The sequence below is a fragment of the Aquila chrysaetos genome, chromosome Z (assembly GCF_900496995.4).
Source record: "Aquila chrysaetos chrysaetos chromosome Z, bAquChr1.4, whole genome shotgun sequence".
Taxonomy (NCBI): Eukaryota; Metazoa; Chordata; class Aves; order Accipitriformes; family Accipitridae; genus Aquila; species Aquila chrysaetos.
The window spans coordinates 58,908,185-59,021,968 of NC_044030.1; the positions used below are offsets into that span (position 1 = coordinate 58,908,185).

A 113,784-nucleotide genomic window follows, 5' to 3' on the forward strand; every position below is an offset into this window, starting at 1 on the left:
ATCGAGTGAAGGACTTTGCTACATTGGTACTGGATAAGGCATCATACCATTGAAGAATCTGTGTTAATGGGCTGCTTTTGGGTGAAGGAAAGCAAAGTCCGTAAGGTGATGATTAAAGAAATAAGGAAAAGGCACAAATAATAAGGTCTCATCGCGGTTCAAAGTTATAATTAAAAATGAACAAATAGTAAGCCTTTACCACATCTGCAAGCTATTTGTTGTATGAATTGACAAGCACCACATACACGAATTCCAGTATACGTATGCAAGAAAGTGCTAAATGACATGCAAAAATGCAAGTAAAATGACAATGCAAAGGCCATGATTCTATCTTAACAGGAAAGAAAAAAAGGGACCTATAAAGGCAGGAGTATGGAAGTGTTCCTTTCCAGGACCTTAGATCATAAGCTTGTGACTGCAGGGTATAAAAATCAAAATTGCAAGGAGTGACGTGCCACAACCATATGAAATCCCATCATCAGCCTCATGGGATATCATTAAACTGATTGAGAACAAGATCAAAATGGTCTGGATAGTCATTTTCATATTTATACTGATAACATCCATCCAACAGCTCCACCATCACCCAGGTTGCAAACTAAAGGGGAACTGTCAAAAAACCATCTTACAAAGTCTTAGACTTCATTTTGTGTGAAAAGTCTATACTTATACAAAGTAAACTTTATGTCACTTTATTTTTTTCAAATTATGAATGCTGTTGTACACACATATCAAGTATGCTGACAGCCTTAAGACATATTTTAGCTCAGCTATCACCAGCATATCCCATTAGTTTTTGTTTCAGTGGAAGAGAGGGAATAATGAATATGATGGGTTTAAGTGAAGGCAACAAAAAGAGGGCTAAGGAGAATCTCCATCCTTTATTGGATGCAGGGGGAAACATAGTGACAAAGGATGATGAAAAGGCTGAGGTGCTTAATGCCTTCTTTGCCTCTGTCTTTAACAGTAAGACCAGTTGTTCTCTGGCTATCCTGACCCCTGATCTGGAAGACAGGGATGGGGAGTAGAATGAAGCCCCCATAATCCAAGGGGAAAGGGTTAGTGACCTGCTACACCACTTAGACACACACAGGTCTGTGGGGCTGGGTGGGATACACCCAAGGGTACTGAGGGAGCTGGCAGAAGTGCTCACCAAGCCACCTTCCATCATTTATGAGCAGTCCTCCCTAACTGGGGAGGTCCCAGTTGACTGGAGGTCAGCTAATGTGACACCCATCTAGAATAAGGGCCAGAAGGAGGATTTGGGGAACTAGAGGCCTGCCAGTCTGACCTTGGTGCTGGGGAAGGTTATGGAGCAGATCATCTTCAGTGCCATCACGTGGCACGTACAGGACAACCAGGCGATCAGGCTCAGTCAGCATGGGTTTCTGAAAGGCAGGTTCTGCTTGACCAAACTGATCTCCTTCTATGACAAGGTGACCAGCTTAGTGGATGAGGGAAAGGCTGTGGATGTTGTCTACCTAGACTATAGTAAAGCCTTTGACACAGTTTCCCACAGCATTCTCCTGGAGAAACTGGCTGCTCATGACTTGGATGGCCATACTCTGCATTGGGTAAAAAACTGGCTGGATGGCCGGGCCCAAACAGTGCTGGTGAATGGAGTTAAATCCAGCCAGCAGCCAGTCACAAATGGTGTTCCCCAGGGCTCAGTACTGGGGCCAGTTCTGTTTAATATCTTTATCAGTGATCTGGACGAGGGGATCAAGTGCACCCTCAGTAAGTTTGCAGACAACACCAAGCTGGGCAGGAGTGTTGATCTGCTTGAGGGTAGGAAGGCTCTACAGAGGGATCTGGACAGGTTGGATCGGTGGACCAAGGCCAACTGTATAAGGTTCAACAAGGCTAATTGCCAGGTCCTGCACTTGGGTCACAACAACCGCATGTAACGCTACAGGCTTGGGGAAGAGTGGCTGGAAAGCTGCCCAGTGGAAAAGGACCTGGGGGTGCTGGTCAACAGCCAGCTGAATAGGAGCCAGCAGTGTGCCCAGGTGGCCAAGAAGGTCAACAGCATCCTGGCCTGTATCAGAAATAGTGTGGCCAGCACGCAGGACTAGGTAAGGGATTGTCTCCCTGTACTCAGCACTGAGGCCGCACCTTGAATACTGTGTTCAGTTTTGGGCCCCTCACTACAAGAAAGACACTGAGGTGCTGGAGCGTGTCCAGAGAAGGGCAACCAAGCTGGTGAGGGGCCTGGAGCACAAGTCTTATGAGGAGCAGCTGAGGGAACCGTGGTTGTTTAGCCTGGAGAAAAGGAGGCTGAGGGGACACCTTATCGCTCTCTACAACTGCCTGAAAGGAGGCTGTAACAAGGTGGGTGTTGGTCTCTTCTCCCAAGTAACAAGTGATAGGACAAGAGGAAATGGCCTGAAGTTGCACCAGGGGAGGTTTAGACTGGATATTAGGAAAAATTTCTTCACCGAAAGGGTTGTCAAGCATTGGAACAGGCTGCCCAGGGAAGTGGTTGAGTTGCCATCCCCGGAGGACGTGTAGATGTGGTGCTTAGGGACATGGTTTAGTGGTGGACTTGGCAGTGCTAGGTTAACGGTTGGACTTGATGATCTTAAAGGTCTCTTCCAACCTAAACAATTCTATGATTCTATGTATTTTCCAGTTTCAGGTGCCAGCAGTGAGAGGTAGACTACTGAATCACTATTCTGGATAGCAGGTGTCCTGATTACCAAATACTGTGCTTGGGCAAGTGATTATAAAGGTATATATTAGCTATCATACAGGAAAATAGAAGTGAACAAACACGCATTTAAAACAATATAGAAACCATTCTGGTCATTTATCTCATAAAAAACCATTTCAGTTAATGTCCCTTTGCAATGTCACTGCCAAACCATTTTCATCTGAAGGAAAATAATTCTGTTGATCACCATGGCATTGGTCTTATTTTCACTAATGGACCTGGGAATAGCTCTGGTTCTCATCTATAGTTGTGCTTACCCAAGCCTGCAAAAACTGTTTCAGAAACTCAAAGTTGATATTCGACTAAAATTGATTCTTAGCCAAAAGTTGATTCATCAAAGTGGTTGATGTGCTTTGATTAGGAAAAAATAAGACCCTGTAACTGAAACAATCCAGGATGAGAGATCAGAGTTAAAGATATATTTCATTCTTTTGGGGGGATGAAAGTGTCCATGACAATACCAAAAAAGAGGCTGTATGGCTCTTACTTTATGTCTATTCTTATTCTCATGATCATTTCAGCAAAATTTGGCCCTTGGTTATCCATCAAATTCAAGAAGCTACAGGAGCATTACTAAAGAGAAATATTTGGCCCCAAACGGATAAGATATTCCTAAGTGATGGGGTTTGGGGTTTTATGTACTTATTTATTTTGGGGGTGCATAAATTTGAGACTTTTTAGCCTGTTGGGGGGTTGCATGTAATCCATGACTTCAGCTGGAATATTCTTTATTGCTGCTTAGTAGCATATGAACCCATGCAATGCCGAAGCTGTGCAGTGCCTCCTTTGGTACAGAGTGAAGTTCATGTCCCATCTTGGGGCTGTTCCATGTGAGGTAGTCCATGGGCAATGATAATGTGTGCATTGTACAGGCTGTGTGCTTCATCAAGGAGATATTATAATGATTCTTTCTGTGTTAGCTGCAATAAGCTAAATAAAGCCATTCAAACTAAAAGCATGTGTGAGCTGTGAAGGTGCATAATACCAGGTTTCATGGAATAACGAAACAGGGTTGGGCTGGAATTTCTAATGCAACTGGGGACTATTGAAAATTAGAGTAAACTGTTTTCAGTGAAGTAGTGCAATAAACAATGAGAATTGTTCTAGCTACAGAGCAAACAAGGAACAAACTTTACTATCAGGCTCTGAATGTTCTTTGTCAAAACCCACATAGTTTGAATTACCAGGCAAGCCTCTTTTTATGTTGACCCTGATGTCAGGATTTTTTTGATTTTTCTCATGTGTTGAAATAAACAGACAATATTGCTGTCTGCTAGTGACTACGACGGAGCTATAAGCTCCTTGAATAAGCCTTCTCAAAAAGCAGTTTGACCAAGGTCTGCTTTAGAAAACTAAATTGAATTAAAAAATTGGAAGGAAAAAAAAAAGAATTTTAAAGTTCATTTTAATTTGGTAATTTTTAGTCTTTCCTCAAAATTTCAGCTAATTAGTTGGCTTTTAAGATTTCTGCATTGTTCTGAATGGTATTTCTGTTCTCAGACTTACTGGTGACCTTACCCTCAAAGTTACCCTTACCTCTATTTTGTCAGCTTCACACTCTGCTATGTTCAGGAGTAACCTGGGGGCTACTTGTCCAATCTCAGATCCCTTCAACACTCTGGTGAAGGTGATAAAATTTACCACTGTGTAGCACTTCTCAGAGTCTTTTACCAATGGTGAATTAAACTAACAGCACTGAAAATGATGACATTTGAAAAATCCAAGAGAAAGGGCTGAAGAAATTGGCCCTTGCAGGAGAAAATCTGTAAGTCATGGCAAAGTCTTCTTTCATTCAAAGTATAGGATATTGGGAATTTAATTATCATTTAGGATTCACCTAAATGCATTTACCTTAACAGCTCATTTCACAGGGGTAAATATGTGATCTTTGTATGGAGATGGATTTTAGGTTGATTTTAGGCCTGCATAATAAATATAGTGCAGGAAAAGGGGCTGGGAGACAATGGTAATCTGTAGTTTATCAAATATTTATATTTTTCAAGACTACAAAAACAGTTATTCACTGTATTGTACCTCAGAAAAAGGCTAAAGCTTGACTGCTTGTTTCACCTTTCAGGCCATAAATGGATGCTGATGGTAATCAGCAGACGGGGGGTGGCATCTGAGCATGCTGAGTGGGGAGGCTTGTTTTTTCCAAAGCACAGTTTCTATCTTGAGGAGAGAAGGAGGGAGCTGAGTTGTGCTGCATCACTCTCCTTGCAATCTGTTCTGGCACAACTCCCTGTGCTGTGCGAGGGAGTTCAGCCATCCTCCATCACTGCCTTCAGATAGGAGTCAGGAATAATAAAGACTGAGGACTGAAAGCGCTACAGCAGAAAGAGGTGAAAAGACTGAAATGTTTTTAGGAGGTGAAAGATGGAAATATTGTAATATATAGTCCCTTGTTTTGTACAAGACTGATGCTGGAATACAATACTAACCTTTATTTGTAACAAGGTACATGTGAGAAGTGCCAAGGTCCCCCATTTTGCTGGTCCCAGTAAAATGGGAGAAAAGCAGACAATACAAAGGAAATCTTAAGTTTGAGACTGTTGAGGCTGTTGTTTGAGACAAGCAACCTTCCTTGCCTGAATCAAAGAGACTACTCTCTGTCTAGCTTAGCTGATTGTAAGCTTTGCTTTATCATCACTGCTGAGCCTTTATTTGGATGGGGTCCTAGAGCTGAAAGCCTGAAAATTCCAGAGAAGGAGCACATTTGGCAGCAGTTGCTGATAGTATAGCACCTTTCAGGGCAACCTACTTCTGAGCAATCAAACTGGAAATTTCTTCAGAGCCTGGTGGTACAGACTGCGCTTGTCTTCTGCAGCCACCCTGCAGAGCTCTGGTTTTAAACCAGCTTTTGAACCCATCATGCCACCAAGGAGAGTAGTACAGTGGGAAAATCTTCACTTGTCTTCTTTTTTTCCACTCCATTCCCCATTTATACTTTATGGAAAACTTCATGGATGGCACTTTCCCTTTGGCTTACAATAGCAAATTAAACCTTAAAGCAGGGAGTTTGCTGTGTTTGTCTGTTCTCTCCAGTGTTATACACTGTGCCAAATGTTTTGATAACAAGAAGGAGAAGCCACACTGGGCTGGCAGAAGTATAGTCACAGGCTATGTTTCTTCTAAGATGCCAAGGAAGCAAGAGGCAGTGTAGCTATCCGGGGCAGAGCCAAAGCTAGGAAAAGGAGAGCTGTGGTAGCTCCACTTACCTTGTGCAGCTCTGTGGAAACACAGTTCGCAAGCCTCTGGTGACGGTGTTACTATAGAGACGATGCCCTGTGCCACTTGCCCTTTCACTGCAGTCAGCAACTTGCATGAATGAAATCTGCCAAAAGCTTTCTGCTAAGTGTTTTCTCTAAGATGGAGGGTTTATACGACATCTAAATATACATTCAGACACTCTCCTTATTAATTGTTACACAGAAATTTTGTAGGTTCCTGATTTCCCAAAGCAGAACGTCAGCTCTACTTGAATTTTTGTCTTACACAAGATAGATTTAAATGACAGGTTAATACTGTACTCCCCCAACCTGTGTATGGGCTCACAACTCTCTGCTTGCAGCACTTATCTATTTTTACTGCAGCCTGATTATTGATCACAGTTATGCTGATTTTTTTTTTTTCCCCAGGTAAATATTTTACTTAGTACTATATTGAGTACAATACAAGCAAACCAACAGACCATATGGTCACAGATAAGAAATCAAATGGCATCTTCTGTTCCCAGCTGGTCCCTCTGCTGTAATCCACCTGACCAAGGCATGTGCAAGAGCAAGCCATTGTTAGATAGCCACATAAACCGGTCTGCCGCTCAGCCAGGCAACCAAAATTACCATTGCATGTTACAAATTCCCTTCTGTGTTACAGCGAATTGCAGAGACTTGTGGAATTTGAGCTGTGTTTCCAGCTGGGTGTTGAAGGGCGTGGGACTGGCGTGACCACACTGTCTGTCTGTTGGCTTCCCTCCTTCCTCCTCCCTGTGACTTCTGGACCTATGGACAGGTTTCAACCAAGTTTGAGAGAGTGGATGATGTTGCAAATACAATTAAGTTCTTGCACTTATTATGAGCATTAGTGGCAAGGTAGAGAGAGACAAATTAGCACCCCTGTTTCAGAGAAAGGCAGTAAAATGTGATTATTACACGCTGTTTGGCAGTAACCTGTGGCTAGCCCGTGGCTGTATCCTGCTCAGCTGTATGTGTAACACTTGGCTAGACGCAGTAGGTGTACTCAGGTGGCAGTACCGCAGAAAACATAGTGAGGGAAAGCCAGGGTCATTGTAGTGGGATTGAAATAAAGGAGGTACGGGGGCTGAAATCATCCTTCTTAGAATATTTAGCATCTTGTAAAGGAAAAGTGCTTGCTCCTGCAATACTGTCAATGCAAGACTCTGCTTTCATTTAACAACAGTCTCTAGCTTACATGTTTTTTGAGAAAAGCTTAGAAAGAAGACCTATGAGTTTCAAAAGGCAAATTAAAAAAAAACCCCAAACATAACAAACAAACCCAATGAACTTTAGAAGTTTCTCTTTAAAAATCTTGTAATATTTAAAAAAACCCCTCTTGATCTGGGGTGAGAGGACAGAACATATTCCTAATGCAGTAGATACACTTGTTTTAAGTTCATAAGAGAAGTTCTTTATCTAATGCTCTGCTGAGTATGGTAACATATCTGCAATCAAACTGTTTGCCCATTTACCTTCTTGAGGGGAAACCTGCTATCCTGTGTGCTGCTCTACAGGTAGAATGGTTGACATCCAAGGAGCTGATCGTATGAAAAGGTAAACTTAAAGCAGGTAGTGAGCTTGTTTTTCAGACAATATGTTTCTTTAAAAAAAAAAAAATAATCAGAATCAGTTTATTGAGTTGGTGGGAAAGCAAGTCAATAAACCTTATACATAAAATAAAGGTTCAATGCTTATGGTTACCAAATACTGTATATAGATGTAATAATGAACTAAAAGATTAGCAATTTTGGCTCTAAAGATAGAAACAATATTTTACTATATTTAAGCTTCATTTAACTTCGTGTTTGGAAACTATTTTTTTTTTTTATGTGGGCTGCTTTTAAGTTACAAATTTTAAAAACCTTTCCAGCTTTCATAGTTCGTTATCTGAAGACTGAAGGTGCTGAAAAGTGTATGTCTTTTTTATAGATTTTATGTATGCTTAGAAATAGAAAGCCATAAAAGCAAAGTACATAAAAGTTTAAAATCAGTGAAAAAAAGTTTACTTTTAGCATTCTTATTGAAGTGTGAAGTTCTTATTAATACCTTAAAGATGGTTGAGTCAGATTCCCAAAACACTGCAGCTGCACAAACCCCATAGACGCAAACCTGTTCCCTTGCTGTTCACTGATGTTCCCTTCACAGCCGTGGTCGTGCAGATGTTTGTCAGTGACTACCCATATTGCATGTTGGCTTTCCCCCTTGAGCCTCACTGACCATGCAGACAGTTAAGCATGCAGAGAATATGTTAGAAGACCATGGCTTCAGTCAGCAACTAATTACATTCATAATTTATTATATTATGGGTTAAACATCAGGGAGGGTGTATACCAAATGGAAGACAATTGCAAAGATGCTCCAAAGCTTGGGTTGAAAATGTGACCAAGAAATTGTTGGGATTCAGGAAGGTTCAAAAGTTGCTCTACACTTCATTTGCATTGAATTGTGCAATGAGTAGGAATTTATATTTATCTACATTTTATTTGGGAATTATCTTAGAATCATAGAATCATAGAATCATTTATATTGGAAATGACCTTTAACATCATGGAGTCCAATGGTAAACCTAACACTGCCCAGTCCACCACTAAACCATGTCCCTAAGCACCACATCTACACATCCTCCGGGGATGGCAACTCAACCACTTCCCTGGGCAGCCTGTTCCAATGCTTGACAACCCTTTCGGTGAAGAAATTTTTCCTAATATCCAGTCTAAACCTCCCCTGGTGCAACTTCAGGCCATTTCCTCTTGTCCTATCACTTGTTACTTGGGAGAAGAGACCAACACCCACCTTGTTACAGCCTCCTTTCAGGCAGTTGTAGAGAGCGATAAGGTGTCCCCTCAGCCTCCTTTTCTCCAGGCTAAACAACCACGGTTCCCTCAGCTGCTCCTCATAAGACTTGTGCTCCAGGCCCCTCACCAGCTTGGTTGCCCTTCTCTGGACACGCTCCAGCACCTCAGTGTCTTTCTTGTAGTGAGGGGCCCAAAACTGAACACAGTATTCAAGGTGCGGCCTCAGTGCTGAGTACAGGGAGACAATCCCTTACCTAGTCCTGCGTGCTGGCCACACTATTTCTGATACAGGCCAGGATGCTGTTGACCTTCTTGGCCACCTGGGCACACTGCTGGCTCCTATTCAGCTGGCTGTTGACCAGCACCCCCAGGTCCTTTTCCACTGGGCAGCTTTCCAGCCACTCTTCCCCAAGCCTGTAGCGTTACATGCGGTTGTTGTGACCCAAGTGCAGGACCTGGCAATTAGCCTTGTTGAACCTTATACAGTTGGCCTTGGTCCACCGATCCAACCTGTCCAGATCCCTCTGTAGAGCCTTCCTACCCTCAAGCAGATCAACACTCCTGCCCAGCTTGGTGTTGTCTGCAAACTTACTGAGGGTGCACTTGATCCCCTCGTCCAGATCACTGATAAAGATATTAAACAGAACTGGCCCCAGTACTGAGCCCTGGGGAACACCATTTGTGACTGGCTGCTGGCTGGATTTAACTCCATTCACCAGCACTGTTTGGGCCCGGCCATCCAGCCAGTTTTTTACCCAATGCAGAGTATGCCCGTCCTAGGCATGAGCAGCCAGTTTCTCCAGGAGAATGCTGTAGGAAATGCATTCAAGAAAAAGTCTTGATTTACTATACATTCCTCTGTGGATGTATGGCATACCTATTATTGATCAGCTACTTAGTCTGTGTTCATTTAAACCTGAAGAACAGATTTACAACACTCCAAGGAGAAAAAAGATTAGAGAATATAATGCAGGGAGACAGCAACATTGGCAGTGGGATATGTTAGATGCGTGGTCTCTTCTGCTTTCAGTGTCTGTAACTGAAATACATGTTAGCATATGTACAGCCAGGATTTTTTTCATTTTTTTATAGGTGTCTGCAGTAAGATTCCTTTACTTATAGGAATCCAGTGGGAAACTCCACTTAAAAATTAGAATACGCTTTTGATAAAGATAAGTGTCTCTAGCTTCAGGAGCACATCTTTAAACATCTCCACTTTCATGCTCCGAGTTTAACCCAGGCCTGACTTGCATAAGTTTATAGCAATACTTTCAGAAAACATTGTCCTTTTTATACTGACATGAAAGCACAGTAAGTCTTCTCGGTGCACGCATGTCTATGGGTGTCACACACATATTTGTGTTTGCAGATGCTCACCATTTACCTCATCCTGTGCACAAGCCTCAGAGCACAGGAGCACGTGTCAAGCTGCAGTTGCAGCCAAGCGCCATTTCTTCACAAAGCTGCTGGCTCCTGCCTTGTCAAGGAGTGCGTGCATAGACCCGTGGGACAACAGGCTGATCAGCGAGGTTGGCCCCATCTGGCACTGGGGTCCCAGGACTGGAGAGAGCTGGGGACACTGTGCCTGGAATCCAAAACCTTACATAAAACAGGAGAAATATTCCCAGGAAATACAACTGCACTGCTTGGGTGTTTGTGACTGTGTCTGAATACAGCCCTATTAGCCTGAGACTGCACATGAATTAAGCTTTGTACATACGGTCTGAAATTTATTAATGCTGTACTGTGACCTTGGAATGTGTAACTATATTAGGACTAGCCAGCAGGACTCTCAGGATAAAAATAATGAAGAAAAATGATGCAATGAGGATGAAAGACCTTCCCACAAACTTTGGGGAATTTGTTCAAGGATGACCCAAAAGGCTTGGCTTGACCTCCTGTGAAGTTGAGGAAATAGGTGGTGAACTGCAGGGTAAGGAGCAGAAAACTGCCAAGACAAAACTTTGCTATGTGAAAAGTGGCTGATTTGCAAGAGTTGTTTGGAAGCTGTTTCAGGAATTAGCTTGTCTAGGAGCTTTCCTCCTTTATATCCTGCTCTGTTCCTATCATCAGGTTGATCAATACATTGTTTTAAGGAATCTACCATATTCACCATCAGCCACAGACTCACAAAGCGAACAGCATCAGTACTGGACCCAGTAAGGCCTCGGGGGTAAGAATGATCACTGCTGTCATTTAGCACTTAGCATAAAAATGGGAAAAGAGCATGATGGGTTTTCTGAAGGGATAATATTGTAGAGAGGAGAAGAAGCTCAGCTGCAGCTATTTGCCTAACCATGAACACTATTAGTTTATAAAACATCTCCATTCCAATTTTAATTAGAAATATTTTTAAAGAAAATAAACCTTGTTTGTAACTGGTGCATAGAATTTTGTGTTAATGCATTTACTGAATTTGCATTCTGAAGTGTAGAAAAAGTAGTACAAAATGATGTTCCAGCGGCAACACTCCAGGCAAAATTGCTTATAGGCCCTTGACTTATTAAGAACAGAAAATCAAATTTTCTTAAAACACCTTATTGGACAGTACTTGTAGGCATCGGAATAATGGTATTATTAATGATATTGTACTGTAACTCACTGGTTCATTGCACAGATTTGGAGAGACCTGAAATCTTAGTAAAGTCCCATCAAACTTTTTTTATTGAGAAAATAAAAGTGCATGGCAAACTCTCCTTCTTTTCTAGAACTGGGCTAACTTTGCCTTTCATTCTCCAAGAGAAGGATTTTTGGAAATCCAGCATAATTCGCATACTGCTCAGTATATGTTCACTGTAGGCATTTATATCAGAGACCACAGTTAGGCATTTATATCAGAGACCACAGCTTGTCTTTCTCACCTTCCAGTATAGGCAATGCAGCGGAAGGCAGGGGAGCTCTTGAAGAGTTCAGTTCAACTCCCTGACCTCCCCAACTGCAAATAAGACTTAAGCAACCTTTCTTGCTACCCTTGTTGTCTTATGCACCATAATGATGACAGAGTGGTGGTGCAGATCGCACCCTGAAAACAGGAAGTACTAAACTGCAATGCTGGTATGTTTGAGGAAAAGAATTTTTACTGAAGACATATGAATGCAGTAATGAATTACTCAGTCACTGTTTGCACATTTGAGGTACTTTCCATTATTTCATTAAATTTCAGTCTCTATACCAGTGCAACTTGTATGATAGAAACCAAACCTTTCATAGAATGACCTGCATTACAATATGGCTGTGACCTGTGTGTGTTGCTAGAGAACCAGGTGCTATTCAGTGAGAACAAACCCAAATCAATATTATAGGATGAGGTTATGGGTCAGCATCTACCAATATGACATGGAAGCAGAAGAAAGAAGGCAAAGTAAATGAGCTTTCTTTCATCTGAAGTATACATCAATGTTTCTTCCCTCAGGGCATCCTGATGGTCAATGAATATTTCAAGAAGCAAAATCAAGAGGTTCATCTCCAGTCATTTCATTAGCTACCTTTTTATTTTGTCAGTTAACTTTAGATGAAACTCAGCAATGAGACCACTGAACAAGTGACAAAGCATTCATTCACTTCAGCTGGGCTTCCTTGATACACCAATGGTAGATATTCAGTATCTTCTAAGAACCAATGAGTCATCATCAGCTGAGCACCCAAAACTACTTTAGCCTTCATTCAAAATTAGTAATGGAGTCACTTTTCATAAAAAATACAATATTTTAACATTATAAGCTTAACTTACCACAGTTAATTTTTTAGGCATCTAATCTAGTGTCCTGAATGGAAAGGTTCAGCATCCTCAGTCCCCACTGCAATGAGCGGAGGAAAAGAGGCGCTCCTGCAGAGTGCTGCTTACAGCACCCCAGTTAGGGTCCTGCTCTGAACACCATCTCGTCTTCTCCTGACAATACAGGGGAAAGACAAAGATTTCCTTCCTAACCCAGAAACACAAGTTTGGTGTCTTTCTTAGCATGACTGTTCCAAATATTCACAGTGCAGTTTTCAAACTTAACTTGTACTGACTGTTGTTGGGAAATCCTGATATGATTGTCACCCAATGCACATGTATGCGGCATAAGTAGTAATGCACAAGGACAGACCATTATGTTATTAAGGCTGCAATGAAGACGAGATGCAGTTATTGTGGTCTGGACTATAGAAATGCTACAAATTTTAACCTGCTAGTATCCTGAAACTGTAAAACAACTGGGCCTCAGTTCTCAACCCGTTAAAACACTGCAGATATTTGCAGTGACTTCATTACATCTCAGATTAGACCCAGTGCAAGCTAAGGTTTGGAAAGGTGCACAAATGACTTTGAAAAACAAGGCAATAATTGATTAAACTGGACATCAGATGAGGTAGTGTCCATACTGAGGATATCCCATCTTCTGGGAATGTAACCTTTTAGGACAGGTTAAGTCAATTGAATGCAAAAAATACTAAGTATTTCAAAAAAAGAAGACTGAAAGCTATTTGGATCAATTTACACATTGTTACAGACCCTTTGAAATGTTGAGCACACATTTAAATCATGTGGCTTATGCACACCTTATTCCTTAGGTATACCCTACGTTTACCCAGGGATGCTGGCTTTTTCTGGCCCTTCCTCCAAACCTGAAACACCTGCAGACAGTCTGAGGTTATAATAACATCCACAGCTGCATTTTGGGGCTCTGCTTGGGGTCTAAGGACCTGTTGTTATGCCTTCAGCCATGTGTTTATCCCCATCAGCCATTAAAACAGCAGCAATGTTCACCCCTGATCATTATTACTTAAGTCAATATCAGTCTAGTTACTAACCAGATGAGCTCTTACCAAGGTGATTAGGATGTGGTAACTGCATAGCTGCAAGCAAATCAGATCATTCCCTACCATTGTCCACAATATGTGTAAAAGTAATTCTTCCAGGTGGTTCAAAGCAGTTGGCTATGTGCCTAACAACTCACCTAGGCATTCTGGGATTGCATAATAAAATACTACTTGTCATGCCTTATTGCTTAATTATTGTTATCAGCTTCCAGAATTTCAGTAAACTGGGCGTACTGCATAATGAGGTTATACTAAGCCTGAGGCATTGTATCACAAGTACAAAGAGAGCTATACTGCTATATTGTACTGGCTATACTATTACTGCAACACAGTAAACTTTTCAGTCTCACATTTTTTCCTAGGGAAAAAAAAACCAAAACAGTTTACAGTAGACTATTCTTCAGTGTGCCTGGATCTCAAATTCTCTGAGAACGACAAACTCTCTGATACGATAAACTCCCTTTGTTATTATTATCACAGCATGCTTAAAATGTATCTGGAGAATAGATGAGGACACGCCTCAGGCTATGAGACAGCAAAAGGGAAAGAAAAATGAGAATGATCATCCTCTCATGTTATGAAATCTCACCTTCACTCATTTGCATAGTGACAACATCTCTCTGCTTTTTGAATTGATGACATCAAGAGCATAAATGCTTAAGGTAAAAAAACCCCAAACAACTGAGTAACACTAGCAGAAAATTCCTTAAAAGTAAAATATACATGTAGGAAATTGAGCAGAAGAAAATGAATGTAAATAAAAATCCAGAGAAGAAATACCTCCAGGTTTGCTGTTCTCTAAGAACTTATATCTACCTTTTCTCCTATGTATATCAAACAGCTTTCCTAAACCAAGCAAATCTGCAGTTTATAAATGAGAAAAGAGGAGAATAATGAAGGTAAAATACACTATTTAATATAAATACATCTATGTGACAAATGTCAACTACATTATTTCCCTTGGCAGGTGGGCTTCTCCCATTCTTTCAGAATTACCTAAATTTACTATCCTTACTAAAATAAGACTTTATTAATTTTTAATGCCATTAGCAGTAGAGAACAAATTCAGCACTTGGAAGATGAGCTGGATTTTATTCTGGTTTATTTATCATCAAAAGAACTGTTAATTAAATTCTCAGTGCAAAATATCACTGTAGATGCATCAACCTAAAATAACTCAGCTTGGTTTTCAGTGTTTATTAGATTCTGATGTATGTTTTCCTGCTCATGCTCAGGAAAAAAATAGCAAAGCAAAACAAAACAAAACCCTAAAAAAAGCTTTTAAATGGAAATTTGTCTAGAAGTCCCTGGAAAACAATTCTCATGGAATGAACATTGCAGTGGCTACCCCTGGTCAGACAGCAAGGCAAGACCAAGTTGGGGATAGGTTAGATGTCCCTGATTAGTTCTTGTGCACTTGCTGCTGGTACAACAGTGGATGGACAGGCCAAGCCACCAGTGGCACAATGCAGAGATAGAGGGAGGCAGGGGTCTGCAAGCAATCTTCAGAAAATTCTCCCCAAAGGCATGGAGTTCAAAGAGATCACAGTGCACTCAGTCTGGAAAATGCTTACTCATGAGAGCATTCCATTAGCTTTTGGACTGGGAGCCAGAGCATGCTGGCACTGCTTGAAAAGAAGTTAAAGAGCAGCATGCTGTATAGCAATCCTGCGATGTGATGCTGTGCCCCTGCTTTGGACAAACAGTCCTGTTGATTACAGCAGGAGTTTTAGTTTTAGATTAAAATCATAAGGAGTTGTTTGCTCAGTTAAAAAATCCTGGAGGCAGTTGGTGAGTGCAGTCAGTATCGGTCACCCTTTGTAAGTGCCCAGAGGAGAAAATGAGAGCTGTTGCAGGGATCCTGAGAGTCAGGAGACACCAGAGGTGCTGACTGCATGGCTGGTGCTCTGCTCCATGGGGAACGCAGACAATTGTTGCTGCAAGAAATGATTCTGCTTGCCTGAAGGGATAAAGTGACTCTTTTGGCCAGTGCCCACCTTGACTTACCCTTTGTGCAATGCCTTGGATTTTGTAGGGTTCAGGCTGAAGTAGAATTGTGCCAGAATCCATGCTCTCCCCCTTTTTTCCTCAAATGATGAATTCCCATCCCACATCTGGGACACTGATTCTCCCAAGGAGAGTGCATGGGAAGAGAAGTGATCAGGTTTAATGTTTGTTTAGATTCCTACTACATCTGTCCAAATCTCTTCCTACAGCTGCCCATCCTTTATTTGTGTAAATACTTTCCAAATTCAATTGACAATGCCGTGGCCCTCTTGCTAGTTACCTCTTTGATCTTACTCTACTTTTCCCCCAGTGCCCACAGACTGAAAGCAGGTACGAACAGGTATTATCACAGAAAGTTGCACAGTATCTGGGGCATCTTTCTCAGCCAAATTAAACACGACTCTTTCTTGATTTCATGTTGTTCTTAGTCAGAAACTTTTCCTCTTATAAACGTTTCACAGTCCTTGGTATTTACCCCTTTTCTGTGCTGGATGCTAGCAGAACGTGGGCTTCAGAGCCAGACCAGCATGCCAGCCACCTAACTCAGCTTTCTGAAAAGACAATGGCAAGAAAGCTTATCATCAACCCTGATCATGCTTGGAGCATAAAACCAAAACCTAGACTTCAGAGAGTATTTCTGAGGGAGAAAATAGCTTTTTGTCCATTTTGTTATAACTTTCACCAATGTCCTTTGTACTTTGTCTCCCAATCTTTTCTTCTTCTATTCATGACTTCTCAGTACTTCGCACCATAAGGTGGTTTTAGCAGTTTTCTTCTAGATACAGTTTTATTGGTCCTTCTACCACCATCTTCATTTACTTTTCTATAAAAGTGGCCATGGACAGCTGGTTTATACTCCCCACTGAGTATGCTAATATCAAATGAGATTGAGACACTAACTGAATACAAGGAGAATGCTGTGGTCAAACTGGAAGCCTGAGCCTACACCTTTGAGATGTTCGAAAATGAAAAGGTAATCAGAGACTGCTCTGGAGATAAGCAAAACTTTTAACTGAATGAATCACCTACAATTATTTTAATGCTGTTGAAAATAGAAGGGTGAATGCAGGAATATGGCAACAAAATATTTTATGACCTGTGGGCCATAAGGAATTGTTTGGGTGCTTTTTCTCAATGATGACAAAAGCTACTGTGACTGAACTTACCCGTTGCAAATCCTCCAAAGAAAACATGTGGTGCTTGTGGTAAGGATGTCCAGATAAATAACACTGTTCCCTCAATTTATTAGTAAACCTATTTCCTATTACAGAGTTGACACATTATGGTTTGTGGAACCAGGATTTTTTCAATGAAATGTGAAAAAACAGCTCTGATCACGTGTTGCTAAAATCCAGAACCTTTGTATTACCTGAAAATGGAGATTACCTTCTGTCTGTGCAATGTAATTCCATGACTTTGCTTAGAAAGGATATATTCATTCACAACTTTTTGCAAAACTGAGTGCAACTGCAGCATACTGTGTGTTATCCCAGAAACAGCAGCATTTCAGTGCTGCAAAAAATTATTCCTGCATGTAAAAAGTTGTAGTTGCAGAATTACTGGGAGGAGAAAGAGGCTTTACATATATCATGTACATGATATATACAAATAGATGTTATTGTGCCACATAATGACAATGGCTGCTATCTCAAAAATGTGTACGCAGAGTGGCTGCAGTAAAATACATCAGAGCTGGCTAATACAAATCTTTCCTTCCTTGAGTTTTGAAGACTAAACCATGACCTTTTAAATTTGGAATTAAAAAAGTTGTTGGAACCAGCATAAAGACAAGTTGGAAAAAAATCACAACCAGAGAAGTTCAGGATATCTTGGGTAAAACTGAATGGAATATTTGGAAAAGAACATTAAAAATAACCCTCCTTTTCTGCATTTTGAAATTTGCTTGGTCATAGATCTATATTTTTGCATTGGAAATCATACTTTTCAGCAATGGTTCTAACATTTTTGCTCTACTGCCTTTGCAAGTAATGAAGAAGAACAAAACTTATCTGTATTTCAGAATACGATAACAGCACTCTAGTATTACCCAGAGAACTTATCATGCAACATCTGGCAAACAGGATACCTGAAAAAATCAGAACAATTTTTAGGGAGAAATTGTGGCAGACCCTTGTCTGTCCCATGGCATGGTTCTAGCTCCACAAGGACTCTTGAGGCACTGCCTTGGCAGGAGCAGTAGAGACTCCCATGGGCACAAGGCAAACACTGATGGTGCCCCCCTATATATCAGAATGCACAGTGGTGGTGGTCTCTGCCCACTCCCAAACCAGGGGCCCTTTAGCAAAATACTCAGCTTGCTGCCCTCTCTGGGCAGCCCTGCTGCACACTCTCCACTCAGGGCATTCACTAAATTCTGCAGTGTGACCCTTAGCTAGCACATCCCAACCTACTGCAAAATACTGATGACTAGCAATGCCTTATTAAATTTAAAAGCAGATAAAGTAGAAAGAAAGAAAAGATCAGGGGAAAAACATCCTTAAATTATCTTTACTTTGTATCAGCCTATTGGAGTGCATGGAGCAGACAGATGAGTAGTAGACAGAAACAAAAGGGAAGCCAAAAAAAAGCCAAAATGATGCTGCAAGAAGGTACCGATAGTAATGTTGCTATTAAGCCACAACAGAAAGTGCAAGAAGGTGGAAAGGAAGCAGATGGTCAGTCTTGTAGGTGGTCTGAATGAACAACTCTGGAAGTTGTTTTGAGAGATGTGTAAAATGAAGTTAATCATTCATACTGTTTATTCTGTAAGAGTATCAAGTTCTATGCAAAAAGTATGAGGTTTTGTTGTAGTTGAAACAGTTAAAGAACTGGATTATTGTGGCAGTAAGACTAAAGGGTATGTCAGTAGAATGACTAAAACCTGTTTAGGCAATATCAGAGTCACAAATTATTCTCAAAGGAATAGGCCACATTTCATTGTAACTTACTACAGATATTTAGGTGAAACCCAGTCTCTGAAAGAGAACTGGAATAAAAGGCCCCGTCAAGACCCTTGCATAAATGTAGTTTGCATACACAAAAAATCCTCTGCAAGGGTGCAAAATGATGCAGTGCCCTGGCTGCAGCTATGAAATATGTGAAATCACTGTGGCCTTGAAGAGCTGGGATGTTCCCAGTGCAGGACCATGGCCTGCTGGACCTCTGCAGCAGGTAGATCCAGCAGTTCCCCAGTTTCCATGTTCAGAAGCCTGTCAGTGCACTCTATGAAATAATGCTTGCCTGGATTTCTTGCTCTGTATTCTCTATGCAGCAGCAATATGCCGTTTCTGCCATAGTGTTCTCAAGACAACATGAGAATGGACCCTTGTAAAATAATAATAATCAGTTTTAAATCCTACAGAACTAGCAGAGCTAGGCAACCTCTGCAAAGTATTTTAAGGCATGTCTTAAAGCTAGATGAGAATATCATGTAAAATATCTACTTGCTGTTGGGTTCCCAGAGGAGGCTTTAGATGATTCAGTCTGTAGGGAAAACCAAAAAAGAATGCCCTTTGCTCTAGAGCACCTCCATGTTCTTTTGCTACCCAAGTAGCTAGGATGCAGCAGGGTGTGACCAACTGCCCATGGATATTTGCCTCCTCTGTGCTTGCAGTAAGTTACAAGACTAACACCTGGCATACAAGAGAGCTGATGCTCTTCCAGCAGGGCCGCGGAGAGGCTGTGCTGCCAGGGCAGACAGGTTTCAGGCAGCCTGCAGCCAGGCTGGACACAGGTGTTATGGCAGCCCACACCACCTTGCAGGAACTCTCAGCTTCCAGCTGCACCCCAAATTAAGCAGATGATAGTGTACAGACAGTCATTGAAACCCCTCGGCTTGATTCGCTCCCCTCTTAAGTCAAGAGGGAGCTCTAAAACCGGCTTGAGAGGAGGCGTACGTTGAGCCTCTGGACTGCAGGGCTCCTCAGGTTGGTGTGACAGGAGATAAATTGTATCTTGTCCCTAGAAGCCAAATGTAATTCCAGAACTTGGAGTCCTTCAACAAGAATTAAAAACCTGCAGAACCCACCTCTTGAAAACAAAACATCCTACATCAGCAGACCCTTTTCTCTCTTGTTCAGAAGGGTTTGAAACTGCTCAAAGGAAGCTCAAAACTACTGCCTGATGCAGATTCACATTGTCTTACCATTGCTTTTGCTGCTGCAGTTTTAATTACACATCCAGCTTTGTGGTACAATGGGTATCATTGCTTTCAATGTTTTTATTATCATTTATTGCCAAATTTTAAGTGCCATCCTAATTAGTACACAGGATCTAATTACTTAAAACTGCTCTACTTTCTCTCCAGCAGTGCAGAAGCAATCATTTTATTTTCATGCAAAACTATGTGTTTTTTCATAGCAAATTTCAGGATAAGTTTATTCAAAATCATTAATTTCTAATTTGTCTTTTTTTAATAGTCAAGAGGAAATTCCTTTTTTATTGTTCCATTTCATTCTCACTGAAGTGAATTAAAGTATTTTTCCTTTTTTTACTTCTAACTTCTTTTTCTACTGAACAAAAAGAGGGAAATTACTCTGATAGAAAATAATTAACTTTTTCCATTGGGAACCGAAGCAAAATGTTACTTGGTGTTATTTTTCTCTCACTTCAAGAAAGTTGGAAGTGAGAGAAAATGTTATTTTTAAAAGCAATAGTGTTGCTTTCCTCACTTTTTTTTTTTTTTAATATTTAACTCCCCCTTTTCTATGGAGAAAGTGGGATGAGTGGGAAACAGCTGAAGTACTGACTGAAATGGATATTTAACAACAAGCAAATAAAAACTTTCTTTTGCTGTTTAAGAAGTATCGTTAAAATTGAAGTAATATGATTTGAAATATTTGAAAGAAATGTCAGACAAGTAATTTTTCTTTTGCATGTAGTTAAACATAAAGCTTGCCATCTTAAAAAGTAAAGTAAGTATTTCCCCTCTTAAAGAGTGTCTCCCAGAGTCCAGGTCCCTGGCTGCTCACTCAGGTACAGTCCTCTCTGGTGCCCCTGGCCTTTGCCATATCACTGCTGCCTGAGAAGCTCCTCCAGCAGTGCCAGCTTGAGGAATGTTAGGCATGAGGATGCCTCCCTGCCTAAAAAAATGGGGGAATGCAAGCGGAGTTGTCCTTATGAACCACACAGCCAGGTTCTTGCAGGGACATGCAGGGCTCCTGACTATCACATCATGGCCAGTGGCTGCAGGATGACACTTCTGCTCTGCTGGGGTCAGGGCGGTGTGCTGACTGTCCCTCTGTGCCCGCGCTGCTGCTGCGTGCTCTGCTGAGTTGCCCTAAAGGAGCAACACATGGAGGAGATTCTGGGAGATAACGGCTGGACCATGTGGAAATGGTGGAGCTGCTGACTGCAGGAAATGGGAGTGTGGGGTCACACATGGGGGAGTGGGAGTACTGAGAGTGACAGTAGGTCACATTGGGAAGGCATCAGGTAAGGTACAAAATGTTATGGGTATTATTTGCTGTAATATTGGTGGCATATTCTTGACTTCATCATGCATCAGGAAACACTTTTTCACTGTGAGGGTGACAGAGCAGTGACACAGGTTGCCCAGAGAGGTGGTGTAGTCTCTGTCCATTGAGATAACTCAAACCCGAGCAACCTACCGTAGATGGCCCTGCTTGAGCAAGGAGGCTAGACAAGATGACCTCCAGAGGTCCCTTCCAACCTCAGCCATTCTGGGATTCTGTCACCTCTGGTGTAGGCTGGCAAAGCTTCATCTCTAAAGTACGTTATGCCTTACTGCCTCTCCGTATGAAAACCAACCCACTTCAGGAACCTGCTTCAAGACACATTATGCAGTCCTCAGACTGACACCTCTCTCAGTGAAGACAGCCTTCTGAACCACTTCACTTTCAGCGAAGTTCTTAAATTAGTCTGAAGTAATGCACATGGATATGTATTTCTTTTATGCTAGGGGTGACATTTGGCCTTGGACAAAAGGCCAGCCTAAGGGTTTGTGCATCACTGAAACCTCATTTAAAACTTGAAGATAGGACTTGAACGAAACCTGAATATTAGTGGGTAACAAATGGCACACACCACCAATAAGTATGTTGTAGTTTTAGACTTCAAGCGCTGTATTTAAAACTGCCTGTTTACTTTAAAAAATACCAGATCTGCAAGAAAAATACAGCTCTACATGTCATGTTTGACTCTATTCAGTCAGGGGACACCAATTTGGTATTGAACATACTAAAGGAACAAAACCAAACCAAAACAAAGCAAACAAAAGCCAGACAGCAGTGGGTATCAATCACTGTCTCTTTAAAACAGCAAGACATATTCTATAGTCCACATGAGTTTTGCTGTTTCTTCTACCAAAGTGGTGTACCTATGTGATTTAGCTGGAGCTAGGAAGCTGGTATCGCTTTCAGACAGTGAGGGTCACATGACACTGAGTCAGCTTTATACAGCACATCTCCTCCACATTTCACCCAGCAGTGGATCTGTTGATACACTCCATATTGCAGAATATAAATGGGTTTCCAGATAGGGAAAGATGATGACAAACAAAACTACCTGAGTGAGATAGCAACTGGGCAAGTCACAGCATGAACACTGACCACGGAGCTGGGAACCTGCAGCTTCCTCAGAGACACATCCAGGAGGTTAAAGCATCTTTTCTTGTCTAATTTCCATATCAGATGAAGTGGCATATGCTATCATCTTGGATAGATGAGGGCAGAGGTCTGCATCCCTTGAAGAGTTTAGTGCAAGACCATTTTCTTTCAAAGGCAGCCTCTTGTCCTTAGGGTTTTAATGTGTGACACTTCTCCCATCACAAGACAGTTTGACTGTAACAGTTAACCTTTTATCATACCATGTTCTAGCTGCATATTATTTTACAGCGCAGTATAAAACAGGACTACCTCAGCAGGGTATTTCAAACATATCTGTATTACCTACCTGTATGTAAGCATTTTCTTCTTTGATACAGTACATTCTTTTCACCTCTTTTCAAATTCATAGGCATTCTTCCAGTTATGTATGTCTTCATTTTTTCTTAAAATAGGAAAATGCTGAAAAGCACATATAATGCATTTTGTGTACTGGTGTGCATTTCTCAGAGTAATGCATTTAACCTGCTGTGCTTGCGAGGCAAGCAATGGTTTTACCTTTACATCTGGTAACCACTACCAGTCTATTCTGCAACCAGTCAGCAAGTCCCCTTGGCAAGCCCCGTCCATGCTCCAGAAACCAGCTGCTCTTACTGGTGATTGAAATAAAGGCATATCCCAAAGCTATGTATTGCAGTGGGAGAAGTCAGAAGCTGGCTTTCTCCAGTGGGCACCATGTGGCAAGTCTTAGGGGTATCTAAAATGAGAATAGATTATTAGGGTGGGGGTTATATAGGACATGGGGTGTGGACATTACTTCTAGGTAGGCCCCCATACTATCCCATGGAAACTGCCAGGATCAGCGAGGAAACACCAAAGTCACAGCTGGGCTCAGGTGAACAGGGCTACGCAAAAAGCAACACTCTGTGTCTATGCATACCTCACGAACTTTAAAAGAGCTGCTGCTAGATCTTCTGCATCTACACCATTGCATTTGTTCTATCAGCAGTGTCAGCTCTAGTGAAGAATGACCACCGTTGCTCTTTACCACTGTGTCACCTCAGCCACCTAACATGGCTGTAAAAATGCTTGTTCGCACTCTACAACCTTCAGACTAATGACAGTTCAGAAAAATAGTCTGCTTTGGATGCAACACCCGGACACATCATGCTGTATTAGCCAAGGCTCTCAGTGCTGTATTTATGCAGAGGAACTGTTCATGTTAAAAACACTAGGCACTATAGGCAGGTATAACATTATGGACCAGCACCTACAACAATGGTGTTTCAATCTTTGTGGGTGCCTCTGGGCAAGTAAGACAAACAACTTAGTAGTGACAACCTGAAATGCACGTTAATGAGTCCAGTGTGCCCTGGAACAAAGTACATACTCTAAGAAAACAGGACTGATGTATCGGTTCATCCAGGCAAGCACTCTGTGTTCCCAAGCAGCAGGTAGTGAATTCGGGCAGTCAGTACTGGAAGGAGCTGCACACAGAGGAAGCATCTTCTCAGTCAGGGACCAGAGGTTATCTTAAAAACCAGGCTATAAAAGTTTATACTCTTTCCTAGGTCACAGTGAGATTTTTCCCACGTCAGTTTAGTGATATAAACAGGAGGCTTAGTGTAAACCAGTGCCTTGCTTCTGTGAGTAAAGAGAGAGGAACATCTCAGAGAGGCTGATTTATCTGACAGCTCTATCCCATTTTAGGCGAGGATAAAACACTTTTAGGAGGTGATTGAGTTCCTCTCTTGAGTGGGTCTCAGTGCGTATTGGGGAGCAGATGTCTAACTTTTATGTGGAGAGGAATGAAACCTTCGTTTTTGTAATTGTAGACGTTTTCCGGTACCATTGCTCCCTGGAGTTACTTGAGCCTGGTCAAAATTAGTTACCCAGAGCCCCTTGAACTTCTGGAGCCTGAAGAGTATGGGTTTCAGCAGCTCATCCAATACCAGCGCTTTTTTGGTTTAAGTCATCTATCCGCGGGCCTTGAACACGTGCAGAAAGGCTACGTTTGAAGCATTTTATTAAGTGAACTGCCTTCACACGAAAAAAGGCAGCAAGAGTATGCAGACTGCCGTTTGCGTGTGTGCGGGAAGCAGGACTCAAATTCTGCTGCAGTGCTACAGCGAGATGGAGGAGACGGGACCCTTGGCCTCGGACAGTGGAACTGCTTGTTCATCCGTCGGCGTCAGGGCTGCGGCTGGAGCCCCGCTGCCGGCCTTCCCAGAGGAGCTCCCCAGCTCTGCCAGGGCGTCGTCTGTGGCTCCCCACCGCTCCGCCTCAAGGCTGGGACCCCGGCAGGGCCTCGGGGAGCCGGGGCAGCAGGGCCGGACCCCGCGCTGACCAGCCCGGCGGGGCGACGCCCCGGAAGGGCCCGGGGAGCGAGGGGCGCGGGATGACCGAGGGGCGCGGGATGACCGAGGGGCGCGGGACCTGCGCCGGCCGACGGCTCCCGCCGCCGCCGCGGCCGGCGAGGCCGAGGCCGAGGCCGGGGCCGGGCCCGGGCCCGGGGCGCACCCCTTGGCGTCCCCTCGGGGCGTTGTTCGCCCCCCGCGTCCTTCCTGCTTCCGGGGGCCGCCGCGGGGAGGATTTGCCGCAGATGACATCAGCCGCGGATGCTGGAAACGCGGCGGCGGCGCGGGGATGCGCCGGCTCCCCCCCTTCCTCCTCCTCCTCCTCCTCCTCCTCCTCACCAGGTCCCTGCCCTGCACCGTCTCCGTATAAAAGCGCGGCCGCCTCCCCTCCCGCCCTCACTCCCTCCCTGCCGCCTGCGGAGCCGCCGCCGAGCGGCCCTTCTCCCCTCAGCGCCCCCGAGCCGCGGGGCGGAGCGGGGCGGCGGCGATGGCCACCGTGGTGGTGGAAGTGGACTCGGAGCCCTCCTGCAGCATCCCCAACCCCACCTCCCCCTCGCCCAGCCTCTCCCACCGCTTCCTGGACAGCAAGTTTTACCTGCTGGTGGTCATCGGCGAGCTGGTGACCGAGGAGCACCTGCGGCGGGCCATCGCCAACATCGAGCGAGGTGAGGCGGCGGGGAGCGAGGACGCCGCAGGCAGCGCCGCGGCACACCCCCCCACCCCCAGCACCGGCGCCTTCCCCCTCCGCGGACGCGCCCGGGGCTCAGCAGCACCCCCCACCCCACGCCCACCCCACGCAGGGCTGGGGCACGCGAGCCGCCAGGTCGCGGTCTCCGGCTCTTTATTCCACGCGGGTGTCCCGCCGCAGCCCCTCCCCATCTTCCCCGGGCGGGGTGCGGGCGCTGCGGAGCAACGGCTGCGGGCCGGGCTCCGCTGCCGCCCCTGCGGAGAGCCGCAGCGGGCTGCTCGCCCGCCGCGCCAGCCCGGCAGCGAGCCCCCTGCCCGCCATTGTCGGGGCGGAGGGGGCCGGGGCGGGAGCCCAGCGCCGCTGCCGCCGCCGCCGAGCCCGTCTGCCCGGAGACACCGGCGGGTGGGCGTGGCGCAGTCCGCACTGCGGTCCCTATGGCAGCCCGGAGCGGACAAAGGGCGGCCGCGGCGCCGGCGGCAAACGCGGCTGGGGATGGGGACGGGATGGGATGGAATGGGATGGGATGGAGTCGGCACTGGCACTGGGGCTGGGGCTGCGGCTGCGGCTGCTGCCCGCAAACCCCCGTCCCCCCGCCGCCAGACCAAACCGGAGGGATGCGGGGCGTTTTCCTCCTCGGCGGCAAAGACTGCCCGAGCGGGAGCGCAGCCGTGCCTTTGTGTGCAAGTTTGGACGGTGAGACTTTTCTCTCGGCCGGAGAATTTTTCAGGACTCAAGCTCTATATGCGCATATGTATATTTCAATAAAGAAAAAACATGTGGGTAACAAGGCTAACACCTGCGGGCTCAGCCTCGTTATTGTCCGGCTACGGGCTGCTTTGACGCGCTGTTTGCTTGTCCTTTTCTTGACACGGCGATACAGGAAGGTATCGCAAGTGAAATGACAGTTTAATAACTTCTCAGTGTGGTTTCTGATACAATAGATTGCAGTGTACACGCAGAGGGGAAAAAAAGCCCCGTTGCGGTAATAGCGGTATGAAGCACAAAGAAAATTGTTGCCGGACCCTATAGTTTGTTAAACTCAATTGATACCTGATTTTGTAACATATATTTTTGTTCTGGGCTGGTGAAAGCATAGATTTCAGAAACCTGCCATTGTTAGAGGGGAGGAAGAGACCCTGGAACGGGGGGAATTGGTAGCAGCCTTGTCATGTAGGTGTGGTTCAGCAGTCCAGCTAGGACTTCATTTGTCTCTATTGTTGCTTTCTCAAGCATTGTTGCTTTAGCTGGCTATTTCTCTTGATTCTTTTTCACGACTGTTTGTGGTAAAGGACAGCCTCATCACAGCTAACCAGCTTCACCATGACCTGTTCATCTTTATTGCTACCATTGTCTCCTAGGGAGAACTACTGAGGCAGATGCTTTGTCATTCAGAGCCTCTTCAGCATTGCACTTCACTAATTCTATCTAATTTTCGGTTGTGTCAGAAGTGAATCGGCTGCATTTTAATTAAATTATTAAAAATTATAGAGCAAATGGATAAAACTTCTGCCCTCAAGACAGCTGATGTCATCCTTCCTCTGAAGAAATGCTCCTCCGTCTCTTGAAGCTTCTATTGTACAGTTGGTGCTGCATAGCTCTGTTGCTGCTACCTCCTGCCACTAAGCATAACACCCCCTTACAGTTTTAGATGTTCAGAGGGAATGCTTTGGCCTTTTTATTCATCGTTTTGGATTAGAAGTCACCTCACTGCTCCTGGTGTCAGACGATCTGACTGAGGTTTTGCCTGCTAGGAAAAAACCTTGATGAAATTTTGAGGTGCATTGTTCTGGATGAGTACACTGGGAGTCTGAAGCTCTATCTGCATGAGGCAAATATGGGCTCGACTCGTCTCTTTCTCTTTTGAAAGTGTGCTGTAGTCTGGAAAAAAACGCTTCGTTCAACCTTTATTCTCAACAGAGCCTTAAATGTATTTTGGGTTCTTGATAACTGCCTCGCTGTCTTCTCTGGTACATCTCCTGAGTACCATCACTGAAAACTGTGGATTCATGCGCCAAACTGCAGAGCAACGTGTCAAAGAAAACATCTGCTGATAACACATCAGTGGCGTGATGCTACGCAACCTGGTGGAATGCAGAGTCATTTCTTAATATATCATGAAGAGGGAATGGCGTGGCAAGATGCATTTTCAGTAGTTACGTTTGGGATGTGACTTTGCTAAGGGGGCAATCCTCCAACCCACTGTCCACCAAAAAAGAAGAGAGGAATGAGGAGAAAGCTTCAAGACTTCCACTGATTTGGCAGATGCTACTGGGTGTGCCCTGCCTGCTGTCTGATTTGTTAGTCCTGTGTCTAGTGGCATTACATTCCTAAGACTGTAGAAAGAAATAGCTCTAGTTCAGCCATGCTTCCACTAGTTACATCCATGCTGTTAATGATCTACATAATTGGATTGACCTTGGATTTTAGTTCCAGATTTCCCTCCGTTCTACCCAAACCTGATTTGGTTATATAATGTATAAAATACATTATGCTACTTTATAATGCACATACATAATTTTTGCAACCAGGCTGCTGAATCATCCAGCTGCAGATTTGGGATATTTTATCCAAATCCCAGGTTCAGCTTCTAGGACTACTGTGAGCATTGGATGTCTAGGCTTTCCCCCCCCCCCCCAATTTATTTTGTGTTGAGTCCTGTATTTTGGACATTGCCTGGCTCAGCAGTCTTGACTACACCTAATCAGAATCTTATCCCTACAGCAAATTTGGATCCATGACAAAAGCAGCTAGGGATGGTGGACAGGCCGTATCATTAGCAGCATTGCTGAATCATAGTCCATATTGCTTAACTGACCTCTAGAAAGCTTTGTAGTCTCCCCACACAAGCTTTCTGTCAGAGGCCAGTGAGCTGTTTATCTTCTAGCTTCTTGAAGTTCAGTGCTCATTCATTGAACATACCTCAGCTTCATGATCGATGTCGTTTTTCTAGTCATAGTTTTCATATGCACTGTATATGCGTGGTATTACATCATCTTTACTTTCTTGCTCTCAAATATTCCAACACCTGGAAAACATTAAAGCCTGCTGAGCTGTATTTGTCTGCCAAAACTATGCCCCAAAAATGTACCATATGGCCAAGAGATTTTTTGAGAAATGAAAATAAGGAGACTTGCAAAAGCGACTCACTGCTTATGCCTCTGAACAATGATGCATCAGTCAGGAAGTGGAGGTGGCTGGTTATATAGCTCAGTTATTTTTCTCTTGAGTGGTTATAAAACACACAGGCAATACTGTATTTCCAAATTTATTTAGAATTTCAAATGGCAGCTACTTAATAGCTGGTAGCATATCCCAGTAGTAAGTTTGCTTCTACCTGGACTGGGATGCTGACAAGGAAAAGCTCTGGATGAATTCTCCCTGAAGAGGCTTCTGGCTCTTGAAATGCAGATGTTCATATTTGCATGGAGACTCTACCCAGAGCTGCAATGGGAGACAGGCACTGCAGATCTGGTTGCTCTGCTCTTCCCCCTCTTTCTCCTCCTCACCCTTCAGCCCTACCACATGGCTTCTGCCAGTGCAAGTCTTGATGCTTCTGCTGCCTTGAAAGAGAATATAGCATGGGAGGTAGTGTTGACAGTAACATTCACAGCCCGAAACCCTGACAGAGTTACCAGCAGGAGTGTTAGTGCCAGTCTCACGGTGAGGGGTTGGCCACACTTCTTCAGGCATCTCCTCGCCAAATCCCAAAGTGATTTAACTCAACAATTTCATGCAAAGGCATGGTCAGGCATGTGGGGAGGGGCCACCAGACACTTCCTCACCTGCAGTCCCTTCTACGTTTGCCAGCTAATTTGTGTAAGTCTAATGATGTTCCTTTAGGAAAAAAAACCCAATACTCTAATGCTGCTGTTCAAAATTGCAACAGTGCCTGGACTTACCTGCAGTGCAACTGCCTGCTCATTATTTTTCAAAACTAGAAGATTTTTCAGAACAATTTCAAAAAAAGAAAATTATAGAAAAATGTTAAGCATGTTCTTCTCTCTCTCTTTTTTTTTTTTTTTTTTGTGTTAAATTTTAATTTAGTCAGCAAAATCTTATGGAAGGAAACTCTAAATTTGTCTTTTGGCTGCAATGATTTTTTTTTTTTTTTTCCCCCTGGTCAAATTTCAATCCTTAAAAATATAGTTTGGAATAATACATTTTTTGATCATATATGTGTCAAGTGTCTCACTTTCCAAGTAGCTGGGAGGAAAAATGGTAGGGAATAGAGATGTGCTGTTTAGTTTTTAAAAGAAAAAGATCAAGCATAGCGTTTTTAAATCTCAAGACTTGAATTTTGATACTTCATAAATAAAAGATCACTTACATTTTAATTTAAAATATGGGATGCTTCAAAGCTTTTGAATTAAGAAGTCAGCAATTTAATACTTTGTATTTAAATATTAATTTGCAACATGCTAGGTGATGCTGCCTTTTTTTTCTCAGAGGGACAAGTACAATGGTCCTGCAATGTGACTAAAGTGTCCTCTGAGTGATTCACTCAGTTGTAAATCAGTGTATTGCTATTTTTAAGTCGACTCGGGGACATCAGTAACTTTTAGTAATGTAGCTACTAGGTTGAATGTGGGACCAGCAGTCCTAAAGCTGGGACCTTAAAGGATGTTCAGCTATTGGAAAGGCAGATTTCCTCTTGCTTGTGACTGATTCCTGTCCAAAGTGCTCCTTCTAAGCACTCAGCACTTTAAAAAAAAAAAAAAAATAGCTGTGAGCCTTGAAAGGAGGAGGGGCTGGGTTTGGAATTTAGAAATATGCAAATAGCATGAATGCGAATGGAGAAATACTCAGTTAAAACTTCCACTGCTCATGTATCAAGCTAGATGTGTTTTGTATTTTGAATTTTAGGAATCCGATCATGGGACACAAACTTGATTGAATGCAACTTGGATCAAGAACTGAAACTTTTTGTGTCTCGCCATTCAGCTCGATTCTCTCCTGAAGTGCGAGGTGAGTTTTTGGAAGTGTTTGACAAAGGGTTTTTTTGTTTGCTTTTTTTAAGAGCAGAATAAATAAATACACCCTGGAATTGCATGGCCCACTTTCATTTGTGATTCTTCACAACGAATAGGTTTTTACCTTCATTTTAAAATATGGCTTGAAAATTATAATTTAACTTTCTCACAACTTAACTTTAAAATAATCAGTCTTTTAGTTAGCTTCATGTATATTGCTGTGATTACTTTGGTAGTAGATGTTAGTTTTAGGGCCATATTAAAATTAAGTAAAACTCACTTTTTGTCTGAACAGTTTGTGTAGCACCAATCTAGTAGTCCCAGAGACTGAAGCTTATTGTGGTAGGTAGAGCACATACAAAAAAATAACATGAAAGGTTAGCTCTACAGTTTGATAGAGCCAGAAACTGTCTCATGGCTGTTGCGCAAGTGCGGTTCAAGCCCCATGTTTCTTCCCAAAGGGCTTGGACTTTTCTCTTTCTTGGTGTGAAAAGCTGAGGGGTGGAGGGTCTACCTTGACTCACAGGAACTTTCTTTGGCTTGTATGAAGAAATGGGAAATTTTCAGGGCTCATAAGACTAAACCTCTTTTGCTGCCTTTTCTTCAAGCCTGCCCTTCCTTTAGAGGATTCATACAATAAAGCAAAACAAAACAAAAAAACCCCAGTTTTGTGAAGTGTAAAATTTGGTTTTGTTCTGGTTCCATGGGAATCAAATGTTTGGTAAGTTTTCTAACATCTCATTGCTATAACACAAATGCTGAGTGAGCATGGGTGAAATTAATCACCGTTTTCATGTAAAAATATATAACCTTGTCAAAGGAGTAGAGGTTGCTTTCATTGGTGAAATCATTGTGGCCATGTGCGTGTTGACTAGTACAACCTAGTGCTGATGAGTGTTACAAATTCCAGCTTCAGGAACATCTCTTAAGTCTGGTGAAAAAACGCTACGAAGTGTTGTATCATGCTACTACATCACATTCCTAGGGTCAGCTGCTATACACTGTTGACAAAGAAATCCTTATGTCTTGCTAGCATGACAGCATTGACATGATGGTTTTGAATAATGTACTGCAGCATAGGTTGTAGCAGATTTTGCTGTATGTCCCCAAATCTATAGAGAGTAAAACATTGCCAGAATTAAGAAAAAAAAATAAATATACCTCTCTGATTCTTCCCCTGGTTTGAAAACCAACAGAACCAATACAACAATACTCAGTGTGAAGATTTAGAATCAAGGCATGTAGTTCTGCATTTACATGGAATTAAACTCAGGCCTAGAATACATGTCTTCCACTTCAGTTTAAATGTCATGAAGCCGATTCAACTTCTCAGTGACATGACTTGCTTTGTTTTACAGAGAGGGTATTCTGATAAGTGCAATTAGCAGAATTTATTTTTAAGAAATGCAAGATGCAATGTATCCCATTTTTAACATGTATGTGTTTTACTTTAAAACCTCAGGGAGAATAAAGATCCTGTGCTTCTCCTTTAGCAAAAATATTCTAGTGTGTTTAATACTCTTTGCTGTGTTTTTTGGATGATACATCCTGATACCTTTGCATGAATTAAAATAAACCAAATACTCTGTTTTCTTATGATAAATAAAAGAAGATTATGCACCCTTTTTCTTTTCAACAGAAAGTTTATAGAATCCTCTAGGAATTTTTCTCTAGGAATTGTATTTTTGGTTGATTTCTTTCTTGTTTGTCTAGACTTGTCTGTTTAGTCTGTCATTGTGTTGAATACAGCTTAATTGCATGTGACTGGGATTCATCAACATCTCTATGACAAGCAGTAATGAATGTGTTTTTCACCACTGCTCAATCTTTAAACAATAAACTGCCAAAATCTATGTTGAAAGAGCATGAAGGGACCCTGAAACTTGGATAAAGGGAACATCCAGGAATAAAGCTAGCCCTCTTGACCAATTTCTTGTCTAAAATTTTGTGAGGAAGCCCATTGGCACCTCCAGAATCCTGCTGCACAGATCAGAGGTTCATTTTTTTTTTCAGTTTGTCTCTGTGGTTCTCTGATGTTGAATCTGCATGAGGCTCCTTTGTATCCTCTCTACTGTTTGGTAGGGAGAAGGGTTTTTTTGTTGCCATTTGTTAATAACATTTCAGAATGTTTGATTTCTGTTACAACACCCAAATGCTGAATTTTGAGTGTTTAACCAGTGAAATGGTCAATGTTCATCCTAAAGAGGTGGCTGTAAGTACATATTTCCTTATGGTGCCAAACTCAGAAATTCTGCAGAATTTGGGTAACTAGGTGACCTTTTGTCCAAGGAAAGTATTCATGAAGGTGACGGGGTAGTCTGTGGGATGTAATTAAACAGCCTTTTTTTCAGTTGTTTGAGACTGAACCATTTGTGCGACTCACACATAGGGACAGTTTACTCTTGAGGAAGGGTAGAGTCATCTAATGTGTCTGCACAGCTTCTAGTGTAGTCAGGTCTGACTGCTGACTGAAGCCTGTTTGATTATAATGTTTAATTATGGTAATTGCAGTGCTGGCTCAGTACATGCCTGTGTGCTTCTCAAAGCAGCTCGAGGATACACACAGCAGCAATGTGAAGGGTAGGACTCTTCCTCCAAAAGGAAGCTTGGAGGATATGGGGCCGACCCTGTCCACACACCATATGCCTCTGATATTGAAGGAGAGACACGCGAGAGAGTATGTCTGTCAAAGCATTCATGTGTTTTCACTTGAGGAATTTGAGGTCTAATCCTTCTCCCTGCATAGTGAATAGCAATGTACATATTGATACTGCAGAGAGCATGACCGGATCCAAACACTCTTTTTTGTGCTCTTTTCAAGGCAATGAATTGTCACAGTGATATTTGTGCATCCTATAATCAGCTGCTGGGCAATTTATGGATGATTTATGATTCCTGAAAAACAGGATTCAGAATGGAGATGCCAGCAGATCTTTTCTGATACCTTGTAAAGCAGCTGAGTTAGCAGACTCCTTAATAATACCAAATCTCGCAGAGATGTTGTTGTCACTTGCTGGTGAAAAATGAGTAACAGAGCTTATTAACTGGTTGCCAAGACAACAGGCACCATGACTTAAAAAGGGTACTCCAGTGCTTACCTCTGTTTTCTCTGTCATGTACTGATAACTTCCATCTTATGTTAACATCGCAAGGACAAAAAATTCAAACAATGAATTGTATCATGGAAAAGGAACTGTGTATCTGGTAGTGAGGCAGAGCAAGTGGAGAGTCTTGGAAAGAGCTCTGTTGAAATTGCAGCCGTACCTACCAACCTTTTCTTAATTAAAAAAAAAAAAGTTTCAGCTGCATAAAGCAGCTTCACAAAAGATCTAGTACATGGGTTTTGGGAGTGGGGAAGGGTGAAGCCATTGAGGTCCCTTCTGCAAGACTTCTGGGTCTGCTGTTTTGTCCCTCAGCTTCCACCTGGGGACACTTGACTGTTGCATTGGTGTGTATTCAAGCCCTTGTCTAGATGAAATTTGTTTTATTTAAATAGCTGTTCAGTAGCTAGTCAACCCTAACCTTCTAAGAAATACTGCTCAAGCAATGCACCGTGACTACTTTGTACTTTGTCCTGTTGTTATGAAGAACGTTTATCTGTGGAAGATGTGTCTCCTACCTGAGCAGTACCAGGAGGTCTCCTGTTGCCCATAAGTCAGCAGCTGGTGACTGCCCTGGCTTAAGCGAGTCCTTCCTCACCTGAGCCTGAGACTTCATATTCACCAGCCTGTGGCCAGGGGCTACCTTGGCAAAGTGCAAGACCTGTTTGGTGTCCCCTCGGCAGCCACCTGCAGCAGCAGTACCAGTGGGCTTGCCTCCTTCAGGCTTCCTAAAGGAGGTCGTTGTTCTCTGAAACCATCATTACCCCAGAAAGCCTTAACTGCTTTCATTTTTGAAAGTTACCATCTCAAAAGTTACTGTTTGGGACTGTTAGTATCCTGTGGAGAATTTCTGGATCTGGGAATTTTGGTCATTGATATGCACAGCTCCATACTTTGCCAAAGTGGTGGATAGTCCTATTGCCTTTGTCAAAGCAGATCTAAACCCAGTTAATATCATACCTAGTAGCTTGCAATGTGAGCTCGCTGATAAAATCCTCAAGGTCATGGTTTTAGTGCTGTCTTACTGAAAACTGCAGTTCATCAAAAATTGTCAAGTAAGAGGACATAGATACTTGAGCAAAACCTATCACTTAAAATAAAAGAAAGAGAAAAGAGCCAAGAAGTCAAGACCAGGTTTCTCAGCTGGTATGAGGGTACCATCACTAAGTGCATAAGAATTAATTTCGCTTAAAATCTCAAGCAGTCTGGTATGCACATTTAGGGACATCCTATAAATATGATTCTTCAGCTATTAGAGACTGTGATAGCTGGAGTAGCTATCGAGTGGAGTAATTTTAGCTCATTTGTGTTTGAAGAGGTTAATTTTAGTTGGCTACCAGGCTTGTTTTGTGTCTCAAAGTATTTGTGCCTTAGAAGAAAGAAAATGGAGGCAGAACAGGACTTGAATAGGGAATTGAGCTGACTCACGCTGCTGAGGCTGTGAATGGTGTCCCCACAGGGTGTTGCTGCCAGTGGTCCAGGGCTGCAGCAGTGGGGCTGCCTGGCAGCGGAGCCTGGGGAGCCTGGGTGTCCTCGCAGGGGCAGCCGGATGGGGCAGGGGCACGTGCAGCACTCTCATCAGCTCACGAGCTTTTTTTGGGGGGGGGGGGGGGGGGGGGGGGTTGTGCTAGGATTTTGGTGGCTCAGGAAGGGATTACAGTGCAACAGCCTATATGTTCGGATACATGAATTGTCTAAGCCTTCCTTTCTTAGCACTAATCAAAATTCCAGAGATGGGCTAATAAGTGACTTTATCTTTTTTTCAGTGAATAAATTGTTGCAGTTATGTGACAATCATTCTGGCACTGACTTCCATTTCTGCTTTTTTGGGAATGATCTCAGTGAAAATTAGCATGAATTTACATTGCTGCCAAAACACCAGTACCTGCTGCTGCTAAGCTGTTAGCGTGAATCAGCAAAAGAACTGAGAGGTTACTTTTAAATACCTTGTATCACAAGTACATACAATGTGTTCAGTGGTCTTAAAAATAGCCTGTATTTTATGGGAACATTTTTTTGACCTGATTTTGACCTGAGGCAGGTACCAGACGCATGGGATTAAGTTAGTTGTGAAAAAAGACAGAAATTTAACTCCATTATGAAATTTGAATCCCTGTCCCTCTTTATTACAAGAATACAGCATACCTAATGGTATATTCACAAAGGTTATTTTGTTAATGGTTATTTAACAAAAACGTACAGAATTATAATTCTTATAATTATAATTCTATACAGAATTATAATTTCTATACAGAAATATAATTATATTAATTTGTCCATTGTGAGACTCCTCAATCTTTCTTTCCTAACATTTTGTCTATGTGGGATGTCTGAAACTGAAGACTCAAACAGTATTTTATTTTTGACCCTTGCCCAGTATCATTTACAGATGACCTACCTCTCATCCTTTCCATCACGGATTTATAATAAATGCGTAACGACAATGTAATTGCCACTTTTTTCATCTAGATTCTAGTCATGGGCAACACTTTTCTCAGATGTCTGTTTTTCTTAATTTTGTTAAGACTTACCTTTTTTATTTGCTTGGATTTTCTGTTACTTTCTGGTACAGTTTATCAATCACTTGAGAGGAATATTAAATGCTTATAATTGGACTTTATAATGAAAAAAGACTTGATATGAAGGCCACTGAAATAATTGGATTGGACTTCGGATTAGAAGAAACACTATCTAGTATTATTAAGGTAGAACGAGGACCAAATTTTCATATAACGAGGAAGAAAGTGAACCTTTTAACTTCTTTCTTGCCAGATAAAAAACTATGCTTTATTTGCAGTGAGTTGCTTACCACTGTATTCAGTAATAGGACCAGACCTAGGGAAGGAGAGTTGAGACACTCTTTGTCTCTAGACTGAGTGGAATGGGGAGCACATGTTCATCCTCATTGCCAACTGTAAAATGAGCGTGGCCACTGTGGCTGCTGCGATCAGCCTTGCAACAGCATGAGGAGCTCCAGCTGTCATCTACCTTGTAGAGACAAATGCAAGAGATGTATTAGCGCTGGCTGCAGATCCAGGTGCTCCTGGCTGTAGTCTGCTGGGAGTATCCCATAGTACCCCAACAGTCTCTATGACTAGGTGGGGAAGACAGGCACTTTAGTCAGTAATAGTCACAAATAGAAAGCTGGGTAGTTCTGTAACAAAGGCTCATGCTTTTGCATCAAACCCCCAGATGGTTCTGCCAAAAAGACATGATGGTTACTTTTGGCTTGTAGTTGCTGGTGGCAATCCGTTCCTAGACTTGAGAAGAAACACCAGTGCTCCTGATGACCTGGGCTTGCATGCTGTCTGTAAGCAGCATAGACTCATAAATGTAATGACATGACTCTTCTGCTTCCTGGCTTTTCTATTGGTTGGAATTAGCCTGTTTATGATTCAAAACTAGTTGCTGATACAAGACAAAATTAAGTTGAAAAAAATTGTATTAAAATAATAACTAATTCAGAAACAAATTTGTGTGAATTTCAGTATTATTTTGATGTTGCAACTTTATGTATTCTGGTACTTGAGAGCTTGTCAATAACGGTGAGATGAGTCACTGTCCTGTGTCCCTATGTCCCCATCTCCTGCATAGCTGTATGTGGGAGATTCTGCCCATCAGAACTCTGGGAAGCTTAGGGTTTTATTTAAAATGAACAAAAACCTACAAAAAACCAAAACAACCCCCCCCCCCCCCAAAAAAAAAAAAAACCAAACCACCAAACCCCCCTCTTCCAGTGAGATAAGCCATCTTCTTAGGCTGCGTAATCTGTGAGTGATTCTAATGAGCTATGGAGACTTTTACCTGGAAGCCAACTCACCCCTGCCAAATGCAGCCTTTGGAAGCTGTCCCAGTTTTATGGCAGTTCTGTAGCTCTGCTGGAGAAAAGACTGATCCCAGCTTCAGCTCCCATGTTCTGAGTCACAAATAAGCTTTTCTAGGTCTTGTAAGCTCTTTATGGTGGATTGGGTGTCCGTCTGTCCTCCCCCTCTCCCCCCCCCCCCCCCCCCCCAGCCCCCCACCCCGAGAGACTAGAAAGAGCAAAAGCAACAAAACTTATGGGTCAAGATAAAGATGATTTAATAGCTGAAGGAAAGAGGAAAAAACCAACAAGCAAAGTGAAGGAAATTGCTCACCACCTCACACAGGCAGACTAATGCTCAGGCAGTCTCCAAACAACAGCCACCTTGGAAACTAAAAACACCACCTTCTTCCTCTACTCCACCTTTTGTTGCTGAGCATATTACATGGTACGGAACATCACTTTGGCCAACTTGTCTTAGCTGTCCCAGCTCTGTCTCCTCCCAAATTCTTGTCTACCCCCAGCCTACTCACAGGCAGGCAGAGTGGGGCAAAAGAAAGCCTTGATGCTGTGCAAGCACTGCTCAGCAATAGCCAAAACACCGGTGTGTTACCAACACTGTTCTAGACACAAATCCAAAACAGGGCACCTTACTGTCTGCTGTGAAGAAAGTTAAATCCATCCCAGTCAGAGCCAGTAAACTCTTCTAGAAAGGGTTGTTTCTTAATAGTCATATGTTTATCCATTAACAAGAGCATGACTCCAGTCTTGGACGGATCCTTTCAAAAGGCCATCAGGAAAGGGCTGAAGTTTCCTGGATCACTGTAAGTGTAAGGAAATTGGCATAATGAAAACTGTCCCAGACACATGGGACAGGCAAGATAGACTAGAAAAATATTAAAACAGGGAAGAGAAAAGCCTTGCTTTCATCTTTTTGTTTTCAAGTCATGTTTTTTTGCTGGCACCATTGTTGAACTTCTGGGGAATAAATATGGGATGAAGTCTGACCGACCCCTAAGAAGAGAGCCCAACCTAGAGGGGTCTTGCTTCTGATCTTGAGGCTTTGAAACATCCAGTGCACATCCTGGCATAGGTATTATGGCCATCCAGCATGCTTTCTTAACCTCAGTCTGTGTCCTGAAGTTTTCCTGGTCGTCCAGAACTTGCACAGAGTTTAGACAAACTGAAAAAAATGAATAAAAAATTATTTTCTATGTGACCAGTACTTTAAAGAAATACAGAAGGCAATGCCTTTGAGAGTATCTCTGGATGGGATTTAATGCTTGTCGCAAACTAATAATTTAATGGCATTACTTATAATCATTTGTCTACCACTATTGAATTTTTCAAACTTATCATTACTAGCTGTAAAGCTCAGATTCTAGAAGTTAATTAGACTTGGAAGATTTAAATATTTTTCAATACTAATTAGGTTTTTGTACATTTAACATTTCCTAGCAACTTCATAAATTTTAATAATTCTGTCCACTTTTTCAATAATTGTATTACAGAATGCCATTCTTTTTACTTTTCAATCCACTATATAAAAAAAAGCTTGAAATGGTCTTTTGTTTGTTTTTTTTATTGTGTCCTACAATGTGAATTGCTGGATCAGATGAAAAACATACCACTTTTCAACATAATGCATGGAAGACATGGAAGTCACCAAAAAGAAATCCAAATGGAGATGGTGTATTACTTAAGTGATGCTTTAAAAGTAAGGATGGGCTCCTTTGATCATAACACTGTCTCAAATGCATAAATAGTTTGGCTGCACCAATTGTATAACTGAAGAGTCCCTCAGGGGAGTAGTTGCTCTGCACCTAACAACCTTCTATACCCATTAAAGCCTGTAATTACAACAAGAGTTATAATTTGTCTCCAACTTTGGTGGGATAATGTCATTGTATGTCAAGTAGGGGATTACTGTGTGGAAGGAGATCTCGCAACATTCTCATTTTGTGTTAAACAAGAGGATCTGATAGTATTAATCTATTAGGAGTAGCTGTTGGGTGGGGGAGACCCATTTACTGGGCTGTGCTAATGGGTGTGTGTCCTCCACAACCATTTATAGACAGGGATCACAGAAAAGAGGAAATGCAAAGTGTTCAGATTTCCTTAAACTGTATAGACTTACTATTCAGTCCATTTAACAGTATAATACAATCATGCATTAGAACCATCCTTACCTAAAAAGGTATAGTTTTGACTGCTGGATTGTTTCATGGCCTGTGTGCTCCCTTTGTAATTAAATTCATTTAAACTGAAAGCAAATTCCAGGCCAAGAAATCAGATTCTTGCAGAGAATCTGGAAGAAACTTAAAGATCTACTTTATTTTACAGGTCTCTACTGTTTTTAGTTTCACACAGCATGATATGTATTTGCAGAGTTGATGATCCTCTAACTTGCAGTCCATTCCTAACTTCAGTCTTTTTCCCTGCTGATGTGGGAGACAGCTGGGCATCTATGAAATTACCTGTGTCCTCCCATGCTTTTCAGGCCTTCCTAGAGTTGTCTGAGAATCAAATGAATTTTTAACACAGTGCCTGCTGCTTTCCAGGCAGGCTGGTAGTTAGTGTGGTATTTTCAGCCCAGGGCAATGTTCTGGTCCTGGCATGGTAACACTTTCTCCCTTCTTGTCTTGACTTACAGTCACAAAAAAAGCAGGGATGACTTTAAAAGAAGGGGCCACTCTAAAAGCTTTATGTCACTATTGGAAGCAAAAGAGTGGTGGTGCAAGGCAGCACTATATAATAAAGCTACCCTACCAGCTCCAGATGAGCTGGTGCCTCTACCCAAGACAGTACAGCCCCATGCAGGTGCAGCTCCAGATTTCAGTCCCTGGGAGCAGAATGATCTCATCAGTGATGGTCCTCTCAGAAGACCATCAGGAGGGTCTCATCACATCAGTATTCAGCTTCCCCACAGCTCTGAGTTGGCAGGGCTCTACTGCCATTTTTTAAGAGACAGCTTTGGTGTCTCTCCAAGGGCAGGTTTTGCATGGACAAAGCATAGATCAAAGGCTTTATCTATGACACTGATGTCTGAAACTGTTTTTCCCATTTTTCTGATTTGTTTTTTTTATTTCTTCAGCTTATTTTAAACATTTTATCCTATTCCCTTCTGCTTTCCTAAAATGAGTGAAATGCTGAGTTTTGATATTAGCAGATGTTTTCAAGACTACAGAGAAGCTTGTGTTCATCCTAGATGACACTTGATTTTTTTCCTTTCCGCCTGCTGTTCCTCCTGCAGTCTTCCTATATGTCACAGTAAGTCACGGTAATTTAGTGGTAACATGCGAATGGCATCTTGTCAGTACTAGCACTTCCAGGCTTGCTGCCCTTCTTGGAGCCACACCACAGCTAACAACAAAGGAATGTTTACTTTTTTGAGACCTGAGTTTAGACAAAGCTGTGGTCAGGGATGTCTCTGCTCACAAATGATGTTTTGTAGTTTTTCCTCCTAGTTCTGGCTTCCCTCTGCTATTAGATCTGTTGGAGGCCATTCTGGCACTTCCAACTTTTTTGTTGGTATTTCTTTTGAGCAGATTGCTGTCTCTTTGTCAGTGATTGTTACGTTAGTCTAGGCAATGATCAAATTAGATTTAGACCAAAGTCCTTGCTGAACCCCACCAAATACTATTCCCTGTACTGTTCCATGACTATGACTTACTTGCAAAGATGGGACACTCTCGAAGAATATTGGGTCAATATTAGACCAACTGTTTTTCATTAGATAGTCTAGGTAACCTGGTTGTTGGCTAGGTGTGGACTGGACACAATAAAAAATCTTATCAATAATCACTGGGGAAAAATAAAAGAGAAGATGTTTTCATACCAGATGAGATGGTTCTCAAACCAGCAGAGATGTAAATTATGTGGATCTGCCTTGCAATAGTACTATGACAACAGTTACTGCTTCGTAAGTGGAGTTAACAGAACAGATATTCTCCACTGAGATGACTATTTGTGATCAAATCACAAATTGGCTGCATAAAGCTTGGAATCATGGTTGCTATAGCTTATGGCACAATAACAAACAGATTGACTGCTGAGTTTGATGCTTTTTCAGATTTTAGTGTCAAAGGTTTAGACTCTGAATAATTCTTACCAAATATTTAAAGAACTCGAGAGTCATTTTTGAGATCCTGTGAGATAAGAGGAAGCATAGGAAAGTGTGAGCAATCTCAGTCTTGCAGCTCTATTCATATTGTCTCATTATCTCTGATGTCTTCTGACTGGTTACTATTTTCAAACATTATCCTTTTCCAGTATAAAATTAAGTTGTAATAATATACTTCAGGTTCAAAACTCATTCCCACCAAAGACTCTACGTAAAATTCAGCATCATATCATGCAATTACAACTACTTGATTTAATAAACTTGAAATAAGCAATTAAAAAAAAACCCAAACCCAAACAAACTAATGACCCACATAATGTTTTCTTACCCGTTCCCTTTTTTGGAAATTGCCTGCCATGGAACTATGCTCCCTCGTGCTTTTTTGCCAGTAGATGGCATTCTCAATGCCCACAATCACTGCCGTGCAGTAAACGAGCACATACTAAAGTCAGTGTGAATACTTCTGTACTGTTTCTAGGTCATAGTACTTAATGTGAGACATATGTTTCTATTTTGCTCTGAAATCTGGCTTGGAGTTTAAATTTCAGACAATTTATCTCTTTTGACTGTGAAGGACAAATCCCTCAATGTGAAAAGAGCTCAGCAAACTTCAATCTCTCATAGTCAATGGAGGAAAAGCAGAGTATAGCTCATGCAGGGCGAGAGCTCTCTCAGTTTGAAGACCACAGGTAGTGATCATTTATGAAGATGCTTAACATTACAGTAACTCTGCAGAGCCAGTAGGGAGAAAAGCAAGACCATTATACATACAGCTATATTTATGCATAAATTAACACATGCTGTAGATTTAGGTGAGGAAATCAACCTTACAGATCATGTATTCGCTGTATTTTCAGGATGTCTAACAGAGCTGAGCTTCCCCTGTTTTGAAGGTGCAACATAACCACACCAAGATGTATAGTAGTGCCTCCTCTTCCATGCTGAATTTAGAGCACAGCATGGAATAAAAGACCTGAGACCTAAGCAAGTAGACTCTGACTCACTTGTCAAGTTTAGTATATCTCAGGTTTTTTCCCTTGTCTCAGTCTGTGCTATGACTGTCTGTTAGGAATATAGGAATACAGTAGCGTGTAGTTTGACAAAGCATTTCAGTATTGGCTGTCTAAAAATACTTGTTCATATAAGTTAAATCCCAGTGTGATCTTTTGCCTTTATTAGGGATGGGGAAAAAAAAAAAATCATGGCTTTTTAAGTGACTGCAGAATGATATATCCTAAATCAAGAGACCTGAAGTTTAGTCCTTAACTTTGCCCCTCAACTACATAAAGACTGACTGTGGCTATCACACTGAGATACCATGGACAATCCTTGATCTGGATTATTCAGTTGCAGGGAAGTAATGACATTTAATTTGTTTTGCCTTGCTTCAGCTTCCCATTGAGGACAGCCCTGCCAAGTGTGCCAGTAGGGAATCTAACGTCAGTGATTTGTTCAGCGTGATCTTCATTAGAATTCAAAATGAGGCCACCAACTCTCTTCAAATAAGCTACCAGCCAGATGTTAGAAGTAATCACTACAGGGATGACTTGACTTGATTTGAAAATAACGCTAAAGATGAAAAACTGAGATTAACCGTTTGCCAATTTGTATAACTCCTTCAGATTTCTGAGTTGTATTAAAAAAAAAAAAAGTGAGGACCATTTTATGAAACTGAACACTTGCATAAATCTGTATGGGCAAAACCTTTCGATATATGCAAATACTGGTAAATGGACATTCAAATACTTTTCAGTTGATTTAATTGTGGGCAAAGTAGTAAGGCTGTGGATGCTCGCTGGGAGCAGCTGTTTGTTACCACTTATTAAAAAAACCCTAACCTAAACAACAAGCAAAAAAACCCCCAAAGTCCCAAAACATAGCCAGCAGTTTATCTTAAATCGTGATTACTACATCACTTTTACAAATTCTGCTTTTAATAAGTGTAAATTCTGAGTAATTTTACTGTAAACAGAAGGGCCCCTCCAGATCTACCCCATTATATGTTAGGGCAGCATTGGAGTGCTGTTGAAGAATTGCTATTTATAGATCCCATCTATAGACAGTTGGAGGGAAATCGTCGTGGGAAGCTGGTCTATAGTTTGTAACAGGGTTCCACATAAAATGAAATGCAGCACTGCTGGGTTGCTGTGGCACCACTTGAAATAAAGCCCCACAATTCTCTCCTATGGTTTCCTTGTGAGTCTGGGCGGTGCTGGAGTTGGCAATAAATCGGCTGATTTCCATTAGACCTAAACCTCTATAGGAAGCTGAGTGTCTGTGTAAAGCATAAGCCAAGCTGGTGAAATATTGTCTACCATCTCGTAACAAAGCTCCCTGTCAAGTGGGAGTGAAATGCTTTTAAAAGCTGCCACGTGTCTGTGGAAATGTGTGCTTCGTGATTACTAAAACATTCTTGCCAGTCCTAAATCCAGGAATGCTTATTTACAGGGTAAAAGTTAAAATGCCATGGGGAGATGAAGTAGGTGACATTTTGATTACCCCTTTGAGTTTGGCTTAGTGACTGACACAACCTTCAAATCCTGGGGGAAGAGAAGTTGCAAGGAGTAGTTTTTGCCTTTTGTCACCTTTGCTGTTCCATCCCTGCCTCTGCATGGCTGCTTTTCTCATGGCTGAGGGTTAATTAGAAGACTTTGAGGCTGAAGTTGTGGAAGGGAATTTAAATTGCATCTATATGGATTATGATCTGGTGGAGTTCATTAGCATGCAGGCGGAGTTCGTGTGCCCCTCTGCCTCTCTTCCCAGAGCTCGTGACTTCGAGACATTTCCACACTCCAGCAGATCTGTTATGCCTTATGGGCTTGGCCTGCATTTTCATATTAGCACAGTTTAATTAGGCAAGGAGAGATTGCTTCATCTCCAGAATGATCTACAGATACGATAGATCAATATTTATTACAAAGATTCTTTCAAATAAATGTCTGCTCTGTTAGACAGGTTTGCTCATTCAGAGGCCCTAGAGCCATTTAAGAAACAATTAAATCCTCTCTGGTGTGAAGCAGAATATTAAAAAGGATTAAGACTGACAGATCGTGTATTCTCTCTAGTTTTGGCTGTGTTCCTATGCCTTGCTATTCTCATTGGATATGTAGGTTTGATAGAGGGAGTTGGGTTCAGGGACCATGGCCCATTCTTTGCAGCAGTGTAGAAAGTAAGGGAAGATGTAAAATGGGTTAAGGCATTGGCTAAAAATGATCAAGCCCAAACAGAAATATGTAGCTGTAGAGGAATATGCAACCGCTGTGCTGGGAAGAACTTTCCATAGCTTAATTCCATAAAATTTATCCTGGTTATCCAAATTTGATGTGAAATGTGAGTATTAAGTGGCCCAGTCTTCTAAACACTCATGTGAGCAGCTGGGTTTACAGTGGCCATCCACTCAATGCCACATGAGGAGAACTTTCATGATCAAGTCATTGTTGATTTTTTTTTTCCTGATTTTGCCCCCCCCAATTTTTCTTTTTTTTTTTTCCCAATTAAAGTTAGTGTTCTGTGCAAGGGAAGCAGTTTTCCCATTAGGGAGCATGTTGGAACAATATGCAAAATCTGCTCGTTTGTGAGGATTCACAAAGGACCTGAAACAGAAGTCATAAATCAAAACTTTTCAACAGAAAAAGTCAAGGTGAAAGATTTTTTGATGTCGACTAATAAGAAGAAATTGTATAATTTGTATAGAAAACAAACATTTCCTTTTCTAAGTTTTGTGCAATTTGGATTTATTTACATGGTAGAGTTTACTACTCATGTTATTGTGCATATTCCTTATATATGACTTTATTTAATGTCTGTTTGTAATACTATATATTATAAATATCCCTATTTTTAAATTTGCATTTTTCAGGTTAATGTCTTATGAACTACATAGTAATGTAACTTTGTAGAATTGTAGCCATCTCAAAAAAATGCAGTAAGGACCACAATCACCAAGTTAAAAAGTATGCTCAAACTGGCAAATACATCTGATTTGACTAGTTCAGCATAAATGAACCTCCATTTACTTTGCTGGAGTCTTCAAATATAAACTGAATTTGTAGCAAGAAAGGTCTTGTATCTGAAATTGCTCCTTTCGGAAATCAGTCAGAATTTTGTTCTTTCTTGATCCCAGTGGAGGCAGGATCATCCCCAACATTATTGTTCCTGTTCTCTATAGGTAAGTACTTTTTTCTTAAGTTAAGAAAGAGTACTTGTGCATTTGCACAACTTAGAACTATTGTCAGGCATAGGTCAGTTGATTAACATCTAGTAAGGGTTCTGTTTTTAGTGTAACTCCCTTAGAAAACTAATGTGCCAGACATATGGAAAAAAGAAAAGTAATGCAACTTTGCCTATCATGCAAGACAGTGGAAGCTTCCAATGGAAATCTAATGGCAATCTCTGCATTCCTTTGTCAAGAGAAAATATTAAAACTCACAGGATTTCTCATCCCCCAAAAAGAGAAAATAAACTAAATACAGAATTATTTTGATCTTTGGGGGGAAAAATGCAACTATATTGGTATCACGTTCCTTAAGCATCCCCCTGAGTTGTTTTTTTCAAATGATGATGATCCTAAAAGTGTACTTGAGTTGTGTTCATTTAATACTGGGTGGGTTAAATGTCTCATCAATGCTGACACTTTGTCATTCTAATGAAGTACAGATCATGAGTGTCTGTAATTACACAGCCTGTGTGCAATCAGCAAGATTTCTGAAGGGAGTGTATCATATCTAAAATAGCATTTTCTTCATTGCATAATCTAATTTCACCTGACATTTTGCCAGCCAGGGCACAAGCTTTCTGCAGGAAGCAACAGAGTATCTCGGATCTCCTTTAGACAAAAGAAGGTGGAAAATTAAGTTATTATAAATCTGCTTCTAATTATGTTAATGAAATATTACATCATGTAGATCGACCTGCTGTAGATCTTAGATATTTCTTTTATTTGCTGTGCATGAAAAATGCTTTTGATAACCCATGTTGATCATGCTTGCTAATGAACCAATGCCTACAATTATTGCACTTAAGAATATATCTTCAGAACATACAATGTTAGAGGGTTGATAATGAGCACAACAGTAGCTGAAGACACTGATTAATTTAATCAGGGTTATTTTGCCTGCTGCCAAAGTATAGGAGGATGGATGCTGCCACTGGAAATTGTTGTAGCATTTGACCTGTGGCTATGTGTTTAGGGAAAAAATCAGTTCAGGCAGCCTGTTTCAGAAATGTTGGTAACACAAAATGTTTTCTCCATTATAAAGGCTGTAGGTATTTACTACCTTGTTCAGATCAATTTATTATGAAGCAGCATGACACTTTGTACTGTGAATGTTAATAATTCCTGGAGGCATTCACATGAAAATTGTTCATTTAATTTTCACTGGATTACTTTTCTCATTTAAACAAAAATAATAATGTAAAGTTAAGCACAGAGCTCCGATAGCTTGCAAGGGTCCTTCCCCAATATTCTCAACCTAATCTTGAAAGATTAATCTTTTAAAATACAGCTTCAGATTTCAAAAGGGGTTTTTTTTTGGTGTTTTTTGGTTTTGGTTTTGGTTTTTTTTTTTTTGGTGGCCTTATGTGGAAAGCTGAGTATTTGTTACTAGTTCTCTTAGTTCAGCCAAAGCAGCGTGCTTGTAACCAAAAGATACATACAGACCATTTTTTAAGGCAAAATTTCTGTCAACCCAGCTGAATGAAAGAAAATGGGTAATAAACACAACTTGCACTAGGTCAGTGATTGCCATTGTCAAAAAAGGGGCCCAGCACAACACTTATATCTACGTGGTTGGAAACCAGACATGTAAAAGAAGTACTTTGTCACTGAGATGGATATTGCTAATGGAATGGCCTGTGAGAGCGTTGTCTGCCAGATGATGAATAGATTAGCACTAGCACAGCCTCTCAGAGGCTGCAGATATCATCCTCTGAGGCAGAGGAGGAGTGATGTGTTAGTGACAGCAGCTCTCAGGGGAGGAACGATAGGGGCTGAGGAATATATCAAGGGGAAGATCAGTGGTAAACAGACAGACTGGATGGCTTTTACTCACCTTCTATGAAATCTCTGGATGTTGCCCATGGCTATAAAAGAATAAAATGGCAGAAATTTACTGCCATTGTATTGTTCACTAATACATGGGCTGAAAGAATGTCTTTCAATTCCTTTAGATTTACTTATGTCCAGTTTTCCAATATTTTCATGTCAAAACACCATGAAGAAATTTTTTTTTTTTTTGGTGGCTGCTGCTAGCAGAAGCCCTGAAAAGAGAGAGAGGGATTTTTTTCTTCCTTTTCTGCCCTTTAGTATGCTCTTTCCAGCAAAACAACCCCAGTCACCTCCCCATGGGGCAGGGGCTGTGGTCTGCTCAGACCTCTTGCGGTGCCTGGTCACATATATTCTGACAGGCTCAAGTATTTAATGAGAATGGCCAGCCACTTAAGATGGGGTTGGCCAAAGACCCCTCAGTTTTCACAGCTACTGGCTGCTCTTTTGCTCTCTCAGTGATAAGTACAGATCACAGAAGCCATAGCTGATGCAGGCATTAAAGTGAGAACCAAGATTGCCCTCTACTTTTCTGCATTTTCTGATTGAATATTGTCAAGGTAAGGCTGCAAGAAAACAGCTCCAGAATCACTCTGGATGTTATAGAAAAAGCTTGGATTTGTTTCTTGTGCCAGCATTGTTCTAAGATAGCTTTTAAAACAAGACCACCCCCAAGTGCTAGACTTGGTATGTCCATCCACCCTGCAGCCAGCCCTAGAAGAGAATTGGGCTAATGCTGACTGAGAAGAAGAAGAGAAGCAGGTTATGAGGGGGACTAGAGGTAACTTTCTTTTCCTGGGTATTACTCAGAGACTTACTGAGACAGATTTCCATTCTGAATTTCAGTAGAAAGAAGGCTGAGAAAATTATTATTAATATCATAGGAATTCAGTATAGTCCATGTATTTTCAAATATGACTAGTCAGTGGTGCTACAAGCTGTTATATCTGCAGATAGCTCTGCTGATGTCACATCAGTTATATGGCCCATATGGTTATGTGGACCACAGCATAGTGTACACTAAGATAAATGAAGGCATGCAGAGGAGTTTATTCCCTCCATGGAGCATCCAGGTGTGCCCTTGTTCTGGATGCAGAAGTCAGGGACCCTGTGGACTTACAGTTGTGTGCTTGTCCTCTTGGAAACCCTTGGTGCTTCCAGACCAACAGATCCTTCTCCTGGCAGCTGCCAGCCCAGCTCCTTTTCCATGGAGAAGGATCCTCAGTCTGCAGTGCTCTATGTCTGTTACCCTTTCTTGACACGTCCTTGGACTCTCATATGTTTCTTACGTTACTCCACTTCCTTTGTGGGTTTCCCATCTAGTTAGACTCTAAGCCTGTCAGCATAGGAAATACATAATTATCATAAAAGAAAATACCACCAGATTATTATAAAGGCCAGAACTATATGATTCACAGGAAAATTTTAAGCTGAGGGAGATCATTTTAAATGAGAGGGGTTTTTTTTCTTTATTTGTAGAAGAAACAAAAACAATTTGGGCACTAGAAATGTAATTAAAACCCAATGGTTTTGTGAGCTTTTGTTACTCATTTAAAAATAGTAGAACAGACTTTTATCTTCCCATGCTTTTTTCTAAGGGAAGCAAATTACAATAGTCAAATTATTAACCACTCAAAACCAGTAGCTTATGAAAAAAAACCCTGAAAATTTCTTGTTTGTATCTATACTTCTGGGCCATTCCTTTGATGAGGTTACAGCCTAGCTTTGACAGGTATACTACAAAGGATCTTATACTGTCAGATGAATTCTGAGTAGAAATATACCCAGATCTGAGGAGGAAATGCAAGAAAACAATTTTCCCAGGAAATTACATTATGGTTGTATCTCATTCTGTCAACTTCCTTTGCTAGACCACTTCACATATATTGCCATGGATCCAGACATTGTCTTACAGTTGTTCCTACTCCACACAGAAAGTAGAGATAGCAGCTCTTACTAGAAATACTTGATATATTATTACAAAAGTAGCCAGGATTTTTTAGAAGAATGATGCGGTAATATGATACACAGTGAACACGAGATAACAGTGCAAGAAACCCAAGCCTTGTTTCAAGAGAACACTTAATGAATTCTTAAATCTTTCCTTGACTAAGAAAGTGCTGAAGTGTAAGCCTTAGTTTTAAGCCTTAAGCTGTAAAGTTCAAAACCACAAAGGTATGCAAGAAGATCTGTTTTCCACACATCCAGTCCCTAGGCTTTAAAGAACAGAATTTTAATGTTTTCTCCATTTCTGCCGGGTGACCAATCTGGTTAATAGCCATACTACTGTCATTGCTAACTTTTTAATTTTCTACTGTATTATCACTGTGCTGAACTAGTGAAATTAGAGAGACAGTACTTAATTTTGTATCTTCAGCTGAAGAGATCAATGTGGATTTGATGCTCTACAAGTAGGGAGTATGAGATGAGAGTCCCCAAGAACCAAATGCCAATGCTAGTTTGAATAGGTGATTAAAAACTGTCTTATATAGTAATAGAAAGGGAAACTTGTACATCATAATATATTTCAGATTTTCCAATTCAAAGATGTTTGCACAGTCCCTAATTTTGGGGGCTTTGTTTTAGCATGTCTTTGAACAGGATGGAAGATCAGATTTCTTCTCCCTTTCAAAGTACTTGCACACTGATGGTCTAAAATGTTATTCATTTGCAACTTAAAAGTACTTTTCAGAGGTAGTGAAAGATCTGTGATCAGAAGATCAAGGCTTTGGAAGCCTTGCTGTGTCTTACTAACTGTAAGGTATTTTCCACTCCTCTTCACACTCCCAAGCAGCAGATGAGTAGAGTGGTCATCCTTGACCTTATGCTGACAGTTGCCCATGCAAGGTCTGACTGCATAGAAAATTCACACTGCAGCTGAAAAGCCTGTTGGCTCATTCACAGATTGTTGTAGAATCATAGAATTGTTTAGGTTGGAAAAGACCTTTAAGATCATCAAGTCCAACTGTTAACCTAGCACTGCTAAGTCCACCGCTAAAACGTGTCCCTAAGCACCCCATCTACACGTCTTTTAAATACCTCCAGGGATGGTGACACAACCACTTCCCTGAGCAGCCTGTTCCAATGCTTGACAACCCTTTCGGTGAAGAAATTTTTCCTAATATCCAATCTAAACCTCCCCTGGTGCAACTTCAGGCCATTTCCTCTTGTCCTATCACTTGTTACTTGGGAGAAGAGACCAGCACCTGCCTTGTTACAACCTCCTTTCAGGTAGGTGTAGAGAGCGATAAGGTCTCCCCTCAGCCTCCTTTTCTCCAGGTTAAACAACCACGGTTGCCTCAGCCACTCCTCATAGGACTTGTTCTCTAAACCCTTCACCAGCTTTGTTGCCCTTCTCTGGACACGCTCCAGCACCTCAGTGTCTTTCCTGTAGTGAGGGGCCCAAAACTGGACACAGTACTCGAGGTGCGGCCTCACCAGTGCCCAGTACAGGGGAACAGTCACCTCCCTGCTCCTGCTGGCCACACTATTTCTGATACAGGCCAGGATGCTGTTGACCTTGTTGGCCACCTGGGCACACTGCTGGCTCCTATTCAGCTGGCTGTTGACCAGCACCCCCAGGTCCTTTTCCACTGGGCAGCTTTCCAGCCACTCTTCCCCAAGCCTGTAGCGTTACATGCGGTTGTTGTGACCCAAGTGCAGGACCTGGCAATTAGCCTTGTTGAACCTTATACAGTTGGCCTTGGTCCACCGATCCAACCTGTCCAGATCCCTCTGTAGAGCCTTCCTACCCTCAAGCAGATCAACACTCCTGCCCAGCTTGGTGTTGTCTGCAAACTTACTGAGGGTGCACTTGATCCCCTCGTCCAGATCACTGATAAAGATATTAAACAGAACTGGCCCCAGTACTGAGCCCTGGGGAACACCATTTGTGACTGGCTGCTGGCTGGATTTAACTCCATTCACCAGCACTGTTTGGGCCCGGCCATCCAGCCAGTTTTTTACCCAATGCAGAGTATGGCCATCCAAGTCATGAGCAGCCAGTTTCTCCAGGAGAATGCTGTGGGAAACTGTGTCAAAGGCTTTACTATAGTCTAGGTAGACAACATCCACAGCCTTTCCCTCATCCACTAAGCTGGTCACCTTGTCATAGAAGGAGATCAGTTTGGTCAAGCAGAACCTGCCTTTCAGAAACCCATGCTGACTGAGCCTGATCGCCTGGTTGTCCTGTACGTGCCACGTGATGGCACTGAAGATGATCTGCTCCATAACCTTCCCCAGCACCAAGGTCAGACTGGCAGGCCTCTAGTTCCCCAAATCCTCCTTCTGGCCCTTATTCTAGATGGGTGTCACATTAGCTGACCTCCAGTCAACTGGGACCTCCCCAGTTAGGGAGGACTGCTCATAAATGATGGAAGGTGGCTTGGTGAGCACTTCTGCCAGCTCCCTCAGTACCCTTGGGTGTATCCCACCCAGCCCCACAGACCTGTGTGTGTCTAAGTGGTGTAGCAGGTCACTAACCCTTTCCCCTTGGATTATGGGGGCTTCATTCTACTCCCCATCCCTGTCTTCCAGATCAGGGGTCAGGATAGCCAGAGAACAACTGGTCTTACTGTTAAAGACAGAGGCAAAGAAGGCATTAAGCACCTCAGCCTTTTCATCATCCTTTGTCACTATGTTTCCCCCTGCATCCAATAAAGGATGGAGATTCTCCTTAGCCCTCCTTTTGTTGCTCATGTGTTTATAAAAACATTTTTTTATTGTCTTGTAAGGCAGTAGCCAGGTTAAGTTCTAGTTGGGCTTTTGCCCTTCTAATTTTCTCCCTGCATAACCTCACAACATCCTTGTAGCCCTCCTGAGTTGCCTGCCCCTTCTTCTAAAGTTCATAAACTCCTTTCTTTCCTGAGTTCCAGCCAGAGGTCTCTGTTCAGCCAGGCTGGTCTTCTTCCCTGCCAGCTCATCTTTCAGCACATGGGGACAGCTTGCAGCTTTAAGACTGCCCTCTTGAAGAATGTCCAGCCTTCCTGGACTCCTTTGCCCTTCAGAACTGCCTCCCAAGGGACTCTGTCAACCAGTCTCTAAACAGGCCTAAGTTTGCCCTCTAGAAGTCGAAGGTAACACCTCTGCTACCCCCCCTCCTTACTTCTCTGAGAATCGAAAACTGTATCATTTCATGCTCGCTGTGCCCAAGATGGCCTCCAACCATCACATCACACACAAGTCTTTCTCAGTTCACAAACAACAGGTCCAGTGGGGCACCTTCCCTAGTTGGCTCACTCACCAGCTGTGTCAGGAAGTTATCTTCCACACGCTCCAGGAACCTCCTGGACTGTTTCTTCTCACTGTATTGTATTTCCAGCAGACATCTGGCAAGTTGAAGTCCCCCATGAGAAAAAGGGCTAGTGATTTTAAGACTTCTCCTAGCTGCTTATAGAATATTTTGTCTGCCTCTTCATCCTGGTTGGGTGGTCTATAACAGACTCCCACCACGGTATCTGCCTCGTTGGCCTTCCCCCTGATTCTTAGCCATAAACACTAAATCCTGTCATTGCCATCACTAAGCTCTAGACAAAACGTTCTCTAACATACAGGGCTAGCCCACTGCCTCTCTTTCCTTGCCTGTCACTTCTGAAGAGTTTATAGCCATGCATCACAGCACTCCAGTTGTGCAAGTTGATTTTAAAATAGCTCTCTGCAGGAATTGTTGCCTTTTTTCTCTCTTGACACTCAAGGCATCTGAGAACTAGACTAATTACTAGTTGCTAGTGGTGCTTGAGACGGTGCTGCAAGAAGTTGAGAGATGTCAGAAGACAACAGTATTTACCCTTAGGGATGAGGGTAGAAGTCTGACCAGACAGTTTGTTTATATTTAGCAACCCCCTTTCTCTGCTCTTGTAGAATATTTATTATGGATTTATTTTTGTGTCAGTTGATAAGCTGTGTGAGGTACAACAGGAGATCACAAAAGACAGGCATGAATAAATCAGACATGCTAGGAGGTGAGAGAGGGAAGTGAAATAACTTTTCTTTTCATCTTTCACTTGTCCTTAAGTTGTCACTGGATAAATATCTGAAATGATAGGACTTGTCTTCGACAGCAGAAAAGAACATAAACTAGAAGTCAATGTTTCTTTGTGGACCAAAGAAGGGTGGCAATCTGGGTGGTGATTTGCATGTACACTTAGAGAAATAAGCATCTGTGAGAGCTAAAAGTTAATGATTTAAAATAGTTAGCACCTTCCCAAATCTATTTCTTAAAAATAGATTTTAAACATTACTGTAAGACACAGTAAAAAGCTAATACATGGGATTAATAGATATGAAAGCAAGAGATTGTCTTCTGAAATTTTTAGAACAACTTTAGTATCACAATAGCTATACTACTACATGGTTGGGTTTACTTCTGAACTTCTTACTCAGGTGACTCATTCAGTGGACTTACAAATTTGACTGGATCCTGTCCTTCAAAGATGTAAGCACATGCTTATATTTTAGCATAATCTTTTTGCAGAGATCTAAAAAATAGCACTTTGAAGTGTGGAGTTTTTTAAACTTTTCCTTTGTCTTCTGATTTGTCTCCTTAGTCTGATTTTGTTGAGAAAAGCTTGAATGAGATGATTAAAAATGACACACATCTGTAGTTGCTTGGACTTAAATTAGCAAAATTAGACCAATGCCTTTAATTTAAGTTGGTTTAAAGCATTATAATGAAATACTCATTTTTCTTTATACTGTTTACTACAGCTTTTAATCCTTCTGGTAGACAAATCAGAGAGTTTATGCTGGGACTGCTGCTGCATGCATATGTTGCAAAACTCAGTCCACAGGAGCTGTTTAGTTACTAAAGACATTCTCGAGTAGAATTTCTTAGGCCTATTGCTAAGTGCATGCTAAACACAGGATAACTGTGAATCCACTGTTGCTATGCCAATTTATATTAGGTGGAATCTGAGCTGGTGGTAATTTCCATGTAACTTGCAGATGGGGTATAGAACTATATGAGAGAAGATGAATAATTTATGTCTGAATTCACAATATTAGACCAAGAACCAACTCACAATTAACTTATTCTTCAAGCCATGGGAAAATTCACATTGTGGTGCATGGTGAATGTATTAATTCATTGAAAATCTGTCAATGTTAAGTTTCCTTGGGATTGCTAATTAGCAAGTTAAAATATCTTTGGCAGTGTGAAAAATCCTGTATATTTATCTTGTAAAACATTTTCTAGACTGTTGTTTTTAATTACTCTATCTCTCTAGTGAGTTTGTCCAACTCCCACTGAAGTCAGTGGAAAAAGTTATGCTGTCTGAAGGCCAGTTAGAACAGCCCTCTGATTATTACTCTGTGTAACTTAGGATGTTTCTTATGCTTCCAGCATCAGTGATAGATGGTGCATGAGAAATATACACAGTCGAATTACCTGTGTACAGAAGAACAATATCTTATATTCAGTAGTACTTCTGTAATTTTTATTACAAATCATGCACAATAGCCATAACTGGAACAAAGACCCTTGTGAACAGCCAGTTATAAAATATAATTATTACCAAAATATTCACTAAAAAATTTTACAAACAGAAATGCAAACAGTAAACAGACATTGCCTTATTTGAAGTGCAGCTGTGGAGCGAAATGTGTGATGACTTTATTAACAGCACCCAGAAAATTATCACAAAAGCTAGCAAATATATTAGCCAGGGAAACACTAAGCAGGTGTAAAACAAACTACTTCTGGGTAGGAATTCAGTTGTGACACACAAACTATTCTGCAAGTTGTCAAGAGATGCTTTGTGGACAGGACCTTGGTTTTATGTCTAGCTGGGTCACCACAGCTCCAAATGTGTCCTGACATCTACAAAGAGATGAGATGGATCCTGAGATGGATGAGATCCTGAAGGATCTAGCCATCATTTGAACATTTCCTGTCAAGGACTGGAAGGCAGAATAGTAACCTTGATTCTGCCACTGTTTTGCAAAGATGGTTTGTCTAGGCCTACCTCAACTCTGAAGAGGTAAAAAAGGGAAAGAGAGTTGAGGGGAGGACAAATGCCTAACTATTCACACTGAGGGTGCACTGAGGAACCCAGAGGTCCATTAAGAAACAAAGTACTCTTGCTATTAGTGTCCCAGCCATCAGCTTAAGAGGTCTGATGTCATAGCCACAGGCCCAGTGTGGCCATTTCAAATCCCAGTCCTCCACCCACTGCCCCACTCCCCAGGGAACAGGGTTTTTTTGCCAGAAATGTTCTTCAGTATTCAGAGGCAATGATGTATATTGTTTGGAGGTACAGCGGGGCATGGATGACAGTGCTGTTTGGAAGTAGGGGAGAACAAATGGTATTAAATGACACTTGAGGCTGTTATGAGGAGCAGGACTGAATGCTGCCTTTACAGCAGGAGTGGCCAGCGTGGTTAGTTGTGGTAAAGATGGGAGAGTGCTCTTCATTCTGCTCCCCACAGAAGATCTGCCTGCTTGCAGACATGCTAGTGCAGTAGGAACAACTTGCAGAAGTGCTGTCATGCCACAATGAAGCATATAAACTGGTGTTTTGTTCAACCATTGTTATGGACAACGTCCACAGAGGTTGCATAGGGATGTTGCAGCTTCTCTGTGACTTTGCTGCCTTTTTTATTTCCCTCTAGAATCTTGATTTATAACACTGCCTGCAGTTACTCCATTATCTGACACTAGCCTCCAAAGTAAGTTTTCGAATTCTGGATCAGTGCAAGTGAGAAATGACCTAAAGGACATGGGAATAGGGCTGAGATAGGTATCAATCTGTGAATTGCAAATCAAACTTTCAGCTAGGAAATGCAGAATTCTATAGCCCATTAAACATTTGGTAGAACGGCATAAAATATTTGGGGGAAGAAAAGAGGAAGAGTTATTAAGCCTCAGGTTTTTTTCTACTGCACTGTTTTTGAAACCATTTTTTAATGTGTTTAAGCTGGGCAGCAGAGGCTACCTATTGAAAACTAGGTTCCCACCAGCTGTAGAAGTTTCCTTCTTAAATTACAGGTTTTGACATATAAATACTGTTGATCTCACCTGAAATGGTACTCAGCATTAGAGACTGTGCAATCTTACCAAGTTTTCCATGTTTCAGTACTTCAGCAGCTGAGTCAGATTAATAAAAGGCATTTGTTTTCTATGCAGAACTTCAATTTATTTTGTAGTTCATTGCTTCCATTGATTCTGTTTGAAATGCAAATAATGGCAAAAACGGTAGGCCAACAGCTGCAGCTGTGAAGCATGGTACTCACTCCAAATGTAAATGTGGCACACAGGGACTAACCGCCCCGCCCCCGCCCCCCCCCCCCCCCCCCCCCCCCCCCCCGCTGCCCAGTCCCTGTGGCCTGGAGGGGTTTTGTGAGGAACAAAGCAAGCAAGTGCTCCCAGGAGCTAGGGAAGTGAGCTGGAAGGACTGCTGAAAGGAAACAAAAAGTGGAATTTTGACCTCTGTCACTAAAAATAAAGATTGAAAAGCTGGTCAAAGATTTTAGCTAAGCATATTTTAATTGAAAATACCCTTTCAATAAAATTCGTGTTCTGTTAGAATGTCTTTTTTATTTTTCCTTAGATGGATTTGTCAGATATAAGCTAAATGTGTCAAATCTTATCTTCCTTTTGCTGCCCCCATAATTTCCAAATTGAACATGGTGTAAAAATTCAGTTCCATTTAAAAAACAATACCAGAAAAGCATTGTTTTCCTTACAGTGTAAGACTGGCATTATCAGGGACATTCGTACAAAGGCTTCCTTTCCCCATCTATTCAGGGACTGGGGTGAAGGAGGAAGGTCTGCACAGCTGAGGCATGGGCACTTACTCAGGTCATAAGTAGTAGTGACAGCTGTGGCCTGATGTGCTGATACTGCCCACCTCCACTCCCCTGGGGGACCTGCAGCCAGAGGATGTGCTGGACATCTACATTTCCTCAACACACCTAATAGACGCTGGACTCATGGGCAGCAAGTGCTGCTCTTGGGTTACTTGTTTATATTGCACGTTTGTGTCAGTTCACATAATTCTCACGAGAGTTTTTGTCCCTGAAAATTACAATTAAGACAGAAAGGAGACAAGGGACAAGTGGAGAAAGGGACAAGGGAAGAAAGGATGAAGGTTTTGTAACTAATTAGCTCAAACATGTTCAACATTTTGTGATGCTGGTGGTGCAAAGGAAATTAAATTCCACGGTGTAAAGTAGGGGGGGCACCTCAGCCTCATTGTAAGGTAAAAGAGCCGAACCTTCCTTGGGCATCTGGTTTCTTACTGCTTTCCTACTTCCTTCTGAGTCACCAGGAGCTGCAGGTAGCCAGCACTGGATTTGGCCAGTGAAGACAGATCCTTGCAAGCCGCCAGACTGCACCTGAATGGCGGCAATTCCTCTTGACTAGTGTTCAGACCTTGGGTTTATGAACAGAAAAGAGGCAAACACTGGAATTAAGTTGTTCAGAGCCAGAATTAAGATCTTTTGTGATTCAGAAAGGTCTAGAATTTACTGTCGTACAAACTGTGAAGATGTACTGCAATCTGTAACTGAAATGAACCTATTGTTTAATATATTATCTGCTGCTAAGTCAGGTAACAAATTTTTTTTTGAGATTAAAATGACAGAAAGGAGGGCTCTATGGGAACTGTGAGTATGTACGTGGATGTAAAATGGCATATATAGTAAAGTCTGACAATGGTGGGGTGATAAGTGCTGAGATATTTGGAGTGGATAGGGAAAATGTGGGCATATTAATGTTGGCATAGATCAACTTTCAGAGAAATGAGAATGAAGCACCATCTCACAGATATGTTAATATATAGGAAAGTTAATACATAGAAGTCAAGTTTGGGAAAAGAAATTCTGATATAGGATGGACCAAACTGTATCAGTGTAATTAAAAATTCAAGTCAGACCTACTAATTGATTTTATGCTTGTTCCTTCCCCCAAACATAGTTTGCATACGCAACTCATGTGGATTAAAAACTGACACATATTCTGAAGATATAAATGAGCCCTTAATATTTTTAAGACTTGTCTGGTCTGATTTAGTTGAATGTTATAAAGTTTTTCTGAGAGTTTCATGCATTAAATGAACTATTAAAATGCCAGCTGAATTCTCAGTATCCCTAAGCAGATCATGAAAGCAATTTACAGCATTCAATGGAGAGTGGCATGGGACATTTTATAAATATATTGAAATAACAGCAAACATGCTGTGGCTTGATGATACATCTATAAAATATAAGTCCACATGCTTTGACCTGAGGGAACAGCAGAGATGTGTTTACAGTTGCGTATCAAGATCTAATATTCACTAGCAGCAAGTAGATTAAATCTGTATACAATGAGAGCTGTGCCAAAGAACTTGTGTTTTAGTGTTATAGCAATGAAGCCAAGGACAGTTTGTAAATAAATGTGCCAATTTTCTTGGGATTCTTTGATTATTTTTTTGTTGTTGTTCTTTGGCATATGAGAGAGAAAATAGTTCCCTTCATTGTAACTATCATTATGAGGGTTTTTTTGATGAACATATGAAATATTAGTGTCAGGCTGTAATATTCATACCAGACAATATCTGTATTTAGAATTTGATTCGTCTCTAGCCCCTGCTTCATTGTTTTCTAAATTAGAAACAAAAGCACATATACTGTCTCACAGTATTTGGGGAAAAACAGGGCAAGGAAGACCTGTTGGAAATCCAGGAATCTTGCTGAGACCTTCAAGCTGGGAAGTAAGGGATGGGACCAGAGACATTGTTTTGAAATCTAAATCTGGTTTATTCCTATCCTGTTAGTGATTACTTAAAGCACTGGAAAGCGTGGCTCTGACCCAGCAGGTTTTTCCTGGAAGTGATGGGGAAGCAAGTTTACACACCTCAGCAAATCTCTCTGATCTTAGCCAAGCCCAGTGCCCATCATCGCAGAGGATGGGTCCTAAAACTGGGATGCAATCTCCCTGTGGATTCCTGGTGTGAACTACCCTGAGGTAGTGATGAAGCCCTCTCATGTCTGGGTGATACCTGCTCTCCTCGAGGGTGACCTTTGTTTCTAAATCACCCACGCCTTTGTCGTGGTTTCAGCCCAGCCGGTAACAAAGGATCACGCAGCCGCTCGCTCACTCCTCCCGCCCCCCTCCGGTGGGATAGGGAGGAGACGGAGGAGAGAAAAGGAAAAAAAAACTGGAACCTCGAGGGTTGAGATAAGAGCAGTTTACAGGGACAACACAAAAAAAAAAAGGTAACAACAACGGTACTAATGAAACAGTGTACAAAAAAAGTGATGCACAGTGCAACTGCTCACCACCCGGGACCCGACGCTCCGCCACTTCCCCCACCGAAAGTCAAGAGCGAGAGAGCAGGAGAGCCCTCCCCCCCGGCCCACTCCCCATATATATACTGGGCATGATGTCACATGGTATGGAATAGCTCCTTGGCTAGTTCAGGTCAGCTACCCCGGCTATGCCCCCCCACCTCCCAGGTTCCTGTAAAAATTAACTCTATCCCAGCTGAACCCAGGACAGCCTTGCAGATCAGTAAATGGGTCTGCTGGTTCTCTCCTTTAACTGGGTGTATACAAGCAGCTTTAGGACAAGTGCTGAATGTTCCCAGCAGTGCAGTCGTAGTTTTACTTTTTATCTTTCTTAGCTGTATGCAAAGAATAAATAACCTCTGTATGTGAAGATACAATTGCTTGCCCCATGCCTACCAGCAGTCATATCCAGTTTTTCCTTATGCACTCATAAAAAATGAATGAAATTTTGCCCGATGACCTATTAAACATTGAGTAGCAGCATATGGGATTGAGCCCACACTGCTAGGCTTATGTGGGGAAAGCCACTGTAACCAACAGCTCTTTTTATAATCACTGGGTATTTATTTTGTCCAGGTGCTTAAAAATTGGCTATTTCAGTGTTGCTCTGTGCCAGTTCTGTTTCAGATGAGGAAGGTACATGGTTCCCAGGACTTGGCGAGGTTTTCATCAGTCTAGGTAGCAACTGTGTAGTAATGAGGAGTGTGGGATATGGAGCACATGCTGTGGCACTGTGTGGGCTACAAGTTGAATAAGAGAGTCATTTTAGTATCAGCTGAAAATTAAAAAACAAAACCCCAAATTGTGCACTGACTGTTCTTTGAAAAGGAGGTCTCCAGAAATTACTGTTAAGAAATGCAGGCAGTATAGAATGCTCTTTTTCTTAGGTGAAATCTCACTCTGTGCAAAGGTGATGTTGCCTTGCTTCCTGCCATGTCTGCAGCCCTAGTGCATACTGTTCACCATAAGACAGATGTGGCTGGAGGCACATTCAGTCTGAATTTGTACAGTGCTTGACTGTCCTAATGCTACTTTTGGCTTGACTTTCTTCATTTACCCTGTAGACATCTGTTCTTAGGCAGCACACAACGTTACACCATTGTATCTGAACCAGGAAAACGTTTTTCTCCTGACTTTTCCAGAGGTCTTCTTCAAGGTATCTTGGAATGGGCCTCCTTTTGTGCGTGCCTGTCCAAGGGCATGCTATTAAAGCTTATGAATATCCTCAGTGAGTCTTGCCAAATGCTATAAAATTCGCACCTTTGCCACTCCAGATTCTGCAGAATTATGGGGGGAAACCCTAAAGGAATTTTTGAGACTAGCTAAATCAAAATGAAGATGTTAGTTATTGATAAATGATTTATACTTACAAAATTTCAACAAAACTGTCCTTACTGTGTGTACTGAATTTACCACACTCCCTCATTCTCATCTATGTAAGAGCTGAGATTTTCCCCCCCCCCGTTATCTGGATTTTCTGCATATCACCTTCTTTTAAGAAACTCCCAAGAGCTGTTTTTTTTCTGGCTTTCATGTTCCCCAATTGTTTTATCTGGGGAAACACAGCATGAAGATAATTTCAGCAGTATGACCCTTGGGGCTACAGTAAGAACCTCCAGACTTGAGGACTCCTGGAGCACGTTTCCAGGGGCAATCAGTGCACAGAGATAAAGGCAAAGCCTAGAGCCTGCTGGGGGGAGGGGCCAGAGACTTGGAGGGACCATCTTTATAAATAAGGAAGTGGGCTGGCTCTCTTTAGAAATCTGAACTGTTCTAGATCCCCTGATTTAAACAGAACTTTACATCTCTAGGATCCACCCAGTATTGCTCAAGAGCTACCACTTTAATAAATTATAAGTGTCAATCGTTATGAAATCCCCAGATGGAATATGGATACAACACATCTTTTAAAACATACTAAATAAAAGTACTGTACATTTCTTTCTTCAGTGTTTCCATTTTAATTGCAGCTCTCATTTCTCTATGTCAATATCAACACATCAGCTCTATTAATAATATTCTGCCAACACATCTCTAGATTTCAGTTTTGACGCATTTGCAAGTGCATCTTCTCTAATTATCTTTAAAGTCTCATCTTGGCAATCCATTGCTGGAGGCTACTTGGTGTCAATTGCCAAAAGTAATTGGAAAGATGAAATTTGTTTAAAAAGTTGGTGATCACCATTCTTCCTGCTTGTACCCTAAAGCATCGCAACTGGATGCAAGCCAGAGGAATTAATTCTAATACCAAGCCTAGTGTGAATGAGTCTCTTTTTAAGTTTGGTTTTTGTAAACTTCTAGATTTCAAATACAGAAACAGGGGTTGCAATGGTAAATTTTTTTCACAGCATGATGAAATCTGTGTGATGAAACCAGCTTTAATTATTCAGTTGGTGCCTGCAAACAGCTGCTTAGTGATTGGTGGCCTTTCTGTTCAAATCTGCAGTAAAACTGATTTGTGCGCTAGGTCACTAGCTGGTTTAAGTCGGAATGACTCTGCTGCTTTAATTGGTGTGCACTAAGTCAACCTAGTTAAAAATATCTCTGTATACTTAAGAATCATATGGATAGCTTCTATAGACAAAACAATGTTGATCGATAAAAGATACATTCATATGGTTTTCAGTGTACTAGTTTCTCTTTTGCACATGTCTTTATTTTCTCTGATTCCTGTCTTGAAGAGTACTTACAATCAGCTTTGCAGCAATTTTACTTTTGGAAAGTACTAGGTGAAGCCAATCATACGGTAACTCAAAAAGACCAGCCTGTGAGAAGTTTGCAATGAAAAGCATCACAATATGTTCATTCCTAACTAAACACTTTTGTATTTGAATTAATGATTCTTCAAAAAAAAAAAAAATTAAGGATTCGTGTAGTTAAAAATTAATTAAAAATGCTCTATTGTTTAGTTACAAATACTCAAACTGAAAATAAAAACACATGTTGTTCTCAGTGGGAGAGAAAGTGTCAGGAGAATAGATTCATAGCAGCTTACAGATTAATCTCCTAAGCAGAGACTGGTCTGTGCATGTGTTGTGGAAGCAGCTTTCCAGTTACAGGGCACCAGGTGGTCACCTGTGGTTGATTTAAGAAGCAAACACTGCCACAAATGCTATTAGTAGTGTGTAATGAGATTAACTCCCCATAGTACTTGCAATATCCTTGACGTTTTTTCCTAAAGCAGCAAAGGGCTGATCACCACCTCTTAAACAATGAAGAGTTTAATCTTTCATTGTTGTATGCATATAACTCTCATCGGCATTAATAGGAGCTAAGCATGCACATAAAGGGAATAATAGACCTTAAAGTTTAAGGAATCATGGTATGCTAAAGTTTTCCAACAATGTCACAAAGGACCAGGCCAAAATTGTACGACTGTTCCTAGTGGGTGACATAAAGTATTTTCAGAGATTTGTATTCTTGAGGCATAAAGGATGATCAGACGTTCCAAAATAACAATGAAGATTTAGGAAAAGTAAGAACACTTAGCTGCAAGAGACAGAACCTGAGGCAGAGCTCATATTTAATTAAATGTTTTTCCATTCCATGACAGGGTAAGCTTTTGCTTTTTTTCATTTTAAAGTAACTAGTTTTGATGTGTACTGAGCATTGCAGTGGACTTCCTGGGAGTTTGGTGGCTGTTTAGTTAGAGATGACACAGTTCTCTGTAGCAGTTCTTGCATATGGAAACTATTTCACTAGGTGTGAATTCTGTGCCCTCCGGTAAAAGCTTGCTGTGTCTGTGTAAGCAGAAAGGATCCTCCCATTATGGGTCAGCAAGAGTAGTTAGTCCTCTGCTCCTCAGCTCAGAAGCTGCCTCAACTATTTCTACAGGCAATTGCTTCTTCTTAGGAGGAAGACAGGGAGTATGAAAGGATATCAGAAATGGTAACTCAAACACTTGAAGATTAAAATAGGTCTTTTCAGAACTAGATCTGTTCTTCACTTATTTTTCCATACAGAACTTGGTGTGCAGAGAGTGTACAGGGCCCGTAAAGAATAAAAAAAAGAAAAAAAAAGACTGGAGGGACTACTTTATGGCTTGTTTTAATTCCAGAAATGAAAGCCAAAAGAATATTCCCTTTGTGCTAAAACATCTAGCTGGCAGGTGTGCCTTCTCATTTTCTTCTTTGTAAAACCTGGAATTAATTAATAGTACTTGCCTGTATTGTATGCAGAGGCAATTGATTTCATATTATATTTGCAATTCGAATAAAATGATCATGGTGGAAAATTGCACACATCCAGTAAAGAATCGGAGGATGAAGGTGTTTCGAGGCTTTCAAGTGAGTCTCTGTCTTGGCAGAGCAAGATCTCTGCCTTCGGGTAGAACAGTTGCTCTGCTCTTTCAGACCAGGAAAGCAGTTGCTGCTAGAATAGGACAGTGAATTCACGTCCAGGAATTGATTAGCAACACTGCTTATCATCATGGCTTTTTTCACTGACTATATATAAAGCAAAATAAAAGCTTTCGGCAAGTTGTCCTATGGAGCTGGAAAGCCAGATGGTTGCCAGGGGAAAAGCTTAAGCCTGATTCTCATTAAAGGCTTACAAACAGACCATCTTGTTAGGTTTTGCAGTGGTTGCAGAGGCTCAGGGATATTCCACAGCTGGTAAATTAGTTGGTAATAATAATATGTTTATCAGAATGCCAAGTTTCTAAAGCACACAAAAGTATACCCAAGCATTAAAAAATAGAACTTTTCCACTGTACTACAGCAGCTATGGTTGTGTGATTTGTTCAGGTAACAGCAACAAAGCTGTGCTGTTACGTGTGAAATAACAACTTTACAGTTCTTCAAAGAGCACCACTAAGTAAATTATTTTTAAGGAGGTATTTTGGCAAAGAACCTGGGATTTTTATTGTACCTAATAAACATTACAGTACAAATACAGCACAAGTAGCAAGGGTAGGTTATAAACTGTGGTCTGTTTCCCAAGAAAACTTATTGATTGTCAGACTATAGAAAGATTCAATCGTAAATAATTTTATGTACTGCAAAGATAAGTGTCTAATCTGGAGTGCAAGGCTCCCTGCAACAGCCCTTAGTGTTTGCAAACAGATCTGTCATTCATTACTCATGGGCTACCAAGGCAATGAAATCTTTCTCTGTTTTGAACTAGGATGAAGGATAGAAATTGTATATAAACTGAGAAACTTCAATAATTACATGTCAAAGAAAATGTGCTTGAGGGAAAGAATGGATTCCCCACATGTGAAACCCTTATAGGTTGTATTGACTTGTCTGACTTTTGACAGAGATGGCAGATGAACTTAAAACAAAGTTGCATATGCAGTGATGACCCCAAGACCAGAAATATCCCCCAGAGGATTTTAATTGGAGCTTTGGGTTTGGCTTCAGCTGCCATAGTGATGAAAAGCCATTAGTAAGCAGGCTGTGGCAATTTGAAAACATTAACAGAGACCTTCTGAAATTACCAAAATTCAGAGTTTTCTCCCTGAAGGGAAGGAGTAAAAGACTAAAAATGTATTCAGGTAGAGATGTCTGGGAAGAGAAGAGGCAGACTTCTGAAATTATTTTTTTCTGAAATACTCATTTCTGTATTTATGCCTTTGCTGCACATCTTGCATTTACATCAGCTTTTCCCTAATGCTGCTGTGCTCCATTTTTCATATGAAGGTGGGAGTTGCAGTGAAGTGCAAGGAAGCATCTGCACAGTGTGCTGCAGAGAAAAGGAAAAACCTCTGAGCAAACTTCTCTTCCCTGGCAGTCGGGATGGTGAGGGCAGAATAATACAGCCAGGACTCCAGCACAGGGAGGTAAAATAGAAGGATATAAAAAGGAGGTTTTAACAATGTCAACATTTGAAAGGAAATAAAGTACACTTAACTGAAGTTGTTTTTTTTGAAAAATACAGGAAGGATCTTGGCTACTTGCTTAAATTCCATTAAGGAAAAACATAATGCTGATGGTCCCTATCTTGTTTTCAACAGCAGATATTCATAATCAGAGAATCTTTTCCGTTCGTCATTGAGCTCAGTGGCAATTTTCCTATGGAGTGCACTTGGATTTGAGTAAGACTCTGTTATTTAATGCAGATTGGCACAATTGTATTTTGTTATAAGAAGTCATTAAAATAAATCTGATGTTTGTTTTCCATAAAAAACAGCCCTTGGAAGAAGTCCCAAGCACTTTTCCTTTGATGCACAAATTTACTTAACAACTTTAACAGCCTGGTAAATGGTTTTGTTTGTAATGTGAATATACTGGGCACTCGGTATAACAAAAGAACACTTAAGCTTCTAACCAGTCCTGTGAATTATGATATATGGTGCTGTTTGATAAACAGTGGAGTGTGAGGTAATGAGCCACAGAGGTATTAAGAAAGAAATAGTATTTTTTCCAAATAACGTTTTATTTGGCTATTTGACAGTTAACACCGAGTTGGGATGTGAAAGAGATTCCTTTGCTGAATAAGTGAGCAAAGTTAAAATATCACATTGTGGGGACTACTGCACATAAATTATACTGTGAAATGGTCTGCTCTGCTTAGGATTATTTTAGTTTCTGGGTCCGAGATGTTTTCCAGTGGTAAAAGAAGAAATTTCCTTTTTTCTAGACAGAGAAGGTTGTTTCTGGAAGAGGTCTGACATTGCGCAGCTTGCTTTCTCTTCACTGGTTAGTAATACTCCCAAATGCAGGCTCAGAAGAGGACTTTCATTGACCTTCAGGACTGATGAGTCAGCTCTGCATCACTGCAGTCTCCCGTCATGGTGCATGTTGGCTGCCAGTTTCTATGCAGTACCGGGGCAATGCGCTGTGCAGCTGAAAACTAAAGCTCCAGATCCATGGATCAGGTCTGCAGTGTATCGTAGAGCTGCCCTTGCCATTTACTATGTGTTTAAGATTTAAGGGTAGGAGAGAGATTAATGTGAGACAATGAAGGGATTACAGCCCAAAAATATAGGGCTGACCATAGCATACATGCCATTAATTTACTAATGTGCTGTTAACAGCTTTTTAAGATTATTACTTGTAGTGGAGATGTGTAACTCAAGACAACTGCTTACAGAGAATCTCACAATCGCCTACCTGCCTGCCTCAAGTTTATGAAATACAAAAACTAAGAGAGGAAAAGATGACATTTTTTTGCTTTTGCCTAGATAGTCCTGCACAAATTTCTCACAAATTTGGGTGGGTGTTGGTTTCTGTTTTCTATTGCCATTTGTAGAGTTTCAAGGACTGCAGTGATAAGATTATTATTTGTTAAATGATGTAGATATCTTAATAGCTAGGCAAGTGGTTTATGGAAGAATTTCAGCTCTGGGAAGTAGTTAAAGGTGACTTAGGGGGTCTGTCTGGAAAAAAAATCCATTATGCATAGCTTTTTAATTTTTCAGTATTTTCTAATGTACAATATAGTGATGTACCTTGCACAACCAAAAGGATTGTGTAGGTGCAGCACTCTGGTTGGTCAGGTTTCTGTTTCTGTATGACCTTGGAAATTGTTTCCTTATCTCTGTTTTATGGGGTTAGAATTCTTTCACATCTATCAGATGTGTTTTAAAGATAAAATTCCTTGTGAAAGTAGTTGTTCAGAGATCACAGTGTCTCTAGAATTTTAATCTACAAAACCAATATGTGGAAATATTCCTAAACAAGACTGAAAGACGCATTTCAAGAAGCCACTCTGAAGTGTGAATATTTTGGAGGAAGATCCTAAATTTTGTTTATATACAGCATTAATAAGTGCTATGTATTGCCTTGAAAATAATGGAAAAGACTACAATTTTTATAAAAAGGCTTTAAGGGGAAAACAAGTGAAGAATAAGACATAAAGGTACAGACGAAGATTTCCGTGTTATAGAATCAGACTCATAGAATCCTCTCGTCCTGTCTCCAGCCACCTGACAGAGGAGACCAGCACCCACCTCACTACAGCCTCCTTTCAGGTAGTGGTGGGGAGCAATAAGGTCTCCCCTCAGCCTCCTTTACTCCAGGTTAAACAACCACGGTTGCCTCAGCCACTCCTCATAGGACTTGTTCTCTAAACCCTTCACCAGCTCTGTTGCCCTTCTCTGGACACGCTCCAGCACCTCAGTGTCTTTCCTGTAGTGAGGGGCCCAAAACTGAACACAGCCCTCAATGTGCGGCCTCACCAGTGCCCAGTACAGGGGGACGATCACCTCCCTGCTCCTGCTGGCCACACTATTTCTGATACAGGCCAGGATGCCGTTGGCCTTCTTGCCCACCTGGGCACACTGCTGGCTCCTATTCAGCCGGCTGTCGACCAGCACCCCCAGGTCTTTCTCTGCTGGGCAGCTTTCCAGCCACTCTTCCCCAAGCCTGTAGCGTTACATGCGGTTGTTGTGACCCAAGTGCAGGACCAGGCAGTTGGCCTTGTTGAACCTCATACAATTGGCCTCAGCCCATCGATCCAGCCTGTCCAGATCCCTCTGTAGAGCCTCCCTACCCTTGAGCAGATCAACCCTCCCTTCCAACTTGGTGTCATCTGTGAACTTGCTGAGGGTGCACTCGATCCCCTTGTCCAGATCACTGATAAAGATATTAAACAGAACCGGCCCCAGTACTGAGCCCTGGGGAACACCACTTGTGACCCACCACCAACTGGATTTCACCCCATTCACCACAGCCCTCTGGGCTCGTCCATCCAGCCAGTTTTTAACCAAGAGAAGTGACAGACAGTGTCGAAGGCCTTGCTGAAGTCAACATCCACAGCCTTTCCCTCGTCCACTAGGCGGGTCACCTGGTCATAGAAGGAGATCAGGTTGGTCAAGCAGGACCTGCCTTTCAGAAACCCATGCTGACTGAGCCTGATCGCCTGGTTGTCCTGCATATGCCATGTGAGCGCATTCAAGATGAACTGTTCCATAATCTTCCCCGGTACTGAGGTCAGGCTGACAGGCCTGCAGTTCCCCGGACCCTCCCTCCGACCCTTCTTGTAAATGGGCGTGTCGTGGTTTAACCCCAGCCAGCAACTAAGCACTACGCAGCCGCTCACTCACTGCCCACCCACCCAGTGGGATGGGGGAGAAAATCGGGGAAAAGAAGCAAAACCCATGGGTTGAGATAAGAATGGTTTAATAGAACAGAAAAGAAGAAACTAATAATGATAATGATAACACTAATAAAATGGCAACAGTAATAATAAAAGGATTGGAATGTAAAATGATGCACAGTGCAATTGCTCACCACCTGCCGATCGACTCCCAGTTAGTCCCCAAGTGGCGATCCCCCCCCCCCACCCCCCCCAGTTCCTATACTGGATGGGACGTCCCATGGTATGGAATACCCCTCTGGCCAGTTTGGGTCAGCTGCCCTGGCTGTGTCCTGTGCCAACTTCTTGTGCCTCTCCAGCTTTCTTGCTGGCTGGGCATGAGAAGCTGAAAAATCCTTGACTTTAGATTAAACATTACTTAGCAACAACTGAAAACATCAGCGTTATCAACATTCTTCTCATACTGAACTCAAAACATAGCACTGTACCAGCTACTAGGAAGACAATTAACTCTATCCCAGCTGAAACCAGGACAGGGCGTCACATTGGCAAGCACATTGGCAAGTGCTTATGAGTGCAACAGTCTTCTAGCTGTCTCTGAAACCTCTCATTTCAAGGTTGGAAGGGTGATTCCTGAGTGAGATGGTGACTTCAGGTAAATGAATTATTGGTGAAAGCCCATGTCAGACACTTGGGACGGGATGGGGTGTTGGCTTCTCAAAGCCACACTGACTACAACCATGCTTTTGAACAAGGCAGTTCTCATGACTAGGGACACTGCATGGCCCTGCAGCCATCACTCTTCCCTCTCTTTCTGCCCAGATATTAAACTGGTCTGCTCTCTAAACACTCCTTTTTTTCCATTCCTATAATTACAGGTGATCATTTCTTAGAGTAGGGTCATAAAGCTGCACTCACCTGTTTGCAAAGCATAATTCCAGCTGTGCCAGTTCAGATTTATGTCCTTTGCTTGCCATCCTGTCATTGAAATTACAGTGCTACCAAATAGTGGCGGACAAGGCTTCCAGGGTTTGAGCTTTATCCACCATGAGGATTGCAAATGACACAGGCCAACAAAAGAACAGAAATGGGAGAGTTCGGAGATAGCCATGCCTGACTACAGCAACAATTAGGCATCAAATGGGAAAGCAAAGACTGCTGCCAGGGACCCGCTATCTCTACAACAGCTGGTTAGGATATTGGATAGTTCCCCCAGAAATATGAAATCTTAGGGATTGGGAATAATTGGTTATCGTAGGATGGATAAGGAATGTTTGGTTCCTTAATCAAAGAAGGATTCCAACAATTAAAGACAGTCACTCACTTCAAGAAAAGGTTTGTCTTTTTCCTGTCAGTGGCAGATTTTAATGCTCAATAGCAATAACTTGTAGCTGAACTCATTGAACAGATTAGTGCTGTTGACTGACTACTGGATATATTTTTTTCTTAAGCAAAGTCAAGGGTGAACCCATTTATCAGGAGCATTGGATTCCACTACTGTTGCAAGGCCAATATATAAACAGGAGGTGTATTCTTGTTCTCTTTGACTCTGATTTTATTGAGGTCTTCAGCAATCTTGGTTTTAAATTTCACTCCTGTCCAGAGTCTCAGTGAAATCAATAATGAAATCCTGAGGGTACTTGGTTCAGTTTTTGTGGCGTATCCCCTTTTTGGGAGATAAACCTATTTTAGTAGGCATTAAAAATATAATATATAAACTTCTATTTTTGTTGTGCTTTAGGCTGATTTGCTTCAACTTTTTTTTCAGAGTACTTTTTGTAGTACTACTTTGCTCAGAAAAGATTTTTAATCCTTTACAGTCCTTCATAGAGCCCTGAAATTGTAAACCATCAAGAATTATGTGAAAAATACTGTTTCTGAAGGTGAGGAATGACAGCTGAGGATAATAATTTGCCCCTGACAGGAAGAAATGGGAGTGAAAGGGCAGAAGTTTGCCTCCACCTGATAAAGATACAATTAGTCTTTTGATCAACAGGGTGTGTGAAAACATGTTTTAATGCCTTGAATTTACTTCAGGAGATTTCAGTGGGAATGAGTCGCAGAGCAGTGAATTCCACTGTGATCACTTGTAGTTCCTGGAGCAGCTCCTAGCACACCTCAGTTCATAAGTCTGGAAGTACTGGAGATTAAAGTTTAAGGCAGAAGATATGAATCCAGCTATGAATATTAGTGCAAACAAGTCAGCTTACTTTCCCTCACTGCTGTTCAAGAGTCCTGAGCAAGGATTGGTGAACTGGGTTTGTGTACAGTAACTGGAGGCTGAATCTTGCAGTTACTGTTCAGGCTCTATCATCATCCTCTCTCTAGCCTTCCACTTTCAGGGCTCTATTATTACCTGGAAGTATAAACCCAAATGAGATCTGATGGATAAGGACTTGTCCAAGAACTAAAATGAAATTATATGCAACTAGCCTTATTTCCTTAAATAAACGTGAGCTTAAGAATCCTAAAATACAATATGCTGCAGGACATTGCCTCTCAGGACTAGTAGTTTATAAATTGTTGAAAGTCAGATGTGAGTAGGAAAAATGTTTAACTATCACCAGGCTGCAGCTGAGCCACATGAAATTGAATATGAATTCCATTTATGCAGGGAGAGGGAGAAGATAAATGTGGATTTATGCTTCCTGCAGAGTCACAACAAGGTTCAGTATTCCAGCAGATCAGATGCAAGGAAGATTAACCTAAGTTTGCGGAGACAACACGTAATTCTCTATAAAAAGCATGTAACATTAGATATGAATCTGAACTAACCATTGTGTTTGGAGCAAGCAGGTTTAAAGAATTACAAGGAATACAGTCACACTTTGCAGTCAGTGTCACTCTTCTAAATCTTTGTCACCATCAGAGGGCAATGTTAGTAGAGCTGACTTTTTGTTCACAGCTGTCATGCCAACTCAGCATACTTGGAGGTAAGGATTTTATTTTCACCTAGAAATGTGTAAAGTACTCCAATATTTGTACAAATATAAGAGTTCTTGCCAGAAAAAATGATTATACCTTCCTTGCACCCAGCTTAAATTTAAGAAGTCATTGGGCTGAATTGAGCCCTGGAGGCAGTGAATCTATTTTCTCTGATGTAAATGGAGTTATGCCCGTGTTATGCACTCCCCATCATGTTGCCTGATGGGGACTGACTGATTAGCCTCTACAGCCCCCAGCATCACCTGCAGGGCTTTCAAAGCATGCCTGGAAGGGGCTTTCTGAAGTTCTGCTCTTGTAGTCCAGTGCCTGGACTTTATACAGTCATTTCTCCATCAAGTCTGCAAATCATTTTCTTCTTACTTGCAGATACTGAATTCCAGATTTTTCCAACATCAGAATTTGCTTTGGCAACTCTGTAAAACCCACTACCTTGCTTAATGCTGTACTTACCTATTTCTCCAGCTTGCAGTTTAGGTCAGCAGGAAACTTAACGTGCTCTGGGGGCTTGTTTCAATGGAGAAGGTGAAGGGGATGCAGTGCTCCATATCACTTACACAAGATTTCTTCAGATAATTGATAATCTGCTGTAAAAGGGGATCTTGATCCTTTCTTCTTGGTCTGGAATCGTTGCTGCAATGTAGTGCCTCCAGGTTGACAGTGGGAAGGTTTGGGGGCTTGTCACAGTTACAGCATTATTTGACAGTTTATGCCTATTGATCTTTGTGTTGAAAACAAGGAAAAAGATATTTATTCAGCTAGTATAAGAAGTAGCAACCATCAGATGACCAGTCATCCAGAACTCTGAATACTCTGTTGATAACATAGAACAATCATGCTGAACACAAGGTTAACACATCTTTTTTGGAGGACAAATTTGAAGTCTCCACTAGAAAACGAAGGTGAAACAATGAGCAGTTTGAAGTTATTTAAAATGTATGGATTATTGCATTACTGTTGGCTAGGCAAAAAATCCTTTTTTCCAAAGAAATTTCTTGCTTTAAATATATCATGTGCAAGGGATATGATAACCTTCCAATAACCTTCATCAGACATGGTAAATCTGAAACAGAAGTCATTGAGACGATCCTTGAACATCAGTTATTGTTTTCCAGCATAGTGACTGACAAACCCCAATAATGTCTTTCAGAGTCTTAGCAGCTTGAAGACCGTGCTCCATCTGACCTCTTGTTCAGTGGTGAAGACTTCTGTTGTGTTCCTCAAGCTATTTGTTACTGCTGGTTTTGCTCAAGTGGTATTTTCTTCTACCAAATTAATTAAAAATAAAACAGTGTCTGATTTGCCCATGCCTTGACCTTTAGTGCTTGGATGCATAGAAACAGAGTGTAAAACCCCTCCTCTCTTCCCCCACCTTGCCTCCAAGCCCCCTATATATTCACATATACAAAATCCTTAGCTGGTAATATTTTTCAGTCATCTAGCTCTTGCTTATCATGGATGTAAAGGCAATGAGGACTAAAGCTTTTAAGATGTTACTATGTGTGGATCTCAATAAACAGAGTATTGTCCTGAGTAGGAACTAAAATACACCAAGCCTTTCCTGCCATCTATACCCAGAAATGTTGAGGAAAAAGGTCGCACATTGCTGCTGCTCAAACACAGCATTGCCCTGTTGGGAAAATGTCTTTTCCTCAGTGATTTTATTTGTTAAAGATGTCTTCTCAGAGTTGAAGAAAGAACCCTAGGAATGGATGTTTTATGGTTCCTTTTGGAGGGTTTTTCTCCCTTCAATGTCCAGAAATTCCTTCATAAGATAGGGGCAGCTGGGGGGGGGGGGGGGGGGGCTGGGGACTGGAACTACTTGCAAGTGCAGAGCACTGAACATTTCCAGCTGCAGAGAGTTCACTGCCTACTTATGGCTTGTGGGAATTTTCTTTAGCAAGCCTTGCAAGCTATGCCATCTGCTAATGCCACCCAGCACGGTGACTGGTGTAACACAGCAGTCCTGTCTTCTGACAGTGAAACAATACTTTAAAGTTCTTTACAACGAAAAAGAAAAGATGTTTGAAGTTGGCAAAGAGTTGTGTTTGAATGCCAGCCCAGGTGTCAAACGGTTATCATCTTCAGGGAGATGGTATTTTCCCTTCACCTTCTCTGCCAAGAATCATCACAGGAAAGATTTCCCAACTTCCTCTGTGTTTACTTTCTGTGGAAATGGCATTGATGGGGAGCGAGTGAGTGCTGGTGTCCATTCGGCGTAGCAGGAAGGGCTGATGGGAACCCTTCTATTGAGTAGCTTGCTGCCTACAGCATGCACCCCCATGGGCTGGTGTTACACAGGCATGCCCAGTAAGAAGTGTGTCAGTAGTGATCCTTGGTTAAACAAGACTTGAAGGAGAGCTTCCCTTCTTTCCCTTGCCATTCATTTACATTTTGTGTTTGCACGAATTTAACATAGTCACTGTTAAAAGTGGGCCCCATGATCATGCTTCTTGATTGGCCTGAAAAGATCAACTCTGTAAGTTAGAAATCTGTTCAGTCACTTCTCTAGGAAATGTTACTGACACCATCCCCATCTCAATAATCCTGCTATAAATGTCATTCATTGATATTTGGCCAAGTAGGGGAGCAATAGGATCCTATGTTCTTAGGAACTGGGATGATGCATGTGGAAATCACCCTTTAAGAAACTGCCACATGCTGTTTGCTTCTCCTCTCTGTTCTGGTTCTGAATCAAACAGCTGCCAAGACTCTTTATTCATATCTGGTTTAATTTGAAGCATTACTTCAAAAAAATCAAGGATAAGCAGACACTTTAGATTTCTTCCAAACATGATTAATATCTATTTCTGAAAGTCTTTAGATAGGACTTGCTTTCCAGAAACTATAGTCCAAAGTGGGTGCTTTGAGTCAGATGGACACTATGCATCTTTGCCTAACATTGCAAGTGGCTAATCGCGTTTCTTTTCTACCTGTGTTTAAAGTGTTAATGTCTAACCATATATGAAGCTTAGTCTGGCCTGAAGCAAAGTGTGTGCTCTGCGTCACCAACTATTGAGTGAGAAATTTCTGTGGCAACTAAAGGACGATGATTTCTTTTGTTTCCTTACCAATAGTAAAGACTAGATTCAATAAACTCTGCCTAATCTCTTAACTTGAGGGAAATCTGCAGAATAACTAAAATATCAGATCGCAGAGCATCTTCTGAGGGAGTCTCTGGTAACAGAGCCATCTGGATATTTTACTGAATGTAGCCTTATATATGCACTCCTGTTAGGCAAGGAAGCAGAGCTATAAAAATAAATTGAATTACAAAGGGTAATGCCAGAACTGGATGCTGCAGAAGGAGACCTGCGCTCCTCCCCTTTTGTAACATACAGTCTGTCTCCATTCAAAGAAGTATACCAAAAAGAATAGGTGTTAAGAAAACAAGGTTCTTCAAACAACTTAGATTATTATCCACAAGTGTCTAGGCACTGTCATGCACAAGAGAGTAAACTGCAACACCATCTCACATTTTACTTGAGAACATTATTATTCTTTTTCCTTCTCCTTCACTTTCTATCATTTGATTGTAAGCTCTTACTCTTATAAATGCAGAGCTTCCCCAGAGCAACAGCAAAAGACGCACCACATTGTGAGCTTGGTGGGCAAGGAGGAAGAGAGAGGGCAGGAGGGGTGCAGGCAGGGCAAGGAGGAGGGGGCCATCACTGGCGAAGGCAGGGCTCTCTGCCTGGGTGGGGGGCTGCCCGGGGAAGGGCCAGGGGCAGTGCCAAGACTGATGTGGGAAAGGCTGGCTGCCCACCCTCTCAGACTGCCCCACACCGCCTGGTGCTCTCCGGGATGCAGAGCTCCTTTCAGCGTGGCCATTCTTGGCCTCGTTATTTTATGTGTCTTTACAGGGGAGCTTTTCTAAGTTGGCAAATGGGTGACTTGTTCTGTGTCCCTTGTACTTCCTTTTAAGTGCAATTAATTCTTTTAATTGATTAATATTGCACAGAGCAGTTTGCTTGGAAGGCACAGGTCTTCTGGTTTTTTGGACTAATTACCAGTCTGGATTTCTGAATGACAATATGGCTGCTAATTAATCTCACTGCAGTTCTCACAGAAAGAGAGCCTGATAAGAACTTGCAATTAACATAAGGGAAAAAAAAAAGTCAAGAGTCCTGTTGTGATTTTCTGGCACCCACTCTGGATTAATATCACTATTAAATACAGAGACAGACTAACTACTAAGCATGAAAGCCAGTGGGCTGTGAGGCTGCTCCAAACACGCCCGGACGTTATTCATTCAGGAGCTAGCTGTTATTTGTACGCCTGTTCACTCTTGTTGCCTAACACTGCTTGCTACGGTTTTTGTAAGCAAGAGGAAGATGAAGCAGGGCAGCACAGCAAGTGTCCGACCATCCCCATAGGGAATCTCTCCCAGTGTCCCAATGTTAATCAATATGAGCAGAAGGCTGAAAGGGGAGTGTGGCAGGGTGGGTCCCAGATTTCACCAGGTTCATGTGGTGTGGCTGGGGACCTGGGGTCTGCATGGGGTGCTGCCTGGTTTGGGAGTGCTCCCACAGTGTGTGACGGAGCACGCGATGTTGGTGGTGGTGGGCAGTGGGGACACCCCTGGGCTCCTCTGCTTGTCTCACAAATTGTGCTCGTTAGCAGTGGTGGGCAGCACTGGCATACAGGCAAGTATTCACTTTGCTTCTTGCAGGGGAAGTTTGCAGCCTGTGCTGACTTTCCTGCTGCTGCGGCAAAGCTGCTAATAGCTCCTGGAAAAGCTCATTAAAACCACCTGGGCGTGTTACAGGGCTGTGTAATCTCAGCTGTATCTGTGGTGTATATATGTCCATGCAAATAAAGGGCCAGATGCCCAGCTGCTGATGGTTTCTCCAGTCCCCGATCCGCACCAGCTCTGTGAGACCAAGGCAAGTTACAGGGACTCCTCTGGCCAGGCAGAAGGGACAGGACCTGGTGCTGTTGCCAGTTTGTTTTCATTACCTTGAATTTTCTAGAGTGGTGTTTCTGACCCAAAGGACCACATGCCATGGGTGTTTCCGAAGAGATGAGCAGCGCAAGCAGTTGCTGTGGCTGGTGTGTGCTGCTCTGGGTGACCAGAGAGCTGTTGCACAGTGGGATGTACCACAAGCTCATGGAAAGTGCTAGTTTAAACCATGCTGGTTGAATTTAATTTCTTTTTCTTTTTTTTCTCTCTGTGCTTGCAGGTCAGAAGATTCTTCACCACAGAAGTGATGTCTTAGAAACTGTAGTCCTGATCAATCCCTCAGATGAAGCAGTTAGTACTGAGGTAAATCAGAAATACTTCACTGGAAGTGTCATAAAAGCTCCATTAAGTGGACAGGGTGAGAGCAGTGAAGCAGATGTAGTTGAGATGATTCTTGAATATCAGTTGTTGCCTTCCAGCTTAGTGTCTGACAAAGTCCAGTACTGTCATTCAGAGTCTTAGCAGACTAAGAGCAGGTCCTAACTGTGGATGAAAGGACATGTTAGGAGCAAATACCATGAAAACATCAGCCATCTCTTGATTTTCGCCATTTTTTCCCAGACTCCTGACTAAACATCAGAGGCATAGGACAGAAACCTACCTCTAATCCCAGCACTCATTTTCTGATAATGCACCAAATTCCCTTCTTGATGAAGTGGAGGCAGCTGTGGTGAAACTGCATCTGCTTTTCTTCTGCTCCTCCATTGTTCGGTAGCTTTGGATGCTTATTTTACATACGAAAAAAGTGCCTGAAGGTGCCCTGAGACAAATTTAGGTCTTTGAGAAGAATTACCAGCTATGTAGTGGTGACTCTAGGTTGATCCATCTGTCCTTCAAAAGCATGTGAGATGATCAATGGACTCTGGACAGTGCCCCAGAAGAAGACTGCCAATTCCTCATGAACTCACCAGAGTAGAGTCAAAGAACTGAGCATGTAGCTCAAAGACAAAGTTGACAAATTTAGCTAGTGAGACTGAAGGTTGAAAAAACAGGGATAATTGCATTGCTAGCCTGTGCTGGGAAGCTCTGACACAGTACCATTTCTGTTGAGAAATGAAGCAGCTCTGCTTGTAGTACGTAGTGAAAAATCCATTTTTTTACCAGCCTTAAGTGATATTAAACACAAACAGGAGGAAGGACTCTGAAACAAGTGACATTTCTGAAGTTGTAAAAGTTTAAATAAGTAAGTCACTTCAGTAAATGTCAGCTCATTCACTAAAAAACTATGCATGAAAATCTCTTACAAGGCATTAGAGGTACTTGGTAAGGAGCAAGGGTGTCAGCTGGGTAGCAGCTCTTAATACACTCAGACATTCAGAGTAAAAAGCTATAAAGTGAGTGTGTGTGGAGGGGGGGAAGAGCCAAAGGAACTGCCAAAAGTAGGGAAATGCCATTTCTGTCGCTGTTGCTCGTCATACCTTTGATGGATGACCACATGGAAGAACACAGTCTGAGGCCCATTAATGACTTCTGAACCCTGGCTTTACTCCTTTGGCTATGGAAGATGTTTGGCTAGGTTACTGTTAATTTCCTCTTGCTAGACTGTGGGAGGCAATCTTTTCTTCACTTTCATCTTGGCAAATTGGTCACGGCCAGAAGTTAAAAGCTGATATTTACCTTGGCTGGCTAAGCAAGACTCTGACTGGAGACAAGCCAGAAAAAGACAGTAAGAAAGAGGCAGGAGAATTAAATCAGAGGTTGGAATAGACATGCTCTGCCCATTATGGCAAACAGAAAACTTTGTTTCATGTATCAAGAGATTTACAGGTTGCATCTGGAGAGACAGTGGTATACCATGGAGCTCTGACTTCACCAGAAGAGGAACTTGAATGTCTCCATTCAGGAAAAACAAAGGAAAATTATATTAAAAGAAATTCCTGCTAATCTGGGTGGTAATAGCCATAGTGGTGGTAGTCTGGGCATGGTTCTTCCCAAAGCTCCAGGCACGTTCTGTCAAATGCCAAAATACCTCCCAGAAGAGAGAGGCCCAAAGGGAGAGAGGCTGTAGTTGCCCAAAGAAAACAAGTTTCTGAAACCCCCATGAACAGTTACTTCCTTCTGAAGAAGACCCCACTCCATTGCTCTAACACTCCTGCAACTGTACCTAAGTCTGGGAGACCACTAGTGATGCTCCTGTCTCTGTTCATATTCCACCTTCACCTCCATTTTGACTGAGGCTACATCTTGCTGTTAGCTTTCTTCAAACGATTTGGGAATTTAACCAAGGTTAAAGCTGAACAGAATCATCACCTTGCAGTATTTCTTCTGAAATTGAGTGGTCTTGAAATCAGGAGACGAACTTCTGGTAGTCCTTTGGGAAGCCTTGGTTATAACCAGACACAGAATTTATGTGTCTCTTGAAGGTCTTCCATGTGTATCATACATTATGCTCTGTAATCTGCAAGCATTTATTTACTTTTTTTTCTTGCCAGAGTTTGCTAGCTCTGCAGAATATATTTCATCATCAATTAATAAAATAGGTTGAAGGGGAATTATTTGACAGTCACATATCTGTGATTCACAAGTCAGGAAATAATTTTGCTGTTGGAAAACCTGGTGAGTTTACACATAAGTTGGCAAACTGCCCAGCACTGCTGCCAACAACAAGAGAAAACACAGAAGAGGAAGCCAGTTCTTTTATGGTTTTAATACGGCTAAAACAGACAAGATTACAGAAACACATATCAGACAGCCAGCTGCACTTATCTATATTTTTGTCTGAAATAGAAATAGATACACTCGATCCAGCAGGGATATTGCTGAATTTGTAATTATTTAGTGCAATTAGTGACAGACCAGTATTAGTCCTGCATTTAATTAAAGGAACTTTCTGCTGCTCAGCATCAGGGTCACTTATTTAATAAAATAACAATGAAAGTATGGTAGAGTTGGGATCTTCTTTCAGATGCATACTCATCAGTGCCTTTTTTCTACTTGTACTGAAAACTCAAATTGTTCAGCAGAGATTCAGGTTGAGCCTTCCTGGCTCAGCCTCCCTGGCATAAGTGGGAATTCTTTAGAACAACTGATTGCTTAACAATCAATATAAAAATTTGAAAGCATAGCTTGCTAGGAGAGCTAAGGTGATTATGTCATCTCCATGGAGATAGAGCTTGGATGCAATATCATGTGGAGTTGTTCCAGATGGACTCTGCTCATTTAGTTTAATACGTAGATAGCCTTGTTCTGGAATCACTATTCTGGTTTAACTTAATCCCTCCTTAAACAGAGGAATTAGTGCACTTGAAATTCATACCTTACCATAAGCTGAATTGAATTTTCAGTGTTGGACAAGACTTTTGAAGTATTTGCAAAAAATTTGCTCAACAGTACAGAATCTTACACAGGTTTTTAGTTTTATTCTTAAATTTAAGTTGAATTCAGCCAACAGAAGTATACTGAATATATGGATTTCTCTTAGCATGGGAGTAAATCTCCCCCTTGGGGGGAATCAGGAATTATTGGTAGTTGTAGTGAGGGTCAAGTAAAGTAACAAGCATCTACTTTAAAATAGTTAAGAGTTATTTAAAAATGCAGAAGGTTATTTCTCAGTAGTAGACTCATTTGTGCCATCAGGCATCCACTTAATTTACTTTTATATTGATATTGTATTTATTATTCATTATATATTATATATTTTACTATATTTATATTGAAAAAGGTCTTGGGCTGGCACACTTTAAAAACTTACAGTGTCCATAGTTAGTGACATCATGAGATGTAAATGGTGCATGTGAGTGTGTCTGAGTGCTTGAAGTTCAAGTTTATGATTATGGTGAAACAGAACTGTCCCTTGACTTTCTAGATGATTCAGGTTACAACAGAATGACAGTGTAAATATGACACTTTAATGTGTGATTTGTGGCTGTAACTTTTCAGTCATGTTTTCGCAACTGAGAGGCAAGTAATGCTGTACTTTAGGAAAGAGCAGCCTTCCAAAACCTGAGTCTGACACATGCAGTTGTCTCTCATTAGTACATAGAACACAGCTTACCAAGGCTGTCCTGATACAGTGCTGTTAAAATTCACTGAGTTACATAAGGAATATGTTTGTTCATTGAAAATATTATTTTTTTCATTCAAATTTTATTCTGTTCTGCTCCTTGCTCTTTTTTCCATGTCATTAGTTTGGTTTATTCATCAGATCTTCTCTCTAATTGCTTCTTGTCCCTCCTTTTTTTCACTTTTGCACCTTTCTCATTGTCTTTTGTAAACAGCACTATAACTTAATAATGTTTCGACAGTCCTGGGAGATTCTGGTGCAAAATATGTTTTAAAGTAGGAGAGAGAAACTGCACATTCTCAGCAGAATATAGAAACACATGGTAACTCCCATTATTGATACATTTCTCTCCTTCACTCTAGGTGCGCTTAATGATCACGGATGCTGCAAGACACAAGCTCCTTGTACTAACCGGACAGTGCTTTGAAAACACAGGAGAACTAATTCTTCAATCAGGGTCCTTCTCCTTCCAGAACTTCATTGAGATCTTCACAGATCAGGAGGTGTGTTCAGAAAAGTGTCTTCTGTACATTGTCAGGTGATGGAAGAGGTTTCTAGAAGGCTGAAAATGGCCCTCTGTGTTGTTAGAGTTAGCATTGGCAGCCTGATGCTGATGCTCTTTACTATTCATTATAGGCTTTCTTTCAAAACATTTATTTAATTTACTTTAGATTTGATATAAATTGCTTAACAAAAGAATTAAATTTTAATTTGGGGAGTTAAATTGTAACTTCCAGAAACAGAAAATCAAGGAACCTTTTGACAATGGAAGGAGGTAGTGCTGTGTTTAAAATATACAGGTTGTTTATCTAAGGTGCACATACAAAGCAGTCAAATTGAACTTGACACCAGGTTCTTGCCTGGTGGCAGCTAAGTAATAGGTGACATTAAATAAGACAGAGGCTGTCTGTTGGAAGAGCTGTAGTTTTTTGCACCACCTACCTGCTTGGCTTCTTTATAGTAGTGTTTAAAATCTAGCCAGTGAAATCTATAAATCTTGTGATTTTTACATACCAAAAAGATAAGTAAGAAGTATACCGGTACTTAATGCCATTTGTTTCATGACTTGTTATTTTGCTGTCTTGCTTAATGTACTGTGTCTGAAAGCTCCCATAGGCCAGGAACCCATAGTAAACAAGCTGTCACACTTAATTTGGCTGCTGTGTAAAGTATATATTTAAATAAACTATATGGCTGCATCCCTAGGAATTTAGTTTCCAAAATTAATTAGGAGCATGTCAGTGGAGTGAGATCTGAAACTTCAGCACTGAAAAAGCAAAGTTTGCATGAGCTCCAGCGTGATCTTATTGTGTCCCTTTGATCCTATTCTCAAAGCCTCTTTGTTCAGCATATGGTTGTAGGGCTGGGGAAAGAGCTGGATTCCTGCTCTCTGAAACATACATGATGCCTAAAACTCACTGGCAGTTCACAGAGTTACTTTTTTATGAAATTGCATACCCAAGCTCCTTGTACCTCTGGCTAATTAGCGACACAAAATTACTTTATGACTACATGCAAAACTAGGGCAAATCCTACCATTACTGTTAGGAAGTGAAATTGTTGGCTGGAAAGCGGAGGGGTGGTGTTTGGCCAGGAGTTACAGTCGCCAAGGGATTGCCACAGTGGTGGGTGTGCAGGGCATGGTCCTGTGGGCTATGAGCAAGGCTCACTTGGCTCGTATCTGCGGCTGGCAGCAGGCTCACCAGCCAGCCAGTACGGCTCTTTGACAGTCTTGGCTTCCAGCTTATTTCTTCTGGAGCCTTGGGCTCTCACTGCTTCTACAAGATTTCACAAAAGCAAAGAAAGATTGCATTTGCCATACTGCAGTCTGTGTATGCGACATTTTTTAAAGGTCCCATTACTGGGAAATTTTTAGGTGGGCTACAAATTGGAAAAAAGTTTAGAAAAAAGGGCTAGAAAAAAGTGGTTAGTGGTTTTCTAAGCTGTGATCCGAAGAAAGAATTCCTGTTCTGTCCTGACCCTGGTGGACTTGGCAGTGTGAGGTTTATAGTTGGACTCAATGATCTTCAGGGTCTTTTGCAACCTAAGTGATTCTATGATTCTATAAGCATGTAAGGTTTGATGAGTACTGTGTAGAGTTGGTGTTTCTCTGCCCATTTTTACTTCAGTGGACCAAACCTGAACTATGGACAAGGAATGTGCTTACAAATAAAGAAATATCTTTTGGGGGGATACTCTTACAAAGTCTAATTCAGAAATCCATCTCTAGCATGCAGAACTCCCTGCAGGCAATGCCTAGAAGTGGTGTTTTCAACCTCTCCTGTGCCAGAAGATTGAAGATGTCCCATTCCATGGCCTCTGCAGCAACAGCTAGCAGAGGAAAACCTTTCTTTTTACCTTTGTGGTCCAGCATAGGAAACAATCTTCTGCTTTCTCTGAGCAGCAAGCTTGCTGTTTGCCTTCACTAGCTCTGACACCTTTAAAACTCTAGGATTCCTCAACAGATTTCTCTCAGTACTTGAAAAGATGATCAGCTTCACAGATACATTTCTGTGCTCCCAGAGTGACTGAATCCAGAGAAGAGAAGGAGCAGTTACATCTCTGTGTTATCAAATAGAGTAAGCAGTGGAACTCTCAATATCTTTGGTGTCACCATTTGAAATGCAAATACATTGAGGCCTTTTCAGGGGCATTCCTGAACTTGCTATTGCTAAGAGATATGAGCTATGTCTGGAATGATTTTTCTCCAACTTTTCATTGGCCTGCGCTACCAGTGGCTTAACACTGTCTGCATTATGTGTGCCAACTTTTAGGAGCAAAGTCAGTCAGAATTTAGGAGTATGAAACAGAAATCCAGATATGGTATAATATAAACTGGAGAGGACTAATCCCAAACCTTGTTCCAGTATATTCATTAGCCCAGTGTATTACCGTATGATTTTTTAATCTAGCCAGAAAATTGGCCCTACAAGCAAGTAGTCTGTAGTCAAGTTATCTCCTTATGTGTGCAACAGACTTGGTTTTATTCATCCAGAGGAAGTGATCTTTTACTACTTTTGTCTCTTCCTAATAATGTATTTTCAACCCTGATCAGAGACACAGCATAAGGAGTACACTTGAGATCCTAAATCCATTTCAGAGCTGTGGTCTGTGCTGCCCTTCTTTTCTAATTTCTGTAATAAACAACAGGAATGGTTCTCCTGTTTTCCTTATCTTTCATCCTTTTCTGCCTTTTCTCCTTTTATTTTGTTTTGCTTTGTTTTTGACTTTGCTCCTTTTCAGACAAAGCCATATCTGACATATGGGTGAGATTTATTTATAGACCTGTCAAATGGTTTGGATACTAAGTAAGGCTGACAAAGAAAGATAGAAAATACTTATTTTCTGTTTTATGTAGGTATTGGTTGGATTATTTTTCTTTGGATGACAGCCACTGTATCTTTGTTGAGTTTTATTTTTGGTAAATGCTGAAAATAAATTATGTAACACAAAGAAAGGAAGGGAGACAAACACACATGGAGGCCTAAAGAGCTCTAGTGCAATCAAACATCATTAATTTTTTATATATTCATTTATTCTGCTGATTCAGCTTGTGGTCCAAGACTTTAAAATTATTCAGCTGTAGCATAACCTATATCGTCTTTATGAAAACTGTTCTCACAGCTTGAACTGATAATTGAGTCTCTGCAAAGAAGGTTGTGGTGTTTTGCATGATGATGGTGTGCTGGTATATTTTGCACTGATATTTTATGTCTGAATTACTTCTTTAAAGAAGAAGTTTACATAATTTGGTGGTCTCTGTTAAAGAGCAAATAGAACAGAAATGGACTACATTAAACCTAACTGTCAGTAAAAAAAAAGTCAAATGAAAGTGTTTGTGGAACTGGAAGAAGGTATAAAATATGTCATACTTTTTCATGTTTGTTTGTCTACTGATCTGGGACCATCAAATACTGTATTTTCATTCAGACTGGAACAGAACAACAGGTCTTCATACTATGGCATAGAACTTGTTTTCTGTGCTTTTATTTCAGCAGCTGGTTTGGTATTAGCATGTTATCAAATACGGTCAAAATTAATGGAGTTATTGTAAATTTCAACTTTTGTGGCCTGTGAGTTTAATATCAAAATAAGGACAGGAGCATTTTTAACCCTAACTACTTTTTTTCTGGCTCTTTCTTTAGCCGTGTACCTTGTAGTCTCAAAATTACAAAATTTGTTGCTGTTTGCATTTCTGAAGCAGTAACTCATTTCTTAGTGTTCTGAAAAACTCCCCTGCAGTCAGTCGTGCTAATCTGGAAGCGGTGCTGGCTTTTCAGGAAGCAGCCTGCAGAAGGAACTGCAGTAATGATGGTGTGGTGGAATATATCCCATGAGAGAAGGGGTAAGGAAGGCGGCTGCCCCTGGGAGGATGCTGGCCTCCTCTGTGTTGCAGTCACTTTCTGCCGGTTAAGAGAATGTGCTTGTCCCTTGGATATTTGGCTGGTTCTTCTGGGTGGACTGGGGCAGCAGGGAGACTCAGGAGCCAATGGTAGACATAGTGGCAGCTCTGGCAGCATTAGCCTCATAGTCCTCATACCCTCTCAATATAAAAGCTTGTACCATCCTCCTATAAAGAGTGGAGGAGGGAAGGGGGAACCTTGGAGTACTGTCATCCTTTGGGCAATGGGGACCAGGAATAAGGTCCTTCTTTGTATTTAAAAAAATACAGTAGTAAACTAATTGTGGTAACAGGTTCCTTTAGCTTCTAGGATGGGTACTGACCAGTGCAGAAGCAAATGGAAAAGGTATTATCTATATCTGATCAGGAAATACTATATTCTGACAGTAATTGTCATTAAAAAATGAATTTACATGCATCTTCTTATGTTTTTATTTTACAACCCTAGATTGGTGAATTATTGAGCACCACACACCCTGCCAACAAAGCCAGCCTAACTCTTTTCTGCCCTGAGGAAGGGGACTGGAAAAATTCCAACCTTGACAGACACAACCTTCAAGACTTTATTAACATTAAACTCAACTCAGCTTCCATATTGCCCGAAATGGAAGGACTCTCTGAATTCACAGAGTATCTGTCAGAATCAGTAGAAGTGCCATCACCTTTTGACATTTTGGAACCTCCAACCTCAGGAGGCTTCTTGAAACTCTCCAAACCCTGCTGTTATATTTTCCCAGGGGGAAGAGGGGACTCTGCATTGTTTGCAGTGAATGGATTCAACATGCTTATCAATGGAGGATCTGAAAGAAAATCTTGCTTTTGGAAACTTATCCGGCATTTGGACAGGGTAGATTCCATTCTGCTCACTCACATTGGAGATGACAACCTGCCAGGAATTAATAGCATGCTTCAGCGAAAGATAGCTGAACTAGAAGAGGAACAGTCCCAAGGGTCTACTACCAACAGTGACTGGATGAAAAATCTGATCTCACCTGATTTAGGAGTTGTATTCCTTAATGTACCTGAGAACCTGAAGAACCTGGATCCTAACTTTAGAGTGAAAAGGAGTGTAGAAGAAGCTTGTTTTACTCTCCAGTATTTAAATAAATTGTCTATGAAACCAGAACCTCTTTTCAGAAACATGGGAAATACCATTGACCCCATCATTTTATTTCAGAAAATGGGAGTTGGCAAACTTGAGATGTATGTGCTTAATCCCGTCAAAAATAGCAAAGAGATGCAATACTTTATGCAGCAGTGGAGTGGTACTAACAAAGATAAAGCTGAATTCCTGCTACCAAATGGCCAAGAACTAGACATTCCGTTATCCTACTTCACCTCTGTCTCATCCCTGATTGTGTGGCACCCAGCTAATCCTGCAGAAAAAATAGTCCGAGTTCTGTTCCCTGGAAACAGCACCCAATATAGTATTCTAGAAGGACTAGAAAAACTCAAACACTTAGACTTCCTTAAACAACCAATGGTTACACAAAAAGACCTAACTGGGAACATTGCTAGTCCAGCTGTGAAACAAGCAAAGTTGAAACAACGAACAGACAGCAAGGAGAGTCTCAAGCCTGCTGGAAAGACACCACCAAGCAAGCCAGTCAGAAAAGAGTCTAAAGAAGAAACACCAGAGCCTGCAAGGCCTACTCTGGCACCAGAAAAGCCTCAGAAGTTGGAAAGCAAAGAAAAAGTTCCAGTTAAAAAAGAGAAACCAGCAAAAGTGGAGACCAAACCTATAGTGGCGGAAAAGGACATAACAAGTAAAGAAGAACAATTAGTAAAATCTGAAACTTCTGAAAAACAAACTACAGATGTAAAACCAAAAGTGTCAAAGGAGAAGCCAGTGAAAAAGGAAGTCAAAGCAAAACCTGAAGAAAAGAAAGAGGAAAAAGAAAAACCAAAGAAAGAGGTTTCTAAAAAAGAGGAGAAAACACCCGTCAAAAAAGAGGAAAAACCCAAAAAAGAAGAGATCAAGAAAGAAGTTAAAAAAGAGGTGAAAAAGGAAGAGAAGAAGGAAACTAAGAAGGAAGTAAAGAAAGAAGCTCCACCAAAGGAAGCTAAAAAAGAAGGTAAAAAAGAAGAGAAGAAGGAAATTAAGAAGGAAGAAAAAGAAGCCAAAAAGGACATCAAAAAGGTTCCTAAGGAAACAAAGAAGACAGCTGCTCCTTCAACTGAAGCCAAAAAGCCAGCAGCAAAGCCTAAACCACAAAAGAAGGAGGAACCTGCTAAAAAAGAAGCAGTACCTGCTGGAAAGCCAAAGGAAAAAGGAAAAGTTAAGACTGTGAAGAAGGAGATCAAAGTCAGTGGAGCACAAGCTGCCCTTGCAGCAGTTGGAGTTGCTGCCACAACTGTAGCAGCTGTAGCAGCTGCAGAAATTACAGCTAGTGGAAAGGAACTTGAAGCAGAGAGATCCCTTATGTCTTCACCAGAGGATTTAACAAAGGATTTTGAGGAATTAAAAGCTGAAGAAGTAGAAACAATAAAAGAAACAAAACCTCAAGTTGCACTTATAGAGGATGAACTGAAACTCACTGGCACAGTACAAAAAGAGGCCTTTGAAGTACAAAAAGAAAAATTAGATAATGAAGGACCTGCTGAGTCCTCTGATGAAGGCATAACTACCACAGAGGCTGAGGGTGAGTGTGAACAGACACCCGAAGAATTGGAACCTGTAGAAAAGCACAGGGTTGATGACAATGAAAAGTTTGAAGATGAGGGAACTGGCTTGGAAGAATCATCCGAAGCAGGAGATTATGAGGAAAAGGCAGAGACAGAAGAAGCTGAAGAACGAGGTGAAGATGAAGAAGAAAAGACACCATTGGACACCACAAAACCATATATGGAGGAAGCAAGAAAAATTGAAGAGAGCTCAGAAGAAATAATGGCTGAAGCAGATGCTAACGTTAAAGATGAAAAGTATATTGAAAAGGCAGATTATGAGGCATCAGATGAACGGGCTGAAGAAGACAGGGAAGAAGCAATAGAAAAGGCAGAAACTGAAGAGACTGAAGAAGATGAGGAAGACAAAGCAGAAGACATCAGAGGTGAAGAGGAAACTGAAAAAATAGAAGCTGAAGAAGACTATGTGATGGCTGTGGTAGACAAAGCTGCAGAAGCTGGTGAAGTTGAAGATAAATATGGCCTACTCATAATTACACCAACAAAACGCTCAGAGCCTCAGTCTCCAGCACTTGAGCCAGCCTCTTCTATCCATGATGAGACATTACCTGGTGGTTCAGAAAGTGAAGCCACTGTTTCTGATGAAGAAAATAGAGAAGATCAACCTGAGGAATTCACTGCTACTTCAGGTTACACACAGTCTACCATTGAAATATCTAGTGAACCAACTCCAATGGATGAAATGTCGACACCCCGTGATGTCATGAGTGATGAAACTAACAATGAGGAAAGTGATTCACCCTCTCAGGAGTATGTGAACATTACCAAGTATGAGACATCACTGTACGCTCAAGAGTTTGGCAGGCCTAAACTTTCTCCACTTCCAGATGCTTTTAATGGATTATCTGAAGGATCCAAAACAGAGGCCACAGAAGGTAAAGACTATAATGCCTCAGCTTCCACCATCTCACCACCTTCTTCATTAGAGGAAGACAGATTCTGCAGATCTGCATTCCAAGATGTATATCGGCAAAAAGAAAGTGAAATCCAAGGCACTGCCAAATTAGAAATCAAAGAACCCTACCAAGAAGATGTTGGTGGAAAACGTAGTCCAGCCAAGAGTCCAGCTGACAGTTTGTCTCCTCCATCTCCTGTTGCCAAAACACCACTGAGTGAACGTAGTGTGAACTTTTCGCTCACTCCCAATGAGATCAAGGTCTCATCTGAGCCTGTCCCCATTGCTACATTGCCTGATGTACATCAAGAAGTTGCAGAAGAGCACTGTGCAAGCCCTGAAGATAAAACGTTAGAAGTAGCATCTCCCTCACAGTCTGCTGCTGGTAGTGCTGGCCACACACCTTATTATCAGTCTCCCACTGACGAAAAGTCCAGTCAGCTTCCCTCTGAAACCAGTGAAAAGTCAACAGAAGCTCCTGTTAGCTTTGAATTCAGTGAAGTCAAAGATGAGTCTGCAAAACCCAGAATAAGCCCTATGGATGAGCCTGTGCCAGATTCAGAATCTCCTATTGAAAAGGTTCTCTCACCTCTGCGGAGTCCACCACTGATAGGTTCAGAGACTGCTTATGATACATTTTTGAGTGCTGATTTAAAGTCTCCAACCAGAGATGATGGAAGTCCTTCTGAGGAGAAACCTGAAATAGAAAAATCACCTGTTCAGATGAGCCCAGCTTCTGAAGCAAGCTCTGTGGGCCTTTTCCAAGAAAAACAAGATGAAAAAAGTATGGAGTTTATGGTAATTAAGGAAGGCTTCAGCCTAGAAAGGAAAATGGAGGATACAGAACCCAGCAGCTCCCAGTCTTCCCTGGTCTTGGATGAGCGGAAGTTAGCAGGTGATCTCTCACCTACTCAAATAGATATCGGTCAGTTTGGTTCTTTAAAAGAAGATACCAAAATGTCAATTTCTGAAGGCACTGTTTCTGACAAGTCTGCAACTCCTGTTGATGAGGTTGTAGCAGAAGACACCTATTCCCATATAGAAGGAGTAGCTTCTGTCTCTACAGCATCTGTTGCTACTAGTTCATTTCCAGAACCAACTACTGATGATGTATCTCCTTCTTTGCATGCTGAGGTTGGATCTCCCCACTCTACCGAAGTTGATGATTCCCTTTCAGTGTCAGTTGTACAAACACCAACAACTTTTCAGGAAACAGAAATGTCTCCATCTAAGGAAGAGTGCCCAAGGCCAATGTCAATTTCTCCACCAGATTTCTCACCTAAGACCGCAAAATCAAGAACACCAGTGCATGATCACAGATCTCCTGAGCAGTCAACTATGTCAGTAGAATTTGGTCAGGAGTCCCCTGAGCAGTCTTTAGCAATGGACTTTAGTAGGCAATCTCCAGAATATCCTACTATAGGCACCAGTATACACCATATATCTGAAAATGGACCAACAGAAGTAGATTATAGCCCTTCAGATATACAGGAGCCTACTTTTGCACAGAAGATTTCCCCTGTGGAGCAGTCATCTTACTCTCAGGAGAAAGATATTTCAGAAATTATTTCAGTTTCTCAAATTGAAGCTTCATCCTCAACTTCATCAGCTCATACACCTTCCCAGGTAACTTCACCACTGCCAGAGGAAACTTTTTCAGGTGCTGTTCCACCCAGAGATATGTCACTACATTCTTCTTTTACCTCAGAAAAAGCGCAGAGCCTAGGAGAAAAGCTGTCACCAAAGTCTGACCTATCTCCATTAACTCCAAGGGAATCTTCTCCTCTGTACTCCCCTAGTTTTCCAGATTCACCTCCTGCAATCACAGAAGCGGTGTCAGCTAGTCACACACCTTCATTGTCACTGCAGGTGTCCTCTGTCAAAGCATTCAGTTACCAGGAACCCCTAACAAAGCACAGTCCAGAACCATTACTTAGCCCAGAAAAAGAAGATTCAGAGAAAAGCAGCAGGTCCCCAGAAGAACTTAGTTATTCTTATGAGGCCACAGAGAAAACTACTAGGTCACCAGAGGATATTAGCTACTCCTATGAGGCAGTTGGAAGATCTACTATATCACCTCAGGCCACAGATTATTCCTATGAGACAACCAGGAAAACTACTAGGTCACCTGAGGCCACAGATTATTCCTATGAGATAATTGCAAAAAATAAGAGGTCATGTGAGGCCACAGATTATTCTTATGAGGTGGCAGGCAAAACCACCAGGTCACCAGGGGCCATGGATTATTCCTATGAGATGACTGGGAAAACCACCAGGTCACCTGGGTACAAAGATTATTCCTATGAGATGACTGGGAAAACAACCAAATCACCTGAGGCCACAGATTATTCCTATGAGACAATTGGGAAAACTACCAAATCACCTGAGGCCACAGATTATTCCTATGAGAGAATTGGGAAAGCTACCAGATCACCCGATACTATGGATTACTCCTATGAGACAACAGGGAAAATGACTAAGTCACCAGAAGCCACTAGCTACTGCTATGAGACGACTGGGAGAAGCACCAGGTCACCAGAGGCCATGGCTTACTCCTATGAGACAACTGGGAAAGCCTCCAGTTCACCTGAAGCCACAGGTTACTCATTTGAGACAACTGGGAGAGCCACTAGGTCACCTGAAGCTACCAGCTATTCCTATGAAGCAAGTGCACATTTCACTCCAGGAAAATCGTTAGCAGAGTCCCGTCAAGATGTTGACTTATGCCTTGTGTCCTCTTGCGAATATAAACATCCCAAAACTGAACTTTCACCCTCATTTATCAACCCGAACCCCCTTGAGTGGTTTGCAAGTGAAGAACAGTCTCAAGATCAAGAGAAGCCATTAACACTATCTGGGGGAGCTCAGCCACCTTCTGGGGGAAAGCAGCAAGGGCGGCAGTGTGATGAAACCCCACCCACGTCCGTGAGCGAGTCTGCCCCATCTCAGACCGATTCAGATGTTCCCCCGGAGACTGAGGAATGTCCTTCCATCACTGCAGATGCTAACATTGACTCAGAAGATGAGTCAGAAACCATTCCGACGGACAAGACAATTACGTACAAACACATTGACCCGCCACCTGTCCCGATGCAGGATCGCAGCCCTTCTCCTAGGCACCCTGATGTTTCCATGGTTGACCCAGAGTCTCTGCCTGTTGATCAGAATTTAGGTAAACCTTTGAAGAAGGACCTCAAAGAAAAGACAAAGACAAAAAAGCAGGGTACTAAAACCAAGTCGTCTTCTCCTGTTAAAAAAAGTGATGGTAAATCAAAACAAGTGGCTTCACCAAAGCCAGCTATAAAAGAATCTTTAGACAAAACTTCCAAAACAGCTTCTCCAAAAAAGAAGGAGTCTGTGGAGAAGGCAACCAAAAATATCTCTAACCCAGAAGTAAAGTCTCGAGTGGAAGAGAAAGATAAGGACACCAAGAATGCAGCAAATACAACAACATCCAAGTCAGCAAAGACTGCAACCACAGGTAAAGACAGAGAGCAGTTCCCTAGTGTTAAGATTTTCTTAGTTTTTACAGTGAAGTTAGTTTGCCTTTATATCAGCTAAGCATGTGGTTTGCAGCAAACCCCCAAAGAAAGTCCAGGTTTTAAATATAAATCCAGTGTGTAAAGGCCATATTTAAATACATGAATTTTACTAATTTAACTTGTGTAATCTGAGAAACTTGATGTGTCGAGTACATAAAATATAAAGAACTTAATATTAGCTGTCTAAACTGTTAACCAACTAATAGCATTAAAAGTACCACTTTTATAGGTGAAGTGAAATCAGTAGCGAAGTGAACCACTTTATTCATTGTAAGATACAAGTATGAACAATTCCCTTAACATAAATTAATGCTATTTAATATTGTGGGAGGCAAAGGTACTATCAGCCATTGGATGCTTTGCTGGATTAATTTTAAAAGGTGTATTTTAAAAAATTATAAGCATAGTAAGAGAACTTTCAGTGAACTAAGCATGTACATCACGTAATCCGGTTAAAGTCTTATGCCATCAGTGATGACTAAACATACAGAAAGTTAATGTCATTTTGCATAAATGTTATGTATTCTAAGTAGTAATAAAATATGAATTAGATTACTGAAGGAGGCTTTGTGCTAATCTGTTGTTTCTGGCAGATCTTGTTCAGAGGATGTTTGGGGGGATACTTTGATTTTGCTATTGTCAGGACTGGTGTTCTGTTGAAAGCTTTTTTACAAGGAGCAGATTTAGGATTCAGTACAAATAAACCAGCATTCAACTGTCTTTAGCTTCCCCATTTTAAGTGGTCCACTGTTCCTTTCTTACACCATCATTTGCATGCCTCTGTTGGTAAATGCATTTCAAAGCAGCAGTATAGTTCCTCATGCTGAACATTTCTCCAGCACTTTAGCTCTATGTGAGGTTCTTCTTCCTTAAAACATACTTCTCAGGTACACGCTAGAGCAGAAGACAAAGCACTCTTTGATAATGACATTTAAGTGTAAAATGTAACATCTAATATTTTATCCAGTGTTGGTATCCACAATTCAGAAAGATATATCACAGATTTTTTATGATAAAAGATAATAAAAGATTTTGTAACATAACCAATAGTAAGAACTTTCTAATTCAGGAAATCTTATCATATCATGATGCTTATTTGGCATATTGCCCTGTGGTGAACGGCAGGACATGCTAGACAACTGTAATAGACTTTGCTGGCCTTACAGTATGTGACCTTAAATACAGCGTATTGCTCAGATAGTAGTTTACCAAGCTTCATCCTCTGTAACAACATGAGAAGGCTAACAGAACATAAATGGTGATCATCTGGATAAAATTACTGGTTGAATCCTGATCTTCAGTTCATACCATGATCCACTGCGTAGCAAAAGCTGCTTTTTTGGGGGTTAGTATTTTTAATGTGAGTTTAAACTTTCAAGTTCCTTTTGACTGAAGCTCTTCTTTGAACAATTACTATACTATGTGCAGCAGCAAAAACATGCTTCCCCCTACTTTTTGCCATAAGTGGCTACTTTGTGTATGCAAATAAGGATCCAGCAGGCAAACAAACACTTGTTCTCAGTTGCCTGAAGTAATTGCTTTACAAGTTTCTCTGTCCTCCCAAGTTCCTCTTTGACCCTCTTTCTGCTCACGTGTAGTACTTTCCTGATGCACCTGTAAGGCAGGCTGAGTATATCAACAGCTACCATGTCTTACTATGTACTGATAACCTGAATCTCAGGACTGCTTCAAATCTGCATGGCTCCTAGTGTGACCCTAGGTTTTATAATTGTGCATACTTGAGACTTTCAAAAAGCTGTACTTCTTAACCTGGAAGATAATACCACCATTTATTGAACAGTAATTCAGTAGTCACAGCCCTAGTAGTAATTGTTGGATAATAACTGTTGTTACACAGTGTAGTAATTGTTGGATAATAGTAGTGTGTTACTGGCAGAGGTTTGGTTAATTTTTGGTTATGTGGTAGTGAGTTTGTATTGTATCATATAGTTACTGTTATTCAGGTTTTTCCTCCCATTACAATCGTAACTGGGATACAACAAAGCTTGAACATGTCATTAGGTGTAGGAGGGTGAAGCTATAATTGGACACATCTGACCTCAGTGGCTATAATAGTAATTAATAAATGCATGTTTTTAACCAGCCTGTGATATATTTTGTTGTTTGGTTTCCAAAGGACCTGGGAATACTAAGGTGCCAAAATCTACAGCAGTGCCTCCAGGACCTCCGGTGTATTTGGATCTGGTGTACATTCCCAACCACAGCAATAGCAAGAACGTCGACGTTGAGTTTTTCAAGAGGGTGCGGTCATCCTACTATGTGGTGAGCGGGAATGATTCTGCAGCCGAGGAGCCAAGCAGGGCTGTTCTGGACTCCCTGCTGGAGGGCAAGGCGCAGTGGGAGAGTAACATGCAGGTAGGCTCTTCACCGGTATGTCTACCTGGAAATTTAACCTTCTCTGGGAAGCCACTACAGGAAGCCACAGAGCCTCTGGAGTGGATGGCAGCTGCCGGGGAATGGAGTCCCCAGGCTGGCCACCTCGCTTCACTGATGATGTGAGAGGACACCCGAGTGAAGCACAGAGCTGCACCACACTCAGCCGCTCCCCCATTTCTGGCCCTTCTGACCTGTTCCTGGTGAATAAAACAGTTGGTACCTGCTTTACAGGGCCATTTGGCTGTTTCATCTTGTTACTATACCATATATGATCCAAGTTTGGAAACATTGCAGTTTGTAAGTAGGAAAGAAAAGTGAATGTTTCATGGTTTATATGGTAATCACGTACACTTGGAAACTTCATGTGCCTTTCCATCATGATCAATAAGTAAACAAAATATTTGGCCATAATCTGAAAACATATCAGTGCAGACTACAGACTGCTACTTCTCTGGAAAGCTGCACCTCAGCACCTTACAAAACCAAGGTTTTATGTTGATAAACTACTTCTTTGCAGTCATATTACCTTACCTAGGTGTTTATTTTTTTGTTTTTATCTGTCCATTTATTCAAGTATTTATTGCATAAAGACCTACTCTTTCCAAAAGGGAAACATACTTGTTCGCTGGGGCTTCTTACAAAGCTGTTTTTCTTATCAGCTGTTTCTGTTGTCCGTTCCTCAGGACTTCTCCTGTTTTGTGTTGCAGGTGACTTTAATCCCCACCCATGACTCGGAAGTAATGAGGGAATGGTACCAAGAGACCCATGAGAAACAGCAGGACCTCAACATCATGGTTTTGGCAAGCAGCAGCACTGTTGTTATGCAAGATGAATCTTTTCCTGCATGCAAGATTGAACTGTAAGAATGAGACCATGCACCACAAGATTAAACTTTGTTTCAAGAAATTCTTCAGTTTGAAAACACCTTTTCTAAAAATTCAACCCATCTCTTTCAACTGCTGAACTATATACCCGCCAAATGCTATACTGTGTCACAGTGATGCAAGTCACTAATATTTTTCAGTCTTTGCTGATTGCTAAGGGAAATAACATTATTCCCATAGTAAGGTTCAAATTACTATGAAAATACAGATCCAGTTTCATCTCTGCTGAACGTTTGGAAACCATGCACTAGCAACCCCAACTGACTTCCGCCAGGTAGAGGCATTTGCCCTCTAAAGAAACACAAAGAGAGAGAAAGAGAGAGAGGGGTAGGAGGAGAAAGTAATAAATAATTAGTTCTGCATTAGTCTTATGGCAATAGATGTATCGCTTACTGCAGTCTGCTTATGCTCTCACATGAAAAGAAACTTTTAAATTTTTATCAATCTGAGCTATCGCAAAGGGGATCATTTTTACAGAATTAAGTTAGCTGGAAAATAAAAAGAAATAGAACATGGCTAGGAAGGGATGTACAAGCTAAACACTCATCAGCAGTTTTCCACTTTAATTTGAACTCTGCATACTGACATACCATAACAATCATAGGCCAAATATGCACGTAGTCTGCACCCCATCCAGAAGTCTAAAACCTTTCTTTCAACATGCAGAATTGTTGGTCTAAGGCATGCTCCCAGTGAAAGTCCACTCATTCCAGCCAGAACTGACCAGTCCACATGCTTGAACACCCATGTCCACTGTCTAACTGAAGCAAAATACCAAAGCAGTCGGGAGGACATACAGTAGACAATTTGCCTTAGAAAGTGACTTGAATGTACAAAGAAACTTGATGCACTTATTTTTTAATGTTGAGACAGCAAATTTATAGAACATCTGTGTAGGATCGTAGTTACACCAGTAAAGAAGTGTGAGTGTGCATGTGTGGTACGAGAAACCTATCTGACTGGTCAAACGTCTTGGTGCTATGAATTATGTATGTTAATTATGTGAACACTTCATTGATGCACCTGGACAGCTCAACAAGGCAAGATGAGCATTTTTTTGAAAGCTTCTTTTGTACTGTGGAAGCAAGATTGAAGGGGTGTCCAGTATCAGAGTTACAAAACTTAGTGAAACATTCAGAATGATTAAAAAGGTTACCTGTGAGCCTGTACAGTATTCAACCTTCCTTTGTCTTACCTTATTTTATTTGTTTAATTTAAGACTGAATATGGGAACAAATGTACAGAAACCTTTTTTTTTAGTGCTGTGTGAACTTTTAATAGATGAATTTTTAACAAACCTTTTCATTTACAGGAAAATGCAAAGAAAAATTTTTCAGGTGAAGGCAGTTTTTTTAGTAGTTTTGTAAGATAAATGAATAATATTGTTTAAGGTTCTAGTGAGAATGGATATTGAGGTAAAATTTATTGAAAACAGTCAACTGCCAATACCTTTTGGGGGGTGGGGGGATGGAAGGGCACCCTGGTGGTAAAATTAATCTATTGCTGATGACAGAAAATGGGATTTGAAAAGTTGATTGCCTAATACTTACAAGGGTGTAACCTACATTCTCAATCCTTGCAAGATCTTGAAAAAAGATAGAATAAGCAATAAGCTAAAATAAGTCACACTTTCCTTGCCTTCCCTTGCCTTTCCTTGCCTTTTTCTTGCCCTTTCCTTTCCTTTCCTTGCCCTTTCCTTTCCTTTCCTTTCCTTTCCTTTCCTTTCCTTTCCTTTCCCCTTTCCTCCTCCTCTTTCTTTTCCTTCTCTAGACTTGCAGAGGACTGTTCTGTGATTAAAGACAGTTTGGATTTTTTAGTCTCAGAAGTCTTACCCCAATTTAAAAAAAATTGCCACATTGTAGAAGGTTTGCAAATCTGAAGTTAAAGAAGGTGTAAAGGCCTCCAGAATGGAGATATGTACTGGTCTGTATGATTCACAATTATGTCTGGTATTAAGTTTCACAATGTAGTGAACTATGACCTCATTTTATTTTCTTTACTTATAATTTATTTCAATTTTACATTGTTAGGATACTTTTGTTTAATAGGTATATGTTTGCACTCCTAATTTTTATGAGTTTCTTTTTTTATACTGCTTTAGGGTCCTCTAAATGTGGGCTCCTGAGGCCCATTTAATGCTGTGAATTACTGTTTGTCAGTTGTTGGGGGTTTTCATTTATTTTTAATGTCTTCTCTTTTTTAGGTATCTCTAGAAATGCTGTTTTATTTATTGCTATACCTTTTAAGTTTTTAAGAGTAACTCAGAATGACTATGGCACAAAAGGCAGATGGAAATGTATTGTGAAGACAAGCATGTTTGCTGGGCTCATAATCATTCACTTAAAATTGCTTTTGTAATACATAGTCTACAAAGTTATAGGCAAATGTTTGGCAGAATAGTTGTACTATTTCTACAATTCTTTCTGCTTTGTCTACTTTCTTATATAGGTCAGATTTCAAACTTTTTGAGTGGGTGGGAACAGATTTTCTGATTTTCTGACAGTGTCTGAAATGGTTTGTCTCTCTGCTTTGGTAGAAAATCTGTTTTAAGTACAGCAGTGGTCCTGAGACTAATCTCACTTACGCCACTTGCTCCTGTGAATCAGAAGCAATTTCACTAGAGTCGGAGAAGTTACAGTCATTTGGTCCTACTGTAAATGAAATTGGAATCAAGCCTTAAGTCTCCCCAAGCAAGTTTGTGATGGCTCAAGCATTTGTTTTACTTTAAAAATACTACTACTAATAATTAGACAGTTACAGCTGATCTTAAAGTATACATTCGCTTTTTTGCTGCTACAGGAATATTAAAACCCCAGCCTGGCTATTCTGTGGTATTGTAATGCCTGTTCCATCCATTCCCTTTCAAATGGCAATGGCGCCTGGGTGCAACACAGCGATGAACTCCTCCATTGGCTCCTCTTGCCCTTAATGTCTTTCCTGCCTGTGGAACTAATCTAACTGTGCTAGTCCTAGTACTACACAATTAGTTTAGTGTAACAGTCATCAAAATGTACCGTGTACATTAACGATGAGTGCTGTTGATCAGCATAAATTTCTAGGAGCATGGTTTGTTATTGATTACTCTAATTATAAAGATTCAATATCTGAGTGTAAAAGACACTCCATTTAAATGATGGTAGTACCCATAACAGCATCCCCAGTCATGATCTTTATGCTATTACTATACTGCTTCATATAATTCAATGAAGAATTAACTTTGGAGATCCCACCCCACTCCTGAACTTGGACAGGGCCTCTCTTGCATGCCTTTTCAAAGTCCTGTGGTGGGCCTGACTTCATTGACCTCTATTTTCACCCCATCTTTCATAGAAATCACTTTTGATTTTTTTTTTTACTTACTTTACATACTGTGGTGAATGGAGATAACTGTGTATATGAATGTCGTTTTTTTTTAATTGTCTACGATAGCTTATGCATTTTAGGAGAGTTCCGATACTCATTTACTAAGATTTAATCAATTTGTTAATTGAATTTTCAATCCCTCCCACCACAAGCGAGTCAGCTCCAAAGAGCGCTTACTGTGCATTTGGGACATTTCTGTCATACGCTTCTCTTTGTTCATCTGTCGCCAGAGGTTCTTGCTCAGTAATGATGTTTTGAGAGAAATAGTAATTTCGTTGGTCTGGATTTATTAGAAAAGGAAAAAGTATAATGTTTACACTTGAAAGAAACTGTAAGCTTTCATCTTTTCACTTAATAATTGAACAAAACACTAAAAGCAACTAGGAGTAAGCATTTCTTAGAATGCAATTATATTATTCACCTGGTTTAAAAATGTTTGCTATTTAAAATAAAAAAAGAAAAAAAGTCTGTTTGTTGTGACTTTACAAAAAATCTAAAAAAATTAAGTAGCTAAATAAAACAATGGCATAAAAATATAGAAAGAAGAAAAAAAAAGAAGAATTAAAAAAGCAGCTTCTCCTCACTAGACTAGCTAGAAGCTCCAGATGGCAGGAGCTACTTCTTCAAGACTGGGCTGTAATCGCAACCATAAAAGAGGAAATCTGAAATGAGCTTTCACACATTTGCATGCAGCCATTATCTTCCAAACTATGGAAAGAAACAGTCTTGTGGCTGGCTGAGAAGCACCTCACACACCTCCTCTCTCTTGTTCTGAATGGTGTTTGTGTCAGTCTGCAGCTGTGTATGGTATTATGTCTTATAATCCTGCATCACTTCTATTCTATCCAGTCATATCTAATGTAGAAAATTAGTTTCCAGTGAAAGTAATATGTAGTGCTTTTATGATATTTGTGTGCAATATCCCCTCTTCCATTGAGGATATTTGATGTAAAGGAAACAAACTCAGTTCCACAATAAAATACAAAAGTGGTAAAGTGGTGTTGACATGTTTCTTGTCTTTGTGTATGTATGTATTTTTAAGTTTTTCCTTTCCTTCAATCATAACTACCTACTATATGGGTTTTTTCTCAAAAGATCAATGACTATTTAAATGCTAGATAAGAACCAATTTCTATTTAGAAACTGGAAAATAAATGCAGAAGATGACTTTTATCTCTTGTGGTGTAAAACATTACCATGACGTACCATGACGTGGCTTCTTTCTGTTGCTCTCATTTCTGTATCCCTCAGCAGCATGAGAAAACACCTCATTTTCAGTAAGTACACTTTCAAGGTGCTGTGTCAGAGATGATACCCAACAAAGTGACATCAAACTGAGCCCTCCCTGGTTTGGAAAAGAGGTCTTTTCCAAAGCTGTTGCAGTTTAACAAGAGTGCACAACTTGCCTTCAGGGGACATGGACCCTTCCTGACCACCACTGCCCAGTAATCCCAGTGAGAGGGGATAGAGTATCTGGGGAAGCTGGGCTCTCAGTTTAGTTTTTTTACTGTATGAACATCAGACTTTTCCTCTACTGCTGTTAAAGGGACGCTGTAAGATCAGGCTTTCTGCCTTTGTAGTTTTGCTTGCCACTGCAATGCCTGCTGTGGTGAGGTGCAGCAGTCAATGCTTATGTATTTTAGCTTGGGGAGATGGTAATGACATGAAAGCAGGTAAAGGCTGGGCAGCAGGGAGCAAGGGGTGCTCACCCCCAGGAGAAGCAGTGGCCCTGAAGGATTTCCTTCACCCTCAAACAGCAGTCTTTTTTTTGTGGGCCCTTATGCATCTCCAATGTCTAAGGTTTCATTTGCAATTTCTAATGACATTAATAAATGCTGTGCTTGGCTTGAACTGGGCTGAGCATGGCAAAGTAGATTAAAACGAAGACCAGATGAGGGGAGGCAACTGCTGCAGGTCTTATATCTCAAGTATAATCCTGTGTATGTGTACATCAAGTTTTTTTGAACTGTTGTTGTAGAGTAGCTTGATGCTACTTAAAATATATTAAAATGATTGTGCAAAGCAGACCAGGTCAGCTTCAACCCCAATTATTCACGTGCAGCTGCAGGGTGAAGTTCTGGATTGGCAGAGGTGGGACCACCCATGGTACCTGTGGATAGGGGCACACCAGCCTGGTCTGTAGCATTTGGCCTGCTGCTTCCAGATGCCAAATGAAAGCTCCTTTCTTCAACACAGCTGCTGAGGAGGAGAAATTTTATTTCCACTAGCGTTGTTAATGAACAAATTCAGTCAGCTTATGAACTATTTAAGATGGCATGGGAAAATGACAGTCCCTCAGACCTTTTTGGTCCATCTAAAATGAGGGATCTGTCTTATGGCATCCAAGACCTAGAGACTCTTTAGTACTAATTTCTAGTGTTCTGTGGTTGAGAGGAAATTGTAGCTTTTCATGCTTCCTAGGATGGGGTGAAAAGAGGTGTCCAGGGGTCTCTTGAGTAATAGCCATAGTGACACCTCATAGATTCAGCTCATTCCCAGCACTGCAGAAAAGCTCCTTGGCTTCCTAGAGGGTGTCTCTGGGCACGTGCTACTTCTGCTACATGAGCATTGCCCATGTCCTTCACTCAGCAAACCGTTTTTGACCACTGTCTACTGTTGTGGTCCCTACTTTCATCTCCCACAGACACAACCAGTTCACACTCACATGAAGGCCCTAGGGCATTGTCCTCTGCTGTGCTGCGTGTGCTTTCTTCAGATTCAGCCCAAAACCATCAGAGGCTGAGTAATGCCAAGTGCCCTCAGCTTACCAGGGGATTTGCTGGTTTTCCACTGCATGCTCAGCATCATTTCCACCAGAAATTAAATACTTACAAGAACTAAAGAACTAAATCAGCAAACACTGTAGTCTGCATGAGCTGTTTGCTGGTGATGTAGCTCAACACCTCCAGTGTTACCAGCCCCAGTGTGAATAGCTGGCAAGGCAGGGGTGGAGGTTGACTGCGTATCTGCTGCCAGCTTCACTGCCAAAACAATTGCATGCCATGATTTACAGATCGTACTGCAGCTCGGCCCATCACCTGTGATTGTGAATTACAGAGAGGTTAAGTGAAATAGATGGAAATTATGTCCCAATACAGCCAAAGCTAAATATACATAGCAATGTCTATATACACTGAAGTTACACCCTGTATACCTGTTATGGTCCAGAAATTAATTTTGACTGAGCTTTTACAAACCTCATGTTATTTCAGCCCAGCTGTGTTACTTTCTCAGCTTGAAGAGCTGAAGGTAAACTGAGCCACTGAGCCACTTACATACTTAATATGAAACCCCCAGAGTACAAGTCAGTATTTCCAGGAAGAGTTTACAGTTTCCAAAGATGTAATTATAGCAGCAGTTACCATGTGTAACGACCAGAACAGGCTCAAAAGTTTCTTTCCCAATTCATTTATGGGAGGAACTGTCAGGATTTGCAATGAACAAGATATACTGAAAGCTGCATTTTGTCCTCATAATCAAATGTGCTCGTCAATGGGGCTCTAATGCTATTTCTGTGCCTGGGGCATCTGCAATTCAGAATGGGTTGAATGGACTTGAGTTTATCAGAAAGGTTTAAGAGCAGCAACAGAGTTAGTACTATGCAACTGCTAGCTGAGTTCAGTGACAACTTTGTGATCACTGAAAGATATATATATTTCCATGGGGAGACTGACCCAGACTAGATGGTACAGTTTCCTATGACGTTCAGGATCTTAAGTTACTCTTGAATTAATGTTTAGTCATTAATTCTTGACTTATACTTCATTCTCCACAATTTTGAAAGTCACTGTCAAGTTGTTTTGTCACTTATGACAGCAGTAGTTTCTCTTCTACAATCAAAGAGCCTTGTCCTCATCTCAACATTTTCTACCATTAAATTTCAGGGAAGGTAAATTTAACTTTACTTTCCATGAATGTGCTCAAATACTCACTTGAAAAACATTTTTGAAGGTTCAGTTGTAGTTTCTACATGAACAGCCCAGCAAAAACAGCAGCAGTACTTGCAGAATCAGATGCTGCTCAATGGACCACATCTTGCATCCCTCAAAGTCAAGGGTGCAACAATTCCCTATTGTAACTATGACTTCAGCTTCCTGAGGAGGTGGGGGAAAAGAGGACACTTGCTAACCTGTGACCCGGGCTGTCTTCTGCCTGTCACAGCTGCACGGTGATGGCTTCTCAGGTCAGAAACCCCCTTGCACCAGTCAACCTTCAGCTGCAGCTGGGGTAGGTCATTGTCCTGGTTCCACAGTTTTAGGGTGACCAGAAAGCCCTGGGACAGGCAGGCAAGCAACTGGGACAAGCCACTGGGGGAGGGAGCAGGTGCTTGAAGCTGTGGGAAGGTGCTCAATACCAGCGCTGTGTGTAGGTCACAGCAGCATCTGACCAGGTCTGAGAGCAACTAGTAACCCTATCTTGGCAAGGTCGGGTGTTATCATAAATAGGGCCCATCTGTGCAAGGCTTCAGGCAACATTTATTTGAGCTGCAAGGGAATAAATATGTAATTTTCCTCTTGTGAATAATGGATAATGATCGTCAGTGTTTCGCGGGTAGTGTTCTGCCAGTGACACTTGTGGGAGGAAGAGTTACATATTTGCTTGCCTAATCAGCAGCGCATTTGGTGTCTGCCATGGATTTGAATTGGGAAGATGCTTTTTGAATTGAAAGGAAGAGCTTTAACCTTTGAAGTGCTGTTTTTTTCTCCTAATGGCAGCCGAATTCATGCCAACATATCAAAAAGGCTTTGCATTTGTACTGGTTTCTGTTTCTTTTGGCAAGTATTATTGAGAGAAGGGTCTCTCCCATGCCTGGGGAAACACGGGAGAGCTGTTAACACTGCCTACCATGTGCTAGTCTGGCAATGCTGCACCATAAGCTTTAGTGCAGGCAGGTATTATTTAGGTTGCTAGTCACCTTGTTTGCATGCTCAGCTCAGTGACTGTGCATGCAAATGTATTGCTTCTAGCACTGAGATTTTCCTCTGCCTTTAGTTATACAGACACCAAGATAATGAGTAGGGAAATTATTCAAAGACTTTCACAAAGAAAGATCACTCCTGTGATTTAGAAATATACCGACAAGGGAGAAATTGTAATAGCTTTAATGCAAATTGCAGCTGTAGTCACAAATGAAAACAGGATGTGAAGGAACATTTCTAGGACAGGTGATCCAAAAAAAGGAGATTGTGTTACTACCAAGAAAGATTTTGGTCTGTGTCCTCCAGGAAATATTTTGCCAGTCCCATCCAAATACAGAAAGGTCTAGGCAGCTGTCTGAAACAGTGCAGCAAGGACCAGCAACATTTCAAAAATCTTGAGAGTGTCCTAGCGAGGAAGTGCTCAGTGGGTTGTGAGCTTGCATTGAATGAGTACCAGGGCGCAGGACGGGATGAACTCAGAAGCTTTTTGTCTTTGTAGAGTACTGAAGTATTTTTTTTTTTTTTAATATGCATATATACACACATCTACATCCCTTTGCATCAGAGCTCACGTTTAAGCAGCAGCAGATCGAAAGCTGCTGTATGACTTCTCTGCCCTCCTTCTAAATGTGTCTAGCTGCATCACAGAGGGTGATGGCTATCACAGGAGTGCACACAAAGCTGTGAGCATCCAGACAGAAGGGCTTTTGACTGCCTGGGACCCAGTTTCACTCCTAGGTGTTGGTACAAGTGTTCTTCAAACTTTTTTTTAAGAGTAATCCAGCAAGCAGCTGAAAAACAGGTTGTATGCGCAACATGATTTATGCAAGGCGGCAAACAGTCAAGTCTTTTCCTGAAGTGGGATGGAGAAAAGCAGGTAAGTCAAGCTGAGTTAGTTGATACTCTCTTGATTTTTCATGCTGCTGCATTTGTGGTGAACAGCTACCATCCCTGTCTCCCTTAGGAAGCTGAGCACATGCCTGAACAGCGTTGGTCTGTGAATTACCCCATCTCACAATTTGTCTGTCTTACTGTTGACCTTGCTCAAAGCTAGCAGGTAGGAAAGAGCACCAAGGAGGAGAGTACCTTCCTCCTTTCCCTCCAGCTTCAGTTGCTAATTCATGTTTCCAACCTCCTCTTGAGACTGAGCTGTGTCCAGGGGCCTCAAACCTCAGGGTGCCTGAGTGTTTGGTACCCTGGGCTGCTGGCTGTCCACAGAGCCAGGGGCACTTTGCTGTCTGAGATGGGGGTGTGGGGCAAAGAGACACGGCCAGCCTCCCTGGAGAAGGGGAAGAAATAAATGTGAGACGATATCCAGCAGGGGATCAAGGGTGAAGTCAAAGGGGAAGCCGTGATAAGGACTGCTGCAGAATTCAAGAAGGTGCAGGTAGGCTTGTGGGAAATGTGATGATTTGAGAAAACATCGGGTTGGCAGAAGCTGGTTGCTATTGAGTGAGAGAGTGGTAAGACCTGGGGTGGGGAGAAGCAAGATGGAGGCTACTGGACCATAGAGAAATACTCAGCTAGGGCATGAGAGAGAGGGAAGAAGGGCCGTGGCGTGCAGGTGGCCCAGCCGGTGAAGTGTCAGAAGTGGTTTCTCACTCAGGATGATACTGAGGGGACAGATAAATGAGGGCTTGGCAAAACTTTTGGCTCCTTAAGCCACAAATGGTCTGGACCCTCTGCTGCAGGTCTTGGGTTTAGTGTCCTTTACTTGGCCCCAGGAATCTGCTTTGCTGCCTGCAAAGCATTTGGCAGGGAAACCCCACTCTCCCAAGGGCAGAGGGGGATATGGGAGGAGATTCAGGAGAAGGCAGAGAAAGGTTGTAGGCTTTGGAGTGGACTAAAAGCATTCAAACCCACAGAGCCTGAAGTAAAACAAGGAGGCAACCTGTAATATTCATTAACAGGCTACTCAGAGCTTAGAGGATTTTCTTCTCCTATTGCTGTAATATTTAAGTCTAAATAAATGGAAAGGGGGGTTAGTTGTGGGGGAAGGGAAGCGTGCTCTGTGAGAGAGTGGCACGCATGGCAGCTGGCAGCTTGCTGGAGCTCAGTTAGCATTAGCCTGGTGCATCTACCGAGGAGGGTGAGGGAGGGTGGAGGTGGGGCCAGAGACAGGCTCCTTGTGCTGCCAAGAAACAGATGCTAACAAGAAACAAGAAATGTGGCAGTGCCCGCTGTGGCCTAGCCAAACAGTGTCTCATAAGGAACACGATCAGCAGCTGCAGTGGCTAGAGGCCATGTGTCAGCAAGGAAGGTCTTAAAACTGTGGTGGTGTAGAGAAGATCCCAGAAGGGAGAGGTGGTGTCTGTAGAGACAAGCTGAGAAAGGAATCAGGATGCAGGAGTGATTGTAAACCTTTGGAGATACAGCCCATATTCTGACACTGAAGAACTGAAGTATGTGGTCAGGGAAGGGATGTTTCATTCTCCTGTGGCAGGACTAGGAGTGACGACCTCTTTAAAGCCACCAGTTTTAAGGAAATTGTCCTTAAGAGCATGTTTGGCCTCCTACTCTCCCTTAAGGCTCCCTAACTTCTAGTAATCAGAAAGCAGTTAGACCAAGAAAGAGGAAAAAGACTTCGGGAGACTTGAGAAAAGTTGCCCAAGAAAGTCCACTGGTGATTTAGTTAGTCAAGCCACAAAATCATCCACTTAACCCGGAGACAGCACTCTCCTACTGCAGTACGGGAGAAACCATGGTACTTGCTGAAAAGATGAGGTGAAGCACCTTACTGTCAAGTTCTTGGATGTGAAAGAGCCATCAGGCTCTGAGTGCATCTGCTGGAAATAAGAGAGGTATTTGGTGCATGCTTTCCTACACTTCAAACAAGTTCACTTTGCAGATTCGCAGCGTGTTCTCACTGGATTTACCGTGAGTTTGTGATGTGAGTTTTACCACTGTAAGACTAGACAGGTGCATGATAAAACTGGAAATGCTTATCAGACCCTGTGGTGAAGCACAGTGAGACAACACGTGTTGCCATAACAAGCAGCAATACAGCAGGGCTGTTGCTAGGTGTCCTGGGTTCAGCTGGGATAGAGTTAATTTTTACAGGAACCTGGGAGGTGGGGGGGCATAGCCGGGGCAGCTGACCTGAACTAGCCAAGGAGCTATTCCATACCATGTGACATCATGCCCAGTATATACATGGGGAGTGGGCCGGGGGGAGGGCTCTCCTGCTCTCGACTTTCGGTGGGGGAAGTGGCGGAGCGTCGGGTCCCGGGTGGTGAGCAGTTGCACTGTGAATCACTCTTTTCTGTATACTCTTTCATTAGTACCGTCGTTGTTGTTGTAACTTTTTTTGCGTTGTCCCAGTAAACTGCCCTTATCCCAACCCTCGAGGTTCCAGGTTTTTTTTTCTTTTCTCTCCTCCGTCTCCCCCGTATCCCACCGGAGGGGGGCGGGAGGAGTGAGCGAGCGGCTGCGTGGTCCTTTGTTACCGGCTGGGCTGAAACCACGACAGTCCTTTTTGGCGCCCAACGTGGGGGCACGAAGGGTTGAGATAACGACAGATCTGGCTAGAGCGTGTTGAAACAAATTTGTCATACGCATTCCTTATATTAGATAAATAGATGTTAGTCACAATGTTGATTAATTTGTTTACATGGTGGCGTTTTCTAAGTCCTTATATGCTCTATGTATTGCCTGTAGTTACGTTTCTCACCTCTGGGAGAGTGATTGGGATTATCATTTTGCTGTACTGGGCAATGTCGACTTGTGAAATGATTACATCACTGGTCATGAGGTTAAGCTGGTATCTGTATGAGGCAGTGATATCATTTCCATACTTTGGGCACCTTCTATCGGATTTTATTGGTAATTACAGCCAATCCATGGGGGAGTTAGGGGGGGGATACTTCCCCCTGTCCGTTCGCCTCCCTTTTCTCCTTCCGACTAATTACAACAGCTTTTGAGAACTTTGAATATCCTTGGGATGCACAAGCCAGTGTGCTGTTAGTGCTATGCCTCCTGAATATGTTTCAGGTCTTGTTTAGGGCTACAAAAAGGCTCTTTAAGAGTACCACCCAGAGATCTGCCCCAAAGCTGGATATTCATGGGTGGCACGGCATGTGGGAGGATATGGGCAGGTATCTAGAGAACTTCTCACCCCCAGTGGCTTGGAAGTTCACTCCTGAAGAACTACAGAACCCTCATGAAGTGGTAGAATATTTGAAAGAAAAATGCTGTGGCTATTCCAAAGACGTACAACTCGCTGCACTGTGCTGGGCCCTGGCCAGTATCTACCAAACACTGCTTGATATTAGGCAGCACCCTCAGGGAGAAAAGGGGGAAAAGATGGAAAACAGGACAGCAGGCACCGTGGCTACCCCTACCCCTACAGCAGGCAGCGCGGCTACCCCTACCCCGGCAACAGGCACCGTGGCTACCCCTACCCCGGTGACAGGCAGCGCGGCTACCCCAACCCCAGTGACAGATACTGCAGCTAAACCAGAGAACCAACCTGTGCCAGTATCAGTCGCCCCTGTACAGAAAAAGAAACACACAAAGAAATCAGTTCGCTCAGTGAGAGATGAAGATGAACCAGGGTCATCACGAGAACAGGAGGAAGAGGCAGAACCTGAAATAATCACCCGATCTCTATCCCTGAGTGAGTTGCGTGACATGCGAAAAGATTTTAGCCGCCACCCAGGTGAGCACATTGTTACCTGGCTGCTCCGATGCTGGGATAATGGGGCTAGTAGTGTGGAATTAGAGGGTAAGGAAGCCAAGCAGTTGGGATCTCTGTCTAGGGAAGGGGGCATCGACAAGGCGATTGGGAGAAAAACACAAGTCCTCAGCCTCTGGAGGCGACTTCTGTTAGGTGTAAAGGAAAGATACCCCTTCAAGGATGAAGTTACATGTCACCAAGGCAAGTGGACCACCATGGAGAGAGGTATCCAGTACCTGAGGGAATTAGCCGTGCTGGAGGTGATTTATAATGATCCAGAAAAATGCGCAGTCACCCGTAGACCCAGATGAAGTCCAATGCACACAACCCATGTGGCGGAAGTTTCTACGAAGTGCACCACCAACCTATGCCAACTCATTGGCAGTAATGTCCTGGAAAGAAGGCCATGGACAAACGGTGGATGAATTGGCTGTCCAACTCCGGCAATACGAAGGAAGTCTCTCTTCCTCCCTACGGGCCTGTGTCTCGGCTGTAGAGGAATTGTCCCGAGAGTTCCAGCAATTCAAAGTGGATATGTCCTCCTCCCCGCCTGTACAGGCCCGCATCGCAGCTATTGGGAGTAAGCATTCCTCTGCCCAAGAGAGAGGAGAGAGAAAGTACACACGACGGGCTAACCTGTGGTTTTACCTGCGTGACCATGGAGAGGACATGAGGAAGTGGGATGGAAAACCTACCTCAGTCCTGGATGCATGGGTACGGGAGTTGTGAGAAAAAGCAACCAGGAAAGAGGATTCTTCTTGGAAAACTGCTGCTCCAGTTTCCTGTGAGGAGTCCCCCAGATGCAGTAGATGGGCTGATCACATTTCTGATCCTCTTGAAGGGACTTCTGATTCACGTGTGCGAAAAGTGAGTAACGAATATTCTAACCATGATTAGAGGGGCCCTGCCTCCAGCCAGGTGGAGGAGAGGGACAACCGAGTCTACTGGACAGTGTGGATTCGATGGCCTGGCACATCAGACCCACAGGAATATAAGGCTCTAGTAGACACTGGTGCACAATGCACCCTAATGCCATCAAGTTATAAAGGGGCAGAACCCATCTGTATCTCTGGTGTGACAGGGGGATCCCAAGAGCTAACCGTATTAGAAGCTGAAATGAGTCTAACCGGGAATGACTGGCATAAACACCCCATTGCAACTGGCCCAGAGGCCCCGTGCATCCTTGGTATAGATTATCTCAGGAGGGGATAGTTCAAGGACCCAAAAGGGTACCGTTGGGCTTTTGGTATAGCTGCATTGGAGACGGAGGAGATTGAACAGCTGTCTACCCTGCCTGGTCTCTCTCAAGACCCTTCGGTTGTGGGGTTGCTGAAGGTTGAAGAACAACAGGTGCCAATTGCTACCACGACGGTGCACCGGCGGCAATATCGCACCAACCGAGATTCCCTGATCCCCATCCATAAGCTGATTTGCCAATTGGAGAGTCAAGGAGTGATCAGCAAGACTCACTCACCCTTTAATAGTCCCATATGGCCCGTGCGGAAATCTAATGGGGAATGGAGACTAACAGTAGACTATCGTGGGCTGAATGAAGTCACGCCACCGCTGAGCGCTGCTGTGCCAGATATGTTAGAGCTTCAATATGAACTGGAATCAAAGGCAGCTAAGTGGTATGCCACAATTGACATTGCTAATGCATTTTTTTCCATCCCTTTGGCAGCGGAGTGCAGGCCACAGTTTGCCTTTACTTGGAGGGGTGTTCAGTACACCTGGAATCGACTGCCCCAGGGGTGGAAACACAGCCCCACTATTTGCCATGGACTGATCCAGGCTGCACTGGAAAAAGGTGAAGCTCCAGAGCACCTGCAATACATTGATGACATCATCGTATGGGGCAACACAGCAGAAGAAGTTTTTGAGAAAGGGAAGAAAATAATCCAAATCCTTTTGAAGGCTGGTTTTGCCATAAAAGAAAGTAAGGTCAAGGGACCTGCACAGGAGATCCAGTTCTTAGGAGTAAAATGGCAAGACAGGCGTCGTCAGATCCCTATGGATGTGATCAACAAAATAGCAGCTATGTCCCCACCAACTAATAAAAAGGAAACACAAGCTTTCTTAGGTGTTGTGGGCTTTTGGAGAATGCATATTCCAAATTACAGTCAAATTGTAAGTCCTCTCTACCAAGTTACCCGGAAGAAGAATGATTTTAAATGGGGGCCTGAGCAACGACAAGCTTTTGAACAAATTAAGCGGGAGATTGTTCATGCAGTACCTCTTGGGCCAGTCCGGGCAGGACAAGATGTTATAAATGTGCTCTACACTGCAGCTGGGGAGAATGGCCCTACCTGGAGCCTCTGGCAGAAAGCACCTGGGGAGACCCGAGGTCGACCCCTGGGGTTTTGGAGTCGGGGATACAGAGGATCCGAGGCTCACTATACTCCAACTGAAAAAGAGATATTGGCAGCATATGAAGGAGTTCGAGCCGCCTCAGAAGTGGTTGGTACTGAAACACAGCTCCTCTTAGCACCCCTACTGCCAGTGCTGGGCTGGATGTTCAAAGGGAGGGTCTCCTCTACACATCATGCGACTGATGCCACGTGGAGTAAGTGGGCCGCACTGATCACACAATGGGCTCGCATAGGAAACCCCAGTCGCCCAGGAATTGTGGAAGTGATCATGGACTGGCCAGAAGGCAAAAATTTTGGAATGTCGCCAGAGGAGGAGGTGACACGGGCTGAAGAGGCCCCGCTGTATAATAAACTGCCAGAAAATGAGAGGCAATATGCTCTGTTCACTGATGGGTCCTGTCGCATTGTGGGAAAACATCGGAGGTGGAAGGCTGCTGTATGGAGTCCTACACGACTAGTCGCAGAAACTGCTGAAGGAGAAGGTGAATCGAGTCAGTTTGCAGAGGTGAAAGCCATCCAGCTAGCGTTAGACATTGCTGAAAGAGAAAAGTGGCCAGTGCTCTATCTCTATACCGACTCATGGATGGTGGCAAATGCCCTATGGGGGTGGCTACAGCAATGGAAGAAGAGCAATTGGCAGCGCAGAGGTAAACTCATCTGGGCTGCCGCACTGTGGCAAGATATTGCTGTTCGGATAGAGAAGCTAGTGGTAAAAGTACGCCACGTAGATGCTCATGTACCCAAGAGTCGGGCCACTGAAGAACATCAAAACAACCAGCAGGCAGATCAGGCCGCCAAGATTGAAGTGTCTCAGGTGGACCTGGACTGGCAACGTAGGGGTGAGCTATTTATGGCTCAGTGGGCCCATGATACCTCGGGCCATCAGGGAAGAGATGCAACATATAGATGGGCTCGCGATCGAGGGGTGGACTTAACCATGGACACTATCGCACAGGTTATCCATGAATGTGAAACATGTGCTGCAATTAAGCAAGCCAAGCGACTGAAACCCCTGTCGTATGGAGGGCGATGGCTGAAATATAAACAGTGGGAGGCCTGGCAGATTGACTATATCACACTCCCACGAACCCGCCAAGGCAAGTGCCATGTGCTTACAATGGTGGAAGCAACCACTGGATGGCTGGAAACATATCCTGTGTCCCACGCCACTGCCCAGAACACTATCCTGGGCCTTGAAGAGAAAGTCTTATGGCAACACGGTACCCCAGAAAGAATCGAGTCAGACAACGGGACTCACTTCCGAAACAACCTCATAGACACCTGGGCCAAAGAACATGGCATTGAGTGGGTATATCACATCCCTTATCACGCACCAGCCTCCGGAAAAATCGAACGATACAATGGACTGCTGAAAACTACATTGAGAGCAATGGGGGGTGGAACTTTCAAACATTGGGATACACATTTAACAAAAGCCACCTGGTTAGTTAATACTAGAGGATCCACCAATCGGGCGGGCCCCGCCCAACCAAGACTTCCACATACTGTAGAAGGGGATAAAGTCCCTGTAGTGCACATGAGGAGTATGTTAGGAAAGACAGTCTGGGTTAGTCCTCCCTCACGCAGAGACAAACCCATCCAAGGGGTGGTTTTTGCTCAGGGACCTGGGTACACCTGGTGGGTGATGCAGAAGGATGGGGAAGTTCGATGTGTACCTCAGGGAGATTTGATTTTGGGAGAGAATAGCCAGTGAACTAGGCTGTATGATATTTAACTGCTAAATAACCTGCCAATGTATGTCATTGTATCTATAGTGTCTATATGCCATATCAAGGGTATTACTGTAAGAATTACCCAAATGACTGAAGAATGGACTTTGAAACTGAGCCAAGAACAACAGTGATAGAACTTGAACTGGCGCCCAGCAATTTCCTCAAGATCAACATCTTCGACCTGCAGACCAAGGGTGTGGGTTGCATCAAATGTACCAGCCAGAAGTTCCAGAGACAGCATACAACAACCCAACACCTCACACCATCTCTCTTATCCTGAAGAAGTGTTACAACAGATGGAGCCTCAAAGTCATGGACTAAATAAAATTGATGGACACATTGGAGGGATAACCCATTGACTAAGGGAATACTATTTGTATGTGTGTGTGTGTGTGGGGGGGGGGGGGTCCATATACATATATATCTATATATAAGACAAGGAAAGTGGTAGCGGTTGATTGGAAAATGTAAGATCTGGGCATGATGTAAATGGTATAGAATAAGGGGTGGATAATGTCCTGGGTTCAGCTGGGATAGAGTTAATTTTTACAGGAACCTGGGAGGTGGGGGGGCATAGCCGGGGCAGCTGACCTGAACTAGCCAAGGAGCTATTCCATACCATGTGACATCATGCTCAGTATATACATGGGGAGTGGGCCGGGGGGAGGGCTCTCCTGCTCTCGACTTTCGGTGGGGGAAGTGGCGGAGCGTCGGGTCCCGGGTGGTGAGCAGTTGCACTGTGAATCACTCTTTTCTGTATACTCTTTCATTAGTACCGTCGTTGTTGTTGTAACTTTTTTTGCGTTGTCCCAGTAAACTGCCCTTATCCCAACCCTCGAGGTTCCAGGTTTTTTTTTCTTTTTTCTCCTCCGTCTCCCCCCTATCCCACCGGAGGGGGCGGGAGGAGTGAGCGAGCGGCTGCGTGGTCCTTTGTTACCGGCTGGGCTGAAACCACGACACTAGGGTGTTCCTGTTTTCAAGGAACTTGCCCTGCCATGAGCTGCATAAAGTTGCTGGCTGCAGCTGATGAGATTCAGCAATGACAGGGAATGTAAGCAGGGATGGATGCTGATGCATTCCACAAGCAATGCACTAAGATCCTTTCCTCCCTTGCTGTTTCCTTGTGCTGTGTGTCAATAGCCACATTGTTTTACCAATCTGAAGAATGGGGCATGCGACCGAGTACACAGCTGAGACAAGAAGAGAATTAGGTCAAAACCCCATGAAACAGCACCCAGAATATAAAAGGAAACTGCACTGCAGTTGAGGCTCCTGGGTGTGTGCCGAGGTGATTGTGCGTGTTTCTCTACTGACCTTAAAAATGGAGCAGAGCAGCACTAGTGAAGTCAGAAATTTCTAACTTCCTTACAGGGAAGGCACATCTGACTGCCTGTACAAGTGCTAACTCACTAGGCTGAAATTCTTTAAAAGTAGTTTTAAAAACAGTCTAAAGTTAGGCTCCCAACTCCATATATAGTAGCCTGAATTTTCCAGATGGGTTGGGAAAGAAAAAAGCAATCAATATACATTAATCCTCTTAGTGTCTGAAGTTCAGAGTAACCAA

General features: G+C 42.1%; 1 protein-coding gene across 1 annotated transcript; it reads left to right on the forward strand.

Moving 5' to 3' along the window:
* The first annotated feature begins 24,844 nt into the window (after positions 1 to 24,844).
* MAP1B (microtubule associated protein 1B) lies at positions 24,845 to 99,519 on the forward strand. Its single transcript, XM_030005523.2, has 7 exons — positions 24,845 to 25,136; positions 30,023 to 30,124; positions 76,574 to 76,656; positions 80,719 to 80,859; positions 85,207 to 91,819; positions 94,018 to 94,256; positions 94,985 to 99,519. The coding sequence occupies exons 1-7, from the start codon at positions 24,959 to 24,961 to the stop codon at positions 95,138 to 95,140; spliced, it is 7,512 nt and encodes a 2,503-aa protein (XP_029861383.1). The 5' UTR covers positions 24,845 to 24,958; the 3' UTR covers positions 95,141 to 99,519.
* The last annotated feature ends 14,265 nt before the right edge of the window (positions 99,520 to 113,784 follow it).

Coding starts and splice junctions, on each gene's coding strand:
- MAP1B (XM_030005523.2), top strand. CDS start 24,959: ATGGCCACCGTGGTGGTGGAAGTGGACTCGGAGCCCTCCTGCAGCATC. Junction 30,125..76,573: donor ATTCTCTCCTGAAGTGCGAG/GTGAGTTTTTGG, acceptor CTGTGCTTGCAG/GTCAGAAGATTCTTCACCAC. Junction 76,657..80,718: donor ATGAAGCAGTTAGTACTGAG/GTAAATCAGAAA, acceptor CCTTCACTCTAG/GTGCGCTTAATGATCACGGA.